Source organism: Pieris rapae, chromosome 11, assembly GCF_905147795.1.
Source record: "Pieris rapae chromosome 11, ilPieRapa1.1, whole genome shotgun sequence".
Classification (NCBI taxonomy): Eukaryota; Metazoa; Arthropoda; class Insecta; order Lepidoptera; family Pieridae; genus Pieris; species Pieris rapae.
The window spans coordinates 5,046,055-5,165,548 of NC_059519.1; the positions used below are offsets into that span (position 1 = coordinate 5,046,055).

General features: G+C 31.5%; 13 protein-coding genes across 16 annotated transcripts; 8 read left to right on the forward strand and 5 right to left on the reverse strand.

Moving 5' to 3' along the window:
- Positions 1–577: 577 nt before the first annotated feature.
- On the forward strand, positions 578–3,266 carry LOC110998946 (peroxiredoxin-2). Its single transcript, XM_022267764.2, has 7 exons — positions 578–710; positions 782–824; positions 1,478–1,619; positions 1,828–1,963; positions 2,252–2,354; positions 2,685–2,813; positions 3,127–3,266. Exons 1-7 carry the CDS (start codon positions 678–680, stop codon positions 3,216–3,218), a joined length of 678 nt encoding a protein of 225 aa, XP_022123456.2. The 5' UTR covers positions 578–677; the 3' UTR covers positions 3,219–3,266.
- Positions 3,267–5,690: 2,424 nt separating this feature from the next.
- Positions 5,691–13,379, forward strand: LOC110998949 (myrosinase 1-like). The gene is made up of 7 exons (XM_045630205.1): positions 5,691–5,756; positions 6,010–6,140; positions 10,131–10,801; positions 10,885–11,084; positions 11,778–11,886; positions 12,104–12,342; positions 12,855–13,379. Exons 1-7 carry the CDS (start codon positions 5,725–5,727, stop codon positions 13,060–13,062), a joined length of 1,590 nt encoding a protein of 529 aa, XP_045486161.1. The 5' UTR covers positions 5,691–5,724; the 3' UTR covers positions 13,063–13,379.
- On the reverse strand, positions 13,307–15,322 carry LOC110998950 (protein SHQ1 homolog). Its single transcript, XM_022267768.2, has one exon. The coding sequence runs from the start codon at positions 15,022–15,024 to the stop codon at positions 13,597–13,599; it is 1,428 nt and encodes a 475-aa protein (XP_022123460.2). The 5' UTR covers positions 15,025–15,322; the 3' UTR covers positions 13,307–13,596.
- A 756-nt stretch (positions 15,323–16,078) lies between these two features.
- LOC110998945 (wolframin) lies at positions 16,079–24,736 on the forward strand. Of its 3 annotated transcripts, none has more exons than XM_045630202.1 (9): positions 16,079–16,250; positions 16,559–16,663; positions 17,023–17,122; positions 19,223–19,342; positions 19,899–20,017; positions 20,671–20,772; positions 21,243–22,429; positions 22,675–23,180; positions 23,708–24,736. In XM_045630202.1, the coding sequence occupies exons 1-9, from the start codon at positions 16,217–16,219 to the stop codon at positions 24,075–24,077; spliced, it is 2,643 nt and encodes an 880-aa protein (XP_045486158.1). In that variant the 5' UTR covers positions 16,079–16,216; the 3' UTR covers positions 24,078–24,736. The 3 variants fall into 3 exon arrangements, with proteins under 3 accessions (XP_045486158.1, XP_045486159.1, XP_045486160.1); XM_045630203.1 differs by having other exon boundaries at positions 16,562–16,663; XM_045630204.1 differs by lacking the exons at positions 16,079–16,250; positions 16,559–16,663; positions 17,023–17,122 and adding an exon at positions 17,924–17,980.
- Positions 24,737–25,887: 1,151 nt separating this feature from the next.
- Positions 25,888–34,906, reverse strand: LOC110998947 (serine/threonine-protein kinase pelle). Its single transcript, XM_022267765.2, has 10 exons — positions 34,694–34,906; positions 33,612–33,834; positions 32,706–32,785; positions 32,357–32,446; positions 31,752–31,911; positions 30,072–30,209; positions 29,366–29,492; positions 29,129–29,293; positions 28,045–28,238; positions 25,888–27,042 (listed from the first exon to the last, which is right to left on the reverse strand). Exons 1-10 carry the CDS (start codon positions 34,811–34,813, stop codon positions 26,867–26,869), a joined length of 1,473 nt encoding a protein of 490 aa, XP_022123457.2. The 5' UTR covers positions 34,814–34,906; the 3' UTR covers positions 25,888–26,866.
- Positions 34,907–41,200: 6,294 nt separating this feature from the next.
- Positions 41,201–46,325, forward strand: LOC110998925 (cytochrome P450 4C1). Its single transcript, XM_045629965.1, has 10 exons — positions 41,201–41,379; positions 41,628–41,717; positions 42,044–42,157; positions 42,618–42,803; positions 43,451–43,647; positions 43,964–44,060; positions 44,200–44,386; positions 45,004–45,155; positions 45,502–45,681; positions 45,789–46,325. The coding sequence occupies exons 1-10, from the start codon at positions 41,238–41,240 to the stop codon at positions 45,938–45,940; spliced, it is 1,497 nt and encodes a 498-aa protein (XP_045485921.1). The 5' UTR covers positions 41,201–41,237; the 3' UTR covers positions 45,941–46,325.
- A 2,865-nt stretch (positions 46,326–49,190) lies between these two features.
- On the reverse strand, positions 49,191–59,354 carry LOC110998942 (MICOS complex subunit Mic60). 2 transcript variants are annotated; one of them, XM_022267758.2, is made up of 18 exons: positions 59,229–59,354; positions 58,632–58,804; positions 58,160–58,316; positions 57,666–57,756; positions 57,352–57,423; positions 56,603–56,772; positions 56,106–56,232; positions 55,414–55,577; positions 54,433–54,558; positions 54,269–54,341; positions 53,899–53,987; positions 53,190–53,300; positions 52,194–52,311; positions 51,724–51,858; positions 51,260–51,363; positions 50,537–50,638; positions 50,213–50,298; positions 49,191–50,138 (listed from the first exon to the last, which is right to left on the reverse strand). In XM_022267758.2, exons 1-18 carry the CDS (start codon positions 59,271–59,273, stop codon positions 49,961–49,963), a joined length of 2,121 nt encoding a protein of 706 aa, XP_022123450.2. In that variant the 5' UTR covers positions 59,274–59,354; the 3' UTR covers positions 49,191–49,960. The 2 variants fall into 2 exon arrangements, with proteins under 2 accessions (XP_022123450.2, XP_022123451.2); XM_022267759.2 differs by lacking the exon at positions 57,352–57,423.
- A 243-nt stretch (positions 59,355–59,597) lies between these two features.
- On the forward strand, positions 59,598–60,448 carry LOC110998943 (39S ribosomal protein L35, mitochondrial). The gene is made up of 2 exons (XM_022267760.2): positions 59,598–59,755; positions 59,835–60,448. Exons 1-2 carry the CDS (start codon positions 59,734–59,736, stop codon positions 60,341–60,343), a joined length of 531 nt encoding a protein of 176 aa, XP_022123452.1. The 5' UTR covers positions 59,598–59,733; the 3' UTR covers positions 60,344–60,448.
- A 1,857-nt stretch (positions 60,449–62,305) lies between these two features.
- Positions 62,306–68,033, forward strand: LOC110998922 (fumarylacetoacetate hydrolase domain-containing protein 2). The gene is made up of 5 exons (XM_022267734.2): positions 62,306–62,703; positions 64,160–64,385; positions 65,393–65,557; positions 66,079–66,245; positions 67,445–68,033. The coding sequence occupies exons 1-5, from the start codon at positions 62,414–62,416 to the stop codon at positions 67,599–67,601; spliced, it is 1,005 nt and encodes a 334-aa protein (XP_022123426.2). The 5' UTR covers positions 62,306–62,413; the 3' UTR covers positions 67,602–68,033.
- A 21,895-nt stretch (positions 68,034–89,928) lies between these two features.
- LOC110998924 (negative elongation factor A) lies at positions 89,929–98,864 on the forward strand. Its single transcript, XM_022267736.2, has 9 exons — positions 89,929–90,168; positions 91,116–91,370; positions 91,761–91,938; positions 92,358–92,510; positions 92,876–92,965; positions 93,588–93,874; positions 94,315–94,440; positions 95,102–95,389; positions 96,052–98,864. The coding sequence occupies exons 1-9, from the start codon at positions 89,959–89,961 to the stop codon at positions 96,127–96,129; spliced, it is 1,665 nt and encodes a 554-aa protein (XP_022123428.1). The 5' UTR covers positions 89,929–89,958; the 3' UTR covers positions 96,130–98,864.
- Positions 98,865–99,459: 595 nt separating this feature from the next.
- LOC110998937 lies at positions 99,460–101,118 on the reverse strand. The gene is made up of 4 exons (XM_022267751.2): positions 101,019–101,118; positions 100,403–100,540; positions 99,793–99,946; positions 99,460–99,557 (listed from the first exon to the last, which is right to left on the reverse strand). The coding sequence occupies exons 1-4, from the start codon at positions 101,112–101,114 to the stop codon at positions 99,460–99,462; spliced, it is 486 nt and encodes a 161-aa protein (XP_022123443.2). The 5' UTR covers positions 101,115–101,118.
- Positions 101,119–101,985: 867 nt separating this feature from the next.
- Positions 101,986–103,187, forward strand: LOC110998935. Its single transcript, XM_045630148.1, has 2 exons — positions 101,986–102,099; positions 102,227–103,187. Exons 1-2 carry the CDS (start codon positions 102,030–102,032, stop codon positions 103,174–103,176), a joined length of 1,020 nt encoding a protein of 339 aa, XP_045486104.1. The 5' UTR covers positions 101,986–102,029; the 3' UTR covers positions 103,177–103,187.
- Positions 103,188–110,356: 7,169 nt separating this feature from the next.
- On the reverse strand, positions 110,357–111,420 carry LOC110998931 (zinc finger protein 510-like). The gene has a single exon (XM_022267745.2). The coding sequence runs from the start codon at positions 111,393–111,395 to the stop codon at positions 110,493–110,495; it is 903 nt and encodes a 300-aa protein (XP_022123437.2). The 5' UTR covers positions 111,396–111,420; the 3' UTR covers positions 110,357–110,492.
- Between the last annotated feature and the right edge of the window lie 8,074 nt (positions 111,421–119,494).

A 119,494-nucleotide genomic window follows, 5' to 3' on the forward strand; every position in this document is an offset into this window, starting at 1 on the left:
GCGCAAATTAACTATATCTATATAATATTAACAAATAGAATGTAATGTATTTCATTTTTTGATACCAATCTACTAATGACCTATGAAGGAATACTTGAGCGTTGTGTATCACAATTTATATACAAGTTCATTTGATAAGATACACAATAAATATTATCAAAGATTAAAAATTTCACATTTTAACTACAGAGATCGTCACTTGACCATATGTTGTCTAAGATGCAGACATAAACCTATGCGCTAATTGTGTTTCAGGTTAGCCCGTATGTCAAAAATGTATTTTCATATTATAGTTCAGTCTTATTCCTGAATATCACTAAAGTAATGAGGCCACGTGTGTTTGTCGTACTAACGCCCTCTAGGGGGTAGAAAAAGAGGCTACTTATAACTAAAGTATTAACCACACTGAAACGTAAATAAAGAATTCTAAAAGTTACATTTATAAATCACTTGTTCAACTTGTTATGTACAATATTAACATAAATTAATTGATAAATAATAATAATAGGTGACATTTCAGGCATTGGTATTTTATCGCCTTTGACTTGACAATGAAAATTGACTATAAACATTTTAATGAAAGCCTGTCATTCAGTCAAGTCAGAATTGAGAAATACAGAAAGTTCTTTCTTGTAATTTTAAAAGACTAAGAAAAATAATAATTGTTTACTTCTAAAATGTCTTTTCTAATTAGGCAATATGTTCGAAGGGTTCGTATAAGAATAATTTCATTATCTATCTGAAACTAAAAAAGTCTATTTCATAACAATTATTTTCGTAGGTTTTAACGCCGGCAATTTCCATATCAAAAAACTTTTCAACCAGTGAGTAAATTATATAATGTTTAGTTAGTATGTATGTGTATTTAGGTCCTATATAAAAAAAATGCAATGTATTTGTCTATTCCGCTATAACTACCTGTGCTCTATTGACCTTTGATACTATAGTTAATTAATGCAGCTAATTATTAAAACGAAAAGTTACCGCAGTCTTCTAATTTAAATTGTACATATAATAGTAATATAACCTAGTAACACTACACTGTTTTTTTTACAAATTACAAATAAGTTTTGTGAATCGTGGGAACAGGATGTGTGCATAGTATTATATCAAGTTATCTGCATCAAATGACTCTGTCTAAATTATTTAATGGTCTTTTACACTCTTCTATTTAAAGATTGTAGATACAAGACTTTATTATCTTTTAAATAGTAAAATGTACCCTCTTAGGTAAATTTTAAAATAATAAGGATGTTTCAAATACATACAGTCAAACCCATTTACAACAACATAGTTTAGAACAACTCTTAGACTATCAGTTTTTATGGCCAAATATGAGAAATCCCCTTTGATGTTGTTATAAGAGATTTTGACTGTAAAAGTAAATAAGCAATACATAAAGTTTTTAATTAATGAATGGTGTACTTCATTTTTAATTGGTTATTTTTAAAACCAGTTAAAATAAACTAAATTTCAGCTGTTTGTGCATTTACCCCAAAAGTCCAAAAGCCAGCTCCTGATTTTGCAGCAACAGCTGTTGTTAATGGAGAATTTAATCAACTAAAACTTGCTGATTTCTCTGGGAAATATGTTGTCCTGGTATTTTACCCATTAGTTTTGTGAGTATTCTTTGTTGTTTGACTTGGGACTAAGATGGTTGCAAAGATATTCTTATTACATAGAAGTCTGGAATATGTAGAAAGAAAAGGCCACTGAAAATTAAGTACAAAATGTCTTGTTTGAAATGAGTTTGAGTGTGAAAAGTTATCATATTAACTCTTAAACAATTTTCATTCGACACAATATGCATTATAATTTATATTTTAGCACATTTGTCTGCCCAACTGAACTGATAGCATATAGCGACAAAGCAAAAGAGTTTGCTAGTATTGACTGTCAAGTTATTGGTGTCTCCACTGACTCGGAATATAGCCATTTAGCCTGGGTTAACACTCCAAGAAAGGTATTATGCTTATTTATAATTGACTCAATTATTTGAAACATTTCAAGTTTTTGCCTTTATTTACAATGATATCCAAAATAACACACATAGACTCATCAGATTTTTAAGGGTGCTGTACTATATACAGTTCTTAAGTACTTAAGTGTGGTGTTTGCTGCTGACATAATATAATATTATATCATGAAAAAAAAATTTGTTTATTATATTTTGCATGCTAACTGCAAGCAATCAAGCAGTAGATAGATGCAGTTGCTATCAAGAAATTTTAATTTATTATGTTGTTTCCAGGATGGTGGATTAGGAAAAATAGATATTCCACTATTAGCTGATTACAAAAAGAAAATATCTCAAGACTATGATGTTCTTTTAGATGACGGCTTTGCTTTAAGAGGTATGTAATATACAGGCCATATCTAACATTGACATAGTCAAATACTAGTCCACACTTATTTTTACCAGTTAATTCATATTTCTGATATGATTTATGTCATCATGGCTGGCTATACTGATCCTGTGATAAATCCCATTCTGTATAATCAACTATGAACAACTGTGTTTTTCTATTCCTATGCTAGTAAAATACATAAATTTACAAACACATGCACGGCCCAACAACATATTTTGATAGAAACTATACAAATGATACATGTTAGAAAGGGCTGGAAATATCTTTTGACTGGCTTGAGTAATAACATATAATTTATAAATTCTTTATCCACAGGTTTGTTTATAATAGATAGAGAGGGTATACTAAGACATATGTCTGTCAACGACTTAAGTGTTGGTAGATCAGTGGAAGAGACGCTTCGATTGGTCAAAGCTTTCCAGTTTGCAGATAAACATGGCGAAGGTAAATTTATCTGATATTAAAGAATAGATGGGGCCACAAATGTGATGTGTTAAATTTAAAAATATAGCATGATGCTAATTCAGCAAATAAGCTACCCAGTCTGCTATATTTACCATATTCTTGTCATTTGAGTGCCTATTTTTCATCGAAATGATTTCTTTTAAGTGCCGGCCAGTATAATTTTAAGACGAAAAGGTACGTAACCTAACAGAAAAAAGAAGTAAAGATATAATTTATTCATGTGTGTATGTAGTGGATAAACGCGCTTCAATTCTTTTATTTTTAAACGGTTTTATTTTAATATTAATTTCAGTTTGCCCTGCCAATTGGAACCCAGAGAGCAACGCGGAGACGATTAAACCGAACCCGAAAGAAAGCAAGAAATACTTCCAGAATGCTAATTAGATTATACATGTTTACATAATATAATCAAATACATGTTTATACATTAAATGCTTTTTTTGTTATATTACACCTCTTATATATTAATACTTTATTTGCAAAGAAAGTGGTACTTACAGTTTGATTGAGCAGAAAAAAACGCACAATCAGCCATATTAAAAGAAACATGCAAATCTCAAATTAATTATCATAATAATAAGAACAGATAAGTTAAAATTGTTGCCAAACTTATGGCTTTATTTAAACATTTAATCATTTTCCCCTTGAAACATTAAAGTTTGATAGCCAATTAATACACTTCTTATTTCCATAATTTGTTTTTTCTAAAATAATCCTCCTTAATCCAATTTTTATATATATTACATAGTACCTGGATGGCAGAGCTCTGTATTTTTTTTATTTTGTATAAATTGTATTTAAGTACGAATTACATACTAATAAAATGATGAAATATAACTATCGAATAAAGATAATTTTATTCATATTTAAGTTTTGATTCAACTGACATCTTTAAACGAGTAACTCTATGTTTAAGTTGGTAAAACACGAATAAAATCACATTTACTAATTAATTAAAATTAGTTTAAAACCGTTAATACGACTAAAGATATAAGATAAGGTTAACCTAACCTCGTTTAAAGATATAAGATAAAGCTGAATTAACATTCATTATTTGCCTTTTCTTTCGATATTTTGGTAATTTGCGTAATTTGGGCAAAAACTGGTGGAAACTTCCAGTTCAAGTTCAAATAAGTTTTATACCTAAAAAAGTCCACTAATATCAGCGGCATTAAAATTTTCCAAGGTGAAAGAAAGTAAAAGACAAGTAGGTAATATATTATTTAAAGGACAAGTAAGGATCTTCATTTAGAATTGTTGTTCGATTAAGAATTAGAAAGGAAAATAATCGGATCTATTTGGAGATAAAGTTTATTTTCCAAATTTCCATTGAATCCAAGCTTTAAGGCATCACTCCCCGCGCACCTTTACCCTTAACACACATTTTTTTTTTAAACGAAAAGCATTTAACTTAAAAAGAAAAGTAGTTAATGCCATCGCGAAATCTTCTCTTTCGGGAATTGGTTTTCCTTACCCTTCCACTCACAACTCGCGGGCCCCGTGTGTTCTTCCGCATCGCGCACTCTCGACAGAAGTTATTTCCTAGGAACTAAAATCGACTGATTAAGTCTTCGAAAGCATTTCTATAGGCGCGTCCACACAAATCGAGCAGCCTTGCGAGGCATTTGCCGCGCGAAGGAATTCGATTAGTGTGGACGCACCTAATAACTAACGGCTATCTTCGATGCGTTATTATTTCCTTCTTAAAATCTGGCAGGGCCTGCGCACCGCGCATTTTCGTCATAAAGAATTAGCAGAGAACACGAAGTATTAGGCTAGCTATTTGAAATTTTTTACATATTACAGTTTTTGCCATCGTGGAGCTTCGTCCAGCGCATCTCTTCAAATAAAACTGAATTAACGTCTATATTCTAAAACTTAAAAGTTGAGCAAGCATTGCGTTATACGCGGAAGTCAGCTTTCAGTAGTTTACATTCGTAAAATTGTTTATAAGTCTGTTTTTAGAGATAATCTGTATTATCAAGCACCGTATGTGGTAAAATCCTTTATGTAAGCCGAAAAAATTATCTTTTATTATCCAATAAAATATATATCGATGTTTAGTAAATTGGTTCTTAAGGTCATTATGGTCTTGATAAGATTGCGATATTATGTAAATGAATATATTGAATGTTGTTCATCTTACATATGTTGCAGCCAACTAGCTTAATTAGCCGGTAAATTAATAGCCCAGATTCTTTACTCAACAGCGTTCACCTGAAGCAGCCTGAATGATACCTATTCACCCATTTAATCAAACAGTTAGGCAAATTACTTGAGTCGATGCCATTACATTACTTGTCTATCCTGAAGGCTTACTCAAGATGCCTTAACATTAAAAAAAGGATAGTGTGGTTTTATGAAACCACGGTAAAAGTGAAACTTTTTTCACATTATAGAAATTTTACTGAAAAAAAAATTAGAATAATATATATTTAAGGGTATAACAATCGCTTTATCATTCTTTATTTTATACTTGGAAAATTGGAATTATACGATAATATAGTCGAAGGCAAATTGATTTTGCTAATATATTATTAAATTTAGGTGCCCTTATATGAATTATTAATTAGGAATGTCTTATCATCTATTCAAAATGATGATTCTACGGCAAGGTAGGATAAAGCCTTTATTTTAAGATATTCACATTATCAAGCTAGGGCTACAAACGTAAGAACGAACGAAGAAAGCGTTTCAAAACAAGCAATTCTAATAATTAACTTTAAGATTGTTATATAAATTGTAAGCAAATTCCTAAGTATTATATAATTTATTACCCTCCATATAGATAGAAACAAAAATTGAATCGAGATACTGTTTTATCTTAGTATAAATATCATATATTTCCTGAGTAATTTTCAACACACAAAAAAATTCACTTCGGATCACAATGTTCTATAAATTATTTATTTTCGTGTTTTGGTAAGTAACATTTAAAATGTTATTTATTATAAATATATTAAACAACAAAATCTATTTAAAAGAAATCCAATTAAGTATTAACCTCTTTTCGAAATTAATAGAATTTCTTAAGATGCTTAATTACAATTTAAAAAGTACCTACATATTTATTTAATTTATGAATGATTAATTGAAATATAAAGTTATTCACTCAGATTATGTTTCCGTAAATCACAGAAATACATAATTTACAACTTTTTTTTTATAATTTCAGTATTTTTACTACTAGTGGATCATCAGTACAATATGAGAAACAAACACAAAATTTGAGAACATTCCCAGATGACTTCTTTTTCGGAACTGCCACTTCGTCTTATCAAATAGAGGGAGCATGGAATGAAGGAGGTAAGTTAAATGAAGTCTTTAAAAGCTGCTGGATATTTTACACCTATACTCTTACTCAAGACGGAAGCTCAAATACAGCAAATAATGCAATCCTGCTGACTATTGCAGGCCTTATTAGTTTTTAAAATTAACTGTCAGTTTATCTTTAGCAACTGTTATCCGTTAACTATTATCAACACACTAAAACATAATACACCATTGTACACTCATCTTTATACTCAACACAAAAATTTACCTCTTTTATTGTCTGTCTCTATTGCTCGGACAAAAATGATCACCGTAATTTATGTTTTCTATCTCTTACACGTATCACGCCAAATACAATAATACTCAATACTACCCTCAAATACTGTATGTCACAACATTTTATAATAAAATACCAATACCTTTCATTTTTTCCATCAACCCTGATTATCGTCATATAAAAAGATATATTTCTGCATATACAAACAAAAATACTCGTTATTACCCTCAACTACGTCATGACATGGAATTTAGTACTGAATTACCAATACCAACTAATCATTCGTTTAACATTGATTGTAGTCATGTAAAAGAAAATATTTCTTCTTTCAAAATTTATTATGAATAGTACACTGACAACAATTAATGACTTAGACAAAACTGAAATTACTATATCCACCACATGTGAAATAAACAACCTAAAGCAATTTATAGATCCTAAAAAAAGTGATTTAACAATCATTACTCAAAATATAAGAAGTATTTATAGGAACTTCGACAGTCTGGAAGTAACCTTGAGCAGTTTGGAAGTTGAGGTTGATATAATTATATTGACTGAATGCAGATTGAATAATACAAAACCTATTCCTCAACTTAGCCAATATTCTTCATACTATACTACGAATCAATTAAATCAGAATGATGGCGTAGTAGCTTATATCAAGAATAATCTGAAACCCAAAGTACGCGAAATAATCTTAGAAAATTCATCATGCATACAAATTGAGGTACTAAATCATTTAATCTTAGGAATTTATCGTTCTCCTTCTATTCCAAATTCAGACACATTTCTTGAATCACTTCGTCTGCACTTGGAACATGTGAAAAACAAGAAAAATATAGCCATCACCGGTGATATAAATATAAATCTAATTTATTATGTCGACAACAGGAACCAAAACAACAGACTCAACTACCTTAACATGTTAACTATATACGGCTTAATGCCGGGACATCTCTTTCCAACTAGAAATAATAGTTGCCTAGACCATGTTATATTAAAACAACAAAATAAAAAAAAAATCAGGAAAAAGTAGCTGTATTAAATACTTCAATTTCAGATCATCTCATGGTATTTTTAAGTTTACAGAAAGTAAAAATGCATAACGCAGTTGAAGCAAAAAAATTCAAAACCTATACAGATTTTGATAAAGCGGTAATAATATTAGCTAATAAAAATTTGAATAATCTCTTACTTTGCACGGATCCTAATGTAGTCGTTGACAAATTGATAAATAAGATTAAAAAATCCTTAGAAGAAAATACAACAATCACAAATGTATCTAAACGACATCAGGTATTAAAGCCGTGGATAACTGCCGGTATCTTACGATGCATAAGAAATAATAATTATAGAAATTCTATAAATAACTTATAAAAGATATAGAAACTTTTGTAACAACTTAATCAAAAAATTAAAACGGAAATATGAAAGAACACAATTGGATAATTCAGTTAATGACCCAAAACAGTTGTGGAAAAATATTAAGAGGATTGCATATATGAGTCAAACAAAACATAATAATAACCAACTAATAAACGTTAAGCCCACGCCCACAGAGTCTGTAAATGAAGTTAATAACTACTTTACAAATCTTGGCCCATAACTAGCTCAGGAAATTCAACAAAACCCGTCACGGTCCTCCACATCACCACTTGCCCCTAAATCTAGCTCCCACTCGTTTTTTTTATTTAGTACTGACCTTCTAGAGGTAGATCATATAATCAGAAACCTAAAATCTGATAGCACACCAGGGTGGGATAATATTCCCGCCCGATTCTTAAAACTCGCTAGAAGTCTCTTAGTACCTTGTCTATGTCATTTGGCCAATCTATGTTTTCAAAAAGGGATTTTCCCGACAAAACTTAAGCAAGCTATTATTGTACCACTATTTAAATCCGGCGATAAGGACAAAGTCAATAACTACAGGCCGATTTCAATTCTTCCAGCCATCTCCAAGGTACTAGAAAAACTTCTGAATATTAGATTAATAAACTACCTTAATAAATTTAATATTCTATCAAGCTCACAATATGGATTCAGGCAAGGAAAATCCACGGAAGATGTCATATCTCAATTAACGTCTCTGATAGTGACAAACCTAGAGAAGGGAAAGAAATGCCTTGGTGCATTTCTAGATTTACGAAAGGCCTTCGATACTGTCTGTATCTCTTCACTTTTACATAATATGGAGCAAATAGGAATAAGAGATATACCCCTAAATCTATTTTGTGACTACCTCTCAAGGCGAACACAGAGAGTGAAAATAGGCGACTACATAAGTGATGAAATGGAAATAACCTATGGGGTTCCGCAAGGAAGCATATTAGGCCCCACGTTATTTCTAATATATATTAATGCGTTAAGCAATTTAAAACCTGATAACGGGCAAATATTTTCCTATGCAGATGACACAGCTGTACTTTTCACAGGAATTAACTGGGCAGAAGTGAAAAAATCAACGGAAATTGGACTGACAACTATTGCTAAGTGGCTTGATTTCCACCTTTTGTCTCTCAATAAAGAGAAAACTAACTATATATGTTTCAGAATTTCTAATCGAACTCAACCACCTAAAGATTTTAAAATTAAATTACATAACTGCGATATGCAAAGTGTCGGTAACTGCCCCTGTCCTCCAATTACAAAAGTTAGCTCTACCAAATACTTAGGCATTCACATAGACGAACGGCTATCATGGTATCCCCATATAGAGTCCATGACTGGTAGATTACGGAAATTTACATACATCTTTAAAATTTTGCGACACATCACATCGTATGTAATACTTGCAAGAATTTACACAGCACTCGTTCAGACTGTATTAACATATTGCATAAACATATGGGGTGCGGCCAATAAAACAAAATTTTTGGAATTGGAACGGGGACATAGGGCTCTTTTAAAAGTGATGCTGTTCCGGCCATACAGATTCCCATCGGAAGAGCTCTATCATCTTAGCAAATTACTTTCCGTTAGGAAGCTGTTTGTCCTGAATCTAATTTTAAAAACCCACAGAGCGCTCCCGTTTGAGAGTAGGCTGGTCTTAAAAAGAAATAGGGATGTTGTAGTCGGTCAGACCGTAAGGACCGACTTCGCTAGACCAATATGCAAGCAGCCTATATCTATAATAAATTAAATAGGCTGCTTAACATCTACCCTCTCACCGCCTACAACCTAAAAACCCGAATAAAAGACTGGCTTATGATCACGCCTTATGCAGTGTTAGAGCTGCTTTTGAGACCCACGATTTAAAAACACGTTACTCATTCACTCACTTACTCACTCACTCATTCACTCTCTCACACACTTACTCATGCACACAATCAGGTGTGTTGATAACGGTTTAAAAAGTAAAAAATAAAACGGAAATGAATTGGTTAAATTATTTTAAGTAATTAAGTTTGTTATGGAAGAGCTGGGAACCCTAACACAGTTATATTTACTTAAAAGGGTTCCCAAATCTTACACTATGAAAAGAAAGATGTACCAACTTAAATGAATAAAGACTTATTATTATTATTATTATTATTATATTTTGTTCTGTCCATTCACGCCAACTTAACAATAAATAACCGTGACGCAAAGTTCGTTATCTAAATCAGGCTTAGGTACTGTATGTATTAATCCTAAAAATAGATTTAGTTTATCGGCACGCTGAATACCTTGCAGAACTCTATTAATATAATAATAATAATAATATTTTATATGTTAATTAAAAAAATGTATACATTTGTTTAATTCAGGTAAAGGATGGTCAATGTGGGATCAGTTGGTAAGAACAGACCCTGGTCACATTCGTGACGGCACCAACGGGGATGTTGCAGCCAACTCATACCATTTTTATAAAAAGGATGTTGAACTCCTCAAAGAATTGGGTGTATCCGTTTACAGATTTTCGATAGCATGGCCTAGAATATTACCTTACGGCCGTCCAGACTATGTTAACCCTGAAGGAGTAGCATATTACAATAACTTAATAAACGAACTACTGGCAAATGATATCACCCCATTCGTAACAATATACCATTGGGAACTGCCCCAGAACTTGAACGAGCAGGGTGGTTGGTTGACTTCTGAAATAGCTGACTGGTTTGGAGATTACGCCAGGGTTTTATTCGCAAACTTCGGAGACAGGGTGAAACATTGGATCACGATTAACGAACCCCACATCCATTGTAGCTTCGGTTATGGAACTGGTTCTCACGCGCCGAGAATCAAGTCTCCTGGAATTGGTTACTACGAATGTGGACGAAATATCATTCTAGCACACGCGAAAGCTTGGCACATATATGATAAGGAGTTTAGAGCAACCCAAGGAGGCGTGATAGGTATAACATTGGACTCTACGATGGCTATGCCTGGTTCTAATTCTCCTGACGATATTCAAGGTGCGGCTGATTATATGACTTTCTATGTAAGTTTTTATTTATTTTTCACTTATAAATTACCTACTTAATATCGTATGACAATACCTACGACGCCTGTGACTGTTTTTAGCTCGGACAATACGCAGACCCATTATTTTCCGCTACAGGCAACTACCCACAAAGAATGATCGATTTAGTCGCAGAAGCAAGCAGACGACAAGGGCTAAATGAATCTCGACTAAAACCATTCACTCAAGAAGAGGCTAAAAATAATATAGGAACTTCTGACTTTTTCGGACTAAACCATTATTCCAGTACCTATGTGTATAGGTAATTAAATTTATAAGAATTTTTTATGATTAAAATGGATGTGTGGGATTGTATTTATTTCAGCCATAAGTTCTGTTACAAATGAAAATGCAATTTTTCTTAACGAGGTAAAGTAATATTATAAAATTTTTACCTACATTTTTATTAAAGTCTCAGCAAAAAATAAAATAATATTCTATTCAAAATTCAATAATTCTTCAACCTTTGGCTTTTTTACAGGCCTTTAATCTGTTGGTCACACGAAAAAAGGTCGTGAAAAAGTTGATAAAAATGCATTTTCTTTGGTAACAGAAGTTATGGCCACACTAAGTAGTTATAATTATATAAACATATTAAAAACATTGCCGGTATAGTTGTAAAATAGAATCTATTAAACTAAATTCCGCGTAGCATTGGGCAAATCATGATACTATCCAAGTCGCAAAATGATAATATTTCGTAGTGGGTTTTTTCTCATAATATAGCAATCGATTCTATAGGACGCAAAAAAGTTATTATATAAAAATTTCATTGCGCCAGAATCGTTTTGTTTTTAAAACACGAGGGCCGTCAATTAATATAAAATTTAGTTTCAGTTTTGACAAACAGACAAAAATGTATGTACCTAATGAGTTTCATTAATCTTTTCTAAACGCCATGCTAGTCGTTTCTTATGTGTAGATAATAGGTAAATAATACAATTACTATCTACAGGAATTCTTCCGTAACTGGAATATATGAGGCACCTTCTTTAAATGATGATCTCCAAGTAGGAACGTTCCCCGACCCCAATTGGTATAAAAACCCGACTGCCTGGGTATATGTAAGTATTCTTAATAAATACTCAATAATAATCTATGTCTCTAAACTTACATAGCAAACATGCATCCCAGACTCCTGATGTGGTGAGAACTTTTACTAAATAGTTCAGGAGCGTTGTGAGATTTCCCAGATGCATATGCCTAAGCAGTGGCATATAAAATACACATAGTACCAATATCATACAAGAATCTATGAAATTCAATGAATCGTTATTTCAGAGATACGGCCAAGGACTACGCAAACTATTAGTACATATTAAGGACACATACAACAACCCTACGATCTATATTACGGAGAATGGTTTCAGCACAGCAACTGGGCGGAATGACACTGATAGAGCCGATTATTATAGGGAATATTTAAATGGTGTACTCGACGCAATTGATGATGGCGTTAATGTCAAGGGTTACTGTGCCTGGAGTCTTATCGATAACTTCGAATGGTCATTTGGCTACAGGTATCTATCGTACTACAGGTACTCTCGTAGATTAATTGGGGTGCAGGGAAGGACAGCAGATTCAAGTTGTTATTATTTCATCGAACTCACCGTTGTTTTAACGTGTTTTTCATTGTAACGTGAAGACTCCCCCCCCCCCCCTCTCGCCTATTTTAACTAAAAGCTAGCGACTCTTATTAATAGGGACATGAGTTGAAATTCGTCATATTCTCTTAGTATGTAGTACATATATATCAATTGCATGTTTTCATCTAATCTGTACAAAATATATAGCGAAATATTGTTTTTTTATAGCTATAGGTATTATTAGTAATAATACCTATAGCTATTAAGGTACATTGATTATAGGTAATAATTTATTACCATTAATACCTATAGCTCGAAACAAATACATATGAAGAATATTGGACTTCACAAGGATAGATAAAAACCTCTGTACACAAATCAATCAATCAGGGTTTTTTCAATTATTCGAAAAATATTTCGCTGATAACATCTTTCATATATTTCAGCGTACGCTTTGGTCTTTATGAAATCGACCAGGATGATCCAGAGAAGATAAGAAAACCCAAGTACTCGGCACTTGTTTACAAAGAGATCGTTCGCACAAGAACTGTAGATCCATCATACAATCCAGACCTTGCGACTGACGCGTCAGTAGATATAAAAAGTTCATTCCTATTTGTATTAGCCGTAGCAGTGTTGAATATTATTTGGTAATTAAATTATTATGTGTAAAAACAATTATATTTGGCAAGCATTGTCAGTATTAAAAATAATAAATTACTTTTATGTTTTTGGCACATATTTGGATCAATTAAAAAAATTGATCCAAATATGTACCATATAGGTAAATTGAATATGCCTATTTATGTTAGAGAATCTAATTTTAATTAAGTTATAACAAGTAATTAAAAAATATTATTATTATACAATAGGGCTAATATATTTACAATTTGTTTTGAAGCTGAATTATGTTACTATTGAAGCAGTCTTGTCATTTGGAAGTGACACAATAAAAGGAGTTTTTAAAAGTATGACCTTTATTGTACAATGTGAATTGTTATCTTTATATATATTTAAAACATATTATATACATTATTACATTGAAATGTAAAAATACTAGTGTCTAGTGAATACCACCTATACATCTATACAATAGATATTAGTATAAAAAATATTGTTTGTATTTTAGAATACATTCATAGCACATCTTAGTCAAACACATTAAAACAAATTGTTTATATTATATTGCTAATCAGTCCTTATCACAAATTTATCTTGTATTGACAATAAATCTGATGGATCACCACTGGAAGATGAATCATCATCAGAATCAAGATCTGACGAATTTGAGGAATCACTACTTGATGATGAACTATCATTATAAAACACTGCATTTCCCTTTGATTTAGGTAATAGAGACATTGATGCCATTTTTAAAGCCATTTCATTCTCTGTGACTTGTGTTTCCTCTTGATAGACCATTTCTGCAGCTGCCTCTAGTTCATCTAATTCTAAAGACAAATCTGCTTTACTTATATCAATATTAGCTAAATTATGAGACAATTCTATTAGTTCTTCAGACCTACACTTTTGTAGAAATATTAAATAGTCATTAATGTACAACTGATTTAGGATATACCTAGCATCATTACTTGTATTAAACATGCTGTGTATATCAATCAAGCATTTTATAACACATTTTTTATTCTTTTTTAAAAGTAAAACTACATCACTTTTGACTTTGTGACATAGTTCAAAGTTTCTGAATATTGGAAAAATTAGAGCTCTCCTATAACAGGATACTAAAACATCTTTCATATCATTATATATACAAAACCAACTCAAAGTAGAAGACATTTTGTTTATCGTCCAACTAGATTCAACTGTGCTTTCATTTAATGTTGTTCTTTTGTCATAGCAATATCCATATAAAATGTCAACTAAACTTAAAAATACTTGTTTATGTTCACTTTTAGTTAATATATAATGCTTATTGGGGAGTTCTTTTAGGAGACTTATCTGATCTTCCGTGAAAGCAGCATTGTCATCAAAGCTTTTTTCATCCCACTGCATTTTAGAAGTTAAATATGGATTAATAAGTTCATCATCATATAGATCTGCTAAGTAATGATCAGAGGAAAATTTCAGGTTTTCATACTTTTTCCTTAACTCATGTCTTTCTTGAATACTGACTTCTTCTGGAACTTTTAGTGCAAAAATTTGAGGAAACTCATTGCCTATGTCATGAAATTTTGTTGTAATTTTACATGCAAAGCCATATCCATACTGATTACTTGTTCCTTGATCTTGTTCCTCATGTTCAATTGTAATGCCATCCTCTTCCAACATTTCCACTAGATTCGGATTCAAATTTGGTATGTCTCGTGGGGCTAGTAGACTCGTAATCATATCTAAATTTTCAAAATGCTCTCCAGGATTTTCTTTATCGAAAGTAAGATTAAAATCACCAGAATCGCATATGTATGAACCTTTAGATTGTTCGTTTTCTAGAATTCGACCAGGTAGTCGAAGTCTGAGAAAATAGGGACTGGACACAAATAATACATTTTCTCCGTCAACATCAATATCAGTTTCTCCAATGTTTGTGTATGGTGCATGCACACTGATAAACACGTGGTTTTCATCTTGCGACAGCTTAAAGCTCGGTGTCAGCATTATGTAGGAAGTGCTATAAAACGAATTGAAATACTAAGTACTAACAATAAATACAGAATTATGTAAAATTACAAAAAAAATATTTTTTAACTTTCGTAGTTCGCATTTCAAACAGAGCGCAATTATTGTTTGGAATTTGAGTTGTGACCTATGAGTTATGACTTGTGACTTGTGAGTTGTGACTTTTGTGATTAAGTTACTGATTACTTTATATAAAGACTATCATTAATTCGTAGTGCGTACTCTGTGCCATGTCTACGAAACACCGTGTATTAAAACAATAACTGGACATATATTATAATATACAATTGTTATATTTTTACCTTTTCAAATATTTTCTTCAAATAATTAATTTGTTACTCGTTTTAATTTTTACATTTCAGCATAAGAGTATTTTAAAACTTTAAACCTAGGACTTGGAATGGATAACGTACGACAGGGCGGGTCTTTTTTTACTGTCGCATTTTAATGATACTTACATTTATTTTTTTATTTATTAATTGTTATTGCTTTACAAAATTATTTAAAATTTTCAATTTCACACATACTAATTAAAAACTCTTTGAAATATAAGGTTTGTTTCCTACGTACGAACTAAACATATTAGAACCTTAAATAAATTAAAATATACCCTTGACGCTGTTTAAATTAGACATTGTATCTATTATGTAGTATTTATTATCATAGCGTATCTCATAAAGAAATGCTACTAAACTTATTTATAACTCAAGCAAGCAAGCCAAAAAATTATTTTAAGATATTTAGACATTCAAACCATCGGTGGTGGTATACAGTGTACATAAATAGTTTTAATCATATGCAACATGTACACGTTCATTGGAGACTTTTAATTATTATACTTCCATTTGTAACTGGTGATTTCGGTCTTGATATTGTTATTAGCGAAGTTTTTTGTTATTTCCTAATATGTAACGTTTTTCGCTAGCCGACAAATCTTTGCTAAATGCCAATGCCCACTGCCCAGTGACAGTGACAATCAATTATCTGATCAGTTTAGTCAAGTCAGTAGTCAGTACTCTGTGTAATTAAATCAATCATAAACTTGTTTTTAATATTTTTATTCCATATAGAAAAAAAAACAAGTTTTCTATCAAGAAACGAAGTTAGTGTAATACCATGCCATAAGGACTTAATTTATAATTAGTTTTATTTTTTTCCACATTATGAAATAATGCCTGTAGGAAGAAAACGTTGGAATCTTCATGGTAAGTAGATAATATATATTAAAATATAAGCCTTAATTTGTTGACGTACTACGAAACTCACCCTACCAACCAAAACCCACCCTACTTTTTAAATATTAGTGATACACTTATGACAACTTTGAAATGTACAAAATAATACCAAAAATATAGTGTATACTATAAATGTTGTAGACAAAATAAGTAAGTATAATATACCGTCATTAATTTTGTCTACAACATTTATGTTTATTTAAGTTCCTACTGGGGTTTATATTTCATACTGAGCACATAATGTCATTGTTTACTTTTTTAAATATTGTTTCTCTCAGATGGGCCTCAAGGATCTCTAAGACGTCTACGTAATCAGTTAGCTGAGGATGGTTGTGCTGAGTCTCAAGTTGTGTTGGCAAAGCAATTATTAGAAGAAAAATGTGGTAAATTTATTTTTGAAGTATTTTCAGTTTTTTCAATCAATGTTTTCCAGTCAATGCACAATATTTTTTAAGGCGGCTAAAGGTATTTCAGTATACATCATCATCTTTCAGTACATTGGTACATATTTGGATTGATATTACAAGCTTAATCAAGCAAATATGTTAATTTTATTCAAAACAATTAAAAGACATCATAATAACAATTTGTTTAAATTAAGAAATAAACATTTTGGAGATGTTAAACATTAATTGATTAAACTAATAATAAAATCAAAGATCAATTGAATAATTTTTAATTTACAACTAACTGTAGTCGCATAATGTGTTGGGATTATTTATATATTAATATTTATTTTCAGAACTTGAGGCTGACAAAGTGTCGAATTTTAAACAAGCTTTGGAATGGCTTATATGTGCTACTGAACAAGCTCACCCAGAGGCCAGAAAAATGTTACGAAGGTAAATATAATAAAAAAAAAATATTAAAATCAGAATTTTATAATGTGTCTTCTGAACCAAATCTTCAAACCAACTAAATTAGCCCAAAGATTATTATATATAATGTCTGGGTGAATATGCTGCAGGTCTGATTATATAAGCCACTAGGCTGTAGACAATTACATGTGTTTATTTTGATTTATACCTAATATTACTAGATAAAATTATGTGACAGGTTTTAAGAGTTCCTCTCTTATGTCAGTATATTAAATATTATTTGATAAAAACAGCCATAGTTAAATCATTAAACTTTTTAGATTTATTCACACTGTTTAATTGTACTTTTACGAAACACGTGTTCTAAATATAAAAATACTAGAATATACAACTTGAAAATAGCTATTTTCATGCCTCCTAGAACTAACTTAACGATGTAGAACTCAGGTGTCGGTGTGCGTGCGCATCGTAAAAATTCACTCTCATGATTTATCTCCATCACGCGAAAAGAAGTATTACTTAAATAAAAAAAAACAAGCCAAACACTGCCAACTAAAAACTAATTACTGCCTTACCTAAAAGTTTCTTGAACTTTACTGTACTCAGTAATGAGTATACAGTTATTATTGAATAAGAAAATTTTAAAAAAAATATTTTATTTAAAAATATAATCTGACTTGTGGCATTTTAATGTCATTTTTTTAATAATACCTATGATACTTGTTAAACAAACAATTAACAAAGTTCCTATTCATAGAAAAAAGATTGATAGAAATTAAAATATGTATGAGATGTGTCAGAAATTTTTATTTGTCAATATTTTCGGCAACGAGTTATGAAAGCAATTGAAAATTCGCTGCAATATGCAAAGAATGATATGAGGTATGAAAATTGTTTATAAAACATGATACATTTTTGTAAATAGTAAACATGAAAACAATAGTATTGGTCAGAAATTACATAATGTTCTTGTGAGGTGGACGAGAACTTATTCCCAATGAAGGAAAATTTGCGTGATTTTTTAACTTGGCAGAGAAAGTGGAATAGGGTACAGGCTGAACTTCAAAGCTTCATGTAAGTTCTTCATAAGCCTGTCATAGATACTTCTTTACCGATTTACTGTCCATAACCTATTTCTCGTCAAGTGATCTTCAAACTTTTAAATACCGTAATAAACTTTATCTTTAAAATTAGATTTTGATAATGTTCCTAGTTAAACATTCTGTTAATGAAAGAATCTGTTTGATAGGTTTGACATAGTAAATAAAACATTAATTTTCTAATCGCCCATTATAATTGGATTTATAATAAATGTATCTATATACCACTAGTATACGACAGATCATTAAATATTCAATATATAAATTCTATTAGTACTATGCTTATCACACAGCTTATTAAACAATATACTAGAACATACGCACAATGTTAACTCGGAACAAACGCAGGCTGCAATTTCCCCGTACTAGATTATCTAAAGTTAGTTCTTTTTTGGGAAATACTATTCTTTAATAAAGTCCCTAGAGACTCCTTTATCTCCGCCTTTTAATAAATTTAAGAAATGTATTAAAGAAAAGCTGTGTAAAAAGGCTTAGTATAAAGTTAGCGATTATCTAGTTGATAAAAGGGCCTGGGACTAGTGCTAGACAGGCTACTTCTAATTAATTTGCGATATTTGTTTTAAAATAAGTATTGTTTGATGATATGCTTTTTTAAAAGAGTACCGAGAGGTTTTTTACGCCGGCTTTTTCCCTCTGTATTTTTTGCCGATGAGTGGGGATACCTACAGGTTTAAATTTAATAAGTGATACCTTGATGATCTTATGTTCCAATATAAACGTATTTTATTTTATTTTACAATGCCTAAGAGAGTTACAAGAGACTGAATCAGGTAATAGTCTCTGTCGTAAACGAAGAACATCCTACAAAGTGTGTTTTATTCAAAATCACTTTTAGTTGCAATATTTCTTGATCGTAACATAAGATTTGTTTTATTGTAGAATCATAGTAACCTTATTAGTACGTAAGAAGCGCTTTGGGTGTCTACGTGAGGTTAAGCGAAGAATATCTTTTATTTGCAGTAAAATACAAATTAAATACTAATGTAAAATAATTTTATTTCAGGTGTATTCGCAGTGGCGTACTTGACGAAGACAGTGCGCCAATAGTGCGTGCTAAGTCTTGTCTAGCCGCGAGCCGACAGGAGACTGTAGCCCGAAAAGCTGCCAGAGACCTCTTTGCAAGGTATACACACTCCAGACATACCGAAAAAATGAGGGTACTTTTTATAAAACTGCAGCGTAATATTGCAAATACCCACATCGTGGTAATAGCAACGTTTCAGTATACTATAATCATAATTTCAATCAACTATCAATATTTAACCTGAAGTAGCAGTCTCCTGCAGCCTATACCGCCGAAGCCATTAACTCTGGAGTTTAGAATTGACACAATCTTCTAAGATTTCACTTAAAATTATTGCTATTATCGAGAATCGGTGTTAAATATGTCTTAAAACGTATTTTATTTTGATATAGTTCGCACTACCTAATATAAAACCACTCCTCCATGTAATAGTCGTTCAATGGGGCCGTTCAGGTGTGACGTAAGCACTATAGGGGGGAGGGGGGTCTTTGGTTTTCTTATTTGGTGATTGTGTCAACAGTTATTAAATATTTACTTTTTTACACTTATTACCCACACATTATCTATGCTTGAAAACCAAATACATTTTCAAGGATTCCTACAAAAAATTAATACATTTGTGGGTAACTACATTAGGTTTTTCCTTGAATTTCAGTTTATCTAACGGTGAGCAATATATAACGACGGCGCAACTCGAACGGCGTATTCGTGAAATTTGTACTACGACACTGAAAAAGGATGAAGAGGATGAAGAGGCATTGGACGAATCTCATGGTGAATATCCTAATAAACTCAATAAAACCAGGTTGACCAAATACGCTATTAGTATTGTCTTTTATTAACATGGCTTTTACACATTTCAAGAAAACACTTTTTTATTGGATTGAAGTTATGTATTATTGTAAACTTATAATTATTTAACATAATTTTAAATTTATCCGACGAAACACAACAAATTCGATAGAGAATATATATTATACTAGCAGACTCAGCCAAGCGTTGCTGTGGCTAAGGTTTTTGTTATATTACATAGTAGTAAACTATTCAAGGGAAACGGTAGGAGAACTTATTTGAAACGTTGGTACTTTAACAGAGCGCCATCTGTTAGAATTGTATCAAATAATAAACAAATATTTACAATAAAATAAAATTGCGACTATAAATAAAGATCTAAGCTATCCTATCTCTTAAGTTGGACCAGACTGCTCACGGTGTGCCAATTTAATTTAAAATCGGTTAAGTAGTTTAGCGAGTCCATCGCGGACAAACATCGTGACAGGAGATTTATATATATTAAGATAATATTGGTTTTAGTACATTTTGATAATAACTTTGATATTGCAATATTGTATAACTATGAAAGGTAACCCATGAACAATTCTTCTAGTTTGTATGTCTTTCCCTTATTATTAATAAAAATATTTTAGATGAAGCACCGGCTTTGGATGATGGTCACGCGTTAGAGTCATTGCAGGGAGGGGACCATGTCGGAAATGGTACTTTACGCACTGCGCAAGTTGTTGATGATGGTAGGTGAATTTAATTTAGGACTATTTTGATTCTACCTTTATGGCTATGTTTATGATTTAACTGTGTGTCAACCGTTTGTGTTGGTGCACGAATATAATATAATAGTATTTTTTGCTACAAAATTTTTAAAACATACACGTGTATATATTATTATCTAATCATGGTAACTTTCATTATGAAAACCGAACCAAAAATCCGGTTTATTAATAAATAATCCGAATGTCCTTGGTTTGATTCACGAGGTAACACTAATTATTGAGAGTTGGCAAGACCACATGCCTAAATTGCCAATATTGCAGAAGTATCTTCCATGGTTAAATTACTCATGTTTGATGACGAATTATGACATTTAATGTGCTTAAATCTTAAATTCAATAAAAGTGATAGAAGTATTTTTACCTAATAATTTGTTTATTTATTATTTTATTCATAATTAGTATCTTAAAAACAAATTATTTTTTTCTTGCAGATTTACCGGATCGATGTCCCAGTGACGAAATTCGTAATTTGACAGTTGACAATTTGGTCTCAGCCGCTGTGGACTATTGCCAAGGGGAGTTACCTCTAGTCAGCCGCGATTTAACCCTTACAGACCCCAGTATTAAGGCCCTTGACCATATCCCAATCCTCCAACAAGCATTTCTGCACCCCCTAGTCTTCATACAGATACTGTATTTAAAACTTCTATTCTATTTTGGGTCATTCTCTTTTCGGTTGTCGAATTTAGAACTCTCCCTTTTACTCATAGCTTATCTGTCTGTTAGTACGGACAGCCTTTACCATTTAGTACCACTTATTATATACTACATAAGCATCATTGCCATGGTCATATGTACATTCAAAATGTTGCTGGCGAAACGCCAATTCATTGATTTCCGGAAATGGTCTGGATTATTTTTGAGATATAGCGATGGGAATTTGCGACCGGACGAGTCTGAGAATTTGTTTGTTAAAAATAACTTGGGTCCCTTTTTGCAGTTTTTCCTGGCGCTATTTCTTAATTTGTTTTTGTACCCGTTTATAGCGACCCAATGGGTGCCGTTTTCAGAATTTTGCGTTTTGTCGTTTTGTTTGATGTTTATGACGCTTTTCGCTTTTGGGACGAACGGGCAGCCGTGCCCCGATGTGTTGGCGTTGGTATCTTTTGGTTTAAATGTCTTAGCGAAGTATCCCTACGAGAAGGATACGGTAGTCCACCAAGGTTGGCGATTTCTCGATCTGCACATATCGAATTATCCGTCTTATATATTAGGAAATAGCATTGAGTTTTGCTTGAATGCGCGCGTGTTTTTTACATTATTAATCCCAGTGATATTAGTGATGATGGCTCGAAGGAGTAACTGGCAGGGATTGTTCAAGTACACCCTGCCACATTGTGTAACGTTGAGTTGGCTGCAGATGTTCATAACTTGTTCTCACGGGTGTACGACCTATGGCTTGATTCGAGGGACGTTAGCCCTAGTGTGTTCCTTCCTTTTCCTTCCCTTAATAGGCGTGGTGACGGTAACTTTACCGATATTCGCGTTCCTGCAATATATAACGGTTCCAAGGCTAGTGTACACAGCGACAGTATTGTTTGCATTGACTGTGACATTGGGTGTGACTTGTGTCCTTGCAAAAACGGAAGCTACCAAGAAATTTGTTACACCGTTTCAGGTAATATATTTATTTTTATTGATAATAACATTAGACACAGTTTTACGGTTATGCCAATTTTTGTTTCTGTGTTTTGAGTTCTTTTAGCTTAAGGGTCAAATCTACTGAATCCAAACTTTGGTATTTTTTATATATTTCAATACCCTTTCATAAATAGTATTTTTTAAATTTCGTTTCATGGTTTTTAAATGGTTGAAATTGAATTAATTTGAATTTAATGCATAAACCTTGTGTATTTTTTTCAGCTTGCAATTGGACTCATTACCCTAATATACTTTAGCAACCAATTGCTTACTGGCATTCAAGATGAAGGCGTACCATCTGGCCTTCTAGAACTAATAACAGATGACAAAACCAGCCTTAAAAACCTTTTAAAAAACGAATTCATCACAGATTACGAAGAAAACACTCATTTCGTGGAGTGGGAGGACTATTACAACAACTGTCATGCGCCATCTTGGATTAACAACAACATGGCGTCCACGCAAATCAAGTGCTCGATACTAGATGGAGCTAAAATCAATTGGGAAGGTTATATCAAGGATGTCACGGTGACAAACGTTCGGAATAAATGGAATGATTTCTCCTTGTGGTTGCCGGGCTTTTTGAGGGAATATTTCAAGTGTTATTATGGCGAGGAGTTTTCGACTTTATGTTCGAGGCCAGAAGGCATAGATTTGGAGGGCTGTGAGTTTGTGAGGACGGTCGCGCGGCAAAGTGGGAAGAACTGTCATTTGAATAACTTGAATGAGTAAGTATGTTTATGGTTTTTTAATACATCTTCTCTATGCCAATTCATGGTGATGAAAGGAGGTTGTAACCACAACCTCCACCAGAATTAATTAAAAATCGGTTGTCTGAAAAGTCGGTACTGACGATAGTTGAACGAGACAACGTCATAAGAAAATACTGATGGAATGGTTGTATTTTTCAAAAGATTTTTTTTATTTTATTTCTTTGATATTTGGTATGGATATAGAGGAGGTAAATGGAAATAACAATGAATTGATCAAGTAACAGTCGTTTGTAAATATAAATACAATTATGTCATTTTTTAACGAACGAACGCGGAGGCTGTTTATGCCTCTTTATCGCTCGGTCCGCGCTCTCGCTTGCACTTCAAGCCTTAAATGTAACGCCTCAGAGTGAGGTAACGGCGCATGAGTCATGTTTTATCGTGTGTGCAGCGGGCTCCATCGAATTATAAGTCGTTGTCCCGTCAAAAATTAGTAAAACAATCGTAAATCTAAGAAAACAATTTGTTAATATTTTTTACAGATACACATATGAAGTGACAGTCGACATGGAAACAAGTGGGGGATTATTAAAACGTCACTCGGAGATACGGCTCATTTTTGATAACTTTTTCACAAATTACACGAAATTACTTCGACAAAATGACAAGATACGCTTCAAGGGTATACTTTTGAATGAGCCGAATTCATATGACATTGGCTCTAGGTATTTGGATATAAAGGGGTATGAAATCAATTGTCTCGAGTGTAAAACGGCAAGGGGGTCTATTCGCACACAGGAGCCGTCGACATCGAGAGTGTGCGACTTATTTCGAACGATAGCAAACGACTGTGTCGTATCAACAAAGTATGTTTTGAATTTCCTATTAAATCCAGTGATCGTTTTTAAATAGAATTTTTTGATGGAATTTGTGAAATCGATAGTTTTTTATGAATATATAAATAATTGTGACAAAAATTTATTTATTTAATAGTTTGTACAGAAATAGTTTTTGCTCACCGCTAATTTTATAATTAAAACAAAAAACCTTAAAGAAATCTATCACAGACAAAGTCATGGGACACTAGCTAGTATTTTAAAATAATATTTCTTTTTTTATGTATACATTTTTGTCCCGTAGCTGGAATTTATTGTACTAATGATTTCAAACAAAATTTATTTTGTACTGCCCATAATCTATCTATTGATCCGTAAAGTACTTATTTGTCTCTTCCTCACAGCGATAAGACAATTTGATAGAAAGAGACAGAGAGTAGTTTCAAGGTGCAATTAGACGGGTTTTTTGAAGGTTCCAAAATTTACACAAATTTTTAAATTACTTTATCATATGTTGCCCACGAAATATGTTGTTGGATAAAGTGACTAAAAATCCTAGGATTATTGCGAATATCAGGTCATCTGGTACAACATACATTAATGTTGTTTTGTTTAACGTAAAAGGATTTAATTGACTGATTAATTTATATTTATTTGTTTATATAAAAAAAATTTCGATGATACGCGATATTTTTTTTAAATATAGACATGTATTGTGATGTGCTTCCTGTTAAAGCCATATTAAAAACATAATTTATAACAACAATTAATTTCTTATACTTAGTGCCTGTTTCACAATGTATGGATAAAGTTATAAATAGCTATGCAACACATAAATTATTCTAAAGATAAAAGTTCCAAATAAGAAACTTCACTTTTCATGACGAATCGCGCTATCTGACAGAAACGCAAAAATACTGTTTATCCTACCAATAAGTAATAAATAGCTTATTTGGAACTTATTGGGACATTGTGAAACAGACCCTAAACATTCAAAACTTTAATTATAATTGAATGCGTATGATTAACAAAATATTTTTACAAGAAAGATTTAGCGTTTTTCAAATGTGAACAAATCTTAACCTTTTACAAAATAACTTAGATTACTGTTAAATGTACTGCAAATGTTATGAAATGTAATGCCTAATTATGTGTTGTTTTTGAATAAATAGTTTATGAATGTATTGAATATATTTTCAATGAATTATTTTGTAGTATCATTTAATTTCCCAGGTAATCAAACCAACTAATTTGTAAAGAAAACCAAGTCCTCCACATCAATTCAAATATTACTAAGCTTGTCGCGTATGCGCAATGCATTTAAATGCATGTATGAATATTTAATGGAATTTTACATTTTACTTTGAATCATGTAATTACGTCCATTCTTATTTTCATCGTATCATACATATTATATCATTTATTTATCGTTATCAAATTTATATTATAATGGTTCACGCAAATAGTCATATATTAAATATGTATGCTTTTGTGAACGGATAAGGACATTTCTAAAATGTACATACAGGGAAGAGATAAAATTTTGAGTTTCTTTCGCTCAAATCCAGTAACCTATCTCAATCCATTATTGCCGGTTCTTCTCATCCATTCTACGCCCTAGATTTGAGAACTGGCAGTAAATGTATTTTTTTTTGCATTTAATGTATATTTCTTTTTTTTTGACGTTCATAAGTGTACATTATGTTACCTATATAAATAAATGATTTTTGTTTTGTTTGTTTGTTAGACATATTAATTCTAATATTGTGTAAGTGTGTCAATAACCATACAGGCCAAAGTATGATATATAATGGATATATAATGTGTAAAGAATTTTCTTCTGTACCACCAGGATTAATTTTATGATAACAAATAAAACAATTTAAAAAAATATAATTTATTAGAAAATACAATGTAGAATCAGTCACATAAATATAAAAAAAAAACATTCGATAACAATGATTATATAAATATGTCTTAATAACTACTACTAATACTAGTTTAAGGCCACTTCCGGCCCAATAGCAGAAACAATTCTTGGAATATCGTTTATTTATTTATATGAGACAATTTTTTTCGTAAATGTAACAAATTTTGACTGTGAAACAACGGACTTATATTTTTCAAGTTGTCAAAGTTTCTCGTATAGCTTTAGCTGATTTAATACTTCAAGACAACTTGGAACATAAATAACTATGGAAAAACTTATCGCAACTGATTTCTGAAAACCCAATCCATTTTTGACGTTCGGGAGTCGGCTTTCGCCTGAACCCAATAATTAACATAATCTAAGATCAGACCGTGACAGTCGATCGATCTCCTATCTGCATCCCAATAACCAAACCTTACGGAGACAATTTATTTTTCGCAACGGAAAGAATCAATCTCTTAGCTCTTTACACTCATATTTGATACAATATAAACCTAATAAAGTAAATGTAAACATACAAATAATATTAAATTATACAGGTCGATATTTAAAACATATCAAATAGCTTTTTAATTATTTAAAAAAACTGGTGTAAGTTGAAATCTTAAGATAGGAAATTGGCACAGTTGAACTGTCATTTTCATACAAAGGTCTGCCTTTGATAGCTTGTTTCAACAGATGGCTATTACAATCCGTCGATTGGTTATTGGCACACATATTAATATTTAGATTAATATGTCTATCTCAGATGGTCAAAAGAGGGTTGAGATAGGTTATTGGGTTTTTTTTAAGACAGGTTGGTTGTGATAAAAAAATAATATGGTCTCGGGTATAGTGATTTTAAATGGTGTCTATACTCTCTAAATTCTTTAAAGTTTCAGACTATTTATTAATCCACGTTATAATAGTTCATTGCCAGTTTATTAATAGCAATACTAGGCATAATGTTTATCTGGAAAGTCTATTGCATCAAGTCTTTTATACACATCCAACATTGATGGCCTTTCGTGTCGGATTAGTCTAGTACAGTGTAAACCGATATCTATAAAAGCTGAACAAAGTGTGGGATTTGAGTTCGGAGTCCCTCTGAGAATACGGTCTTCTAATACAGCTGTAAAAGAAAAACACAAGAGGTTATGAAATATTTTCTGTTTAAAGAAAAACACTTTTTAACGGATTATAGTTATGTATTATTTTATTTAAACTTATAATTATTTGTACATAATATAACTTATAATTTTTTGTCGATACCAACTCCGGGGAAATAAATACAGATAACACAACATTTTCTGCAGCTGTAATACTTTTTGACATTTAACACCTTTTGTCTTCAGTCACCGTGACCACGCACGCTGTAAAGCACGCGAAACGTCGGTTTAAATTTAAAAATATGTACAAATAATTATAAGTTTAAATACAATAATACATAACTATAATCCGTTAAAAAGTGTTTTTCTTTAAATGTGTAAAAGTTATGTTAATAAAAGACAATACTATATTTTCTGTTAGTTATATTTTTTAATCAAAGAAGAGAAGAGAAAAAGAACAAGAAACAAAGGAAGACCAATAGAGCAATGGGCTGACGGGATCGAGAGGGTAGCTGGAAGAAATTGGATGACGATGGCACAAAATAAATTAGGGTGGAAAAAGTTGGAGGAGGCCTTCTCCCGGACAGGGGTCGCATCTTAGTAAATATTGTATTTATATCTATTTTATTTAATCTATGTAAATAGGATGTGGAAAAATAAAGGCTTATTATTATTATTTTAAACCAATAAGTATGGATGTGCCCCAGGTAAAGGGTTTTTCAACTAGCTAAGGGTTTTACCGGCTTAAATGTTAATAAATTGATTAATTATAAAAAATATTTTTTTGCATTCTAATTTATACCTAAAAAAAAGGTAAAGGTATTGGCAATTTCATTAAAGGTAATTAAAGTATAGAAAGAAATGCTTGTTTATCCAAGTAAAAACTTACCCAGAGACAGAAAGTAACCTTATTTAATTGATAATTTTAAAAAAATATTACTGTGTCTTAGACATTTTTACTTTTAAACATAATAATAATGGGTTCAAAAAGGAAGAGGTATTTTATTGAATATGATTTTACTTACAAAAAGGCACATTTTCCCTGGCCTGCTGATGCATGAAATCACTCAGCAGAAGAACTTTCCTGGTCCTGTCGAGGACCGGAAGGGCCGTCGCCATTTCCAGCATCACAACTCCGTAGCTAAACACGTCTACCGCAGGAGATAGAACCCGGGACCGTAAGTACTCATCTGGTAAGTAGGGCCGAGTACCGTGAACTCTAAAATCACATTGTTAAAGATTATTAACAGGTTGATAAATTAAAAAAATATATATTTACAAAATTTTGACATCGCACGTTAGAATCAAGGATTCCGAGTAGAAACTTTGCGATAGTTTCTGCGGTATATACGTCGCAGTAAAGTAGTAAATCAGAGAGTTAATTAAATCTCTAGACAGTTAATTAAATATCGATATTTATTCAATCAAGTCGCTAGCATTTTGATTTAAATAAAGCAGCGTCAAAAACATCTATCTGTCGGACTGAAAGCCAGCATGTTGATTAATAATGTAATTAAAACAACATGGCGGTCACGACAACAGCTGATTACTTTTACTCTTTCTGTTGACAAAATGGTTCTTTTTATTTCATTTAATTGTGGTCTTTGGTGAAATTGTAAATATGTTGTCGACTCCGCCATTATTATTTAATTTTATATTGTTATTTCGGTGTGATCGTGAAGAACTGAGTTTAGAAATTTCGTGTTTTCAAGAGATCCAATTAACTCTCTGATTCAACTACTTTATTGCGACATATCGATATTTACTTAACTGTCCAGAGATTTAATTAACTCTGTGATTAAACTAGTTTACTGCGACATATATAAAAAAACGATTTCTCCTACGGGAGTGATACTTGACGCTAAAGAAGATTCCTATTTTAAAACATAATAATGTACCTTAGCATACATATTTAACATAAAACAAACACATTATATAATAGCATGTGATAGATTTATTAATAACTTTAAGACTCCCAATCTACGGAAATGAAAGTAGAACCAAGTTTCTTTTTTTTTTCAAATTCTAACGTTAGCATATAAGTGTTCTCATGTAAGTGACTAATGTCTATTATGAGAATAAATGTGTTTAAACCTAACTATTAAATACCTAGAGACTTTCAAATGCGTCCGATCCTCTCCATACGGGCCCTTCCTTGCAAGGCCGAAGTCTCCAATTTTGGGTATAGAGCACTGGTCCAGTAGGATGTTAGCTGGTTTAATATCTCCATGAATTAATGGCGTACCAGCCATCGTGTGCAGGTATTGGAGTCCTCTGAAAACAAAAATTAATATCAGAATAACTTATGAGATAGAACTGCTAAATTAATTTAAATAGAACATTTACCTGGCAACACCGTGAGCTATTCTGTACCGTTGTCCCCACGAAAGGGGCCGGTGTAATGTCTTCCCTCTCAATCTCTGTTCCAAAGATCCACCCGCCATTAATTGATATACCAGACACGCTTCCGGGCCTAAATAATTATAATAATACATAACTTCAATCCGTTAAAAAAATGTTTTTCTTTAAATGTGTAAAAGTTATGTTAATAAAAGACAATACTATAATCAGAGTTATGTTACCTAATACATTTAACTATAAAATGATTCAATGGAAGATATATAAGACTTGTGTTGATTTAAATTTTCTTCGGAAATTATTGTGTGACTGACAAACGCCGATTTTTACGTCTAAGCGACGCCGGTTTTTTACCATAAAAGCGAGTGTTAGCGCAATTAAATTTCTTCATTCAACTCATTTTTATTGATAAACCAAGTGATTAATCTTAAACCAATCCACAAAAATTGTTATATAAAAATACAGTGTAAACTATTTTAGCGATCCCAGATGAGTAATCCGATGTTATATTGATTTTTACGCTAAATGGAAATGACACTGTATTTTCTATTTATTATTAAGCCTTAATTATTAATATTCAAATGGCTCGATACCACTACCATTTAATATAATTTAAAGAGCATATTTTCTTGAAATTTTCTAAGGAATTCTACACGTTATAGGTAATATATAAAATATATATAGTAACATATACCTCCCAAACTATATCCATATAAGGGCAATATATTATCATGTCTATACTGATTCAGACACATCTCTCTGATTAATTCCTTGTTTTTATCATCGTTGTCCTTTAGGCGTTTCACAGCGAGCGGTAATAGTTTCCATTCGCCTGTAAAAAAGAAACTTACATATATTATGAAGATACATTTAGTTTTTTTTTATTGAAAAAGCTTGTCAACGCTCGGCACACTGATACATTGGTAAAAACAAACACAAAATACAATTTTTTATGTGACAAGCACTTAAAGGCAAACATGACATACATTTAGAGATCATACAAATATCAATCAAAACAATTATTAAACAAAACAAAAATTACAAAAAACAAACTATTACTAAACAAAAAAAACAATTACAAAAAACTAAACAAAAAATCGATTTTAAAGTGTGAGGAAGCAACTATGCATATCCAGACCTAGCTCAAAGTCAAAGTCATAGATCATTTATTCATATAGGTAACATAATATACTTATGAACGTCAAAAAAAAGAAACATACATTAAATTAATCTAATTTTACATTTACTGCCAGTTCTCAAATCATTTATTAGAATGCTTAATCTGGACATCGGTGAGCTTTGACCAAAACGCGTTCTACGGAAAGGAGGGACAAATGGAATAATGGTATGCCTGGGGTATCGAGAGGGTACACGAAACTTAAATTTAGATAGAAGGTTCTGACAATCAATCTGATTATTAAAAATCTTAGCTGCAACCGATATATCAATTAATTTTCTACGATTCTCCAATGACAGCATATTAAAGGCGCCAGCCTGGTTTCGATAGTTATGTATTATGTCTTGCGTAAAAAAGCTAAAGTTGTGCGTTCAAATGCCAACTGTAGTCTGTTTCGTAAAAATACGCAATCAGTGAATAAACGGTCTGAATTTTTAATTGATATTTGTTTGTTATATATATACTTTTATATTTTATTATTTGGGAGTACTATGTATCATTATAGTCCCTTGTTGATAGTTATTTGGCGATATTAGCGATATTTTAATTGCCGATACAACGACAATGTTAACGCGCATCATTTCGCTACACACTTTAGTTGGCTTTTAACTGCTATCGCGCGTAGTATTCTTTCGAAATTTAATAAAATACAGATTTACAAAAATCTTATTTATGTTAATTTTAATTATTAAGAGTTATTTATTGTAATTTAATTATTACTCTTAATTCTGAATTCTAATAACTAAACCTAATTAATTATGTGTGTGTGTGTGTTAAATATTATTCAAAGATTGTGAGTGTTTATATTTTATGATAAAAATTATAAAATTTAGACCAAACTTGATATATTTCACCTTAATTTAGTTGCATTTCAATATGCAATTGAAATGGTATCGGTATCGGCGATATTTCTATAAAAATTTCGACATCAGTATCGTATCAGCAAAAAGGCGTATTGATGCATCTCTAATTCTAACCATAACTACTACAAAAATGTTTATTGTCTATTGGAACTAAATAAACTTTTGCTAAGCACAATAATAAATAGAGCTATTATAACTTGATCTGAAGTTCAAGAGAAACTATTCACGTTTTGCAAAAAAGGGTAGATCTTACTAAATATCATGGTTTAAAAATATATAATTTATTATAAAGCAACAAATTTCTTATGAGAAAACCTAATATAACTAAGTATACCTTTAAATACTTGTCCAAAACCGCCTCTGCCTAGTAAATTGGCCTCGCTCCAATCATTAGTTGCAGTCCTTAAGTCGTCATAGCTGAGCATTGGTATAGCTGATATGCTCTTAAGAAATTCATCCCCTAAGCTCCCACCTTGACTTTGAGCAGACGAATTCTGAAAAAAAAATAAAAAAAAAAGTAAATATTAAGTAATGCTATTTGACAGACATAATTGTTTATTCGAAATTTTTAATATAAAAGGTGTGTACTGCCCGCTTCGAATTAAAATTAAACATGGTGTAGAATTCTATATTCAATCTTTTTGCTAAAACATCGAAATTATAGGATGCTAATCAAATGATAATTATGTCGCGTTCGTTATTTTAATCAATTGTTTTATGATAATTAAAACTAAATTTAACTAAAATATTTTTTAAAAGGAATTTCCATGTATTCCCGGCCGTCTGCTAATGCACGCATGGTTCCATTTCCCACGAATCCTCGTGAACACATATGCGAGGATGTGCAGCAATATTTAAACATAAAATGGAAGAATCATGAAGAAGAAGAGTCCTACAGAAAATGCTTAAAATAAATAAAAATTGTATACTCCGTTTTACCTTTGTTGAATCGGTATTAGTGTCATCTGTAGTTTGTGGATTTGGCGAATGTACATCAAAGACTCGGCTTGGTGTTGGAAATTGGCCATTCTGAAAAAAAAACAATTTTTTTTTCTACTAATGACTTCAATTGAAGGCAGGTTAAATGTAAATTACTAAACTGGCTTAAGGCTTTTGTTTGTAACACAGTCCATAAAACATGACGGTATAAGATTTGATTCCTGGCAAATCAATAATTGAATGCTCAGAAAGGTTAAAAAGAATTCTGAGTTTCTTAAATTAATCTGAAAAGTAATAATAAAAAGCTTATAATTCTAGTTATTTCAACATTTAACCATAAACAGTTTACCTTTTCAAACAGCATGACTGGTAACGGTAAGGATGATTCACTGCCCTCTATTTTCTGTGTCATCTGTCTGTTTGCATTGACTGGAATAATACCAATGATTAACAAATTTCTTTTTCCCATGGCTCTACCTAATTGTGTGTGTGTGTGTGTTATGTTAAGAGAATCTTGTAGAACATCATTGGTTTAAACAAAATCTGTTAAGAAAACATTATTTTACAGCCCCAACAACTAGTAATAAATTGATAACATACTTACATACATTATTGCAAGCTAATTCTTTGAACTGAATGAGTGAATCTATAATTTATAAACAATAAGTAAAATATAAGGAAAACCAGAATAAAAATTAATTTTCCTCATTCTTGTTTTGAATGAAAATTGTTTATATACCAGGTCAAACTCATAAATTGTTGAATAGTAAAAGAACATTTAAAGAAAACACTTTTCTTGTCTTATTATAAACTTAAATAGCTTCAATCCGTTAAGAGTGTTTTATTTAAATGAGTAAAAATTATCTAAAAGAATACTAAGTAAGTAACATGAAAACATTACCAGCTAAACCTACCGCACTTTACCAAAATGATGTGACTGCATAGAACTAAAAGTCCAAAGACTAATACATTGTTCTCTGGCTAACATTTCATTTTACAAAAATTTCAGCCTTTATTGGAATCATATAAAGTTATAGTAGTTTGCTATAATTAATTGCTGCCTGTATAACATTTTATAAACTGAATCATATAAGAAGTATCGCTATTTAATATTAAGTATCTATGGTGAGTTTAAAGAAATTTAATAGTTAATAAAAGCAATATGATTAAATATACAACTTATCGTTTAATAAAGTTATTTTTTGTTTTTTTAGGAAATGTATTTTTTTTTCAAAATATACTGTATATGACATACCATCTAAAGTACTTCGATCCCTAATACTCTTGCTATCATGTTTATGAAGTAATCTATGGAACCTTCCATCAACTACAGGCACCAGGCAACGCAAAGCAGGTATATGTTTCATTCTATATAATAGAATAAATAGTTCTTCCACTCTATGGTTTAATTGACCCCATCTTGTAAAAAGCTGATTAGTTGGGGAGGATGCCTGACGCCTTGCTATTTGTTCTATTTCCTGAAAAGATATATAGGTATTTATTGCAAAATCATTTTAATTGAATAGAATTCTTGTTTTTTTAGCAGAATATTAACTTAAAAAGAAAGGTTAAGGTTTACAATTCAATACCTCGATTTTGAGGTCGGGGGAGGGTAAACTTATCACCCCCAACCAATTTCAAGTACTAGAAACATTTATAACAGTAGAAAAATAAAAATAAACCAAAACATACATATAATACCTAACATTAACTGGGCCCATCGTCCTCAAAGTCATCCACATAAGCCGGTTGTTTACCAAGCAAAATTCACCAAGTTTAAAAAAAAACAAATAAAAGCACGCACATTGACGAGAAAACAACAGAAATGTAAAAAGTAACGGCTTTTTAACGAATAATCTGCACTGTAACACTAACACACTGTTCTGGCGGATTGTTTACAAATTTCTAATATTGCACAAAACATCGAAAAAAAAAATTAATTAGCTTAAATTACAACTCATGCAGCATAAATTACTCCAAATCTCACAGAGGTTTTCGAATCAAGGTCCCCCGAGACTCCTACATACTCAGTGTAATCAAATTCAAGGTATTGAATATAAGATCCAACCCAAAAGAAAACTTGGCTTAATGAAAATTATATTTTTAGTAACGTCAAGGCAAGCACCATAAGAACACTTGCATACTTTACGCCTGAAAATATTTAATTTATATCATAGGTATTTAACCATCCAATATTGGATGCAAAAGAGAGAGAAAATATAGCAAAAATTATGTTACGTCAAAGCGGATAACGCACTTATAACAAACGATTTGGAAATCCCAAGGAACAAAATATCTGCATTGGAAAAACCCTAAAAAACCTGTTGTGATACTTACATTTACTTCAAAAGCTGAATACTTCATATGTATACCAGCAAGATCCTTCCAATCATCGTCATTATCGAGCAATCTACACAACTCTTTATTTATATCAAAAGGTAATTCGTATATGTACATTTTGCGATTTCATTTACAAGAAAAATAACAAACAAGTCATTCCTTACTAAGTTCACTTTACAACTAATTCAGAAATCAGAGAGTATAAAATTATAGTACGAAGTACTACGAACTACGAACAGTAGGAAATTATTAACTTTATCTTGACATTGATGTCTGACAGGCACAATATTACTAACTTTATCTAACCACAGTGCCCCTATTCATTTAAATTAACAAACTGTAATTCTGAAACAGCAAATCAGCAAGCAGGGGTGGAAATGGTAAAACCTGTAAAATATAACTATTCATACTAAACTTGGCAATTAAAAAGAGTGGCGGAGGGTCTATTGTCAGTTCTTCTCGTTCATTCTATGCCCTTGATTTGAGAACTGCCAGTGAATGTAAAATTAGAAGCATTGAATATGAAGGCATTTCTTTTCTTTTTTCTTTACAGCCTTAAGAAGCAACCTAACCTTGACGACTTGATGTTACATCGCAGTTACAGATTTGTGCCTTGATCATGTAAACACCTGTTTACTGCGAAGAAGTGCGGCCATTGGCTCAACGGCACCCATGAATTTTTAAAATCTTTATGTTAATTAACGTCATGAACCTAGACGATATTTAATTTAAATAACAAGTGAACGAAATGTTTTCCCAAAAATAAATTCAAAATAATTTCATTTAAAATGGTAGCTGCCAAATTTCGATAGGCAACTTGGTAAATATACATTCAGCTACTTATAAGCTCATATTCAGCTACATGTATTAAAAGTTGTTTTTTTAGCAAATAACCGCTAAGCGCAGTTATCCTGCAGCCGGATGGTCTAAGACCATTAGTCCTCTATCAGCCGGAGGTATGGTGAAGTAGGAGCAGGCACTTACATTCTCGTAGGAACAACACGCAAATCTTGGTCGAAATAACTGACATCACCAGCGTACGCGAATTGAAATCCTACCAGTCGCGCATGGACGCACATGGACGCATGGCCAGCCATTGGCCTCCTCGCCATAATTTAGGGAGACCACCCGACGCAATGACGCCGCAACAAGCAATGACATTGTAAGAAGTAACATAATGAAAGCGGTAGCTTAAACAATACGTAATTTTTGAGTGAATCAAGATATATTATTATTTATCAACGATAATACAGAGTACAAGTTGAAGTTGTATTAGTAGTAGGCCTACTAATATTATAAACGCGAAAAACTACTAAATATATTTTTTGTAGATTTTTCTACTGCACGCTAATATAAGCTAAGTCTCGAAATACTAGAATTCCGCATAGACGTTGCGGGCACCAGCTACTTGTTAATAAAATTATATATTTTGGCGATATGAACGTGCTTCGGTATATATACAGTATAGGTAATAATATTGGTAAATAAATGGACACATTTTATTGGAATTGCGAGAAAAACTTTTCAAACAGTAATTGTTTCAAATAATAAACAAATATTTGCAATAAAATAATATTGCGGGTATAAATTGAAATGTAATCTTTTAAGTTAGATAAAACTGCACACGGTGTAGAAATTTGATTGATATCGGTTCGGTAGTTTAGGAGTCCATAGCGGACAAACAAGGTGACACGTAATTTATATATACATATTAAGATTTACGATTACGAGATTTATCTGATGTATCTAATGTTTTTATACATTACGGCAACCTTTTTTGACGTCAATATGACTTTTTTATTATACATTATCTCCATTTATCATCTTGTTTTGTAGATTATCGTAACCTTTTTGAATTCAACCTAACCTTGAATATGATTTAAATATTTAGTTAAAATACAAACAAATCATGATAAAAAACGATTTTTTCTGCTAACACCTAAATATATATTTTTTTCATATTTGATATTAACTAATCTTAAACATGCTTAATCTTAATTATAAAAATCCGCAAAATCTTACTAATAAAGATTTACACACATCTTGCCTGTTATTAGAAAATGTTACTAATAATCCCTGAATTGGCAAGTCTGATGTATACGGCTGTTTTAACAAGTGTTTTGTTTGTAGGAAGACTTGTATCATGACAACCTAGTTTAACGGGTGTATAAGACAAAAATAGCGTCATTTGATCTGATTTTTTAAAGGTTCAGGACGATGCTGCTGATTTATACGGGGTTAGTCAGCAGTCAATCACAAATATATGCCGATGAGTAGCAGAAGTCCTCGAAGAAGAAGCTCAGATCCATAAGTGCGGCGTGATAGGGGATATCGACTGCACATATATTAGAATTAAAAGAATTGGACAGAAAACAGAAACAGGAAAGGATTTGTATCCCTAAATGTACAGTGTGTGTGTACTGCGTATTCTGGATATAGTGGCTTGGTGGAAAGGCGACGACCGCCATATCTTTAGACAAAGTCAACTCGGCCAAAGAATGGAGAGTGTAGATTCCAAGGACGGCTTCTTGGCGATTCAGGCTATGCATTGGCTTCATATTTTTTATTCACACCAATTTTAACTCCGAGTTTAGCACAAGAGGAGGCATACAATAATTCCTATATAAGAACAAGGAATCCAATCGAATCCAATCCAATAGAACTAGCAATCCCCCATAATATTGCAATTGATATAAAAGAAGACTTGGATGCTACGTATGATACTGAGAATGCTCCAGAAGAACTAAGGTCAACCCAAACGCCGCCAGGGAATCGGGCAGGACAATCTGCTAGAGCTGCTTTTATTGAAACAGATTTTTAAAGCTGTTTTAATTACATAGGTGCGGGTAGATAGTTATTTCATTTAAAACAAGGGTTTAATTTTTTTTATAAGTATTTATTTACTATTTTAATTGCTGCTCTAATAATAATTTAAGCCGTAGTAGATGCTCCTGTGTAGCCCATTCGTGAGCTTCGGAAAGTTGCTTCATCTTGACCTTATGTATTTGAGCCATCTGCATAAGTTTTGTTTCATGCTCTTACTGCAAACACTGTAACACTGCCGTGTTATGGAGTTTGGCACTTTCTACTATTTGTAATGCCTTAAAAATTAAATTACGACCGTTGAGGGCTTTTGAATGAAATATGTAGTCCTTTTCGCTATCACATTGATACCAACCTCGTCCAAGTTTTGTACTGCAGAACGCGTCTCGGGTCTCGCACCCTTTTTACTTTATTTTCTGAACTCATTTAATCATGTACTCCAGGAACCGGGCTTCTCAGTACCTATGGGATATGTGCGACGGCGACAACGAATGTTATTTGCGATACCAAAGGCAAGAACTAGTCTGTTGTACAGATCCCCGTTATCCAGGACGTTGCGCTTACTAAAATATGCTGTCTCCGATACTATCGACATATTTGTATGTTGGCAGAGTGAATTCACAGTAGCGCTATTGTGTAAATTATGTGTCAAATTTTTATGTACATTATTATATTTTTATTAAATGTTTCTCCACATTGTCGTATTGGCATAGGCGGTAAAGATAATGTGTGTATGTTTGAAATAAATAAAAATAAATTTCAGGTTCGACAACACAAAAAACACGAATATTGAATTGTCAAACAAACACGGCGAGTAGCCATGCTAACAACTTACATAAATAAGGGTAGTTTAGTTATTCCACCCACATCATCACACATCGATTATGGGTCAAAGAGGTGTTTATGCCTTGTACAAGCTTATTGAATTGAGTTATCCAGTGAATATAACTATCACCTCGTTTAGCATTTTTTTATGAGTAAGATAATATAACTAATAATAAGTAAGTAGGTAGTATTTATAAGTAAGATAACTTATAAATACGATAACCTACCCAATGTTTATCATATTTATGAGTATAATTAATATACTTTGTTTATAATAAAAAAACTAAACGTTCTTGGAACTCGGAATAATCATTATAAAAAGCGAGATAAACATTTTTTTCAATAAAAGCAGTAGGTATATGCCACAACAACAATATTTCAGTTTATGTTCCAGTGGATACTTACTTATATTACATACTTTCATTATTGGAATTTATATGGGCTTGAAAGTAGTAAAGGTTGAAGTTTACTTTATAGTAGGTACTTTTTTAGAAAACAGTGTTGAAAGGTTTTATAAAAGAAGGGATTTTCTTATGTTATTTTTACTTTAGGTCATTATTTAAAATTAATTGGATTCACTATAATTATAGTGCAGTGTTGGTCTAGTGGCTTATGTAATGTGCGCGTATTTAACTTTCGCTTGAAAGGTGAAGGAAAACATCGTGAGGAAACCAGCTTACTTTAGAGCCAATATGTCGGCCGATTAGATTAAAAAAATAAAAAATACGTTTATTATAGAGCATAAGATAGACAGGTATCACTTATTCCACGTCATGAAATTTAAACCTGTCTGGGTCCCTACTCATCGGCAAAGAAGACAGAGGGCCGAGAGAAAAAGCCGGCGTAAAAAACTCTCGGTACTCTTTTAACAAGTGATCATGAAACACATACAGAAATCTGAGGCCCAGACCTTAAAAGGTATACTTAACTTAGCGTCACTAATTAAAAAAGAAATTGATAAACTAATAATTAATAATTTTATGTTGCGTATCTGTTATAATTCTTACTATGTAATTTTTCAGAACTATACCTACAGAAATGTTTGTCGGTGCATTCGGAGACAAAACATAGTCTAAATACAGATATATCAAATAGACTGCCGGTATCTCTAATCATTCTAACTATTTTTTATTTATAAATTAAGTCTAGTTACCTAGCAGAACCCTACCTACTGGAGGTGAATTACTTAACTAATTATTACTATAAATTATATTCTATGAATGGTCGAAACCCCAATATTGTTATAAAAATTAGACTATTACTAGTACAACCACTTAAATATTTTCTACAAAAGCTGCATTAATTTATATCTATTTGCAACGAAAAGTTGTTGCAAAGCTTGTTTTGCCTTAATAGTACTTAAAAGTGGTTTTACCTTAGGCCGCTAACTCACTAGGACGCTACGACGTTGCCCGTTACGTAGGCATGGCTACTCTTGGCTACATTCAAATGAAGTTGCCAGGAGCTACTATCTCCCTGTCGAGAATGGACGCTCTACGCATAGAAGAAATTGCACTCATTTATTATTTGAGCCGCAAAAACATTTAAAAGAAAAAACATTGGATTTCTTTATGTCAAATCGAAATCGAATTGGTGCTTTTTTCACACTGTAATATGAATATTTAAGGAAATATCCTCCAATGTTTTTTAATACGGAAGATGTTAGTAATTTATTTTTGTGAATTGTTAAGTTTATGTAGAGATGATCTAACAAGATACATTATTAAGAAACTCCATCAATCCAGATGAAAAACTATTTCATAAAGGTTTTTGGTTGTTGTATTTTCCTCGTAGCGTGGTACTTAGTAAATGTACTCCCTAAATTAAAAAAAAGTACTAACTATAGCAAAATAACACACAATCGTAAATTATCGTAATATAAAGGAACACTTGTAATCATATACGTCTGCGATAGAGAAATCATCAGAAATGTTTGTCGGTGCATTCGGAGACAAAACAGTCCAAATATAGATGGGATTTCAGATAGACAGCCGGTATCAGCTACAAAACGCTTTTCTTGCGAACGGACATACTTTGAATTTTTAGTCTTCGTCTTCATTACTTATCTCATTTTTTTCTCGACTCTCAATAGATTTATTAAAAGCTCAAATACATTTATCATCTTCAATATTTTTGAATTACATCTATAAATTTTTACATAAAAAAGTTTTTCAAATTTGATTGTAAATTATTATTATTTTATTGATAATTTTATGTTAATATATTTTCGCTTTTTGATTTTTGAGTCGTGACCGAACTGAACGGATTGGCGGCGAGATTTGGCGACGCAGGGTCGCCTGACGTAGCCATGGCAACGTCCCTGGCCACGTCGCCATGGTGTCTCGGTGAGATATGGCCCTTAGTGTTAGTTCGATCTTTATTCATGCAATTTACGTAAGAATCAAGTTTATAATTAACTTAAATTTCATTGACATTAATATGGTCAGGTCAGGGACTATAATTGTCGATAAAATAGTAATAATATATTTAACCATAGATAGTAAAAAAAAGACTGGTATTCCCTGTAAAAAAAGAGCCTCTTTTTCATAAAGAACTGGGTCCAAATGAACAGGAGGATCACCTTATGTTACGTGATACCATAATAATAGACAGTCTCAACGCCAGAGGACGGAGCCGCCGGAGCGTTGCCGGCCTTAAAATAAGTAATACACTCTTTTTTAATAATATAACTACTAGATTTATTTTCGCTTTTGGCTTTAACGCTGAGATATAGTTTACCAAACTGGATTTATAATTTAACAACGGAACCCTAATGAAGTTAATCATTAGGGTTTATTTATATTTATATTTATATTTATTTAGTTTATACATTTATATCTTAAACCTTTTGCTCATTCACCATTATATCTTCAACTACCAGAAGGGCTGGACAATGCTGTGGTTACTTATACTTTTTGCGTTATGCTGTGTCTATATATATTTGTCTATCAAAATGTACCCTGGGGATATGCCAGTATATCCCGGCCGTGTACCAATTTTGGGCAACATCTCTTTGCTCTTGGGGGATTCAATTGGTAAGTTTTTATATGATAGAACAGTTTAATAAAAAATGAATACTTGTATGGTGAAGGAAACTGTATGAACAATTGGCGACGTGTGTAGGGTACGGAAAGATTATTACCTACACTTAGCAAAAGGTTTCTGCCCCGTGTGTTCCGCGGGTGGTTACGGGACTACATTCAACCAATTTTACGTGTTCCCAGCCACCTATATGTCTCTTAAGTTGTTATTTGAAATTCTAAATATTTAGTTAATTTTTTAGCTTCATGGCATTACATAAAGAAGCTGACGGAATACACATACAATAATGGACACGTTTCCGTTGTTTACGCAGGAATTATGCCAATTTATCGTAAGTATCGTAATTCAGACAGTTTAACGGATTTTTTTAGTTTACAATTATCTCTTATGATATTTTTTACGTATTTGTTTTACGGAACTGTAAGACAAACATATTATTCTTCTTGTGTAATAAAAATCACCCACAAGAAGCTTTTATGTAGCTTACGGAGTTAATTATGCTTCAATTTAAATAATGTATAACTTGTAAAAAAAAATTATACGATAACTGAATATAGCTATACCTATGTACTAAGCTTAGAACAAATTTATATGTATATATGTTAAGTTATTTAAAAATATTACTTATTAGTAGACTCATTATTATTATTTTTTCAGTAATTACGGATCCGGATGACTGCTACAAGGTGCTGACGACGTGCTTAGAAAGGCCTGGCTTTGCGAATAAGTTTCTAAAACAATTCCTTGGTAATGGTCTTCTGACTGGACCAGGTATGTAACCAGCATAAAACCGATAGATTATCTTCCATTTCCATGCATTTATAGCAGTCGTCACCAAAAACTATGCTCCAACCCAGTTTGTATGTTTCATTCACATTTTTTAATAGGCTATAAATGTTTTCCTGGAAATCGTGTAGCGTAGCTAACTGAAATGACTATCTCTCTATATAGAGAAAAGTTCACAGAAAAGCCTTAAAAAAATCGTACTGGAAAACCGAACAATCTCTGGGGTAGCATAGCAAAATCTTCCGTGTTGGTAGTTATGTAATAAAAAGGTAAGCCCAATAAAATCACATGAAGGATAAACGAAGTTCGCGGGGGCAGCTAGTACTTATACATAATGTTTAGTGTTACGAACCACGCCGAGTGCGCAATATTTATAAGACAAAGTCTTTTAAACTTTAATATAAGTACTATATACTATACTTCTATAATTCAATTATACTTTTAGAGGCAATTTGGAAGCAACACCGTAAGTTAATAAACCCAGCCTTCAATCAACAAGTAGTAGACAGCTTTATGGGAATTTTTAATGCTCAGAGTCGACGTTTGGTTGAAACATTGAAAAACCATGTGGGCAAGGGACAGTTCGACCATCATGACTATTTGGAGAAAACCGCCTTGGAGACTATTTCTCGTTAGTATAGTAACTAAGTACCTTGTAACACTATGTATAGTAAAGTTTAAGCGTAATAGGATTTTTCTTTATTTGAATGTTTTAGGGCAATAATATTTAACTGTTTCTAAACCTAAATGTTTTTTTATAGGTAGCTCTGTATATTTTCTGTGGTCGAAACGTCAAATGGTACGCTTTGACCTACAGATGTTACTTATTTAAATATATTCATTGCATCATACATACGTTCTATGAAAAACATATCACAAATCACACATTACAATCTATTTACAACTTAATTTTCCTAATTTTACTTCGATTGGTTTACAACGCTCGACCAAATTAAATTTAGCAGGTACCTACGTCCTACACTATCAAAAAAAAATTAAAAAATATGGAGAAAGAATCACATATAATTTTATATTATTCATCCACATCTGTGTGTTATATAAATACAAATAAAATAGTTAGAATATAACCTATGTTACTGGCTAGTTTAAATAATTTATAGGTTAGAAAGTAGCTGGTTTATGTATTTTTTTACTATTTAAATAGTTTTAAAAGTTTATGATTTTATCCGTTTCAAACAAACCTTTCTAGGTTTAAGTAATCGTAACATTTTAGATACAATTTTATTTCTTAAATTAAGCTTTGTTTTTTTCGTACAGTAACAATGGCGGGAGTAGACATTAGCAATCAGAAAGAGTTCAACTACAAATGTCTTATGGCATTCCGTGCTGTCGTCGACGGCGTCATAGCGAGAGCCAAAAACCCACTCTACTACTTCGATAATATATACAGAACGTCAGAATTGAAGAAAATAGAAGACGCTCATGTCAAAATAACTCATGAGTTAACTGAACAGGTCAGGTTCACCGATATTTCAATGTTTTTGCAATATATGTATATATGGATAGATTAATAATATAAATATATAAATAGATTAATTAATATAAAATATTGATATATAATACAGAATTAATGAATGACGATCTAATAACAGTTTAATATGACCACTTATTAACACATTAATAGTAGGTACATATAAAAACCGGGAACATAAATTATTAGTGAGGCAGGGATCGAGTCAATCAAGCGATCTCTTTAAAGCAACAAAATAAAGTAACCGACCAGCGAAAAATATTTTTTCTAGCTGGAAATTATTGTAATATACAGGAAATTATTGTAATATACAGATTTTCTTTAAAACGTGTTATTTATCGGTCCTGAAAAAAAAGCGTGAGGTGTACGCAACCGAAGAAAATAAAGAATATTCAGGTGAGCTAATAAGTAAAATATTACGATAGAGTTTCATTTATCATGAAGCCAGCTATTTTAATGTGTAAATGAAAAAAATTCCATATTGAGGGACTGATTAACGACTAGGCAAATGATTTCCGATAACTTATTGTTTCAGAAAAAAAATTTAAACCATTCCTTCATCGTTTGCTGGATTTTAGTAATACACTATTAAGCGACAATGATATTAAAGACGAAATGAATAATATTATGTACGCGGGCTCCCAATCCAGCTCGGCAGTTCTTGCCTATACGATGTTAATTCTAGGTACATACCCCCGTATACTAGAAAAATGTCAACAAGAGTAAGTGTTTATAATTATTAAATACTAATGAAATATTTAAATCAAAAATGCCTCAGTTCGCCACATTCGTTCGTAAAAATGTGTTGTTAATTTTTTTATAGTTATATCGTGTCAAATGTTTCGTGACATTTTAATAATTACAATAATCTGTACTTAAGGTCTAGAAACATTTCAGATTTTAACAAATAGAAAATTACAAATGTATCAGCGCTCCAATAATAATCGAAAAAGATACTAAAGATTAATTTATATGTACCTAAATTGTTCCTGTTAATTTATATGGTTTATATATGATGCAAACTCAATGAACGTAATATAAAAATAATATACCTATGACATGTAGCGTTAAATATATATTTAATATGTCGTAAGCCAGTTATAGCTGCTGCTGCTATATGCTTAGATTTATTTCAGCTTCTCATTTTATACCGGCTGATTAAATATCATTAATATTTTTCCTAAAACAAAAATAATAGTTCCGATAGCGGTGGATCTAAAGAAAACAGTACATGATAAAAAGTAATAGGAATAAGAATCCACCGATGATTTTAATACCGAACTATAGTATATGCCATATGCATACAGCATCAAGGGTAAATATTATTGATTCTTTTAAGAATTCGTGACATATTCGGCGAATCAGATAGAGATGTGGAGAAAGAAGACTTGACCAACTTGAAGTATATAGATGCAGTTCTAAAAGAAACGATTCGACAATGTCCGGTAGCACCATTTACTGGTCGATTAATTACTGAAGACATCCAACTTAGTACGTATTTGTTTTATGAACCTAGCTATTATTTTGAGTCCATTTTTAGGATAACACGAAATGCAAACTAACATTGAAATCATATCTTAAAATCACGTAAACATAACTCATAAAACACTATTATGCGAGAATTTAGAACAATTTATTTAACCTAATAAACCTTAAAAATAATAATAAACGAGTAATCTATTAAGGCATATGGCTGATAGGACGATGAAAATCTTGTGACGCTGGAGATGTGCAAATTAATAAAACCGGCACAGCTAGTACATTATAATTATAATAGTCTTGCTAGAGATGACATTTACAACATTTTGGTACATATTTACCTACATATCTATTTCAGAAAATACAGTTCTTCGTAAAGGGTATCCATGCGCTATTCTATTATACGGTATGCTTAATAACCCAGCTCTATGGGGTAAAGATGCTAGTGAATTTATACCAGAAAGGTGGTTGGATGGGAGACTTCCAAAAAACTCTAATGCTTTAGGCGCCTTTGGTTTTGGAAAAAGAAATTGTGTTGGTAAGAGGTTTTGTGCTTTTTTCTCAAATCAAACTAAATATCTCTAAATCGTACTTATTTAAGTATTTATAGGAATTATTATTATATGTATTTGGTCTTTGTTTCAGGTAAAGTATATGCCTTTACTACAATGAAGGTTTCCCTGGTACATATCCTTCGTAGGTATAAGATGACAGGAAATTTTTTCAACATGAAATTGAAGAACCAAGTTATTAATAAGCCAGCTGGCGGCCACGAAATTAGCATAGAATTCGCCTAAAATTTCTTAATAATGCACTAGATAAATGCCGATTACGTATCTACATGAATTACTAATCGAAGAAAACTTTACTTCATACCTCATTGACTATAAAAGTATTTGATTTTGTTATTCTATCTTATATTTGATTTACCTTCTTGCAAGTTATGAACTAACATATAAAGTACGATTATTTATAATTTTACTTTTCTTTATTAAATAAAATCACTGCAACCAGGTAAAAAGTATAATAAAATACTGTAACTACTATTAAATAAAATCTGAGAACCAAGATTAAAAGTACAACAATATGACATAAAACAAAAATAATAGACGCGGCTAAAATAGTGTGCCAAGCAAATTATTATTTCTAAATGTTAAAGTGTATTTTTTTCTTAATTCAAAATCAATGAAACTTATAATCTATTATAATTTAAAAAGTTTTGGAAATAAAGGCTATTATTATTATTACTAAACTATTAAATATAATAAAATACTAGTTGTCACAATATTTTTCATTATTTATTTTAATAATAATGAAAAAATATATACGTCGCAAATATTACTACAATCTATCTAGTCTTTATACAACAGTCAGAAAATGTAAACCAAGATAGAACCTCACCTCTGGGCAGGGGCTCCTCAGTACCAGCTCCTTCCACTTATTCGAATCGTCGATGACCAATCCCTCTCCGAGCGGCTTGATCCTTTGGCGTTGTTTAGAGATGTGGGGTCACTCTGCATCTTTTACCAAATTTACTATGGAGTGTTCAGAGGAGTTATAGACGAATTCAAGAAAAGAGCGTGCCAATTCTTAAAAGGCCGGCAACGCACTCGCGAGCCCTCTGGCATTAAGTGTCCATGGGCGGCTGTATCACTTAACACCAGGTGAGCCTCCTGCCCGTTTGCCCCCTGTTCAATAAAAAAATATTAATTTGGCTACTCCATGGAGGTTCACATACAAACAAAGTAGGCTTTTTATGCGGTTGTATCTTCAATTATTCTTGTTTCACCATTGCCATTGCATTGTTTGAGCAATGTAAATATTAGCAAAAAGATTCTTATTGCAGTTTTAATTAGATGAAATTAAAATTAAGCCATCAATTATTATAAGACCATAAAAAATGAAAATATTTTATTGAGCATTTATAAAACTATTTATTACAAAATTTATATAAAATTGTAAAATTTGTTACTTAATAGGTTACTTCTTAAGTCAACATTAAACAAAATATAGGAAATTGGAAGAAATGTCTAATATGGCACTTGTGTTACTATAAAATATAGATTCAAAATGATATTGAGATTTAAATAATGCAAACAATAACATGTTTACTAAAACTAGTTAAGTATATTATAGTCATAAATTCATGTATTTAAATTTTATCACAGACTGTAATTGTAGAAGTAAACTGGCATAAAGTTATAATTATTGCCATTATATAAAAAACTGTAAAAGTGTGGAATATCATAGCATATTTCATCATTTGTTTGTTTACATATAAGTGCCCAATAAGTAAAACTTACTATTTTTGGAAGCATTTTTACTTATAAGGATATGTAATATTATAAGTACAACAATACTGCAAATTAATACTTCCAATAATTGTCCTTATCAAATAAATATAAAAAACTATGTAGGTTAAATACTCAGCATGGCTATGTTAAGCCTTAAGCTTGAATGTTTCAAGCATCAAATATAACTTTTAAATACAGGGTATTCTAATCAAAACAATTGCAATCACAGCATTCAACATCTTCACAACCCCCAGTATCTTCAGTACTTTCACCATCACAACATGATGCAATAGAATCTCCACACCCCTCTAACATACTTTCCATACAATTACCCAACTGTACACAACACCAACCAAAAAATCGACAAAACAAATAAAATTCCCATTCATCTGGGTCATAGTACGGATCGCAACAACAGTCTTCTACATCTTCTCTTCGCTTTTTTCTCTTCTCACCTACTTGTTCTACTTCTTCCGCATCTGATTCGGGAACTTCGAGGCGAGGCTGAGTCGTAATAGGTATATCATTATGCTGTTCTAAAGAACTGCTTTCAGTACTATCCAAGTTGCTCTGTTGATTAACCAGGCTGGTAGACATATTTAGTAAAACACCATTGACCACACTATTATTTGCCAATATTTTTTAATATTTATTTAACTTAGATAACCAATACTTATTGTACGATAATTATTTAGTTTTTGAGGAACCCGTTTAATCAAACCATTTAAAATTGCCCATGAACTATTAATTTTATTAGGAAATTCGTGTTTCAAATTACTGTTTATTTTCTTTTTTCGTGGCAACTGGCATTCCGATTTGCATTACCACAGAGTCACAACTGACAGATTACGACTAAAGAATATTAAAGGCACTCCGTAGTCCGTGTATAGAACATAGACATAATAGTCACTGTCTATACTCTATCAAAGACAAGAGAACGCAATCTTCTAAATAAATAAAAAATATTTGCTGTTCGACTGGAGAGTTGAGGCTTGACGGTCAGTGTAAAATATGTCCCTCCAGTATGTCCTAAGCATAATATAGGACATTGCTAAGCAAGTCATAGTTTAAGTTGTCTCGTTTCTGAATACTGTAAAAAGAAGACGTCAGGAGAGATATGGCAACATGAGGTGATTACTATACTACTTGCTACTAAAAACGTTCTGCACCGAAAAAGATATCAATTTAGGGCAATATAATAAAATACTACGTATTTTTAATGGTTTTCATATAAAAGGTAAATCTTAACATTTACTTGCTCAAGTGTAAAATACCAAATGTTTGAATGTCAGGAACAATATATAGAATTAACTTTAATTACTTTATTTTATTATTTAGCTGGCATCACAGTTTGTTAATTCCTAGTAAACCTTTAAAAAAATAAAATGTTATCTTAACTTGTCCGTTTTTTACTGTTTGTGATGAGATTGGGACTTAATTATCATTCGCCGTTAAACCACTTTTAATGTGGAGCACCACACTTGACATAATGGATACATTCACTAACACATACAATGTATGTTTAGACTCATACTAAAATTAAACATTGTGCCCGGCCAGAGTTTTTGAATCACTGACATGGCAAAAAATGATAGCTGTTCTACGGAATTAAAAATCACAGTATTGGAAGTTGACACTCTAGAATCAATGGCCGCGTATAAGTTAAACTAAGAGTTATGGACACCTGTATATATATTTCAATACATAAATAAATATGTATACTTTTTAAGTTTATATTAAATAACAATGTTCATTAATTTGAACTCATACTTTAATTTTAAATTACATACATTCCATATTTACATAAGTTACTACATAACAGAAAGGTCACCTCATTTAACGAAGATTTTGAGGTTATGTCAACATTTTAAATGCGTGGATTAAGGATTTTACTATTTTTATACTTAAATAATATGCAAACTGAAATGTTTTGTAAAAATTAAAAAGTATAAAATATAATTTCTACGAAATATTTCAAAAATAATAGAAAATTTATAATCGTAAGAGACCGCCTTTTGAAAAACTAAAATCTCAAAATGTATTTTATTGCTGGAAATAAGCACAAAAAATTTGGATTTTTCAATATTTTAGGATTTAGGTCTCACGAAATGTTTCAAAGGACACTTGAGTAGTTGACATTAATGCTTTTACAGCGTACCGAAAAAAATCGAAACCGGCGACCATTAACTACAAACCAGCGCCTACAGAATTATTTACTGTTTTTTTAATTAACATAGACCTAGTTACAACAGGTTCCAAAAAAGTAATGGAGTGTAATTTTGGTGATATTAAACAAAAATTGCATATTTAATATTTTTTCATTTAAGTTTGACCAATTCACCACCGCATATGAAATTTTTTCCACATAGTTATTCTATAAACATTTATGAACCATATTTGAGATTTCATATACATTACATATTTGCCTTTATCAGAACACACGGTACTAGGCCTATATAATTAAAAATCAACAGCGATTTTCGATAACATATAACGAATTTCTAGTTTTTATCACTAGCAACCCTACAGATACAATAGACCGGAAACCGAGGCGTGCGCCATTACAGCTTCCGCTGCTTGTCGTATTTCAAGATGTCTGCGAGCTGAGTCCAACCAAGGCTTGGCTACTGCCCTTGGAGCTCCTTGTAAAAGATTTATATAACGTAGGGCTGAGGATAGATCGCCGTGGTCCATGTAATATCTAAAACATAAATTAGCTCATATTAACTAATCAAACAAATTTGAAAATATTTACGAAATAAAGTTTAATCATACCTGGCTCTTTGTATTATGTCAAATGTGTCCAATTTAGTGAAGTCTGTCGGAAGGTTGTCCAACTCATCTTTTGGAATTTCGGCAAACTGAAAAAAAGAATATTTTATTGAAATGGAAATAACTATCTAAATTGCATATTCATACAAAAATAATTAGAATCTTCGATGTTGTGTTGTAGCAGATCATGGTAATATTATTGTTATTTCCTTAAGCTTAGAAAAAAATTTAGCTTTGAAAATTATAAGTATAAAATGAAGAATGAAATGTTAGAATGTTAAACCCAAAACCACCATTTTAAGAAAATTTTAAAATCTATAACAATACCTTTTGGAAAAGTAATTTGGACTGCAACCAAGAGAGGAAGTAAACTGGCAACCCTGCTCCTTCCCGTCCCACTAGCGCCACTTTGACAGCTGACTTCTCTAGCTGGAACATTCATTGCTATATTTAATAGAATTTAGCAGTCGTAGCTGTCTTAAAATTAATAGTTTTAAATCTTATTTTATTAAATACTGTTTGCATTATCAATAATAACATATTTATTGAACTTATACTTCTTTTTGCGTGATGGAGAAAAATGATGAGAGTGAATTTTTGCGATGCGCGCGCACATCAACACCTAAATTCCACATCCTAAAGTTAGTACTAGGTGGTATGGAAATCAATAACTATGTTCAAGTTGTATATTCTAGTATTTTTATATTATTTATATTTAGAACATGTGTTTCGTAACAGTACAATAAAACAGTGTGAATAAATATTGTTTTTGTGTTTTTAAATCAATTTAAAATACGACAGTGATAGTATGTCCTAATAATTTATTTAAATATTTTTTTATTGATTAATTTTATTATTTATCGTTAATCACGACTGCATTTAAGTTTTTTTTTCATACGCCAAAGAAGTATAACTTCTAACGCGTGTACTAAGTAAACACTCTTTTTTTAAACCTAAATGCTCATTATAATTTTTCATAATGTGATATTTAAGCTCTATCAGACAATATTATATTAAATTATAGATTACAAGTAAATAAATATATTATACCGTATCGAATTTATCCCGTAGAGCTTTCTCAGTGACAATTCCCTTCTCCCTGACTTCCTTGGGAATTCCTTGAAGCACCGTTTGCACTAGCTTGTCGTCTTTACCTATTGAGAGACTTCATATTAAAGTTTTCAATATTTTATAGATTAAACTCCATTAGGGTCAAAACAGTAGCTCTCACTGTTCGGACGAACGAACATTTATGAAAGACTTCTCAATAAATAGATTAGCATTTATGTTTAAATCAAACCAGTAGTTTCTGAGATAAAATCAAAATCATTTATTCATATAGGTTACATAACACTTATGAACATCAAAAAAGAAATATATATTAAATGCTTGTAATTTTACATGCCAGTTCTCAAATCAAGGGCGTAGAACGGAAGAGAAGAACTGGCAAATAACTCTCCACCACTTCATAAGAAAAATCTTTTATAATAGATCTTAGTATAGATAAAACTTACCGGCCTTCTCTAACGCGGTGATCTCATGCGTTAGCAACGCGTGTTGGGTCGTGCGACGGGTGGCGGCGTGCAAGGCTTCCGCTGCCGCCCACAATGACTGGGAGCGACGGGCTTCCGTTTCCGCTTTGGCTCGCTCTGGAAATAAATACAATAATGCCCTTAAGCGATTTCATTTTTTTAATAAAATAAATATATATAGGTTAGAACCACCATTTTTAAATAAATTAATTTAACGTTTTGTAACAATTCACTTATAGTCATAGTCATAATATCTTTATTCGTTTAGGTAAACATGTACACTTATGAACGTCAAAAAAAACAAAAAAAAATAATTTACATTTACCACCAGTTCACAAGTCAAGGGCGTAGAGCGGGTAAGAAGAACTGGCTAAATTATAGAGATAATGACAAACCTACAGTTAAAATGAGATAAACACCTAATAAAATTAAAGTTAGTTAAATAAACTCACGTTTTAGAGTCTGTTCAATGGCCATTAGTTTCCCAGCCATCGTAGCGAGCTCGCGTTTGAACACAACGCGTTCTTTCTCGACTTGTTCCGATACTGAACGGCTGAATTTACCCAAAACCTTGAAATAATAAATATTATGTAAAAAATAGTACATATAAACGAAGGACACCGTGAGCAATTTCTGCAGAAACCCTACATCTTTCACTCGATACCAACCCCGGGGAAGTAAATACAGATAATACAACTTTTTCAACAGCTGTGATACTTTTTTATCACCGTGACCATGCACGCTGAAAAGCACGCGAAACGTCGATTTCTTGTTTTTTATAGAACAGGGGTCAAACGGGCAGGACGCTCACCTGATGTTAAGTGATACAGCCGCCCATGGACACTCTTTTAAAATTATGTTTAAATTATTATAAGTTTACATTAATACATAGCTTCAATCCGGTAAAAAAGTGTTTTCTTTAAATAGTACATAAGTAAAAAATGGTTATTTGCAACAAATAAAACACAGAACAATTAATTTTTAATGAATAAAAATTGAACTAGCAAATAATTTCATTTTTATATTATGTTTGATTTATGTGTAACTTAATCATGATTAGCTTAGTTAAAATAAAATAAATCAGTGGCGCTACAACCTCTTTAGGTCATGGCCTCAGATTTCTAAATTCATGATCATTTTTAAATGTAATAGACAAGAAGGTGATCAGCCTCCAGTGCCTGACACACGCCGTCGGTTTTTTTGGGTCTAAGACATGTCGGTTTCCTCACGATGTTTTCCTTCACCGTTTGAGCAAATGTTAAATGCGCACATAGAAAGTCCATTGGTGCACAGCCGGGTATCGAACCCATGACCTCAGGTATGAGAGTCGCACGCTGAAGCCACTAGATCAACACTGCTGATTAGCTTAGTTAGCTTAGCTAAAAATATATGCAGTAGAAATCAGAGATCAAGAAATATAAGAAGACAAATAAGGAAAGAAAATGTACCTCTTTTTCTTTCCTAGAAAGTTGATCTTGCATCACTTCTTGTTGAATTTCAAACTGTTTCTTAAGTTGTTCCTTTAGTTTTCTGTTCGCTTCCGCCTGAACTGCCAAGCTCTGAAATAATTATTTTTTATTTATTTATTTCGTTATCCTACAGCAAAAATAAATTATCTATAATTACAAATGAATACACTAAAAATATAGCCAAATATGGAAAACATGAATACATTTATACTACAAAAAGATTTACAAAAGGGAATAAACAAAAAGTTTACAATACATTTAACAAAGTGTTTTTTTTTTCTATATATATGTGTCTTCACTAAGACATCATGGAACATTACGATCTAGCCTAACTTAAGACTAATAAGTAATTTAAGTCTAACCTAATTTACTAAAAAGGATTATTATATAAGTGTGTTATTATTTAACAAAGTGTGATTCAATTTATTTAAATAATCCTTATTTGGCTGTGTTGTGTGATGGTGTAAAAGTGAGGGTGTGTATGTGATGGTGTGTATGTGGTGTGTGCTCAGATTTTGCGCTATGGATATTCATAATACACTTTTTAACCACTTTTTTATTTTATAATATTAACCTAATTTATAGATTTGTACAGATACATTGTATAAATATATGTTTTTGTACGACCTCAGGGATGAGAGCAACACTGCTCTTGTTGTCTTAAATTATATGTTAATCATAAAGCTACCTTCTTTTGGAACTCTTTTTCCTTCTCCTGTCTCTCCCTCTTTATCATATCTTCAACTTTTGCTTCTATGATGGCTTGTTCGTCGTGACCTGAAAGTTAAAAAATAATTTTAAATCTACTAAATAATATTTAATTAATTATATTATAATTAATAGAAATTTTTATTAACTTTTGCAATAAATAATAACAGACTTAGCAATGCGCTACTTATAAGTTAATTTTCGCGTGTTAAGAATATAAAAAATGAGGGTAGTTTAAAAAAATGGCATGACGATATGGTAGCTTGGTGGCGTAGTAGATAGATCGACTATTGCACAATGTTGTTTTTTTGTCCCAAAAGAATAAACAAATTATAATTAGGGGTACTTACACTCAATGGCCCTCTTGATTTTCAAATCTCTTGTAGTTTGTAGTTCCGCTATTTCGTTTTGTAGGTATTGTACCTGTTATATTTATTCAAATAAACATTAATATTTATATGCAACTGAGAATGATTTTTAATTGAGGAAAATATTACTTTAATAAAAAAAATACCTGTTTCAATGTGTATAGCAGCAGCAGGTCGGTGTCGCCCTTAAGTTCGAGTTTGCGGGCAGCGAGGTCGACTCCCGGGAATAACATTTGTAATTCATCTTTGTATGCTCTACGGGCAGCTTCCACCTGGAATTTTTTTTTTTTTGGTAGCTTTATTCTGAGTTGTACAGCAAATCAAGTATGCTATGGATTTACTGTTTTGAAATGTTAAAACTAAGGGACTGTGCAAGTATTACTTAAGCTAAAAATTGCAAGATTTACTGCAATTTATCCTCCTCTCACCCCTGTCAGTAAAAGAAAGCAAATCCCTCAAAATAAAAGTACATAAATGTATTAATTTTTATAGGTTTTTAAGCATAGACAATATGTGGGTAATATGTGTAAAAAAGACAAAATATAGAAGGCTAATCTTTTAGACATTTTCACCTCATTGGCGTTTCAGTGAAACAAAATTTTACATACGAATAAAATTCCAAATAAAAATACATAATTTGATAATAATTGATTCAAGAATAGGTGGTAATTATTGTTAATACCATTAATATATTTTTTAATACAGTTGCTCAAAAAGTGGCATATTGCAGGGAGGTATAGCGTTCGGAAAGAGGGCTATTACACACTCGTGCTTTTTCTTTGCCATTCCCGCACTAGTGCGTTTTCTTTGCCAACTGTCAAAACAATGTGTATTAAAAAGAAAAAACCAACCACGAAGGTTTTATTAAAAAGATTCATAGAAGTTTTTATGATATATGGTTTCTAAATATTATATAATAATTGGATTCAATAAGTTCGGTTAGGTTTCTTTTCATTTCATATCAATTAAAAAAATATTAAAAAGAATTTTATAATATATTCAAATACGTATTTCTAAAAAGTTTACCAATAATTGGATTCATAAGTTAGGTTATGGTTAGGTTAGGTTATTAATGACAGACTTTCCGCACTTGTAATGAAATATACTATTGTTGCCAATAAATGTACCTTATTCCAATATTTATCGGACAGTACAGCCTGCTCCAGGCACTCCTTGTATTCGTTTTCAGCCTGAGACAGATCTGCTCTGAACTGCTTGATGTACCTCTGAGTGGCCGCGATGCTTTCTGGCGGAGCTTGTACGCCAGCCTTTATCATACGGTCCAGAGTCTCTGATTATAAAACATTATTTTTTATTGCATGAAAATAACAAGAAAACAATTAAAAACATTGGCCAACAGGCTTATCGCTATGAAATGATTTTAATGTTGAAATATACATGAGCGAATAAAAATAAATTCCTTGATTAACTAAATATTGTTAAGGGATTTAGATATTAATAAGTCTTATATTATGGATCAATATAAACATATTATTGAAGTCTATTAGGTACAATAGACTGAGTAACTCTTCCCAGTATCCTGTTTTGTATTCATGTAACTCTGTACTCGGATTAGTCTATACATGGCATATTTTTAAAATACATACAGGTTGGTTGACAGGCAGATAGCAATTAATCTAACTAGGAAGTAATAAAAAAATCTGTCAAATTACTACTATTATGACTACAAATCACAAGTTTCCTGTATTTTTTTATCAAACTTAATAAAAAAATACAAAAATTAGTCAAACAATTAACTAAACATTATTATTATATCTATGGACTGCTGTTTGAATTCCCGGTTAATAAGACAGCCTACCAATAGCACATTTGGCCTTTGTAGATGTCTCCTTGGCCTTAGCAACGGTCGTATTGCGCTCGATTCCGGCACCTTGAAGAGCTGTAAATTGCTTCTTGTCCAAATCTTCTAGTGGCGCTTCTATTATCTGTAAAGACATTTAAATTCAAAACTTTTCAAATATTTCTTTACATTTCCAAATACACATTTTTGCTTTATGAAGTGATGTTACTAAGATTGTATGAAATAGATTTTACATATTTATCGTTTCCCGAAATCATATACATATATGCTGAAAAATAAGCTTTAGTTATAGTAGAAATGAATCCATTAAAACTTTGATACATAAATCTACAAAAAAATCTGAAATAATTAACAAGCAATGTGTGAGTGTAAATACAAGACAAACGAATACTGCTAAAATACGTATTAATAATTTATATTCAGTCGTGTTTTTTATAATTAAAGTGGAAAAATTCCATTAGTTACTTTTTATTGCAAAATGATTTACAACTTACCCTAAAAAGTGCCTTATTATAGTCAGCGCAGAACTTGGTCGCCTTTTTATAATTGTCTATAGCCAATTTAGTGTTCTCGTGCATATCATGTTCCAATTCCACCATGTCTTTTGTAATCCTGATTGGTGGGGCTTCATGAGGCTCACAGGCTTCCGTTTGTACAAGGGTTGCTAAAATATTATGGAATTTTTATATGTTAACTGCTCCTTAAACTTGAATTATTTAGACATTTTTGTACCAGAAAGAAACAAGACTTGAATTGTTTAACTTAGCAAGGTTAAAATCTACACCCAGATGGGAAAATAAAATTTCAACGGCAATGTATAATCATCAGTAATTAAGCTGTATTATTCTCTGTATACATTTTACGTTGGAAAAGACTGAAAAATGTCTGGGTACTTATCTTATACCAGAAAATAATACTTGCACTGATAAAGGCAATTTATAAAGGTTTTTGTAACTTAAGCAAACAGTATAAAAAATGAATTCAAATTCAAATACCTGCTAACACTATTTACTTAGGCACCCTGAAGTCACACATCTAAAAACCACTCAACCAATTTTGATAAATTTGGAATGTTGAAGTTGAACAAGTAAAGAATCATAGATCAATAATCTATGTAATTTTTAATTTACAAGCAGTTGGTAGTCAAATTTACAAAGACTTAAATAGATCATATCAAATTTAGATAAAATCTTATGATGTCATCAAAAATTTACCTTTTTGTATGTGAATTATGAACACTAACCTGGTGTTTCAATTTCCGGAGTTTCCAGTTGTTTTTCTTCAACATACAATGGTTCAAACTTCGTCGGTGGAACTGTTAGGTAGTCATGATAGTTAGTCAATTACCAAACTTTAAGTGATATCTAACTTTATAAAGTAAGATTAAATACAGTTCATCATAATATGGCAGTGTTTTGTTATGATTGCAAACACTTATTATTCAAATGGATATTAAGTATTAACCATTCCATATTATTGTGAAATATGTTTGTAAAATGATATGTTATATTATGTATCTAGATTACAGTTAATTTTTAAGTAAGTAGTTTTAATTACGTTCATAGGTCTTCTTAGCAAAATCCCTTGCAGCATCTTCTTCAATGTTTTGTTCTGAACGTTGTTGGAAATCCATAGGGGATACTCCTTCCTGAAACATAATTACTTTCGCTATCAATGACAAATGTAAGCCTCATTTCTAGTTAGTGACACAAAAATCTGAGAAATGCTACAAACATTCTATGTTTTCACAGATTTTTTGCCCACAACCTTGAACCACATCAATTTTGTCAAGAATCCAACAGAAGACTCACTTCATATTATGTGCACAATGTGACTTATTTATTACCTTATTTTAATTTGATAAATTACAATTTTTCGAAAATATTGAAATAAAATCTATTATTAAAACCATTTTAATTTCAATATCATTCTAGTAAAATAGAAGTCATATGAAATTAAGAAAAGTGAATTTATTTATAAATTTGTTGATTAGTGTAAAAAATATGACAAATTTATAATAGAAACAATTAAAGCTTAAATAAATTTATTACCTTTCCAAACATAAAGTTTGTGATGATTGCAGTTGCTTTACTCAGTTGGTTAAAGGTGAATTGCCAATAAGTTGTGTTCTCTTGGTAGACAAGGGCTACAAAGTTGTTAGCCCAGGGGGCATTTGACTCCAACCAGTTTCTTGCTTCTGGGCTGTGCCTGTTGAAAACATAGTTTGTATCATACATTCATGTTCCAGTTCACACTTTGCTATATGTTAATAATACTATAACACACTCTAACCATAATTAATGCACTAAGACAATAATATATATATCTATATATACATAAAACTGTTTATATATTTTTTAGGTTGTAACCCAAATAGTTTAGTTGGCAATTTATAACAATAGACTTAATCCAAACCACTCCACTCCAATTAAACTATGAAACCCTAAACTACACATATGAAAACAAGGCAGGTAAGTAAGCAAACTGCCAAGGAACTGAAGGTAGATATGTATCATTCCTTACTTGGCATATACAACAGCTGTACCAGTGAGAAGGGAAGCACCGAGAGTCCCCCATAGTAATTTCCGTGACTTAGGGGGAACTTTTGCCGAATGTTTGTCTGATGCATTTCTCCGATGAGGTGATCTCATTACTATAAGAGCTGAACATGATCCATCACCAATTTGTTTTCTGACCTGAAGAATATGTTAAGAATACAATTTTTATTAATTCATACACTTCTAAATATCATGCATTATGATAAGATATGAGTATAGTTGGGAACAATCCTTTCTTAATCAGCAGAAACAGATTCATCATAATCGGCTGTTTGTTTTGATTGGACAAATTAAGTTTAAGGTTATTTATGACGATGATCAATGGTTGTTGTTATGTAATTACAACATAACATTAAAGCGAACATTACATGTAAAGGTTGGACTGCATTTTTAAATATAAACTAAAATTTTATAGTGATATCATAAAGAAAATTTAAAATCTTGTCGATATAGGCGGAAAGTAAAGTGAGTTAAGAGATTTTAATATTCATACTTCTGAAAAAAACTAATACAATGGTAAATTATATTATGAATAAAAGTAAAATTAAACAACAAAACTTACCAAAACTAAGCTAGGATTTGTTATTTGGTTTGTAAATCTGTACATTTTCGGCAGGCAATGATTTTTTCACTCGGGCTGTCATAAGTCAAAACCATAGAGAACAGGGCAACAGGCAATGATAATATATTTAAAACATGGATAGAGTAAAACTATGCTTCTAAAACCAAATGGCTAAACTACTATATTTGAAGGTAAACATCAGAGTTTTAAACTATGAATTTTAGGAGGGAATAGGAAGAAGATTGTAGGGCTTTAAAAACATGTTAATTTATAATTATACAAAATATAATGGTCAATATCATAGTACACAGATAGAGAAAATTTTATCTTTAGTTATATCATAATGAGAGTTTGTGGCTGTGCAGTTGGCTATGGTTTATCTAATCTTTAAATTTCTAATTGTTATTCCCTTTTGCATTGTTAGTTAGATAATTAAGTTTTCTGAACTATGTTCTTAATAGTCTAAGTAGTTACTAGAACTTATTTTTGTTACAGCTTTAAAAAAATGTTTCGGTGCACATTGTCTGGTAGAGTAGAGTGGAAATTTATTCGTATTTGATAATACAGACATTTATATATAGTAATATAGGTTATATTTATTTTCAGTGATCCGATGTTTACGACCGATTTTAGTTCCTTACGTTAATGGGACTACGGTTATTTGCAATGAAACTAGAAGTCTCTCAACTGTAATAAACAGACAGCAAAGCATTAACAAAATAGGATTACCTGGACCAGCATTAATACAAAACAAACAGATCCTTGATATATGTAACAGAATAACACCTATATCTGTTAGAACAGTCACTAAGTTTAGTTTAAAGAAGGGTAAACGAAAGACTGTTAAAGCTGCAATACGACGATTCTTGAGACTTGACTGGGGTGGCTGGATCCGGACAAAAGTAGGTAGAAATAAAAAAATCTGGAAGAAATCGCAACCTCAAAGGAGGCGTTTAAGGCAGCACGTATTTTGTAATGCAACTCAGTCTACATTGCTAGATAAAATGGTAACAAAGTTCTGGAAGAAACCTAAATATTATGTAGATGATCCATATGCTCCATATCACACCCGGGAAGAATATCATATAACAAGGAAAAGACCTACTAATCACTAAGATTATATATGTCAGATAGATTGATCTAATTATTTTGATTCGTACATTATATAGCTGTAGTATATATAAATGTAGAAGCAAATTTAAATAAATAATGGACTTTAACATCTTTTTATTTTATTATTGTATTTAATATTTTAAATGTTTAAGTGGTTTAATTCATTTTAATGATATACAAAATATATGTTTGGAATTAAATACATTGTTCCAGATTTTTTAATAACCTCAACTCGGAGGGAAAGCAGTAAAAGCAAGGAAAATTTGTTTTTAAAAGTTTTGTGCTGAAAATGAAAGTGTTTTAAAATAATTATATTCCCAACACACACATTTTTTTATTTACAAGGTTCTTAACTTACATAGTAATAAAAAAATTAAAACGAGTTTTAAATGTTTGTTCTCTGTGGCAGTTTGTTAATGCGGACAGCATTTCTTTGCTGTATTACGATATTTTTTCGATGAGCGAGGTAAGCACCGGCTTGGATCACCAGTAACATCCATTAGGCGCCAACTCTTAAATCTTTAATTAGTGCTTGTGCTTTTTGGCTCCAAAATGGTTGGAACATTGACAGAGACAGGGATGTATCACGTATGATGTTGAACGCGGCGTGGCAAAAATCACTTCCTCCACTTATGATATGGGCACTCCTAAATATAAAATCATTTATTCATAGGTAACGTAATGTACACTTATGAATGTCCAAAAAAGAAATATACATTAAATGCTTCTAAATTTACATTTTCAAGTGATGGATTTCATCGTTTCACTTTAAATAAAAGTAAAGTGTCATCAGATAGTATCAGCAAACAGTACTATCTCGTGAAGCCTTTACAAGAAATGGAAGGTAATTTTTATAGACGAGGACTAAGAAGGGACCAAGTATGGACCCTTGCGGTACGCCCAAGCCTACGCCTTTACATTTTGAATTCTATCGCTTAGATATGATTCCATAAGATTTAGCGCTTTTTCGCCAATGCCATAATGTTGAAGTTTCATTATTTGGATTTCGACCAATTCACCATCAGAATTTTCCCAGGCATTTAAAATCCCGGAAATTAATTTAATGCCAGCGTGCCGCCTGTGGAGCGACCTCTAGTAAATCCATACTGCTAGCTATGCATACATTTATTATTATTAAAATGTATCAGTATTTTTTTCAAAAATTTTACTCAATCCTGCATTGATATGCAGCACAGATATGGGTCTAAAATTTGTGGGGTCAGAAGTACTTCCCGTTTTGAATAACGGTGTAAGTTTTCTAAGATTGATCTGGTTTGGAAAGGTCCATAATTAATACATTCATTCAATATTAGAGCCAACTCTGAACTGATAACATCGATTACCGATTGTAAAATGAATCATATTATTTGACATTGCCATCAACCTTCGCTGAGTGCCCATATGTACCTACTACATCCCACCTGACACCTCCCTCGAACAAGCAAAAAAGCTGGGGCAGCCGCAAAACAGTTAATTTAGTTCCCTTTGGTGTAGACTCTTCGTCCGTGGGGTTCAACATGCGTAAATTGAAGGTTTAAGCAGACATTACCGGTGACTCCAGAGCAGGTACTTTACTTGCTCAACGAATAAATATCGGAAGACAGCGAGGTAATGCTGCATTTTTCTTTTTATTTATTATTTGTAATTATAAATACTGTATATGTGATTATTATATTATAGTAAGCTAGAAAATAATGTTATATCGACTATGCATAATTCATAAAAGTACCCCGATCTTTAATTAATTTATTATTAATTATTTTATATTATTTTTCATTTATTTATTAAAACTTTAACAAATAAAAAGTTTTTATTTTTGTTCCTCTACAAAATTATATTTCCTTATATGTTAATATAATATTTGACATTGTATCATTTCTCGTTAGATAATTATTATAATATGTCACGGAAGACACGGATACATCTGTCAATGTCATTTTAAACCAAGTACTTGCGTAACAATTATTAAATTTCAAAAAGTTTTGTTATTGTGTGGAATAGTTTTTGTACAATTTACACAACATCTATTTGTGAATCTTGAACAAGTGACGTAAATTATATCCTCTTCGGCTATGCACAGTACAAGGTTCGCCCATCGCGTGATAAGGCATATAAAACCTAAAACTTTGCAAAATATTGTCAATAATACAACACCCGGCACAGCATTCGGATTTCGACGTTTTTCAGCGGGAAAAGTAGCAAATATGAAATTTGTTCAATTTACTTACTCAAATAATCCAAAGGAAATTCGTGTCGGATATTTAGATGGCGATAATGTTATTGATCTTAATAAGGCGGAGCCGACCTTGCCCAGAACGCTGTTGGAGATTCTAAGGAATAAGGAAATGGACCAAATTTTCCGGTTAGTCTATATAAATTTTTTTTATAAGTTTTTGGTCAAGTATTCATCTTAAAAAAATTATTAGATTTTTTTTGTGTTCCCATGTGATAAGAATTAGCCTTTAAAACTAGTAGAAACCTAAAAAAGTATAGAAGATATAATTCATTATGCAAAATTAAGCACATTAAAAAATAAGCAATGACTTCTAGTCCTTAAATGAATACATACCATATTTTCATTGCTTCTTAGATGACCTATAATAAATATTTTAATTGTTTACAAAAACATCTTATAATTAACTTTTGGTACTATTGAATACTTGAATAAAATATGGCTAGTGCTTAATACATGACACCTGATAACATTATCATGATAATAGTAATCCTACAATAAATATAACACCTCTTCACTTGTCAATGATATCGAGTGATTACAATTTTACCTTATTTCATTGCATGCAATATTTTATATAATTTTTGTATTTAAAAGGCAAAGATATTCCTAAGCTTTCTAAAAAAAATATTGATTATTAAATGGTTTCCCAGTTGGACCCAAAGCAAAATCTTGGGATGTTACATTCCAGGGTTGCTTAAATAAAAAGATTTGTAATTAAATATATCACAATGTACAAACTATTTTATTTATTTTCCTTTTGTAAATTGTATCTAACAAAATGGAAAAAATATAATTATCAATATCAACCCACCTTATATTACTATTACATTTTACTGTTGAATAAACACCATCTTTAAAAACTCACTAACCTTACACAGTTAAATAGTTGTTACGCAATAAATAAATGGACTATATGTATATAATCCAGTTATCAAAGAACACTATAATGCTATTAAGCAAATTAACCAATTCTACTACCAACATGAGAGAAGTTTAAATAAAGAATGTTTGAAAAAGCTGTAATATAATCGTATTGTTTTAAATCATGTAAGCAATTTGTTCCTTTTTAAATTTATAAAAAAAATTGTTGTCAGATAAGTCCACCCACCAATATAAACTTATTTATGGTAAATTAATGAACTGAATATAAATCCTTATTAAAAAAAATACAATATTTTATTTTGTACAGAATTGCCCTTGACATCATTACAGTTGAAACTTACAAATTAAGTTTTAAAAAATCTGCAATAAAATGATCAACAACAAGACATGAATTTATCCATTTGAGTAAGGGTCACGTTTTGTGAGAATCTTTAAATAAGGGGGGGGGGGGAACAGCTATATATTGCCACCCTTATTTGTAAATTTATTCATGATTTTAATTTTATTATACTAGATTCACTATTAACATGAATTCTTAGTGTTATTTTATACACCATAAATAATTTGAATTTTATCATAAATAAATCACAATTTATATTTCATATATGTATATTTAACAATTAAAAATATATTATTGTTAACAGTTTTAATTTATGCTCAATTAATTGTTTGCCATGTCCTCACCAAACTATGTTTTCAGCCTCTGTGAATGTGTTACTGACTCAGCAAAGCTCCCGGTATCATCTGTTAATCTTAAAGCACCAATCACGGGTATGGACAAAGTTCTATGCATAGGACTAAACTATAAAGACCACTGTGAAGAACAAAAACTGACACCTCCTGAGGTTCCAATGATATTTAGCAAATTCGCTAGCACTGTTGTAGGCCCATCAGATAGTGTCCGACTTAGAGTTGATGTTACTGATGTAAGTCATTTGTAATTTAATGTGCCCACTAACCCTGGTGCTATATAGCCTGCTTCGTATCAGGTTGACAGGTGTTTAATTTCGGTAAAATTATTTCTGTATAGCAAACGACAGTTAAACTCTGCAGCGGAATCAATTATTGGTTGGCTGGGAATCGATTTCAGGATATCCAACTTATTCATCTCTGTACGTCATTATACTTTAATTATTAGGACAATTTCAGACTTCGTGTGCGATCTATTAAATATTTATGGTATTATCGTTCTCAATTACCATCTGCATGCAACGGCATGTGTTAATCCAAAATTTTTATAAACTATGAATCAGAGCATATGACCCACGGTCCAATTGGGGTCAATTATTGAGGCAAATTGAGTCTCATTCATGTAGGTGGATGAAATAATTGCGTTTATGCGGGATGACGTCAGTCTAATGCACGGACTGTTTATGGCTTCTTGTGGTCACTATGTTTTCGTATTAGCTATACGTTTAAGTATTCTGGACTGAACAGTGGGGTTGAATTGAAATTTGAACCTCTACTCTACAGCAATGAATTTACTTAGATATATGCGCATTAAGCGGAATAGATAAGCGCGTTGGGTATCAAAGGCTGATCACCTATTTGCTTATAAAGATCTATAAAGGATTTTTTTTCAACATAAGAGATGAAGGATATGTCCTATTCATAAATCATAATATGTATTTCAATACCACATATACCACTTACCTATATGTATAGTTACCTGAAGAAATTTTTTCCACGAAATTCAGATATTATATTTTGTCACAAATTTTTTGAAATAAGTTAATTTCAAAATCAAATCCTTAATTAATTTGCCTTTATACATTAAGTAAGCACAAAATATATATTCGTTTTGTTAAAAATTTCTTTCAAAACCTTCAAGTAAAACTTAATATTGAATACTTGGTAAAACTCAACCAAGCTAAAGAGTAAAAACATCATTGTAAACCCACTTTTGTTTTTTGAAGTCAGTTACAAATTACAGAAAGTGGACTGGGAGGTGGAATTAGTGGTAGTGATCGGGAAGGCAGCGAGTAACGTCAAAGCGGTGAATGCTTTTGAATATATCTTTGGGTATACAGTGGCTCAGGATATAAGCGCAAGGGATTGGCAGAAGACTAAGAATGGTGGGCAGTTTTTGCTTGGAAAGGTAAGAAACACAATTAAATAAAAAAATTAAAGGTTTTAAATAGATGTGTTCGGCAATGCTACAAAAATGTATAAAAGAACTGCATAATCTCCGGTTCCTTGAAGGTTTGCTGCCTCCTGAAATGATAAAAAAAAATTATAATGTTCAGTGTACATATATATCTAAGCTCTCTTTTTTGAGTTTAAATTTTTTAATAAGTATATCTATAAAACTTGACTAAAAATCGTAGAGTTTAAGAAAAATCCAAACTACTCATATTTGATCGTATAAACTTACAGTCGTAATTGCCGATGACGTTATTAAGTATCTAATACATATATACTTTTATTCTACGGAAACTTTAATTTTGATCAATATAACCGGTATGTTGTTCTAAACGGTTTTAGTATGTAGTGAGTATTGGTCACCGTCAGGAAGAATTCGCGGCTATAATATTTATATTCTCAGTTCTGTAACAATATGTACAAAACTCCAATTACGCTTTATTTTGATGCAATTATAAAACAAGACACACATTTCAGTCAATGGACACATTCTGTCCTATTGGGCCGTGTATTACTACAAGTGATGAGATAACAGACCCTCAAAAACTTGAGATCAAATGCTCTGTTAATGGTGTACTTAAGCAATCGAGTTGCACAGATCAGCTGGTACATAAGATACCTGATGTTATTGCGAGACTTTCATCGTAAGTATATTTTAAGATGAATTTATTTATTATATATTATTATATAGTTTATTGTACATACAGAGATGGAATATTTTGCTATGCTACCCCTAAGACTGTTCGGTTTTCCGGAATGAAAACTTTTTAGGTATTCCTGTGCCTTTTCTCTATATAAACCTCAGAATACAAGCTGTGAGTTCTTAGATAACAAATAAAAAAATAAGGATTGATCGTAGAGGATAGTTGAAAATTATGGGTTGTATTTATTTTTGTATTATGTATCATTAACAAATTTAAAACAAAAAAATTATCTACAAAATAAAAATAAACTTCTTTTTGGGATGGAGACTTCCCCTGATATATTGAAAGATAGATAGTAGCCGATTCTCAGACCTACTAAAGGCATAAAAAATCATAAGAATTTAAAAGAAGTATGGAAACGAATATTGGTACACTATAATTGTATATCTTATATCTTTAAACGAGCAATTCTTGTATATATATATAATTGGAATCTCGGAATCGGCTCCAACGATTTTCATGAAATTTAGTATACAGAGGGTTTCGGGGGCGATAAATCGATATAGCTAGGAATCATTTCTAGAAAATGTCATTTTATTTGTGTTTTATCAACTTAAACATAGAATTGCTCGTTTTAAGATGTCAGTCAAATAAAAACTTAAATATGAATATAATTATCTTTATTCGATAATTATATTCATATTTCATAATTTTATTAGTATGTAATTCGTACTTAAATAAAATTTCCAAAAAACACGATTTAGAAAAAAAATAGCTCGGTCATCCAGGTCCTATTAGATAAAACGAATTCCGTGTATTATTCTAACTATAAGACTTACCTGCGTTTTTCCATTACACGATAAAGTGTGTATGTTTGATTTGGTACCACGGAATTAGAAGTCTTGAGCTTTATCATTAATTTAAATTAGTTAACCTTCAAACTGAGCAATAAAGATGCTAAAACAATACAAGAATGACAAAATAAGGAACAAAAGATTCACAAATTTCTTCTTTATTCATACCACTTTCCTATTTCAGCTTGCGAATACTGTAAAAAAAGTTAAGTAGGGCATCCTCTTTCAATACCAGGTCTATTATTAGCAGAGAATTTTTTTATCAAATTGAGTTGTGTATTATTTAATCATGTGGGTAGATATAATTAAAATAACTCTCACTCCAATTTAACTAAACTTTTTCAGGGTAATGACTCTCCTACCGGGTGACATCATATTAACAGGCACTCCTGGGGGTGTGGGTATGTACCGGTCACCCCCGGAATACCTTAAACCCGGTGACGTCATAGAAAGCTCCATCCAAGATATAGGGACTCTCGTGGTCAAAGTGGAAAAGTTTTAGAACTGCTGATATTAATAAGAAAACGGGAAGAGTCCGTTTTAAGGGATTACTACGATATATGTAACTTACATACACACATTACGAGCAAAATAAGTTTAATTTTTTTTAATATATAAGAGGGTAGTTTCTAACAAAAGTAACAAAATTTTTTTATGGAGTATTTCATGGGTTTAAAATCCGGCATTATTTTTGTATTCAAAACAATTCTAGTATTTAATACGTAAACGATTTTTACATAAATTGCATTGAAATCGCATATGTAAATGATTATTATAATATCGCCTTACTTAAGAAGTTTTTGCTGTTATTGTACTAGAAACAAACTCCAGGGTATAGTCGTATATAATAAAGAATTCTTTAAGTTTATTCACATTGTTATTTGTCATAATATATAAATGTTCTTTATCGTTATAAATACTGTTTTTATCACTATTTATTATATTATTGAACCCCTTTATCCAAGTCATTTAAAAAAATATTGTTATCAGAAACGTTAATTAAGTCATTCAAATCAGGAAGTAAATTTAAGTTCGAAAGTCTCTTGTGACTCTGAATAAGTGTTAACTGTTCTTAATTACTATAAATAAATTAAATAAGTGAATAATAAAAAACTTATCTGTACACGCGTTAGAAGTTATACTTCTTTGGCGTTACTAAGATTAAAATCTTTTCAAAAATTTTATTCTACGTTTGTAGAAAAAAAACTAAAATGTTGACTATAGCTTACTTCTAAATGAATGTCGGTTATATTTTTAGAAAAAATTAAAAATTTAGCAAAAATTAGGAACGTAGAATGTAGTCGCTACACTAAACAATTTGAATAACTAAAACGCGCTACGTGAGCATATAACTTATGATGATATCTTTCAAACAAAATACCTACTATAAAAACATGCTTGCTCCTTGCTCAAACCTATAGAATCTGAAAAGATTGGTTTCACTTTGAATCTATAACATTCTATTCTACTGACTACTAGTAAGTTGAAAAACAAATAAGTGAAATTAGGGAATAAATAAAACCTGAATTCAAGCTTATAAAATTTCCAACCGTTAGACATTCCTCAAGAACCAATATATCATAGCAACAACCCCGCTGATTGGTGAACAGAACACTCAATTGAGCCAATCGGCGTCTTCCGTTTAAACAGGAAGAACCGTTTGTGGCCCTTTCATAGACTATTAAATTTAATAGCCAAGGGGAGTTTTATTAACTTAAGTGATCTATACGGGTCGAATAACCATCATAATTTGATCTATAACACTTGAGTGATGCTGTGATAAATTGGTAATGTACCCATACAGGATATCGTAGATTCAAATAACTGACAATTGACTGCACAGATTTGCAGTGCACTGAATAGGCCAATTGGGAATGCAATTGCTGTGATTCTATTGGTGACAATTTTTCTATTAGTCTCCCGTGACCTAAATGTTTTATTGTGTGTTTATCTTTCTAAATCTTGCGTCATGGAACATTCGACTGCGACACCTTCCTTAAATTATTTAAAACTACAATAAAACGCGGACTGAATAGTACTCTTTTAACCATCATTTATTTTTCAGGAAAAAAATAAATGTATTAAAGATTGTCTTAAGTCCACGCTTTAAAATAAGACTGTAGTAATTGAGAATAATTTAAGAACTCAGTAACTAACAAAAGAGATTTTTTTTAAATGCATTTTTGCCCATTTTCCTATTGAGCATCTTAATTCTAATCACCTGAAAATTACACTAGGTATGGTAAGACTAAAAGAGCGAATGCCAATACAATAATTTCTTTGAATATTTTTTTTAGATTTTCCTTAAGTTTCTCTTTCTAACTTAATTTAAAAAGTAAGTATATAATGGGTCGTACGATGAAGAAAAACATCGATAGGAAACCAGAACGTATTTATACCAAAGATTTATCGATCTGGAACAGCAGGTTGAATATTTGCATCAAACCAAGAATTGTTTCCATCTCCATCCAAATTACGCGAGTTTATATACATTGAACATTTCAATGTATATAAACTATTCTATCGTTTTGAATACGAGTTTGCTCCATACAAATATTTTGTGACGAAATTATTTTCTCTTTAAATAATCATACTATATACCTATAGATCGCCAATCCAAGCTTTTTATAATGTTATCATAGATTTCCTTCCATTTGACACTCACTATATTTGTTAAGTAATTTAAAAAAATACCTAGATTTAAAAACTTACTTATTTATTCTGAAATAACACGGAATAATTATTCTCTTACTTTTTATCACAAAATTGTTACGCTGATCACCCGCTATGGCTTGGCCCACTGTAATAAAAGATAACAGTTTATATTTAAAATTAATATCTACCAGTATCTCATAATTATTTAAAAAGGTATGTCTGTACAAGTCAATTCTTTCATTTAATTGCTAATGTGTACCAAGATGGATTTTAATTTCACTTTCGTCTCAGTTTTATTCAGTTTACCTTTACTTCAAGTGGCTAGTGGACCTCGTAAATTTACATAGTAATCGATCAATCAATATCATAAAAACGCCTAGAAACAACAGATTTTACTAAATGTAAAAGATTCATATATTATTATTACGGGTAAATATTTTGTCACTATAATTGCATCAGGTTAATATTACAAAGGTATGTTGTGTAACAACTGTATGATATTAACATAATTTTATTTCGAATAATTTCGCTCCATATCGTGCATGTTTCGATACAGACATGAGATTCTTAAATCACATTGTTTTAGGATTCGAATTTCGAACTATGGTTATTACTAGTGATGCGCCTTTTTGCCGAAACGATACCGATGCCGATACTCTTATAGAAATATGGCCGATACCGATACCAATGCATAGTTAATTAAATTTAATTAATATAAAATAATAAGTTTAGATAAAGTTTTTAATTTTTTTTAATATTAGTCACGAACTTGGAATAAGATTAAAGATTAAGTTATTAAATTTTATAATTAAGAGTAATAATAAAAATAAAATAAAGAACTCTTAATAAAAAATAATTAAAATTAACCTTGATAACATTTTTGTAAAAATGTATTTTATTTAATTTGGTATCGAAAACATACTATGTACGACGAAATGGAATTAACGCGGGGACAAAGCGGGTGAAAAGGCAACAGTGAATAAAACGCGGGATTCCCCTGGTGCATATAGTGCGTGCCTCATTTACAACGAACTGCAATGAACAAGATGCGCGTTCACATTTCCTTTTTTAAGCGCGAAATTTGAAATCTATCGTTCGATCGCTGATGCCAATATTATCATGAAAAGGTTTAATAACAAATTAAATACACAGTTTTGCTGACGTATAAACGGGCATGTTATGTACATATATATAAAAACAAATAACTTTGTTTTAAATATACAGTGTTAAGTAAGCCATAGACATAAAAAAAACAAATATTAAATTAATTCGGACAAAGAATTAGTCTAGCTATTCAAAAGGGGAACGCTGCCAGTATCTTCTGAACCTTGCCTAAAGGGACCTTCCTTTTAAAAATATATTTAATTATTAAATTTTTAGGGTTAGTTATTAGGTATATTACATAAATGTTTTATTGTAACCATAGACAATATATACGTCAATACAATTTTTGAATGCTAAGCTTTAAAAGCCAATGATGACCCTCTCAATATTAATTCTGTACCTAATAATACAATAGTCGATTATATTGTAAAGACAGCTTCTCTTCATTCTTCTTTAAAGGACGAATCACTAAATCTATTGATAAGCACTTAAGCAGCAGGAGATACATAAAACACTCCTGCGGCACTAGTACTTAGGAACCAGATTTAGTTACATTATTCTTCTTTCTTGTTCTTGGTACTTTCTATTCTAATCGTCTTCTAATGGCTAGGATAAGAAAATTTTAATTATTAAAACTAGATAAGCTGAAACCCCGGAAGCTCGTTTTGGCGCCTCCTAGATTCACAATTACTTCGCTGTGCCAGAAAAGCCTACTCTGCTCAGTTCAGAGGAACTAAGCATAAACCAAAAAATTCAAAATCATTTATTCATGTAGGTAACATAATGTACACTTATGAACGTCAAAAAAAGAAATATACATTAAATGCTTCTAATTTTACATTTACCGCCAGTTCTCAAATCAAGCGCGTAGAACGGAAGAGAAGAACTGGCAATAAACTCTCCGCCACTCTTTAATCGCCAAGTTTTTTATACAACGTTTGTTAGCTGCAACCATTACACTATGTTCCATATGACATCTTGAGCAATGAAGAATAATAAAATAAATTAAAAACAAAAATTTGTCCTTTATCAGGAGGTTACAATTATTTTGTATACATTGTAATACATTAAGTATCAATATATTTAAATGGAAAACGTGAACAGCGTTTAATGCAAATAATGTGAACGTATTTGGATTAAGCAAGCATACATAGTTTGTAATAAAGTTATATAAGTTTGTTCTAAACGTCCGGGTACCGTCGATAAAGTGCATTTTTTAAAGTGGTCTCAAGAAACAAATGACTACGGGAAGAAAATCAATGGCCACTGTGAGATAAAAATGTAACGTGAAAGGCTAGATTCGGCATTTAGCTTCGGTGGGACATACGACCTGCTATTGTTGGCTTTCAAAGAACTCGGAATAGGGTCTGGTTGAATTTTGTACTGGACCAGTTCGACTAATTTACCACACGCAAATCTATACGATAAATCACGCGCAACTTGAATGTACAATAACTAAAATTACCTTCATTTGCTCGATTTAGAATTATATTTTTCGTTCTTGTAGATGCTGCTATTCCATTGAGACAGGGCAATCATTCGTTGAAATATCTGTAATACAAGAATTGAAATGAGACTTAGGACCTGTTTCACAATGTATGGATAAAGTGCCAAATAGCTATGCAACACATAAATTATTCCGAAGAAATTTCGCGCTATCTGACAGTCGTGAAACGCAAAATTACTGTTTATCCTACCAATAAGCAATAAATAGCTTATTTGGAACTTATCCGGACATTGTGAAACAGGCCCTTAGCTAGATTACCTAGTCTTGCTTTACGGGCAGGAATTGGACGTACACTAATTAAAATCGTCTGGTTAGACAATTATATTCACATTGTGTCGCCTACGCGTCAGCTTTGATTAAAAGCCCTTTGCAGCACGTGTTCACCGACTACTGACCATTCGTTTTGAATGTTTCATAAGTTAACGCACGGTTGAAATGCCCCTTGAGATTATATTGAATTTTTTTATGTGAAAAACCAAAGTTTATATATACGCATGTCATGTAAACCTAGGTAGTTCTTTTAATGATTGTTAATGCTAGAAAGAAGGGTGACCATAACCCACAACTTGTTGACAGGACAGAAAATCTGAATGCGTTAAATAGGTAAGTCTTTTGGAGATACTTTCACGTGAATATGACTTTTCCTGACTGTTACTTAAAGCAGGCACAATTCCTAAAGAACCATTTAGCTTTAGTAAATTGGTCAATTGGTTACATCCGCGGGCAAAGAGCAAACGACGACCAGTACCAGTATCCTTATTAACGTTTCAACACTAATTCGATAAATACGGCGTGATTTGAACGGTTTTAGATTGATTGTTGGAGATTTAAGTCACTTGTAAGTTAATTAAATGTGTTTTATAAAGGCTAAATATATCTTCATGGCCTGTATATATATGTATTGAAATCAATTTTTTCAAATATCACTGGCTGAAGGTCGCTTACTTCTGAGCATTAATTGGTCTATCGTTATAATCTATACAATATATTTGACGCGTTAGTCTATCTTTATAATCTATAGTTTTGCCGCGTTGGTCTAGCATTCCTTTTATAGTGTACTGAATTTATTTATGACAACACGCTACTACTGAATTAACGCGGTTAAACCGCGGGGCACAGAATTTTTGTAATCTCGCCTAGGGTTGAACATAACGTATGGCCTTTGTAGTGACTGTAGGTAGAGATAATAACTTACAAAGAAGTTCTATAAACCGCTCTTTACTTTTAAGAATTGTCAAAATAATCCAATTACATTATGCACGTGTTAGTTCGTCTAATTAATGCATAGTCTTGATCGCGTCCCCATATGGCTGAGTGGGATGAATGACCTACGTTCGGGAGCACAAATTCTTTTTAATTGCCACGCTGCGTTGAATTACTCATCAACGCGAAAAGAGGGCATACATAATTTTAAAACGCGTAGCCAAACAAACATTATTATTTATTTATCGAGCTATATTATGCGGGCGGTATTGTGGAATATTAATAAAAAGATTAATGTTTAAATCAACAAAACATACTTTATCTATTTATTTTATTTCATGAATGCAACTTTGCTACTCTCAAATCAATACGTTCGACCTTTTTGGACAGATTTAAATTTATTAAAATAAAAATGGTAGCTAGGTGGTTCAGCGTTTTGTTTATACACTATTTTCTTATTATAGACATATTCTATCGGTGTCCGTATTTGTTTTCTATTTAAGGGTGCGGTTTAAGTTTATTTGAGTTAAGGGTTGTAATGTTTAATTATTATCTATTCCCGAAAACTAACTATAGTTTTCGGGAATATATAATATGATATGTGTTCTATTTTACTCATAAGAAAACTATTTCTTATGAGTAAAATAGAACACATATTACTACTATACTATGATAAAGGCAATCTATTCTAAATAATAACGATATTAATATGTATTTTTATTACGAATATTAATTATTTTTTAACTTATTATATTTTTAAACTGCCTAGAGTTTACCAGACTTATTACACTGTCGTGTTTATGCTATCAGGGTCTCTTTATTCTCATCCTTAACTTTTGACCCCGCTATCTATAGTTGCCACCCTGTTTTATCGTGTGGTGTAAACAGAGCGCCATTTCTTGAAAGTTATTTGTTCATTGACAGTTACAACGCACTATTTAAGTTTATGAATAATACTTTAGATGTTTGTCTTAATATTGTTACTTTGGAATATTATTAGTAGTTTCAATTTTATACATTTCAAAGTATGTTTTTACATGTATTACTTTTTTAGACCGTTTGTAATCTAATATATAAAATTTTCGTGTCGCGGTGTTTGCAGTTAAACTCCTCCGAAACGGCTTGACCGATTCTCATAAAATTTTGTGTGCATATTGGGTATGTCTGAAAATCGGACAACATCTATTTTTCATCCCCGTAGATGTTAAGTCCACCCCTAAATTTACTTTTTCAATTTTTAGATTTTTTTTATTTTCACCCCTCTACGATCAACCCCTATTTTTTATTATAAATGATATACATGGCAAAACCACGTTGGCCAGGTCAGCTAGTACTTGATAAATATGTTCTACGTATACCTATATGACATCTAAGTCTAAACGAAACTCGGGACAACGAACTACATTATAGTCAATAATAAAAGTGTGAAATCATTACGACGCCAGAATTAAATTCGAATAATTTCAGCGTTAATTTACGAAGATACGAGAATTCGTTGGAATGTATGATAGAGGCACTTAGTAGAATTGATTAGACCTATAGACTTAGGGCTGTCGCAAATTTTCCTTGAAGCTTTCAATGTTAGGTGTAGAATAAAAAAATATTAATTATACTCAAAACACTCATATTGAGTAAAACCAAAAAGTTAAGATCGTCAAATGAAGAAACTTAAAATCGTGTGTAAGCACATTGTACATCACATAGTAAAATGCAGCGTGACAACCCTTGACTTCATATTATGATGAGCCTGCTCAAAACGACATGCTATTCGCAATAATAATGATAGGGTTGAATGAATGCGCTCATTTAATTATCCTTATGACACGTTATCCTTGTAATATAATCCAAAAATATACCCAAACAAACAATACAACTGAAAAATAAAAGGTGAGGGGTATCTTTTAAAAATAAATTGAAAAAAAAGATTTCTACGCCATATTACTTATGCTTTATTGTTTGAATCGAATATTATTATCGATCCATTACAAAACTTACCCTTAATAAAACTAAATCCATACAAAATCACATAAACACCACTAAACGACCACTGCGTTCGAATTTTAAATTCTGACTAAACAAATATGGCGTCGCGCGACGCCTGCGCATGTGAGACTACTTCTTAACAAAGTTTGATTAGCTTTAAATAGCAATGCCCACATTATCTAGTTATTTCATTGGGCTGGGGTTGAGACACTTTATATTACAACTCGAAATGCTTCACATTTTTTCTTTTTTGTTATAAAATAGTGTTATATGGGGAGAAGTCGAAGCCTAATGTTAAAAGAAATTGAATGAATGATCATTTTAGTGTTTTTTTATTTTATTTATTTAAAAAGAGCAGAAAAATTTAATAAAAATCAGGAATGTGGAAATAGTTTTAACTAATTATTTAATTTAAAAACATTTAAGTTGAAATGAAAACCGATCTCGCAGATTTTGATCTAATGAAGTCGGTTTAAAGTGCCTGCGTTCGTTTGGCAGTATCTCAGTTATCCGTCCAAACATTTTTTTCTCTTTCGTCCTAAACCGTTGATAAATGTAACTATTTAAATAGTTTATTATCAGTCACCCAGAAGTTAAATTTGATGTAGTAAAAAATGGTATGTTAAAATAAAAACAACAATCAATGCCCCTGTGAATTTATTAGATGTGGTTTTGTCTTCAGAGTATTAGGTATTTTGTTAATTGATTTGCGTATTCTCGCAATGGTGTGTCATGTTCAACAATAACGGTACAAACTTATACTTTACTCGAACAAACTTCAAAACTATTCGAAAATTCACTTAGCGCTAAAGATTCAGAATCTTATCGCTAACTTGTACTGTAATCTTCAAAAAATATTAGACATTTCTGAGGTCTTGAGTCTTGAGAATTTGTGTTAGTATTTAGTACCCTAAGATTCAAGAAGTTACCGAAGCAGACATATTATTTTGGGAGCGACTTTACTCAATTTCTATGCGCCTATAAATGTTACAAGCATTCCGCAAAGCATAAAAATAAAAAGAGGTGACTTTCTTAACAATTTCATGAGTATCATTATGAAAAATTGCCAAGCATACTTATCATATCACATAATATATAAAAGGGACCAGTTGTTTTTGTTGTTCTGTACCATACGAATTTAATATGTTAACCATGTTAATGTAGTACCTAAGAAAATTAAAGTTACTAGGTATATTTTAAATTACAAATGCATTAATAAAGCTGACCGCTATAGTTTGAAATAGAGGTATCTATTATAATGTTAGTCCGTTGGATTATAAAACGTCAAATGGTTACAGCATATAGGTAGCTAATTGGTGTATTGATTATAATGCAAAACAAAAGCCTCATTATGTTAACATTTAGGGCTAACCCCAAGGATACAATTCTCGACTATACAATAATTGTTTTGGGCACAGACGATCAGCTGATTGCTTATAAAAATGATTAATCAAGACTCCACAACGCGACTACCCACCTCATTTTAAATAAAACAACAATTATAATAATATGTTATCTAAATACAGTAAGGATTATATAAGTTCAAAAACAATCAACAAAATAAATTCCTGTTTATTCAACCGGAAGTACTTTATTACTGACTTTAATTTCCGGCGGAAATGTGACTTTACGAAGTTGAATGTATTTCTACTAAATTGAGAGATTTAACTCTAACCTTGTGTGTCTCCCTTTATAGGAAATAAAGCTATATTTTGTAAATCGAAATGGCACATAATATAAGCGATAGATAAAATAAGAATATTACAAATGTATGAGTGTGTACTCATCCCAAATAAAAAAAATACTTTAACATTGGCACAAAGCTTTTCAAAGTGATATATCGTAATTTAGAATCATCTTTTTCAAAGAGAATACAAATGTGGACGAAGGAATCTGAACAGTTTCACCAACCTAAAGGGAGGTTTTTTGACCAGTTTTGCCACTAGCCAGCCCGAAGGCCCCGGTGGTTAAGTCGAGTTGCACACATTGCTTGCAACTTTGTTAGGGCGTTCAGGCTATGACGTCATCGCCGAGATTGTAGCCGTAGATGGTAGGTGTCGCTACCATTTTAATAATTTGATTCATTTAAAAAATGAATGCAACTTTACGATACTTTCAACAAGTCCGTACGAGAATATTAGCTGGCTTTACGATAATATTTGACACCTCGAAAATGCCAATCATTCACAAAATTTGTACAGTTATACCCGAATTTAATTTAAACTGAATATTTCTATTTAATACGTAGTTTATACGCGGAGCCATTTTATTCAGTTCTTTCCATTAAGAAATTCAAATATCGTTGTTTTTCTATTATTGTAGTTCAACTTCACGAATTGCTTTGGCTTGGGCCTCGTAAATTCTCACCTTTGACATTTAAACACGATGACAAGTGACATGACATTCAATACATTTCTATATAAACTCCTTGTTCAAAATTTTATATAACAGTGATCAAACCATTAGGATCGTTGCACACTAAGTGACTACTTCCTTATTGTAACTCGTCTGCTTTGTGATTTCATACCACCGTTTACGTGGGATTGCTCTGACCTAGAATATTTTATTTAAAATACACCTATTAATGTGTGTTAATAATATTTAAAGGTTTTGTTTTTGTCCCAATATCACGTCTTGATTTTAGGTTCGAAATCCCTTTGACTTTCCGTCCATTTGTAATATTATTTTCAATGACACCATAGATAACACTTATAGAATATATTTTTAATTTACAATATTTGTTTGTACAAAGCTACATTTTTCTTGTGAAACATAGATAATGATACATTGGTTGTTTGACGATTTTGGTTGCTCCATATAAAAAATATGTGCGAGCAACAGCTATAATTTAATAAAATATACCATATATCATAATATACTAATACATTTCAATACATACATTGTTGAAGAAGAATATACTTCCATTTAATAGTATTCTTTCTAGCAGAAGGTGAAAGCTCATGTTTTCTATTAAAACCTTTGCTAAAAAACAATTTGAAACGCAATCGGTTATATTGTATAATAAAGTTAACAAAGTTATTATAATATACCCGCTGTATCTTCACAAGACGGGCAAGAAACTCAGCAAGTTTTACTCACCCGTCATTAAAGTTACATAAGTAAAAAAATAAAATAAAAAATAAGCAACAAGCAGACACATTGGTTCTTCACATTTTCAGCAATCATGATCAGAGACAATAATATATAATATAATAATTCTGCCTCTAAGACATAATGGTAGGTATATATATATAATCGGTAAAATGTAGTATTTAAACTATATTCGAGCTATATTCGAACCATCAATTAAAGTACATATAAACCGACTACAATCAAGAAATAGCCAGTCGAAATGTACTTAAACTGATAGTTCAATAGATGGCTACCTCCTATTATAATTACAATAAAAATATGAATATTGTTTCGTCTTTCTTTTACATTTACATCCTGTGGATTGTTTATTGATGATAATTAATTGCTTCTTTCTTTTCGCTGGTCTACAAAAAAGAACCTATGGAAAAAATAGGTAAGTAAACCGTTTGTGTATTTTTTAGGTTTTTTTAGAATTCCTATTTTAAATATTATATATTGCCTGTAACTGCCACTCTGCCAACTATTTTTGTCGTTTAACTAAGTAGAATATGCTTGACTTGGTATAGAACAAGCCAATCAATGTCTACTTATTCTAACGATAAAAACTATGTTGACGACGTTGAAGCGATGATGACGACCTTGGCTTGATGATTGATAGCTTCCACGATGATGACCCTACACCCTTATAAGCAGATAACGTTCAACTTAATGTTAAAAGCTGGACGAGGTCTACTTAAAAGTCTGTAAAATCCTTAAATAGGCTGGACAGAATCCTTTAATATATGATTAATACGAGACTTGGATATCCATTGTTCTTCGATGAAGGCGATTGGGAGTTACACCCTCAAAAACAGATATCATTCAGCTTAATACAAAAAAGCTGGACGAGGTCTACTTAAAAGGGTTATAACTCCTGAAAAGTGTCAGTCTCTAGTTGTCACTTACCATAAAACGTCACTACCGTAATGAGAAAACGAGAGTAAAGAAAGAAAAAAAACATTTGACTGTAGATAAATAGCAGCTTTCGCCATGTCGTTCCAGCATTGACATAATTATTTCCACCCTTATAAGGAGAGATTATTCAGCTTAATAAATAAAGCTGGACAAGGTCTACTTAAAAGCGTGGTATAAACAGTCTTCCATAACTGTATAAACTTCCAAAAGATGAACTCCCGTTGTATAGATAAGTAGCATTTACAGGACTTTAATTTAAAAAAGTCTTTGTAAGTCCTACTTAATTACACAACTTGATTTTTCGATTGCTTATGTATAAACACTACATTTGATAATTTTCTGTGGGAAGAAAACGATGTAGAATATAAACAATATTAAGTATACCATAACATTTAAAATATTATGAAAGCGATTCACTAAAATATCAATTTAAAATAAAATTATAATTACAAATTCGAAGTTACTTAGCGTCAAAGGTTCAAGTAAACATTGAATGGTTTGATTAATAACAAATTGGACAGAGCCTACTTATTCTTTTAACACTTATAATATGTGTATAGCGAACATTTAATTAAGTTAAGGGCCTGTTTCACAATGTATGCATAAAGTACCAAATATCTATGTAACACATAAATTATTCGAAAGTTATAAGTTCCAAATAAAATACCGCTATATGCGCTATCTGACAGTCGTGAAACGCAAAAATACTGTTTATCCTACCAATAAGTAATAGATAGTTAATTTGGAACTTATCCGGACATTGTGAAACAGACCCTTAGTTTCTCAAGAAGGTACACATAAGTTTCAGTAACAAAATTATCAAATACGAACGAACACAAATATAAGTACCTAATGCACGAAATGGAAGCGATAAACGATAAAATTCACACAACTACACAAAATTACTGACTGCACTTATTAAATCTTTATCCTAAACTGATATTTCGATCACCATTGAGATAACTTTATATAAGTTCAGCTCATTAAGAGATTCGTTACAACAAACAAACAATTTAACAAAGCTTTTATTTTTGCCAAGGGGTTGTTTACGTTATAGACACATTACCGGTTCTTAATGATTGTATTGTTGTTTTTATTTGTCCTAATTGAAAGAAGTTACCTTTCAAGAAAACCCATGACGAGTTAAAGGACTTTTATTAAATGAAAATAGGATGTATCTCGGGATGGGATATCCGACATGGGATATCGACACAGATCGCAGCTTCAAAAATTCTGCAATAGTTATCAAATATGTCGGTAAGATGAATAGCACAAGAGACTCCCGGCGGGAAACGTTCAGCCCAAATCTAAGTTTAAGCAATAAAATCCCTTTATTGAAAGGTTTTCAGAATTTTGGGAAATAATGGAAATACAATTTTTCTAATTTTATTGTGTCCCCCGTAATAGTCATAATTAAATAGAGATTTGCATATTCCTATAACAATATACTTTCAAGAGCTACATTAATTGTAATTCACTATTTATTAATACAAACTATTTATCGATTAACTGAGTGTCATCGCTCATTGAAACCATTTTTGCTGTAGAATAAAAGTAAAATCATTTTTTTACAGTGTTATAAACTTGTTTCTAAACGTATATAGCCTGTTCTATTTAATTTAATTTAAATATTAATTATTATTAAGTCTGTTCTGTCACTTTCATTAAAAGGACTCAATAGTGATATGGACGAAATATTCGATTTTTATTTCAGTTTATTTATTTATTTAGTAACACTTGGTTACATTACAATATAAAAATTGAAATTTTTTAAAAATTTGCTATTCAAAGAGGGAACGCTGCTAGTATCTTCGGAACCTTGCCTAAAGGGACTCCTTTTAATAATATTTTTTAATAATTAAATTTTAAGGTTAGTTATTAGATATATTTTTAGTTTGTAATTGTATATTAATATAATTAAATGTATTCGGAAATATACATCATCATTACATAAATTTTTTCCTCATAATGCGATAAAAATTGAAAATATTTAAATGAAATGGAGGACAACTTGGGGCCTTGTCGATTTCTTCCAGGCAACCACTACACTGTTAGTAAAGGAAAAAAATGGATTAAATTACATAAGGTAGCCAAGAGGTGCAAAAATACATATAACATATATAATATAATAAGCAGAAAAAAACTTAACGGGACCAAAAAATAAACTAAACTGATACAGGATACCTAAAAAACCAAAAGTAAAAAGTGCACATAAATTATGATAATTTACTTCAAGATGAGTCTCACGTCAGTTAGTAGTTAGTACACAAGTTAGGGATATGATGTGGACAGGTAATGTTTGTACAGCAGAAATTTACAGGAAGACAGAAAAGGAGCTAAGCGAATAGTGATGGTTTATATGTTCTGCTGTCTTCAAATATATCGTTAGAGTAACTAACTACTCACTAATACTCGTATGCATCTACTTTGTATGACTCATATATAAGGATAACTATATTATTTTTAAGCCGATGTATGTACATTGAAGTGCTATGCATTTACAGCATAAAAACATACTAGTTATCATAGGCACCTACACCATTATTATCATGAGCTGCTTTCGAACGAACTTTATATAGGTACTTTTTATTATTATTTATTGTAATCATGGCTAGTCAATACTTGTAGATATGATACACAGAGTCAGTCACATTTCTTTATCATTTATTGTGTTGTGTCTACACAAGTGTGTCAACTGGAAACAATAATCTTTTCCACGGGAATTTCAACGTTTTCCGGTTTATTCGCCTTGTATATTACTACTAAGTCCAGGAGGGATTTAACATGGCCCATGTATAACTAAACATTTTTTAATTGTTTAAAAAACTATCCAAAGCGGTCATTACATTATATACTTATTACATTATCAACACATAAATCTGTTTATACGATTTTATTAATAATTTACAGTATAACATAGCATAGCATAGCAACTTAAGTTTAATAAGTCTACGGAATTATAGTTTTAGTTTTTTGGCTAGTTGCTTTACATAGAACAATATTCAATTAGCAATACAATAAATTCAATTGTTCTGGCATTGCACGGAAAGTATGAATGTTTTTCTTTTTAATGAAGTCAAAATATAACCGATTATGCTCGTTGATTCGTTTAACGTTCTACGAGTATTTGTGATGGAATTTATAGAAACAGTCACATGAATATTTTTAAAATTTACTCTGTAGTTTCTGTTTGTAATAAAAATAAAACTTCATACACTATTACAAATATTTATTTTCATTGAGAAAAAATGTCATACAAATGGTAGTAAATGAAAAGGACGTGTAAGTAAGGATATTCGACGTAGTAATTTTGTTTAGTTGATAATATCTGCGTTTCACTTGTTACATTAAACACATAATATGTCATACACTACACCGTTTATTCGCGCTAAATTTTGATGAAAATTTATGTAAATTATATTTAACAATAGTCACATAATTCATGGGAAAAATACATGTTTAATAAATCGAATAGCACTATTAACTAAAATTAACTATACGAAATGCGTGGAAAATGTCTTGCCGAGCCTTCCTTAGCATAAATGTTTCCGAAGATTTTTATTATAAGCGTCCTATGCAAATACAAATTTAATATAGATACATGTTAAAATATTGTCATTTGGTGGGACATATTGAATTAAAACATTGTCAGTAAATAATCAACTACTAACTAAATTAACGTACAACATTTCATAAATATATAGTTCATACTAAGTTATTAATAATATATTTTATTGATAAGTCATTATTATTATCATCCCACGTTACTTAGCATGAAAACACTAGCTAGAAAAGCTAGTTCTTCTCGTTGATATGACAAAAAACATGATTTTGATAGAAATATAAATGATTATTCTATTACATAAATAAACTTAGGTAAATTACTTCAGCTGTCAGTTCTAAGCATTGATCTTCTTGTACTTGGCTGGCTATAGTCAAGCGAGTTCATTTTGCGATCGTCAAAACGAGCAAATAGCCGAACTGCCCGTTAGTGACGGTCACAAACCAACTTCGCTAACTACGATGCAACGATGCGATGATGATTTCTTGGTCCATCCACTGGTCCTCAGTTTCTTGTGAGTGACAAGTATCTGAAAAAGTTCATACATATTATTTTGTTTAAGAAGTTTGGATTTGGTAGGGCTAGTTATACAGTCCTATATGACATGGCTCATATAGATCCTGTATGGTTAATTGATAAAAAAATTAGTAGTGTTTTTCTTCTTTTCTTCATTCCTAGCTTGGCTATTGTTTATAAGACAATAGATATATCTATGCGTATTATCGGCACCTATAATTCATCGCTTAAAACTTATTTAGTTTACAAAATAATAATTATGTTTAAAAATCTCTTTTTAAACATAATTATTACGCTGCACGAAGATGTCGGTCATTATTATTAACTAATTAATGTTTTAAAAGTAAATAAAGAAGCCTAATGGTTTATTGTATTAATGTAAATAAAACTATTATCTAATTATATGCCAATTTTCTTGTGAAGAGAAAATTTGTTAGGTAGACATAATCAATTTAGGGATATAAAGCTTTGTATATGTCAAACTACATTTCTCATGAATATAGTAACTTAAGACGGATACTGTTTGTAGGCACTACAATGATGCCGCAAGTTGTCTACCGCGTGGTCAACCATGCTTGATACATTTTGAATAATGCGTGTAATTAATGGCTGTAGTAGAAGCAGGGGGTGTAAAGTAAAAAATAATATTATCTCTAAAATAAAATTCCGTGGTTTTTCGTCAACATTAAAAATACTGTAATAGAAATTGTGAACCAAACAAAATTAATTGTTTTGTAAGGTACATAATTGAATTCGAATAAAAAACAGTTTTAATTCTTTATAATACATTTTTAATTTATGTATGTAGTACAAAGACAATTTGAATTTAAATATATTTAAAAATAAATAGTTCAAGACTTCACATTCTACAACTGGTTTCGTTTACTCATTTATCGTATTTAAATTCTTTTATTCTTCACCAATCAATGATAATTGGCGATAAAGGTCTTCTATTCCGCTACTGGCGAGATTACGGGTAACTTCTAACGCGAATTTATGAATTAAATAGTTTATTAACAAATATAGCCCTGACCAAGAACCCTTAATTTGAAGTTTCGGTGTAATTTCCAATATGTGGAATAAAATTGGAGTAACGCGTGGTAAGCTTGAACAACAATCTCTATTGGTTTTGATTGTACTTAGACTTAAATGCACTTCAAAAACAAACAATTCTTACCAAATAGGTCTTCTATCCTTTTAATTAGAAAACTGATTAACATAATTATGATCTGTTTCTGAAGGTGAACGGTGCTGTACTGAGCTGCTTGCCGTCTGCGGTTCAGCAATGTAGGTCTTGTGAACACAGCCTTCGGGGACAGGGATGTACTAACATTAATTATTATAAACTAATTTTCAAAGCTCTTCTTTGTCCGTGATTACTTAATGGCATTTAACAAAGTTCTAAGATCGATTTTCAGCTAAAACATCTTTGTGATGTAGAACCTAGAGAGATAGGTCTACCTTAATCTTCGAAGATGGATCTGTCTTTGAAGAACTATAAGCAAGATTCAGAATAGATCAATAATATTAATTAATCTCGTTTCTAATCTTATTAGAAATTAATCTTAGTGACATTTCAAAAATGCTATTAAATTGTTTTCTGTATACTATACAAACCAATTCTTTAAAAAGATATTGCAAAATCGGGCGTAGAATGAACGAGAAGAACTGAAATTCTCCGTCACTATTTTGAATCGCCAAGGTGTAGTATTATAAAATGTTTGTAAGGAACCCGTAACCAATCATGTTCCTTTATGCTATATTTTACTATAAAAATATACTGGAAGAGTTGATTTTACTACGAGTTTGAAACCCTGAATAATATGTTTGTTTTGATATTGTGTTAGTACAGCCCTGTGTGTATGTGGTTTTCTGTGTATTCAAGTGTCTTCTATATTTGTTCTAATTCCTGCGTAAGTGTAACTCATAGCTGCCCGCTCATTTTTCTTATATCCTCAATGGGTTTTCTTTCATTACAATATTATAAAAATCACACCCTCACTATTTGTAAAACATAACAAATATTACTGACGCCTTTACTGGCTGAATAAAAAAACAGTAACGTTCTGATCCGGGCTTTAGGGTTCCTGTATCTATTTCGTAATCATTGATTTAATTGGTTAGTGCCACAGCCGTTAGTGGCTGATACATCTGGAGGTCTACGGCATGCCGATTTAATTAAGACGTTTTTCTTCACCGTACGAATGAGTGTTAAATGAGCACTTAGAAAGAAACATTCCATTGTCACAATCCGTGATTCCAACGACCACAGGGTAGAGAGATAGACGCACAAGCTACTAGATTAACAAGCTAAGCTGCTAAGTTATTAGGCTAAGGGCCTGTTTCACAATGTATGGATAAAGTGCCAAATAGCTATGCAACACATAAATTATTCGAAATATAAAAGTTCCGAATAAGATACTTGGCATTTCATGACAAATAGCGCTATCTGACAGTCGTGAAACGCAAAAATACTGTTTATCCTACAAATAAGTAACAAATAGCTATTTGGAACTTATCCGGACATTGTGAAACAGGCCCTTAGACTTTTCTGCCTAAACAGATCTATAAATGTCAGTGCAATAATTTTTCGAACTTCATTTAAAGTAGGCATTTGTAAAACTAAATAACCAATATACATATAAATAATGAATTACAAAGATAACAATGTAAAAAAAAGACTAATTTGAATAGTATAAATTTTTTTATTGATTTGATTGTCAAATTCTGTCGGTATATGTGAAATAACATCTAATGAACGCCCTAAAAACAAAAGCACCTCAGCAAATAAATACAATTTCCGAGTTAAAACAATCGATTAAAATCCAAATGCAAGCGACAGTTAGCAATTGTTCAAACATTCATTATTAAATGTCCTCATTTTAACCAAGGTCTAATTTGTTAAGCGTCTCAAATTTTGTTTTTTTATAACACAAAGTATATTTAATTTTACATAAAAGGTTTCTATGACGTTTTACCCAAAAATATTTGGTTTGTCTATACGCAATTCATATTATTTTTAGGTTAGAAAGCTGAATATACCAGCAACACAAACAGTTATAACAATTCAGAAATTGTTATGGACATAGAGATTGCTAGAAATTAGTAACCTAAAATATATAATCAAAGTTGATAGAAGAACGTTTAAGTTATATTAACAATTTTAGGTTATTTTGTTTGATATTATTTTTTACAAATTTTTAGATCAAACTGGCACCTAAATAGTAGACATAATTTTTATACAAATAACAATAACATTCTTATAATTCTATACCTCCCTATAAGGATACAGTGTGTATTTTTATTTTCTGCATTTTCAAGTTTCAGTGAAAAGCTATATTCCAATTAATAATTAATTATTAGAAGTAAGGACAGATGTCACAACTTCTAAAATTTCGCGGTTTTACACCACAATTACAATATACAACGATAGATGGAAATCCTGTTTGACACATTCAATATTACAAGTAACTAATTTAATACACTAATTTGCTACAATAAGTTACACGATTACAAAAAGTAAGAAGCTGTTGTAGAAAAATACCTACAAAATAACGAACAGATCCATTTGGAGGAAGTCGACAGACAAGCTGATTAGTGGTTATAAAAGAAAATAATGTCAAAAAATATTCTAAACTGAACAGTAACAAAGGCTTAGTTTAGGTTTAAGTAAAATACACTACACACAAAATTATATGTTCATACTCTATAAACTATGTCATTCATTATATTATTCATTCATTCAATTTGCACCCAGTGTTAAAGATTTTTTTTTTCCTTAATCTTATTTTTAAATATTTTTGTGCTTAGATACTGTGTAGGTTAAGAAGATTGTAAATACTGCATATATCATTGCTATGTTTAGGTTTTAGTAATTATACCACACACACTACCAACTACTACTACCAACGCGACTTGATGCTACTAATACGTATAAGAGTAAAAGAGATCCTTATCCTACAATAAAAAAATCTGCAATGTTAAATCTCATATGCACGAAGAATTATAGTAGATTCCAATTTAGCTATTTTGTCATATAAGTATATTGTGTTAGTCATAAAAATATGTTACTATAGTTTAAAGTATTTTTTTATCTTTTAAAAAACATCTTGTGTTGGCAGAAACTATCGAAAATGTACAAAAAATGAAAACTGGTTTTATACTAAAATTTGCATATAGATAATAGAAGTCGTAAAATGATAATGATCGTGACTATATACGTATATTCATTACTTATTGCTTTTCACCTAGTTCGCGTAGCAAAGTAATATTGGAGCAAAAATCTACATAAATTAATTATAATCAAAACAAATAATAATTACAATAATTTCAACTTTCAGAGAAAAACCTTTTTGGATATTTTTAAGATTTTTTTTTAGAATGTCTTCCAGAAAACTACCAGAATATTTGAAATTGGTGTTGCAACTGCGGCGTACCAAATCGAAGGAGCTTGGAATGTCGCACGTATTCTTCGACACGTATCTGGTATTTTCTTTTAAGAACAGGTGATTAATTTAATTCGATTCTAAGAATGTTTAGATTTGGTAGAATAATAAAGTAATCGTATGATCAGTACAGGCATTTTTAAGAACGCCAAGGTTTTTTCCACTATGTTTCAATGCGTTCTAGTCATTATATATGTTACAGATAAATCTAAAAGTATATGGGATGTTACCAGTGCCATAAAAGTGCCACTAGCGATCACACGAAATCATATTACATTATTTTATATTCAGTGGTCTATCCAACGTTATGGAAGACGTGTTGGATTTTCGCAAAGCCTCTGATTAGGTACATTCTTCTTGTTAGCATTCTTCCTATAGGTGGCTGCAATTTCATGTGGACTTATTCTGATTAAGATACAACAAATAAGGACCATATGTCTTGCCTACCATATAATGCATACCTATCAAACAAGTTCTCGTATTAGCCAGGTTTTAAATCATTTGGATACCGAGTGTGAAGGCCGCCTTAGACTTAGATGAACTATTTTTAGAGTATTTAAGTAAACTCTACGAGTATATTATACTAAAATTATTCTCAACTGTTTTGAAGTTATAGAGATTACTCTTACAAACAAACAGATAATGTTCGGCTTTGACAATTACAAATAAATACGCTTAGCCCAGATGAGTAGAATTGGATATGCGGTGCACCCTTTGATATGGCGCTCCACGTGGTTAATGTGGCATTTTTTATTTTATTTTATTTATTTATTTATTGCATTTATAGGAAGATTTACAGTATTTTAACAGAATGTAAATTATGATTACAATAAAATAAAAACTATACTGGTTACAAATCTCCACTTATAGATAAACCATAAATACCTTAGGGAGATAGGAAGAATAAAATTAACAATGATGAATTTATAAAACTACGAAAAAAATTAAAGATTGAAATTAAGTATGAAAACGCAGAAAATTTAAATTTATAACTATTCAAATGGAAACGGCTGCATGTGAGTGTGCGTCTCACAGAGTCAATAGATGAACAGAAAAGTTCGATGTCAAACTGGGTTGAATATTGGTTGTAGGTCTGTATGCGCATTGGTTAAGTAAACCTCACATGTATTAATATTTTATCTAATTGTCTCGCATATCCTAAGCACCGTTCGAATGCCCTAGGCCCTAGGGTTTGTAGTTTGTACTTAAGATGCGACCGTTGCCGATTGCGCTGCGGTGATTGCGTATGTCACTTAAGCGGGCTGAGGGAGACGCGCGGGGAAAGTCTTAAATTTCGTAGCTTTAGGCCCACTTCTAAATTAAAAAGGAAGAAAAATGTTCGCATTAACAGATACTAGATAGACCAACCGTGACGAGGTTTTAAAGTTGTATATAGTAATGATTAAAAATCTACAATGCTTAACCAGTAATATAACGCCATCTGTGGCTTAGTGTTCATACTACGTGATCTAACAATGGAAAAGGTCCGTATTTGTCTTAACCGCTACGTAATAAACAGATGGTAGATAAATCAAGAAAATATCTGTTATAACTTATACACAGCTTTTCTAAACTCGAATTGGCTTTCAAATTAACACAAATAAGTAAAAAGTTAGTACAAAAAGTTTATATTCTAAAATATGGGACTAGTTGTGTGATACGAAAAATGTCATTTTAACGTGGTACCATAGACACTTCTCCTAGAAAGAAATCTGTGGCAAATATCGAATAAAGATATATCTCATTCTATATTTCGTTGACTTTGACAGTATATCAACAAAACAGGAAAATGAAAAAGCAAAACGTTACGGTTAGACGTCACTAGTTCAGTTGCAAAATGGCGAACGTTCGGGATAGTGATACATCCTTGTGGCTTCACAATAAACTCGGGATTTCGAATGATTCGTGGACAACTGGTTCAATTTGCACACAATTAAATGCTGAAGTATTAAAAAATATCAAGGATTGCTTCCCGGATTTACAGACACAAGTGAAATTGAAATTGTTGCTTAGTTTCTTTCATATCCCGCGCAGAAATGTTGAAGAGGTAACTTTTCTTTTTATTCTATGGTTTTGCGTAACTGCATGACGTATTGCGTCTCTTTCGTATTTATTTTAAATTTAATTAGAGTGAGTGAGATCGTCAGGTGTAAATAAAATTAAGTTTGTTGTCAAATAAATGCAATTTAATTGCAGCACTTATAACACGCATGGTTGTATTTTACAAGAAGGTATTGGTAATATTCCACAGATATTCTGTTAAATTTATCATTTATATTAAGTTACTATTGGCACAGTATGAGATTCTTATTAATTATATAAAAGGCAACTTGTATATATTGATATATTCATTCAATAATTAACCCAAGAAAATGCCACTATTTCTTCTCAACACCCTGAAACTCTGGTAGCGGTATACACAGAGGTGATGTGAAATATATTGATTTAGGTTATGCATGTTTATACCCATTAATCTTGTTACAACAAACTGAATTTATACTTTTAAATCCCTACCTATTTCTTTACTATTGTAGTACAAGGTTAACCTCTGTAAGTGTTTTAGTAAAAAAAATTAATCCTAAGTCCAGTCCTAACCATATTTGTCGCTCTCTGGGTTGCTCCCACATATCTGGATTAGTAGAGTAGGATCTGGTCTTGGAGAAACTCCCTTCAATCTGTAGCTTTTTTTTCTAATAGTGTATAATTAAGTCATTCCTTTAATTGGTCCATTGCATTGACCAATTTACATGAGATTGTTTAAGTTCAGTGTTACCTGCATCCACATTAATATACCTTTATTTACTTTAAACTCTACTACATTTCAACATATATGTTCTGTATACAAATAAAAAAGTGTCTAGGTCTGACTACTATGTTGTACTATTTGTACTTGTAGATTGATAGGTTTATTTTTAAAATTAGGTTTTCCATAATATATTTATCCATAATCATAACAAATACACCTGACATTATACTTTGTATGCATAATTTCAGTGGAAAAATGAATTGGAAGAGATTATTGAAGTGGCAGGTGTGGACTCGGACCTCTGGGTTGCTATGCTTGCTGAAGTGCTCAAGACATTCCCATCTGCAGGAACCCTTAATACAGAGATAGCAGAGTTTGATGAGACAAGACCTATATTCAGTGATATGATTAATGAGCTCAGGAAGTTATTGGCCAAGCATTCAGACCTTGGACTCTTACCACTTGAGTGCCTATATCTAAATAAAAATGCCTTAGTTTCAGTGGTGAGTTTTCCTACAAGAACCATGATAATATCTTATAGTACTTTCATCATATTTTATACATAAAATACTCTAAATATAAAAACTTAAACATATTCACCATGTTTACTTAATTTAGATGTAGGCATTGAAATCTGACTTTCATTAAATGAAACAAAATTGTTTTTGTTCAGTGAAATTACCTGAACTCTTATAAAACATATAGAATTTTTTAACAGATACAAAATATAATATATTAACAATGATTATCGTAAACTAATAGAAGATATGTTTCTTAGGAGTATATATTACATTATTTAAATTTCTACATACTATACAGAATATATAATTTCAATTATTTTTAAAGTTCTTTTTATGTATCTCATGCAGTAATTAATATAATGTCATTTGCAGGTGGGGCAACAACCCAATCCAGTGAAACATTTTACACTAAAACGAAAACCCAAATCTGTAGCATTAAGAAGTGAGCTGTTGGCCAAAGCAGCCGAAGTTCAAGCCAACCAAAAGAAAGCCCAAGCTCCCACTGTACCCGTTAGGAGTAGGGGAATGCCACGTAAAATGACCGACACAAGTATGTTAACTATTCAATTTGAATACTAATATTAATCAGTTGGGGTCACTTCCAGCAGATTTTTTGTTACTAGCCCGATAGAGGTAGACAGTCACTCTTTGTTTCTCAACCTCTATTGTAAGCAACAATTATTGCTTACAATAGTCAATGACTTTACCACAAGTATTTTAGATTTAACCATGTATTTTATAAAAATAACACCATAAATTTCATCAATTCTTGATGTATTTGTGTTTGAATTTTGCTTAAATAAAAGAGGTTATAGATATTTTCAATGTAATTAAGCATTTAGTAAAATGTCCATTTATGTATTAAATACTAATATAATAATCCTAATGTATGGTACAAAAATTTTGATGGATAAATTCTCATTTTTTCTTGAAGTCAGATATGTTTTATTTTACGGGATTTATTTGCAGCTCCTCTCAAAGGCCTACCATCGCGGTGGACTGCGCGACCGGTTCCACAGCCAGTGCCTAGACCTACTCCGCCGCCCAGAGCTGGAATTAAGCTTCTAGATATCACGGAACAGCCTGCCACACATGCTCAGATTAAAAAGAGGAGAAAGTTAGGTGAGAGAATTAGTATTGCTTTTTGTATGAATCAAAATTTTATTTATTATTTATTATGTGCAGTAATTAGTCGAACAAAGATGAATAGGAAATATTTTTTTGAACAAGCTCAACAATAGGCAATCTCATAATTGGAATAATAATGTATGGGTTACTTCTCGACTTTATTCTTACAACAATATCCTACTTTTATTTGAGTCTCAAACCAATAGATTTTTTTTACTTATTACTTTATTACTAAGTTGAATAAACTGAAAATAATAACTACATTTGTGTTATATATGTTTGCAAAATACAAATTTCTGTTATACATTTTTGTCTATGAAAATACAGAGAAGGTTAATTCTTATAACTGTTATGAATAGAAATGGAAGAGGGTGTCAAGAAACCGCCACCATCCACTTCGCCGCCACCGCCTGACTTCAAGAACATCAAGACAGAGGAGACTCCCGCACGTAAATACTTTTTTATTTACAATGCAACGCCGGATTCATATTTTTCTATAATATTAAAGAATAATATTCCAAATTTAAAACATATATGTTTCCCTTATATTGCAATACATGATTTATTTTTAATCAATCAATCAAAAATCATTTATTTGTATAGGTAACATAATGTACACTTATGAACGACAAAAAGAAGATGCTACTTAGATAGATGATAGAATTACATAGCTCCACAATCAACCTATGACAATTCAGCAAAGTATGTGTGTTTATATATTTTCAAAAATAATCCGAAAATATGTTTTTTGTTATTAATTAAGGGTATTCAAAGATTAGACTATATGTGATCGTAATATATACATAGACATAAATATATGTGCACATAATAAACTGCAATTAAACCCCCCCCCCCTCCTTTTACCAATTTTATTTATTAATTTATTGTAGGAATCGTCGAAAATACAAGTCATTTTCAAACATAGACAATGTGTGGGTAATATGTGTAAAAAGTAAATAATTACTTTTGACGTAATCACCAAATAATATAATCAAAGAGCCCCGTATAATGCTAACGTAATTGATAATATATTTATAATTGGACGGTCACTTATCTATTATTTTTTTGCAGCAAGCACCACCGAACCAACCACTGAACCAGAACCAAGCGAACAGGCATCTGAAAGCACACCACCACCAGCCCAAACGCCAGTCCAAACCAAACCTCTGGTGGTCGGCGGTGGTAAACTGGTGCTTGCTCCAGGCAAACCGGTATTACTCTCCACCCAGAACCTTCTCAACACACCTGCACTATTGCTGCAGCAGGGCGGCAAAACAGTGCTTCTGCAGAACGTGAAGCCCATCGCCCATCCAGTGCTGCCGCAACAACAAGTGCAGCAGCATGCTATTGGTCATCCGGTATGTGAAAAATTATTATTATTTTTAATTGAACTAGTCATAATAAAAGATAAGTACCTAACAAGCAAAGAGATATTTATTGATGTGAAACATCTATAGCCGCACGTAAAACCGATTTCTGGCGTGGCGACGCATGCCGTGGCGACACGTCGCCGATATATATATATATATATATATATATATATGATATACAGTCTAAATGCAGTAGTAAATTTCACATCAAAAATATTTAATGAAAATAATGTTTATTCAACAAATAGTCATCGTTATCTGGAAAAAAATCGCAATATTTTATTTTATCATTAATTATTTAGTTCCTATCACAGTCTGTTCTTTTCTGCATATTACTTTTACAAAATAATGTCGATGTTTCACATCTGCCAGGCGTGCCGTGACGTGACATTTTTTATTTCTTACTAATATTGTTGATATTATTATAGGTACAAGTTCAGCAACCGGTGCAACCAATACAAACGGCGGTAGTACAACCTCAAGTGCAGCAACAGCAACCACAACAACAACAGCAGCAGCCGCAATTATTGCCCCGAAGAGGCCTCTCGTTAACAGTAAGTTTTGCTATTCATTATTAAAAGATTTCTAGAAATATAAAAGTTATGGGCAAAGTTGTGCTTGTAGAATAATTGCTCGCGGTGTTAAGCAATTGACGACTCAACTTAAATATTCTACCCGTAAGAATTTTTTATTTATATATCTTATATATAAAATTCTCGTGTCGCGGCGTTTGTGGTTAGACTCCTCCGAAACGGCTTGACCGATTCTCATGAAATTTTGTGTGCGTATTGGGTATGTCTGAGAATCGGAAACATCTATTTTTCATCCCCTAAATGTATTTTTAAATTATTAGATAAATTTTTATTCTTTTATCAACTGTATCAACAGCATTAAAAGATACATACAACCCTAATTTTCAACCCTCTACGATCAACCCCTATTTTTTATTATAAATGATATACATGGCAAAAAGAAGTTTGCCAGGTCAGCTTGTGTCTATGTATAAATAGATATTTTTGACATATTATATAATATATGTATAATAGAATTGCCTGGCTTGTTCGTCATTAGTCTAATAAAAAATAATTTACAAAAAATACCAATCTCTATAATAATTTTAGTTTTCTACACTACCACTAAACGTTTGAACAATATCGCTTATAAAGTTAAGGATAAAAAATTACCAATTTATTATGTTGATCATCTTTGTTACAGCGCGAACAAATGCTGGAAGCCCAAGACATGTTCAGAAACGCAAATCGCGTGACGCGACCAGAAAAAGCTCTCATACTTGGCTTCATGGCCGGCTCAAGAGACAACCCTTGCCCAAATTTGGGCAATATCGTCACTATCAAATTATCAGAGAATATCGAAAATGTACTGCAGTCGGATGACACCTACCTCACAATGCTGTCGGAGATGCACTTCCAGATGAATTATAATAATGGCCAATGGACGCGGCTTAAAAAGTACCGGCATATTGATGGTATGATGCCACAAAAGGTAAAATGCTATTAAATATGTTTTTAAACAATAAATAAATTTGGCTTGATCATTCGGAAACTAGGTATTTTATAAGGGTTATTCATTTACAAAATTTTAAAGTATTTTTAACAAGGCCTCATGGTAGTTTTGCGAACGGACATTCATAAGCATGCCTTAAGTCGCATCTAAATTGAATAAATAAATTTTGATTTGATTTGACTTTGAAACAAAATTTCCAGGCAAAATTTAAATTGTATCTTACAAATTAATTAACAAATTCGAATAGGATATTAAATAAGAAGAAACTGGCAATCTTTTGAATCACATGTTAGACTGTTGTGTTAAAATTTAAATCCAAAAAGCCAGTAGACTTTGTATAAAAATGTCAGTCTCATACAATGTTTTATTACGACAGTCAAAATTATTTTTCACTATAACTCATTAGATTATACTATCGATCGATTTATCGATTATACTATATATCCTGCATACTATATTTAAGAGACTGTTTCATAATTGTGCTTGTTATGATGATTAACATCAGGTGAGCCTCCTGCCCGTTTGCCCTGTTCTATAAATTTTTTTGTAAAATATAGCCTAAAGTTAGTATGCATTTTTTTTTCTTTTTAATTTCTACTATATGTTTCCTATTTTTCATGATATAAAAATTCACATTTCAGATTCCCCCGGGCTCCACTGTGATATCAGCCAACAACCAACAACCGGTTGTCTCAATAGCCAACCAAAGTGTCGGCTAGTGTTAAGTGAAGTGACTTAGTGAATGACGCTACCATAGTGAAATTGGGAGAATGTGGATTTTATCTATTCAAAGAAAAACTATGAAAGTTTTTTGCTCTCCACGGCTCTGTTGGTGAATACCACATATTCATATTCAACTACAGTGGAAGTTTTGAATGGGCTAACATGATTCTCTACTTCCTGGTGTGAAAAGTGGTCACAGAATAAATATGAACAGTGGTAAACGAGAATATAACACTTGTGAGGGTTAATGTTCTCTATTCTTGTGCTTTTAAATTTATTGACTAGCTCATATCTAAACGTAATAGTATTAAAAATCGGCGTTAAAATTTTGATTTGAAAAATTGTCTAACTCGTACGTTGAATACGTGCCAAAAAAATCACTATTTCAATATATGCTAGATGTTAATTAGCTATTTGCTTTTAAAACCTAATTAGAAGGAAAATTATGAGAAAATATTAATTTCGAAATATATTTATATGTATAGAAAACATTTCCAATTCATGTTTATCTCAAGTATTAAAATACAATAAAAAATTCCATAATTTACATTTTCCATAAACTCTGTACCAATGCTGAAGAGATTGCGCATTTCCTGACATAAAGAATCTTAAGAATAACTTTCATTTCCGATTGCATACATGAGAAATATTCTAATATGTATTGAAATATAATCTTAAAACTAGGTAAACTCAAAAATACTAGAACCTTGCTGTAAGTACCCCACTAAAAGAAGAAATACATGTGTACTTATTTACACGCGTTAGAAGTTATACTTCTTTGGCTTAACAGGATAAAAATCTTTTCAAAAAGTTAGTCTGTTATAGAAAACACGACATTAATAAAAAAAACTAATATGTTGACTATAGCTAACTTCTGGGTGTCAGTTTTTTGTGACGGTGTGCGCGCACATCTTAAAAATGTACTCTCATCATATTGCCCTAACGCGACAAAAGTAGTATAACTCCAAATAAAGATTGAGTAACAGTATGGAAATAAGCATGTTGCACAAAGATATAAAATCTACGTGCGTGTGTTCATCAATATTGCTACATTTTTGTATTTCTTTATAAACTCGGAGCATATTATATATTTGTACACTTTTATAATAAATGGTTTTATCATAATTATCCGCGGAGAACAAATTGAATTTGTTTTACACATATAAACATATCTTAAATTTATAGTAAAGCTGCTTTTTCGCGAACAAATAAGAGTACTGAAAATAGAGGATAAATGCGTAAGTCTCCCAACGTAAACGTAGGGCATTAGACGCGTACGCATACTCGTTTCGTACACTAGTATTAATGGTACACATACGCGTCTAGTACACTGAAGTATATATTGTACGTATCTAGTACACGTACGCGTTTAGTATAATGGCCATGTTCTCAAATCTCACGCGACCAAGATTAGTGTAATTCACTGTAATGTTAAGTAATAGCTTTTTTATCGTAATTGGTTTTATTAATTAATATATTTAGGAAATCCAAGACTTAGGATTTGTCATATGAGGCTAACGCATACAATGTACGCTTGGCAACCTTAAATAGTAAATTTGTGCGAGACCTTACATATTAGTCAACTGAGAGATTTTTTGTAATGAACGGTAGGAAATTTTGATTAGGTCTAAACAGTCCATGGACTTTGAAAGACAGGAAGTATTTTTATATCGTCGCTATCCAAACATTTTAGATTTGTCCTGTGGTTTATTCGGACTCTCTAGTATCACTGATTTTCTCTTTTGTTTCACACTCAAGACGAGTTGCATGAAATAGGTTTTTCTTTCTCAAATACCTTTGCATTGAACTGGCGCGAAATAGTGCCTTAATGTTTAATTTGATTACCAGAGCCACATTAAGAAGGCTGTTTTGATATCTATTTGGAGACAAGTGCAAACGATCTTAACGAATTTGAAATTCGCCGTCATATCGCGATTCTGGTATGGCACATGAAGAAGTTTCGGCTCGAATCAGTGCCTTCACTTTTTTAATAAATAGAAATAGATCTTTATGTTATTCAATAAAAAGGCTGAATTTATTTGTTTTAAAATAATTGGATGTTTTGTATCGTCGGAAAGCTGGAATAATTTTATAAGATCCGACATAGCTAAATTCAGTGTGATGCATCGAGTTAAGTATCCCATAGACAAAACACTTTTTCATTTAAAAGTGAATAAATAATGATTTGTATTACAATAATTAATGAAATATTATATATTTAAAACGACAACGGCGTATATTATCGTGCTTTGCGTCAGCGTGTTAAACAATATCAGAACATTTGCAAAAATCTGTGGCCTTGCAACAAATTTTACGAATGATTATATCATATAGGCAGCGGCACGTAAGTCTAGCGCTGGCCGATACGTGGAGAGGATTCATGCGCATGTGTACTGTGGTGCGGGGGACGGAATGCGACTGGAGAGCCAATCGACGCTCTTCATTCCGCTAGCCCCCCTCCGGTACCTTATTTTTTACTTCTGCGCAATAACGGTCAGCGCTAGAGTTTCGTGCCGCAACTTGTACTAGTGGATTCAATGTCTTAAACCGAACGCCTCATGTCGGATCTTAAACATGCAGACTAAGATAAATAGTTTAGGTTTTTATTTTAATAGATGAATAGAAGAGATTTCTACGAGTGTTAAGTTAGTTTTACGTTGTTGTATTTCTATTTAATTCACTTTGTATATAGTAGATAGTACAAAATATTAAAGGAAAAACATATTTGAAAGTATACTTTATTTTATAACCCTAACTCCTTAACATGTAATATATAATTCTAAAACTCCATCGTTTATGAGAAAGCCTTCGCTTTTTACGCTCGATCCCAATAATCAATCCACAATCTCAGATTGATAACAATTTGAGCTCAGACCGTGACAGTCGATCGATCTCCTATCTGCATCCCAATAACTCTACCCTACGAAGACCATCCATTTTTGGCAACGGATAGAATGCAATTATTATTCGCTCTTTACACTCATATTTGACAATCAATATACTGGTGTAAGTGAAAATCTTAAGATAGGATTTTAGCAGAAATTAACTGTTATTTTCATTCAAAGGTCTACCTATCCACATACACCGATCCGACATAACATGGATAGCTTGTATCGACAGATGGCTATTACAATCCGTCGATTGGTTATTTGTACACTTCTATCAAAATTTGGACTAATATGTTCCATCTCGGATGGTCAATAAGCACACATAAAGTTAAAAATTCCGATGTCGTAGTGCGCAGCAAATTTATTGTGATTTTATTATTTTTGGGTCTCCAGAAATCTATATATATAGGTATAAGCGAATAATTATACAGAATTATCTTAGTATGTAGTACATTTATTTGGTTTAAATTGGTAGTTCCCGATTACTTCAATTCGTCTTCGATAGGTATCCACTAAAGGCAAGCACCGGTACATAACTGCAATCAATATAAGAAAAGACCCATACACATAGAACAAGGCTTACCCCTCCTAAAACTAAGTCATTCAATCAGCTGCTCTCTCAACTAAAATACTCATTCGTTTTTGTCAAATATTTTTGCTTTTACAACCGCGTTTTAACTTCATTCCGTAAATAATTTTTTTACAAGTTTTGCTACTCGGATTGGTCTCTGAAAATTGTTATATGGTATTTTAACTAATATAAAGATATACCGAAAAGAAAAGTGACTTCTGGTACCAAGAAGACCAAACTCCATACGCCATTATGTTGGTAACGGTAGAGAAATCCAGCGATGGACACCACGAAACCGAGAACGATAAACGCTAAAGTGTACCACAAGTAAACTCGTAGTAGCCAGGCATATTCCTTAAAGGGGAAGTATACGTTAAAGCCCAAATAAATTTAAATTCGTGTAATAAAACGTAACCATTATCTTATTAGTTCTTACTTATTATCAAAAGGCCGCTAGAATTCTTTTCTACAATCTTCATTTTACTACAAGACTAAAAGCATCTTATTGGAATAAAGATAACCTCCGTACTGTGGCAGGAAAACCTATTATTATGTAGTTGATAGATATATGACAATTTTAGACTATATTTTACTAATTATCAAATAGCTTAACTAATTGGGTTATGTACATCGTACACATATATTTATTAGTTCTTAACTTTTCTTGCATTTGCTGGTGGAAACTGCAAATGTCATAGCTTAAATTAATAATCCAATCCAATTCACATTAACGTTAAAAATTCATTTTTGTAATTGGAATTATTGTTAGTTTAGAACTAATACACAATATTATATACTGATTCTACTTACTACAATAGATCCTAATAAGAGTAGCATATTTGCCATTTGGAAGAATGTTAATAGTAGATTCCGTAAGACGTCTACATGACGTGGGCCGGCTATACATTCACTGCCATTATTGGATACAATTTCCAATAAGCACCCTACCTGTAACGTTAAAGTTTCTACTACTCGCCACTAGATGACACGATATGCTTTAAAAGGGGAAACACATTGGGTGAATTTGATAGTGGTACCTAAACATCATCGGTTTTATTACTACGTACGTGGTAACTTGGGTTAAACTTTCCAATAAAGTATAAATAAATATATCTCATGAACCATAAGATTTCGCAACTTAAAACTTTGCAAACCGCTTTCTTTTGGTGAATACTATGTAACCTACCTACAAATAAAAATTGAGCATTCAAATCGATGGTCCATATTGGAAAGTTTATCAATATTTTGTTCCTATTTGTGAAAGACGTGATGGGATTTCGACTTACATTGTAAAGTCTGTTTTGTTATTACTTGTAAGTGACCAGTGTTCTCTTACATCCATACGCAATTAATTTTCACCGCGAATCGAAACCGAATGCAGTTATAGCTTCTATAATCCTACAAACGTAGATACCTACGTACAAACCTGTCCTATAATGGAAATGAGCACCACACTGGTACGAGGTGTCAAGCAACAACATCGGCCATCATCACACGACGTCAACCTTATTAGGTCTTCCATAAAAGTATTATTAATCTTAAAGCTGTTTAAACAATATTCTTTGAAATTTACTGCATTCGTTTCAGTCGGCTATTATTTTGATATGATGTCAAAATTTACTTATTATCAATGCGTCATATAAAAATCTTGAAAAATCAATTTTAAAATGGCAATACTAGACAAAGCAAAATTATGTGACTTATAACAGTGAAGTCTTCTCTTCAGGATTACTATACCTTTGTTAAGGCATGACTTCTCTGTTTCCCTTAAATAAGTTGTAGGTTCTGTTGATGAAGAGTTTTGTATATAATTATCATGTACACAACATTTGGCGGGACAGTATTGAAATACATATCTAGCAATAAAACAGTAATCGAGTTGTATAGTCAAATAAATTAATATTGTCATATACTGCTTTTAAAGTCCGTTTTGTGGCAATAGTCTCTCTCTCTCTTATATTTTTACGTTGTTGGACCAATTTATATCTTATGTGACTCAATTTACGCTTTTCTGCGATGTAAGTTAGCCTTATCCTAAAAGAGTTGGCCAGTACTTGTATAAAGGGATATTAAGTATTTTATTACAATGGTTCTGGGTGGATTCATTGGGCGTGAACTGTGTTTCATTTTATAGTTTTTTTGATGCTGTAAGCTAAGTTAAAAATCATACAATTCCGTAATTGAGAACTTTATTTACTTAAATTATGTTTAAAAATAAATCAAAAAAGGGTAAACTATAACTAACTTTTCAGTGTAACCCTCCAGACGCGATTGCTAGATCCTCTGCTTAACTTATATTCTCCAAGTAAACCTTATGCTTTGTACTTACTACCTTCTTTGATTTTACCTTCACTTAATTTTTCTATAAGAATGACAATTTAACTGTCAATAAACATCCTAAATTTTTTCATATTAGGACTTACAAGAGAAAATAAAGATGTGGCGATTCCTTATGTTATTTATATTGATTTGCGTGTTTCAACATTCAAAGGGGGAAGAATTCGAAGGTATTATTATATTATTTCTTATATAATTTTAATGCATAGGCATATTAGGAACTTTTGAAGACAATCAGACTCTCAATCTTTATTAATTTAAATTATTTTAAACATTTTTTTATTTAATTAATTTTAGATATAACTAGTAAGGATAAGTCGGTAAACGATATAGAGAAAACTATCAGAAAAATAGAGCGACTTACCATAGACGCTGAGAAGACTCTTCGCGAGAGAATAGTTCCTATCGAAGACACAGAAAAACTCTATGATAACATCGCTAGGTTATTAGGTGACTTAACTGAACTTATAGCAGCTAAGAACAACACATACGCATTCTTCAAACTACATGGTGTTGACACAATCATCATACCTAATATAAGAACAACTTATGTCTCCTTACGAGGCCAGCTTTTGAATCTTATCAAGACATTATTTAACTCTGCACCGACCACCACTAACACATTACTACCAATCAATATTGTTGATATGTTGCTGGATGTATTCGAAAATGAGGAAAATTTAGCATTAAAAGCACACGCCTTAGATATTCTCTACTTTTGGCTTCCAAATAACCCAAAGTTACAAGCGCGGGTGATGAAAGTGAAAGGCCTGGAACCGTTTTACAGGCAAATATCGAAGCTAGATTCGGAAGTTGTTTTTAAAATGTTAGATCTGTTTAACACGGTTCTGGAGGAACATTTGGCTGCGCGCAACAAAGACCAAAGGAATAGAATAGACTACGAGAATTTTAGAATGTATCAGATGATAGGATTGATTGAAAGAATGTCTACTGTGATGGTCTGTGATGGCCTTCTAAATATTTTCAAAGTTGCGGTGACGTTTAGCGAAAATGCTGAAGAGGTTTTATCTCCAGTTTTTAAACTGATGAAAAATATAAAGCCGTATTGTATGAAGCTATATAAATCGAAGAAGTCTGCCGTGAGTATATTTAATGATATACATAAGTATATAAGAGATAATAAAGATTTTAATTTTGAGGCATTGGGACTAAACTACACCGAAATTGAATTTATTTTAAACGATTATAATGAACAATTACGAGAACATAAAAAAGATGAACTTTAAATGCGATGATAGTATTATTATAGTCAATTTCGTTTTAAAAAACCTGATAATAAAGTTTTTACTTAATTTTTCTTTCGTCTGTTGCAAATCCCGCAGAAACATACCTATTATTACTATTCCTTAGTCTAAAACCGACCTACTTCGCGCTAAAAGTATTATTGTATGATCTTTGAAAATCGTACACCTAAATAACATTAAAATATTTCATTGTTAAACTGCTTAACAATTAGATAAACGTGGACCCTCCACGCAATATCGACCGCAGATAATTTTGATCCAGCATTGTGCAATCCCATAGACTGAGCGATAGAGAAGACACAATGCGATACGATCAATTGTTATTTTATGATTTATTGTGCGCTGACTCGATCTGTTGCTACTTAATTTATTATTATGGCAATACTTATAAACGTCAGAAAGGTTATCTCAAACTTTAGCTTACATACCTTCTCTATGCATTACCTAATCTTACTTCTACCTATGTTATAAATTTTCAATACTCAGATGGGAAAATTGGTATATAAGTACATTATAAAATTTTAACAGAGACTAATGGGCTACGCTCGCCATTTGTCTCTTCACAAGAAACATTTTCTAAATTAAAATATTTGTAAATTAATCTTAGTTATACACTACTTACGCTCAGATTTTCAATACCTATTTAAATCTGCGAAAATTATAATAATAAAATATAACAGTAATTGGCCATTTAAAGTTGTCACATTTAACTTTTTCCCAAAGCACTAACATTATTCTTCTTCGTTATTGTCAAGTTTCACCGCAATAATTAATTTATGATCAATTCAATACAATATCATTAGAACGACAACAGCGCGCTGGGTGGCCGCCATTTTGTTTCTTTTGTAAGTTGTTCCTTCCGTTCGCAAATCGATATCGTCAAATTGATTGGTATTTAGAATTAATCGAAATTTATTATTAAAATACCACAATAAACTGGATTTTTTGAATTGCACAAATTTTAAAGTATTTTTTGGTGAAATATAATTTACAAAAAAACATATATTTACAAAAAAAGTATTGCGGTGGTAAAATAGTAAATGGTGATGGTCCAATGTTTAGTTATATTAGTTTGCTCATAAATAATGGAATACATACAATTATAGTATCTTAAACAAAAAAGCAGCACTAACCAATCTGGATTACATTTTTTTTGCTTAAATTTGGTAGACTAAGTCTTTGGTGCAAGAAACAGCGTGGGAGTACTACAAGGTGTAAAAAGTCGAAAAGCTCGATTACACAAATACAAAATCATAACGAATCGATCACTTTTTAGGCGGCACGTAAAAAAATAAACTATTCAACTGTCATATGTCAGACTCGTAAAAATTTGGCGCGCAACCTGCCAGAACGAATTTAAAAATAAGTTCAAGTGTTGCCCGTGAGAATAAAATTGCAGCTTTTTGCATTTTAAATCATGAATGAGCATTGTAGTGTAATGGCCTCTGCAAATAACGTTATTTGTATTGTGGACGCAATCCTTAGCACTTTATTTGAGCAACAAAACGGTGACCATGATGAATAGATTGATAAATAATATAATGTGCTATGTATTTATATTCAAGTTACATTTTTATGATTACTTCCGATACTGATTATTTCTAACAACCTTTTTATTTTGTCGTTGTTGACAAACTCAATATACGTTTCTTATGTTAAAATTAAATTTTACCTATCATTTACTTGAAATACAAACTATACAAGAGTCACAAATATCTCTATATTAAACTATTATGACTAAACCATATTCCTTCAAATATCACAATAACAAAATTGAAATTTATGAAGTTATCCTGAAACTAAAAAAATATGGTAACCCCAGTTTAATTGGTCTGCAGTAGTCAGGTAATAAAAAAATTCTAAGCGTAGGCGTGACAATGCCCACCTGACTGAAATTCCCAGGCCATTACTAATTTATGGACACTGTATTTTTTATTATCTATGCCTTTCTGAAAGTAATCCGACAATTATACAAATTTTTAACTTGAAACTTTCTTTTAAAAAACAAATTAATGAATTATTCAACATAGCAAAACATTAAACATGATTCGTTATAAAATTCTTATTTCAACAATTTATCAAAACTCGTAATAATGCGTCTATTTATTTTTGTGTTATGCTACGTTGCAAAGCTACAAGTTTTTAGTCAGAACTGTCACTCCAGATTCGCTACAATCCTTAATGGATCGCCTCTGTATATGGATAGCCTCTGCATTTTTTATTTTAACACAAGTAGGCGGCAATCTTTCTATGTCCTCACGTGCTTCTGAGATAAGCACAACATTTTCCGCCACCGAATAAGTATTAATTATGCTGAAGGAGAGAAACATGTTTCGGTACACAGCCTTTAAACGTATGACTTGATAAGTAAACGACAGAGTAAAACAATAACACATACTAAAGAAAATAGTATTGATAACCAAGGTGTTAAAAAAAAATATTTTGACTTAAAAACCGTACTAGGTAAAATATAAAATACTAAGCTTTACGAAATAAGAACTCCTTTTTGCATTCCCTTTATATGTCATTTGGCCATGAATGAAATTTTTCGTTGCCTTCCCACAGACAATATTTGTTTACATTGGCCCGGTCATTAATTTGAAGCTAGCATTCATTCATTCACAGTTCACCTGCTCCCGCAGACAATTTTTTACGGACAGCAATAAATTATTGACAGCGAATTTGTAAGATCGTAGGCGGGTTATCGTATTAATAAAATTGTTTTTTCGGCTTAAGTTTTTATTTATTCTTTATATTAAACTTCTCCCACGGTTGTATTTTTGGTTTAAGCAAGTTACAATAGTTATTTATATGCACATAGTATTTTAGCCACACGGAAATGTCGAGAGTTACAGGCCGAGCTTGCAAATCATAGTAATCTTTATTGCCCTAGAACTACAAAGAGTTTATCTTCATAAGCTCCTCGAACAATCTAATCACGGACTTTTTTTAATGGAAGCTTGGGCTGTTTTGGCGTGCGCAGCTCCTGAATGGGCGTCTTTCCCGCGACAAGCGCAAGGGCGTCTTCTGCCCTGAGACTTAAACCTCGGCTAGGGCCTAGGGCCGTCGCAGGGTTATCAGTTATCACTGACTAGGTTGAGAAGTTGATTATACCTCAGCAGTCGGAATAACTTCGTTAGTGCGTTTCAGGATATAACGTGATTGCATGTGTCGCTATGATATAATATCACGATATAATATAATCTAATGCATATTGTTGTTACAAATAATCACTTCCTATAATTCAAATAAAATTAAGTATAAAATTTGTATATTCAACGGGATATAACATTTGTAAATTTATTGCATAAGAGTAAAAATATATAAAATTAATTAATTAAAAGCAAAGCGAATGGTAAATTTTTAAGGACAAAACATCTAAACGCCAACCCATACCTAATACCATTAACTATCGATAAACATTTGCGTAATTGATGTCTCATTCTTAGAAAAGTTTGGTGTCATGCTGGGTGCGGACTTCCGAATTGCATTGCAATATCAGACATTGAAAACGGAACACGTGGGAATTAGACTAATTTAAGGAGAAAAGGACAGATAATTGATTTATGTAGGATTTTGTCTACTGTGCGCGTTACGATTTTTGATTACTTATAGCTTTTTTAAAGATCGCTTACATCACGCTATGTAAGTAATAAAGGTTAAATAAGGAAGAAAACAAACGAAAATGCGCTTTTTTAATTGTTGGTACTTTTTATACTTTGTTTTGACGCCGAATTTGACGCGAAATATAGTATGAGGATATACTTAATCTTAAAAATGACGTGGATAATTTAATCGCAAAAATTTATATAAATACTAGCGGATCCGACAGACGTTGTCCTGTCTACACGTCTTTAATTTCAAAATTTCAATTTTTAATAAGCCATTTTGATGAAAATTATTATTCAAATGTTATGACAATATCTAACGATCCAGCACATGGTCACACACGATATAACACAATGATAACAAAAATTTTTTAAAATTTTGGGACAGACTAAAATTAAAATTCGAATATTATTTAAAATTTGACACTGCGATGGTAGCGCCGTCTGTCGGATCCAATGTAAAACATTCCAAAATCAACAACAACTAATAAATTGAAAATTAATTAAAAAAACATTGTCCAGCGGACAAAATTGTGAATCTAAACCATTCCCAGATCCCCTTGAACACACACAAAAAATTTCGTCTAAATCGGTCCAGTCGTTTAGGAGGAGTTCAGTCACATACACACGCACACAAGAAATATATATATTAAGATTTAGGTATTACTATGCCAAATAAATACTACAATAATATACACATATTTCCATACAACATATTTCACATGAGATTTGTCATTATTTGCCTGAATATGAATTATCCGAAAAGTTTTGTTACGTAAGTACGTTCTGAGTAAAAAGTGACTTTAAGTTGAAAACATAAGCTTTTAACTAAGGTAACATTAGGTGTAGTGGGGTTGCGACGCTGGATAATCAAATCAAATCAAATCAAAATATCTTTATTCATATCGGTAAACATGTACACTTATGAACGTCAAGAAAAACAAATTAAATTAATTGTAAATTTACATTTACAACCAAAACCTAACTTGACTTATCGAGTTCGTAGATATGTTACACTTATGTTATTGGGCATTTTCGGAATGTGAAATTACAATATAAGAGTGTGGTAAAAAGTAATGGGCTCAAAATTGCCTTTTAGGGTTTTGATTGCCTTGAATGGTATGATTGTTTATATTTTATTTACGCTTTTAAAAATTCCCTTTTTTAGGTTACTTAACTCGTATCTTAGTAAATAAGTTATGATAATAATAATACCTTTATTTCCGAATTACACGTTTATATAGTTACAAGCCTATACAATACGTCGAATTTGGCATGCTTTTGGTATAGGCCTATCCCAGCTTTTGCTTCGGCACTAGCTCCGACTGATGCTCCGCCATCGAGTTTTTGGCGCCCATGTCTTCTGGTCCCATCTCTTGGAAATCAAATAAAAGAGTTACCCGTTAGCTCCAATTATCTAATTTACATCTCACCAACTTTTATTATTCTTCTATTATCATAGTTTCTTATATAGTTCTTATATACCTATAGTTAAATAAGATACAGTTTTATAGTTTATAAGTAAATCTATTGATAACTAATTGCATATTTCAAAAGTGGAATTCATTATAGCAATCATCACTCCCTGAAGCTGTCATCGATAAATGATTGATTTTTTATTGCTCATTCAAAACGCAAGTGTTCTCATGACACAATGACACAGAGTCAAAATATTTTGCGAAACACTAATTGTTTATCCCGTCCATAGATATTCGCCGGAAGTACTTTTGTTGTTTTCTTTATCCGTTATTCATAAAGACGTACATGATGCATTGATCTAAGGCCATGTGAATTGTATAGAGGCATTTTGTTGTTATATCTTCAAGTTTTATATTGAATAGATTTGATTTGTCTGTTATTCAATTCAAAGCACGAGGCTAAAGATATAGCAGCTTTATACAAAATTTTTGATAAATAATGTACGTAAGCTGAAAAAAGCAGAGCAGTGTTGACCTAGTGGCTTCAGCGTGCGTCGGCGTGTGTCAGGCACTGGAGGCTGATCACCTACTTGCCTATTAGATTTAAAAATGATCATGAAACAGATTCATAAATCTAAGGCCAAGACCTAAAGAGGTTGTAGCGCCACTGATTTATTTATTTTTAATCTGTTTGGCCACGAATCCATGAATTTACGCACTGCTTCCAAGGGAAATTTCGGCACTCCAAAGATTCATTAAGAGACTCAATGACGCCGTGTTGTTTACAATTTTAAACATGTTTGAAGTCTAAAGGCTTGGGGCCTGGGATAGATCTTGCCTGTCTTAAGCTCTTAAATAGTCCGGAACGTTGGTTTCAAGTAGTCCGTGCCTAAAGTCCGGCCTAAATGCCGGAAAGTCCAAGGTATATTTGAAAAAAGTGTATTGCTAAGAGGTTTTATAACATGATCCAAAACTGTATCTTGACACACTTTGGCTAAAGTTTTCACTCCTTCACAAAAAAGTGTAACTTATAGATATGACACGCCATGAATCCATCACTCACACAGAATGGCGACCACGTATCTTTCCGACTAGCAGCTTCTTTAGAACTGTGAGCGTACACTTTATCAACTGTTCTTACCCGCTCTACGCCCTTGACTTGCGAACTGGATGTAAATGTAAATTTACGATTAATTTAATTTGTTTTTCTTGACGTTCATAAGTGTACATGTTTACCTAAATGAATAAAGATATTATGACTATGACTATGACATTTTGCTTATTATTGCGTTTATGGTTAAAGAGGCTATTTCTATGCTTTCAACCTGCGTGTCGCGACACAAGGCGTTGTCTCTATCCACTCTCTTTAATTGTAAAGATTGATTTAGGGCATGTCCTGTATATAAACGATAATCATCGATATTTAGGTCTTGTTTAATAATACGTGACAGAGTCCTAGCGTAAATCTTCATTTCTCGCGATTTGATTTATTCAAAGTCAAAACAAAAATATATTACGTGTCAGGTATATTTTCTTTGAAAAAAAACCTTAAACAAAATTTCACTTAATATAAGTTAGTCATAATTGAAGTGTTTTTTACATTACAATTGAATTAAAAAAAACAATAACTTAAGAATTCATAAATACAGTCTCTATTTATTTTAATATATCCTTATAAATATATACTTACTTTCTTTTTCTTTTTTCTTTTCTCGCTGAGCTATTTTGTTTTCTTTGACTCTTTATTGTAAAATTAATATTGTTATATTTTTTATAGGTTCAAACTCTCTGGTTTGATAAAAAAAGATCTAAAAGTGCTTTTATAAGGTGGAGTATGAATAAATGGCTACATATCTTATGACATCAAAAATGAAGAACATTAATTTGCTCTTAGATTTTCCCGGGCACTTATAATACTAAAATTATATATAAAGGTGATTGATGATTATTTATCATTAATTAAAGAAAGAAAGCTTTAAATAAAAAATACTTTATATTAAAGTATTTATTATAAATCATAGGATAGAGTAAAAAACTAATTTACGTAAAATAAAATTTATTTTTAAACTCTAATAAACTCTTACATATACATTGAATATACGATCAATATAAATAAGTACATATGTACAGATAATTCACAACCTTGGTTCTTCTATCAACTACGTTACTAACCGATCAGGAAATATTATTATAAAAATATATATCTGTTTATCTTCATTCAATGTCTGTAAATTGTAGCACTTGTTTAAAAACTTTTAAACCGTTATTTTGATTAATATCCATACAAATAAGGAAAACCACCAATACTGGGCATGGCAGAAAGAGGAACGAAGACCGGCAGCATTCTCTCTGCTTGAACAAAATGGGTCCTCGTGTGTTTCTTTAAATGGTCCCGTCTTCCGAATTTCTTACCGCAAGTCTGACAAGGATAGGGCCTGACCCCGGAATGAATACGCTTGTGTCGTGTTAGTTCCTCATTTCTTGTAAAGGTCTTTCCACAATCCTTTTCATCACATTTAAATGGTCTTTCCCCCGTGTGTATCCTAACATGGCCTTTTAACTGACCGTTGTTGGAGAAGCCCACATTGCAGTGAGGACATTTATATTTCTTTGGGCGTTGTTTACGGGCATTCATAAGCTTCGCTTCATTCTCTTGTTGAAGGATTCTTGCGTATTCTAGTTCCATTGCATAGCCTTGAGCTAGTGATTCTATGAGTAATGGGTCGGTTGGCGGAATCCCAAGGGTCTGGGCGATATCGGTAGGAAGATATTCTGGTGTATAGCCCGGATATGTGTTAGGTAGAAGGGGGTATGCAGGATATGTTTCCTCGTGTTTTGTTGTACGTTTTATATCACTTTTTGTACTCAGGGCGGGCTCGTCTAAAAGCCTGTCGCAACATTGAGTGAGGCTCTGTACTGGATTGTCATCAAATATCGGCTTTATATCTTCTGTATCTTCGGTTGTTGTTGAGACTGTGCAATCTTGGTGAACATTGCCGTCGTTTTTTTTAAAAATGCCACGAATTTTCCTCAAACGATTTTCACGCTTTTCATGTAATGTTTGTTTTGGTCGCGTAGCTTTTATATTATCACCATTTATCGGCTTAATTTTTCCATCATTTTCACTGACATCCCAAGGTCTAAAAAGCTTGGAAAATTTCTGTTGAGACAGCATCGCAACAAGATATCACACTGGATTATAAAAACGGACTGAGACCCTTTCTCGTTTCAGCAACATTTATATACATTCCTTTAACAATAAATTTAATAAAAGCCAAAAGAAGAGGGATACTTTTGAATGGACGAAAGAGACGAAGTATTCAATTGTTGCACACTTCAAAATCCACTTACACTTTCTGTCTATGACGCTATCAAAATTCACGCAATTATATTTGTTGCGGTGAGGTCTGTAAGGTCTACCTTTGCCGGGCAATCTTTGTAGTTGTGATGTTTACTAACGTGTTACTTGTCATAGTGTTGAGATAGGGGTGTGTAATGTTATTTATGTTGATTTTTGTGCGCGGTCGGAAGGCGGGCCGAGGGCAGAGCGTTCCGTACGAGTGGTCCCGGCCTTAGCAGCTGCATCCTCGTTTGTTTTAATGGTTTTGGCGATTGTTGCGGTTTCCATTATGTTACATACACATGCGATGTCCTTTATACATATAAATTGCTTACTTTTATGGGAGACTTGACAATTTTCTTTCTATTGAATGCCTCTTTTAATTAAATACCAAATGTTTACATATACAATTTTTTATTTCCTTAAGTAAGCGTCTATATATAGTATTTTTTCGTAGAAACAACTTAAAAATTAGTAAAATTTAATTCATTCAAAGCAGAGAGAAGCTTAAATCTGTGAAAAAAACAACAAAACATTGATATTTTGTTGTTCAATAAAACGAAACGTCAAAATTGATCGAATGCACGAATTGATAAACAAATATAACCGCACAATAGGTGCTCTTGATTGCGTTTTTGACATTTTGATCGGTTTCTGAACGAATTGTGGATTTTTACGCGATCTGTCAAAGTATTTGATTGATCGCAAGATCTAATCCAACTCCTCATAAACCATACTTTTTATCTATTATATTTATATGCATGCAAATTAATCTTACAAAGATGTCTATGAAATATTTATTTACAGCTGAATCAGAAATTATATGTCCTAATTAATATTAAATAGATCATCAGATAAACGACCAGATAAGGTATATTAAACGCAACATGTTCACTAATCATACGATTAAAAAAAATTGTAAGATAATTTATCAAAACTATAATAAGTAAGTACCTAGTAGTAAAATTTTACAATTGTTTGGTGAAAGTATTTGTATCCCATATGATCCAAACTAAAATATCCGAACAATAACATGTTAGAAATTTATACATTTAGGTTTCACATGATGTTTTAATATACTTCGTACCCAAAAACAGGCTTTAGCAACGTATTTATATTATTCCCGTACTATATAACAGCTAATAAAGCATTACATACTCCTATTTTTATTCCCGTGTTCTATAATAACGTCAACGCTAGTCTGACATTCAGGTCAGACTAGCGTACATACACTCAAAATCTCTCCGGATTCTGTAATGCCGAAAAATAAGGTTTATTCTTAGCACGTTATAAAATTGCATATATTTCGTTAGATTTTTTGAAAACAAATCTTTATATTATCTTCATGATTTTGAATATCACAACGATTCAAAAAAATATATTTTATTTATTTTCACATACACATGTTTATATACATTAACCTATATATATATACCTATATGTATAAAACTAGTGGTACTAGAGCTTCTAAGGTATTTATGTAGCTGTTTCGTGATCATCTTCTTGATATACTCAGAATTATATTATGCCTGACAATATCCACCCATTTTGAGGTCTAAAACATGCCGGTTGTCTCAGGTCGGTTTCTATACATCACCGCATGTGCGAATGTTAAAGAAGCCCGTAGACCCGCCGACCTTGATTCGAATTGTGTTTGTTTTTTTTTTTGATTCGAATTGTGTGATTCAGCGTCATAATAAAAGATTTAAATGATAAGAATGAATTTAGTGTAATAGTGTTTATTACCGAGTCCTGAGGGACTATCTATAACTACAAATTATAATAAATATTAATTGAAAGCCAAATTAATTAAGACATATCATAAATTATCATAAATCTAACTGTAGCGCGTAGTGTTCTATCTGTTTTTTGTAAAATCCTTATATTATAACATTTTCGTAAAAAGCATAGCATTCCGCTATTATTTATTGTGAATGCTTATTTTCAACGGACTTATTTTTTAAACCATAAACGAATAAAAAAATATGAGAACATAATATCATGTTATAACCAAATTGTATAAAAATAAAATTTTCAATTGATCAAAACTGACATACAGAGAGGCTTACTCAATTACAGCTATTTTTAAGATAACGTCGCGCCTTTTTGTATAATGTTATAGTTAGTCGTATGATCGATTAGTCCCGTTTAGTTGAATTTCTTTGAAACTAACGATAGAGACTTGAAAAATATGATTGTGTAGTTCTTTGGACTTGCACGTAACAATGCCTTGGTTTGTAAAGCAATTTGCGGCTACAAATATTAAGATATACTTATACTATTGGTATAGAGGTTAAACCTCTTTTGCAAAAAAAAACGTCTGTAACGTCAATTTCAGTAAAGTAAATGAAATTCATTATTTGAGGTTTTCTGTTCTCTCCACGCATAAAGTGTCTTTTAAAGAGATGTTGATGTTAATAATTTTAAAGTATAAACCGATTTAGATGACCAAACAATAAGAAGTGGTCAGCAATAAAGACAAGAAGTTAATAGAAGACAAATATTTATTGTTTTTTTTAATTTCAATAAAGTACTCGAACGTAAAATAAAATTGTTATTTTAATTCCTTAGATTTACTATCGCAAAAATATGTTTGAACACAAACAAGGAAAGAGTTATCAAACTATCCTAGAACCACAAATATTTTTTAGGAAACATATTTTTTATACAATAACGTTCAAGTGCGATTTTACAAGCATTATAATCTAGCCTATATAAGTAACTAGTCGATGCCCACGACTTCGTTTACATAGAATAAAGTTTATTTTAAGGTAAAAAAATATCTAATTGCTTTTCCATTTATGATATTATAAACTACCTTTAACTCAGCGCCATCTGTTAGAATTGTATCAAATAATAAACAAATGTTAATGTTATCGTAATTTTAGTAAGGATGCCTATTTTTTTTTGAAAATGAAATATAGCCTATGTCACTCAGGAATGATGTAGCTTTCCAACAGTGAAAGAATTTTTCAAATCTGCCAAGTAGTTTCGGAGCCTATTCAATTCATACAAACAAACAAAAAATCAAACCTTTCCTCTTTATAATATTAGTTAGTTATATAAGTAATCATTATCGCTAATAAGTAATATTATGTTGACCTAATTGTGGACAGTTGTAGTGAATATCTTAAACTAAGATACCTAATGTCCTTTAACAGTTTTAGTGTTTTATAATGTTTTGACCCTATGATCATGTGTCCAAGATACCGCTCTTGCACTTCTTAGTTTTGTAACGCAAAATTTTTTTTTTATTTTTTTATAGAACAGGGGGCCAACGGGCAGGAGGTTTTGTTGTCTTTGCGTGTGTGTCATATCAAGGAGTTGGATTGACTTCACACGATTATATAGCCTGTTTAAGTGAGCTAGACAAACCATTTCGCCGCTTTTAGGGAACTATGTGTGGACCATGATATACGCATCTTAGCATAGACAATGACCCGGAGCACTTTGTTCTGAAACCGTTGCATTTTTTCTAATTAGTTCTTCGCAATAAAGCCAAATGCAATATGTCCACACAGGCATTAGCACTTGTTAATAAAGGATACGTCGGCATAAGATTAAAAAAAAATAATGCAATAACTCCAGGATGTAGCTTCAGAATATCTCTGGTGAAAATTGTCGTAACGAACGTATATAGTAACGATACATAGTATAGTTGTACTTAGAAATACAGGAGATTGACACAAACATAAGCGTTTATTTGATATTTTTTGTGACATGAAGGATAAAAAATATTTGGCCTAAGTAGGTATTTAATGTGTACAAAAATCGGAAACTTTAATTTACCACGTTGGTAAGTGTGGTCGGGCGATGGTATATAAATCACGTATCTTTCAATACAATTTAATATACAGTACTTCTTTATAAAGATATAAATCTCGAAATTGAATACATCTTAGTATTTCATTGAGAATCTGCGTGACGACTCTATAATATCAAATTTGGTTCATCTTTTTTTTATTGTATTGTCGTTGCGTTTACTACGGTTGTCAGTGTAGTTGAATGGCGTAGTAGGTGTTATAAAGGGTGCTATATAAATGGTCAGCTTATAAGGCATTTAAGTCTCACTTTTTAACACCTAATACTACGTACTAGTAAATAAAAGCTTAGTCGGAAATAGCTATTCATACATAATACTTGTGTAACTTGGAGTAACAAATGAAACAAAACCTTTTATGTATGTTTTATGTACTTATAAAAAAATAGATGCATTAAACGATATTAAAGTACAGAATGATAATTATTTGCACTAAAACTAATCCGAAAAATGCTATAATACTTAAGAGCATACTGTATAGCAGGTATCGGTGTGGTCCATATTTTGGCATATCGCGGTGAATTTAACGTTAAGAACAAAAACAGGCTATAAATAACAGATAGGTGACAAAGTATTGTGCCCATTGACACTCAGACCTCGTGTCGCCATTCACGCTGACCAGATTATTTTCTTTGTTCAGTACATTGACTAAATATATTAAATAGAATACTTTATAAAAATATAAATTAAAAGATTAGAAACATGATTGTACTTTTGAATATTAAAAAGGCTGGCATCGTTGAAATAGTTTGGATAGAATATACTTCATATTTAAGTAGATGACCATTTTAATTGTTTCGCTGTTCGATATTATTTTCATTATCGTAACAGTATAGTAGATTAATAAACATCATTCAAAAGATATATTTATTGTTGTATTAATATCGGTTCTATTATAATTAATCATAATCAGTATGAGGTATTCATAGTTATGTTTTAAGTTTTATATGAATTACAATATTTTAGCCCTGACTTGTTTAAGCTGTCGCAGAATATGGTTATAATGAATATCAAGAATATCCATAGCGCAAAATCACCTGCATCATGAGCATAACCTAACTTTTACACTATCACACATTACAGCCCAATTAAGTATTACTTAGTTAAATGTATTGAAAAATGTATATTGTTTTCCTGTAACTATAACGTATTCCATCGTTGGCTATATTTTTAGTGTAATGGTTTGTTTTATATTAATATCGTAAATAATTATTGTTTTGCCACGAACTAAATACTGTTAGTCCAAGGTATTTTGCCATGTGGTTTTTAACTCAGCCTCAGATTCGGTTAAGCGTTAAGCTTAACACTGTTAAGCGAAAACTTCCAAGCTGCATTTAAAATTTCGATTTAGAAAGATTCGTAAATATTTAATTTGTGTACAATCTTTTATAGTGATATAAATAGTTGTTTAAGACATATTTACTAAATAAATAAATTTACGTTACCACATCTCTTCCAATTTCTACTTATTTTAAAAATTAGAAGTCTACCTAGGCTTTTTCCAGCGGCTCAAAGATTTAGTTGGGTATTTGAAAAAAATACAATGTTAACAAATTTTAATTAAAATCGTCGCCATGATAGTGAAAGCGGGAAGCTAAGTAATAATACTCAATATAATTGAATAAAAATGAAATATAACATGATTGTGCGGTCGGGATTCGAACCCCATTGGTTTAGGGGGAGGAGCGAGGCACCCTAGCTTCGAATGAGAGATTTAGGGTTAGGCACATAGGGTAGGGTGACACACTGATGGTAATCGATAAATTGTATAAAAGGTTTTTCTTACTGGCCTGCAGTAATGGATGTTCATGAACTTATGGACTAAACAAACACTAAGTATAAAACATAGGCTCGTTCTCTGGACTAGGCAATTAAATAAACACAACGGTTTTTATCAATTTGTACAACATTATCTGATGTAAAACAGTCGCTTCTGGTCGCTGATTACTTATAGTTTTTGTAGTAAATTTTCTTGTTTCTGTTGTAATGAAGGTGCAATCTGTAACGTACCTTGTTCGTTAAGAAAAATGTTATCTCTTATTCTTTTTTTTAATTATTATTATTTTCTTATATAATTTAACCAATTTTGTATGTTTCTGTGTGTGTTTTGTTAGTAATAAATGTTATATCTATGTCTTTGATTTATGCCTTGCTGTCTTCAGCGTAGTGGTATGGAGCAGATACATCTCTACGTCTTCGTCATTACATTCATTGAAGGTATGTTGATTACGAGTACTACTAGAAACATTCATGTTGCCTTACTTTAACCCAGGATCTGTGGGTATATTGTGTGTTTGTCTTCTTAAGATAATGCTGTCTTTATTCATTGAAGCAAGATATAATACCTAAAGCGTAAAATCTTTATAGTCTTGCGCGTCTAAAAGATATAAGAAGGACATAGAACTTTTGAAATTTTTGAACTGTAATTGTCAAATCAATCTTTATTTGTCTTCGATAACTCTTTGAAGAGTTTAAAAATTGTGATTGATCACTGTAAGTTGGTTAGGTAGGTTAGTGCAAAACATTTATAATATTTGATAAACAATGTAATTTAACGACTTTGCAGTTATTTGTATTGGACTATAAGAATTTGTTAAATTTTTATTTTACTCGCATAAAGACAATTCAATGATTGATATTCGATATAATTTTGGTTAGATATAGAAAAATATTAATGAAAAGAAGCGAAAACATGTTTTGTTTTTTTTTATTCTACCCCAACAAGCTTATAACGCTAACCACGGGAATCAAAGTTTTTCTAGCTATTGCAAAATCCGTTTGTTAAGTTTGACATAACCACACAAGGATCACGCTCGAGTGGTTTCAATAAAGTGTCGCCGACGCGGAGGTGTCAAGGTGCTATCAAACAGCTCCGCCCCGTCTGAACACCATTGTCAAAGGTAAAATTCAACTCTTTTCTTATATTGCCTATAAATATAATTCTATTCAGCCTGTTTAAATAACAAAATACTATCTATGTCTAGATAGTAGTAGTATCTGGATAATATTTATGTCTAGATATTTTCCTAGCTGTAGTAGTAATTGTCGTTGTAAAATGCCAACAGTAGACAACACAGCCAAATTAGGTTTATTTAAATAAATTGAATCACACTTAGTTAAATGTATTGTATACTTTTTGTTTGTTTGTTCCCTTTTGTAAATCTTTGAACCTTTTTGTAGTAAAATGTATGATGTATTCCATCTTTGGCTATATTTCGATGTATTTGTTTGTGTATATATAATTTATGTTAGCTGTAGGATTACGAAATAAATAAATAAACAGTTTTGTAAACTTTTATCCCCAATGTAAAGATTAATTCCCTCATTCATAAACATTGCTATAAGTATTGATGCAATGTTCTTCTAAGGTACTAGACAAATTAAATTTGCGTATCAGTTCTGTAATAAATTCTAAAAATAAACCTACTATAATTAAATAATTTGATTATACAATCTGTTCGGCGAACATTTGAACTTCAAATTTACTCTAGTTCTGCTCAAAAACTATTTTTTTAGCAAAACTTAATCTACTATATTTAACAAATAGCTATTTTAAATAACATTTATTGCCTTTAACTCAATGGTCGCTCTTTGTCAAAGAACAAATCAAACAAATATAAGGTTGTATCGATGACATCGTTAATAGTGCCGCTTCAAAATTGCATAAAAAAACACAGTAGGTACCTGCCAATAGTATTGTAGGCCAAACAATAATTCGCCACATCAAATGCTTGACCGGTAATTTCGGCCACTTTGTAGTTCACAAAGTGATTGTCAACCGAGCAAAGGCACCGCGCCTTTGACACGCCGACGGTAACAATGTGTTGAGTTTGAAATGATCATGTTATGCGAATGTGCATTTTTCTAATATTATATAATTCAATGTTGGTTTTGCAAAGTTTGAAGTTAATATGATATGTACACGTAAAACTCTCTTAACAAGGCTAAAAGTTACAATATTTAGAGCGGTCGTATTCCGTTCCGAGCGTAGTATACCGACTTAGAAAAACTTCAATCATTATGAAAGTGAATTCATCTGGTTATAGTTTTTTATTTAAGGTGCAGTTGTAACTTTATTTCTATAAATATTGTATTGCAACATAATATATTCAAA

What these genes read in the sequence shown, in the direction of transcription:
- LOC110998946 (XM_022267764.2), top strand. Translation starts at nt 678, where the DNA reads ATGTCTTTTCTAATTAGGCAATATGTTCGAAGG. An exon ending in GTATTTTACCCATTAGTTTT is followed by an intron (nt 1,620 to 1,827) that starts GTGAGTATTCTT and finishes TTTATATTTTAG; the next exon opens with CACATTTGTCTGCCCAACTG. An exon ending in TGACGGCTTTGCTTTAAGAG is followed by an intron (nt 2,355 to 2,684) that starts GTATGTAATATA and finishes CTTTATCCACAG; the next exon opens with GTTTGTTTATAATAGATAGA.
- LOC110998949 (XM_045630205.1), top strand. Translation starts at nt 5,725, where the DNA reads ATGTTCTATAAATTATTTATTTTCGTGTTTTG. An exon ending in TTATTTATTTTCGTGTTTTG is followed by an intron (nt 5,757 to 6,009) that starts GTAAGTAACATT and finishes TTATAATTTCAG; the next exon opens with TATTTTTACTACTAGTGGAT. An exon ending in GAATGGTCATTTGGCTACAG is followed by an intron (nt 12,343 to 12,854) that starts GTATCTATCGTA and finishes CATATATTTCAG; the next exon opens with CGTACGCTTTGGTCTTTATG.
- LOC110998950 (XM_022267768.2), bottom strand. Translation starts at nt 15,024, where the DNA reads ATGCTGACACCGAGCTTTAAGCTGTCGCAAGATGAAAACCACGTGTTT.
- LOC110998945 (XM_045630202.1), top strand. Translation starts at nt 16,217, where the DNA reads ATGCCTGTAGGAAGAAAACGTTGGAATCTTCATG. An exon ending in GCCAGAGACCTCTTTGCAAG is followed by an intron (nt 19,343 to 19,898) that starts GTATACACACTC and finishes CTTGAATTTCAG; the next exon opens with TTTATCTAACGGTGAGCAAT. An exon ending in AATTTGTTACACCGTTTCAG is followed by an intron (nt 22,430 to 22,674) that starts GTAATATATTTA and finishes TATTTTTTTCAG; the next exon opens with CTTGCAATTGGACTCATTAC.
- LOC110998947 (XM_022267765.2), bottom strand. Translation starts at nt 34,813, where the DNA reads ATGTACATATACGAATTACCTTTTGATATAAATAAAGAGTTGTGTAGA. An exon ending in ATTCAGCTTTTGAAGTAAAT is followed by an intron (nt 33,835 to 34,693) that starts GTAAGTATCACA and finishes ATATCTTTTCAG; the next exon opens with GAAATAGAACAAATAGCAAG. An exon ending in CTAATACCGATTCAACAAAG is followed by an intron (nt 31,912 to 32,356) that starts GTAAAACGGAGT and finishes TTTTTTTTTCAG; the next exon opens with AATTCGTCTGCTCAAAGTCA.
- LOC110998925 (XM_045629965.1), top strand. Translation starts at nt 41,238, where the DNA reads ATGCTGTGGTTACTTATACTTTTTGCGTTATGCTGTGTCTATATATAT. An exon ending in AGGAATTATGCCAATTTATC is followed by an intron (nt 41,718 to 42,043) that starts GTAAGTATCGTA and finishes TTATTTTTTCAG; the next exon opens with TAATTACGGATCCGGATGAC. An exon ending in TACTGAAGACATCCAACTTA is followed by an intron (nt 45,156 to 45,501) that starts GTACGTATTTGT and finishes TATCTATTTCAG; the next exon opens with AAAATACAGTTCTTCGTAAA.
- LOC110998942 (XM_022267758.2), bottom strand. Translation starts at nt 59,273, where the DNA reads ATGTACAGATTTACAAACCAAATAACAAATCCTAGCTTAGTTTTG. An exon ending in TACGGGATAAATTCGATACG is followed by an intron (nt 50,639 to 51,259) that starts GTATAATATATT and finishes TGAATGTTCCAG; the next exon opens with CTAGAGAAGTCAGCTGTCAA. An exon ending in GACATAATACAAAGAGCCAG is followed by an intron (nt 50,139 to 50,212) that starts GTATGATTAAAC and finishes TTTATGTTTTAG; the next exon opens with ATATTACATGGACCACGGCG.
- LOC110998943 (XM_022267760.2), top strand. Translation starts at nt 59,734, where the DNA reads ATGTTTCGGTGCACATTGTCTG. An exon ending in GTTTCGGTGCACATTGTCTG is followed by an intron (nt 59,756 to 59,834) that starts GTAGAGTAGAGT and finishes ATTTATTTTCAG; the next exon opens with TGATCCGATGTTTACGACCG.
- LOC110998922 (XM_022267734.2), top strand. Translation starts at nt 62,414, where the DNA reads ATGCACAGTACAAGGTTCGCCCATCGCGTGATAAGGCATATAAAACCT. An exon ending in TTAGAGTTGATGTTACTGAT is followed by an intron (nt 64,386 to 65,392) that starts GTAAGTCATTTG and finishes TACAAATTACAG; the next exon opens with AAAGTGGACTGGGAGGTGGA. An exon ending in GTTATTGCGAGACTTTCATC is followed by an intron (nt 66,246 to 67,444) that starts GTAAGTATATTT and finishes AAACTTTTTCAG; the next exon opens with GGTAATGACTCTCCTACCGG.
- LOC110998924 (XM_022267736.2), top strand. Translation starts at nt 89,959, where the DNA reads ATGGCGAACGTTCGGGATAGTGATACATCCTTGTGGCTTCACAATAAA. An exon ending in AAAATGCCTTAGTTTCAGTG is followed by an intron (nt 91,371 to 91,760) that starts GTGAGTTTTCCT and finishes TGTCATTTGCAG; the next exon opens with GTGGGGCAACAACCCAATCC. An exon ending in GAAGAGGCCTCTCGTTAACA is followed by an intron (nt 94,441 to 95,101) that starts GTAAGTTTTGCT and finishes TCTTTGTTACAG; the next exon opens with CGCGAACAAATGCTGGAAGC.
- LOC110998937 (XM_022267751.2), bottom strand. Translation starts at nt 101,114, where the DNA reads ATGGAAGACCTAATAAGGTTGACGTCGTGTGATGATGGCCGATGTTGT. An exon ending in TCTTATTAGGATCTATTGTA is followed by an intron (nt 99,947 to 100,402) that starts GTAAGTAGAATC and finishes TTCCCCTTTAAG; the next exon opens with GAATATGCCTGGCTACTACG. An exon ending in AGAAGTCACTTTTCTTTTCG is followed by an intron (nt 99,558 to 99,792) that starts GTATATCTTTAT and finishes TATTGATTGCAG; the next exon opens with TTATGTACCGGTGCTTGCCT.
- LOC110998935 (XM_045630148.1), top strand. Translation starts at nt 102,030, where the DNA reads ATGTGGCGATTCCTTATGTTATTTATATTGATTTGCGTGTTTCAACAT. An exon ending in AAAGGGGGAAGAATTCGAAG is followed by an intron (nt 102,100 to 102,226) that starts GTATTATTATAT and finishes AATTAATTTTAG; the next exon opens with ATATAACTAGTAAGGATAAG.
- LOC110998931 (XM_022267745.2), bottom strand. Translation starts at nt 111,395, where the DNA reads ATGCTGTCTCAACAGAAATTTTCCAAGCTTTTTAGACCTTGGGATGTC.